At 44.9% G+C, this 108878-nt stretch overlaps 12 protein-coding genes across 20 annotated transcripts; 6 read left to right on the top strand and 6 right to left on the bottom strand.

The window, feature by feature from the left end:
• Nucleotides 1-3999: 3999 nt before the first annotated feature.
• On the bottom strand, nucleotides 4000-8145 carry LOC115403214 (phospholipase A and acyltransferase 3-like). The gene is made up of 6 exons (XM_030112063.1): nucleotides 8054-8145; nucleotides 5941-6005; nucleotides 5702-5775; nucleotides 5338-5446; nucleotides 4857-5125; nucleotides 4000-4694 (listed from the first exon to the last, which is right to left on the bottom strand). Exons 3-6 carry the CDS (start codon nucleotides 5714-5716, stop codon nucleotides 4572-4574), a joined length of 516 nt encoding a protein of 171 aa, XP_029967923.1. The 5' UTR covers nucleotides 5717-5775; nucleotides 5941-6005; nucleotides 8054-8145; the 3' UTR covers nucleotides 4000-4571.
• Nucleotides 8146-8811: 666 nt separating this feature from the next.
• Nucleotides 8812-13957, top strand: ints5 (integrator complex subunit 5). Its single transcript, XM_030111941.1, has 4 exons — nucleotides 8812-9033; nucleotides 10311-10563; nucleotides 10689-12662; nucleotides 12813-13957. Exons 1-4 carry the CDS (start codon nucleotides 8939-8941, stop codon nucleotides 13530-13532), a joined length of 3042 nt encoding a protein of 1013 aa, XP_029967801.1. The 5' UTR covers nucleotides 8812-8938; the 3' UTR covers nucleotides 13533-13957.
• Nucleotides 13958-15273: 1316 nt separating this feature from the next.
• ganabb (glucosidase II alpha subunit b) lies at nucleotides 15274-26302 on the top strand. 3 transcript variants are annotated; one of them, XM_030111952.1, is made up of 25 exons: nucleotides 15274-15303; nucleotides 16277-16378; nucleotides 16464-16572; nucleotides 16878-17005; nucleotides 17479-17658; nucleotides 17823-17888; nucleotides 19485-19542; nucleotides 19659-19740; nucleotides 19836-19932; nucleotides 20044-20224; nucleotides 20323-20476; nucleotides 20643-20878; nucleotides 21044-21170; nucleotides 21286-21365; nucleotides 21530-21670; nucleotides 21924-22020; nucleotides 22207-22308; nucleotides 23061-23304; nucleotides 23517-23581; nucleotides 23895-23971; nucleotides 24059-24133; nucleotides 24257-24370; nucleotides 24451-24560; nucleotides 24735-24835; nucleotides 25018-26302. In XM_030111952.1, the coding sequence occupies exons 1-25, from the start codon at nucleotides 15284-15286 to the stop codon at nucleotides 25125-25127; spliced, it is 2856 nt and encodes a 951-aa protein (XP_029967812.1). In that variant the 5' UTR covers nucleotides 15274-15283; the 3' UTR covers nucleotides 25128-26302. The 3 variants fall into 3 exon arrangements, with proteins under 3 accessions (XP_029967812.1, XP_029967827.1, XP_029967820.1); XM_030111960.1 differs by lacking the exon at nucleotides 15274-15303 and adding an exon at nucleotides 15339-15395; XM_030111967.1 differs by lacking the exon at nucleotides 17823-17888.
• A 792-nt stretch (nucleotides 26303-27094) lies between these two features.
• On the top strand, nucleotides 27095-33673 carry LOC115398354 (pre-mRNA-processing factor 39). Its single transcript, XM_030105076.1, has 15 exons — nucleotides 27095-27180; nucleotides 28076-28323; nucleotides 28415-28540; nucleotides 28627-28745; nucleotides 29537-29704; nucleotides 29805-29985; nucleotides 30105-30209; nucleotides 30481-30667; nucleotides 30748-30890; nucleotides 30976-31102; nucleotides 31660-31931; nucleotides 32028-32212; nucleotides 32308-32382; nucleotides 32551-32728; nucleotides 32833-33673. Exons 1-15 carry the CDS (start codon nucleotides 27117-27119, stop codon nucleotides 32902-32904), a joined length of 2250 nt encoding a protein of 749 aa, XP_029960936.1. The 5' UTR covers nucleotides 27095-27116; the 3' UTR covers nucleotides 32905-33673.
• Nucleotides 33674-33683: 10 nt separating this feature from the next.
• ubxn1 (UBX domain protein 1) lies at nucleotides 33684-36911 on the bottom strand. The gene is made up of 10 exons (XM_030105098.1): nucleotides 36878-36911; nucleotides 36315-36379; nucleotides 36176-36229; nucleotides 35900-36027; nucleotides 35426-35507; nucleotides 35114-35305; nucleotides 34901-34952; nucleotides 34676-34798; nucleotides 34382-34565; nucleotides 33684-34257 (listed from the first exon to the last, which is right to left on the bottom strand). The coding sequence occupies exons 2-10, from the start codon at nucleotides 36371-36373 to the stop codon at nucleotides 34217-34219; spliced, it is 915 nt and encodes a 304-aa protein (XP_029960958.1). The 5' UTR covers nucleotides 36374-36379; nucleotides 36878-36911; the 3' UTR covers nucleotides 33684-34216.
• Nucleotides 36912-42018: 5107 nt separating this feature from the next.
• Nucleotides 42019-56294, top strand: ehd1a (EH-domain containing 1a). The gene is made up of 6 exons (XM_030105087.1): nucleotides 42019-42750; nucleotides 47676-47773; nucleotides 53091-53332; nucleotides 53956-54126; nucleotides 54711-54875; nucleotides 55193-56294. Exons 1-6 carry the CDS (start codon nucleotides 42362-42364, stop codon nucleotides 55724-55726), a joined length of 1599 nt encoding a protein of 532 aa, XP_029960947.1. The 5' UTR covers nucleotides 42019-42361; the 3' UTR covers nucleotides 55727-56294.
• Nucleotides 56295-58955: 2661 nt separating this feature from the next.
• map1lc3cl (microtubule-associated protein 1 light chain 3 gamma, like) lies at nucleotides 58956-59647 on the bottom strand. Its single transcript, XM_030114456.1, has 4 exons — nucleotides 59576-59647; nucleotides 59447-59502; nucleotides 59250-59356; nucleotides 58956-59145 (listed from the first exon to the last, which is right to left on the bottom strand). The coding sequence occupies exons 1-4, from the start codon at nucleotides 59631-59633 to the stop codon at nucleotides 58956-58958; spliced, it is 411 nt and encodes a 136-aa protein (XP_029970316.1). The 5' UTR covers nucleotides 59634-59647.
• Nucleotides 59648-63537: 3890 nt separating this feature from the next.
• On the top strand, nucleotides 63538-76508 carry LOC115399942 (flocculation protein FLO11). Its single transcript, XM_030107603.1, has 4 exons — nucleotides 63538-64211; nucleotides 71836-72055; nucleotides 73563-73787; nucleotides 73960-76508. Exons 1-4 carry the CDS (start codon nucleotides 63930-63932, stop codon nucleotides 76449-76451), a joined length of 3219 nt encoding a protein of 1072 aa, XP_029963463.1. The 5' UTR covers nucleotides 63538-63929; the 3' UTR covers nucleotides 76452-76508.
• Nucleotides 76509-77526: 1018 nt separating this feature from the next.
• ttc9c (tetratricopeptide repeat domain 9C) lies at nucleotides 77527-81556 on the bottom strand. Its single transcript, XM_030107616.1, has 4 exons — nucleotides 81463-81556; nucleotides 79235-79577; nucleotides 78862-79044; nucleotides 77527-77957 (listed from the first exon to the last, which is right to left on the bottom strand). The coding sequence occupies exons 2-4, from the start codon at nucleotides 79554-79556 to the stop codon at nucleotides 77800-77802; spliced, it is 663 nt and encodes a 220-aa protein (XP_029963476.1). The 5' UTR covers nucleotides 79557-79577; nucleotides 81463-81556; the 3' UTR covers nucleotides 77527-77799.
• Nucleotides 81557-82048: 492 nt separating this feature from the next.
• LOC115405892 (high-affinity choline transporter 1-like) lies at nucleotides 82049-89366 on the bottom strand. Of its 4 annotated transcripts, none has more exons than XM_030115673.1 (9): nucleotides 89350-89366; nucleotides 88078-88349; nucleotides 86755-86868; nucleotides 86261-86416; nucleotides 85580-85728; nucleotides 85277-85420; nucleotides 85013-85166; nucleotides 84718-84935; nucleotides 82049-84549 (listed from the first exon to the last, which is right to left on the bottom strand). In XM_030115673.1, the coding sequence occupies exons 2-9, from the start codon at nucleotides 88259-88261 to the stop codon at nucleotides 83995-83997; spliced, it is 1674 nt and encodes a 557-aa protein (XP_029971533.1). In that variant the 5' UTR covers nucleotides 88262-88349; nucleotides 89350-89366; the 3' UTR covers nucleotides 82049-83994. The 4 variants fall into 4 exon arrangements, with proteins under 4 accessions (XP_029971533.1, XP_029971524.1, XP_029971515.1 ...); XM_030115664.1 differs by lacking the exon at nucleotides 89350-89366 and adding an exon at nucleotides 88518-88538 and having other exon boundaries at nucleotides 88078-88394; XM_030115655.1 differs by lacking the exon at nucleotides 89350-89366 and having other exon boundaries at nucleotides 88078-88511.
• Nucleotides 89367-92530: 3164 nt separating this feature from the next.
• On the top strand, nucleotides 92531-100187 carry LOC115402111 (zinc finger protein ubi-d4-like). Of its 4 annotated transcripts, none has more exons than XM_030110552.1 (11): nucleotides 92531-92582; nucleotides 93985-94145; nucleotides 94253-94360; nucleotides 94574-94773; nucleotides 95058-95150; nucleotides 95713-95797; nucleotides 96338-96472; nucleotides 97046-97177; nucleotides 97945-98057; nucleotides 98184-98265; nucleotides 98567-98652. In XM_030110552.1, exons 1-11 carry the CDS (start codon nucleotides 92551-92553, stop codon nucleotides 98650-98652), a joined length of 1227 nt encoding a protein of 408 aa, XP_029966412.1. In that variant the 5' UTR covers nucleotides 92531-92550. The 4 variants fall into 4 exon arrangements, with proteins under 4 accessions (XP_029966412.1, XP_029966401.1, XP_029966429.1 ...); XM_030110541.1 differs by having other exon boundaries at nucleotides 92538-92582; nucleotides 93964-94145; nucleotides 98567-100187; XM_030110562.1 differs by lacking the exon at nucleotides 92531-92582 and adding an exon at nucleotides 92631-93208.
• Nucleotides 100188-100918: 731 nt separating this feature from the next.
• Nucleotides 100919-108569, bottom strand: LOC115403122 (sodium/potassium/calcium exchanger 3-like). The gene is made up of 17 exons (XM_030111928.1): nucleotides 108427-108569; nucleotides 108184-108276; nucleotides 106802-106878; nucleotides 106636-106710; nucleotides 106395-106479; nucleotides 106008-106111; nucleotides 105844-105918; nucleotides 105708-105733; nucleotides 105567-105620; nucleotides 105331-105467; nucleotides 104973-105055; nucleotides 104251-104521; nucleotides 103239-103405; nucleotides 103041-103155; nucleotides 102724-102836; nucleotides 102580-102645; nucleotides 100919-102435 (listed from the first exon to the last, which is right to left on the bottom strand). Exons 1-17 carry the CDS (start codon nucleotides 108533-108535, stop codon nucleotides 102325-102327), a joined length of 1761 nt encoding a protein of 586 aa, XP_029967788.1. The 5' UTR covers nucleotides 108536-108569; the 3' UTR covers nucleotides 100919-102324.
• Between the last annotated feature and the right edge of the window lie 309 nt (nucleotides 108570-108878).

Raw genomic sequence — 108878 nt, 5'->3', positions numbered from 1 at the left:
ACTAGCACAGAAGTCCAATAACAGAACACCACTCGGGTTCAGATCAGAGAGGCCATGCGATCCAATCACCCCCTTCCAGGTCTCACTGTCGCTGCCCACGTGGGCGTTGAAGTCCCCCAGTAGAACAATGGAGTCCCCAGTCGGAGCACTGTCTAGCACCCCTCCCAGGGACTCCAAGAAGGCCGGGTACTCTGCACTGCTGTTCGGCCCATAAGCCGAAACAACAGTGAGGCACCTATCCCCGACCCGAAGGCGCAGGGATGCGACCCTCTCGTTCACTGGGGTGAACTCCAACACATGGCGGCTGAGCTGCGGGGCTATAAGCAAACCCACACCAGCCCGCCGCCTCTCACCGTGGGCAACGCCAGAGAAGTGGAGAGTCCAGCCCTTCTCGAGAGGTTGGCTTCCAGAGCCCAGGCTATGTGTGGAGGTGAGCCCGACTATATCTAGCCGGTATCTCTCAACCTCCCTTACAAGCTCGGGCTCCTTCCCCCCCCCAACGAGGTGACATTCTATGTCCCTAGAGCTAGTCTCTGTGTCTGAGGATCGGGTCGCCGGGCACCCTGCCGTCGGCTGCCACCCAATCCACATTGCACCCAGCCCCTACGATTCCCTCGGCGGGTGGTGGGTCCACCGGAGGGTCGGCCCACGTCGCCCCTTCGGGCTGAGCCCGGCCGGGCCCCGTTAAAAAAAAAAAAAAAGATCATCTATGTTGCTCTTCAGCACGTTATTCTTCATATTAAGCTCATCTACCACCTTCTGCGTCTGCTCCCTGTAGATGTTGCTCTGCTCTTCCAGGTCGTCTTTCTCCTTGCGGGTTACTTCCAGCTCGTGCTGGAGGAAGGTGAGCTGCTCCAGCAGCGAGGGGAGCCTGGCTGCTTTGGTTCTTTGGTTTTTGTTTTTTTTTTTAATTCATGTTTACATTCCTAAAAATAGGAATGTAAACATGAATTAAAAAATGTGTCAACAAATAAATGAAAAAAGGTCACATGAAAATAAAGTACAGAAACATAATTTGGAGAAAAGGAAAAGTGAAAGTAAAACAATACAGAAATAAATACAGGCATCAAAATGAATGAGGACAGAAATTTTAAAAATCACCAAATGAAAATATAGACTGAAGTGAAAATGACAAAATAAATACATATTTTCATTCATTTTATTGATTTTCTCATTAAAAAAAATTTATTATATAATGGCGGTTTAACAATCATGGAAAGCACTTTGGGGCAGTATGTTTCTGTTTTTAAATGTGCTATATAAATAAACTTGAACTTGAACTTGAACTTGAAAAAAATTTTTAGGATTTATTGGCAGATACATTTATATATTGACCAATTTGAATATTTCTGTATTTATCTGTAATTATGGCAGTTTCGATCCTAAATATCCAACATGGTTTTCTTTTAAAAAATACAGTCAACTATGCTCCTTTTTCATTTTCACAAATCCAAAGAAGGTTTCACAAATCAGACACAGTGTTTTGATGAATGTTTAACATCTTTAGAATAATCAGATGTTGAAAGCCCAACGTCTGAAACCCACAGCTGTCCTGGAGAACACAGCTTCACCACATTCATCCACAGCAGAGTTTCAAAGTGTCTTACCTTTAGTGGGAGTCAGACCCTGTTGAAGGATCGTGTGTCAGATCGTGTCTGTATGATGCTGCAGCGGATGAGACAGCACTTCAGGACTCCACCCTGAGGACGGCGATTTAGCGCCCCCTGTTGAGCCATAGTTGAATAACCGGAGACCGCAACATCAGGACCACTTGGTGAGGGCCATGCTTTTTATCAATAGTAAGAAAAGTGATCTTACTATTAAGAATTCATCAGTTAACACAGCTAATGATTAGTCTGCTCTGATTCCAGACACTTGTCACTCTGGTGTCACTCTGTCTCTCTTCTGAGACCGGATCAGTCTGAATACCAGCCTGTCAGCCAGTCGGTCTACCTTAGGAGACAGAATTTGTTCCGCAGCTACCGGAGTTGCATCTCACAATCTGAGCTATAAAGTAATATCTGTCAACATCCCAGACTTTGCAGCTCTCTTGTACATGCCGGCACCGCTATCTGCACACAGGCTTTCTTTTTTGACTCAATTCCAATAGAGTCTTCTTCACTTTCTGCATCTTCACAGCTGTAGTTTTTGTTTTTCCCACTCTGCGTGCTGCATGCTGGATGGTTGAACAGCTGTTATGTTCACTTAATGCATTTGCAGAGGTCTGACCTTTGACCTCGGGATCATCAGCACCATGACTCCTCTGCTGTCTACAACACTTCTGCTCACTTCTGCTTTTTGCTCATCCCCTTTCATCTGCGTTCCTCTTGTCAGTCACTCATGTCAGACAGATCAGATATTACATTATTCCAGCCGCACAGAAACAGAGCAGAACCTGGGAGTGCTGAAACATTCTTTAGCTTCAACAAGGCTTTGTTCATATAAGCTAAAGTGATTTAATTTTTGTCTCATTGTCAAGATGCTCCTGCAGGAGGACTTAAGCTGTTTCAAAGCATCTGTCTGCACCATAGACTTCATATAAAAGGCCTGAACTCATGTGAAAACACTGCACAACATCTCTTGGACGCCCTCTTATGGATCTTTCTAGATAGTACATGCAGTCCCGTTTAGTTTCACTTTTATCTACAACAGTGTTTAAATGCTTTCATTAACATCCTGAATTTTAACGGGTCAGCTTCAAACACTGTATCTCTCTTGGTGGAAGTTGATTCTGCCTTTGTTCTTGTAGAAGCAATTCAAATATTTGATTTTGCTTCTGTAAAATCAGAAATATGTTACCCACTATACAGCATTTTCATCCTTTATTTTTCTTCTCTCCACTTTTGACACAGATACGAACATGTGCTGCTTTATTTCCTGACACCTCCTTGGATCGTGCATCAGACATTTGTTTGCTTTAGTTTGTGCTTCTCGACATACGGAGGAGTCCATTCCATCCTGTTCTGCTGAAAATGCTTTCAACTCAAGACACTTTGGCTTCTGGAGCTTCAGTCTCAGTTTGTCTCCAGTTCATGTTACTTTTTCAGTGAGACTGCATCTGTGGCTTCAGCTTGTGCCTCATTGGTTTTAAAGTGGTTCCTGTTGACCTCGCAGATCCGGTTCTGCTGCAGCTTTTAGTTGAGCAGGTTGGTGTTGATATCCTGTCCATTGGCGTTACCTTATCCAGTAGTTTTCTCAGCTCCTTCACGATTACGGGCCAAATATTTTGTGCCACTCTGAGAGACTGCATATACACACACTATATCTTCTGTTTCCTTTCATCAATTTTATTAGCAAAATGACTTCTGGATGAACTTATGAGACATCTAAATGTACAGGCCACCAGTCCAACACAGGGCAAACAGACACTAATATCCACTGATATTAACAATTTCAAATATCTCAAAGACTGCATGAGAGCAACCAGAGAAAACCCATGACTTCCTCAAACAGAGAGGCTCCCAGACAGACTCAGACTGGGGATGTCGTCACTGTGAGGTGGAGGTGCCACCCACTACACCACCGTGTGACTGGAAAATGTCTGCAGTGTTAATTTGTGACATGAGAAATGTTGAAAGACAAGCAGCTACAAAGATGATTAAAGTCATTAGAAGTCTGGTCTGACCACATTTCTAACATGTTTGTGAGGAAAGCAGATCAGCTGGTGTCTCTGTGACAATAGTGAAAAAACAAAACCAAATCGGTTCCTGTGATGTACACGGGTTATTACTGTGGATTGTTATTACTCCGATCTGTGATGTCAGTCTTAATTATATAATTAATTTATGAAATGACTGATTCCATATTGAAAGTGAAAGATTGCAGCAGTAAACCGTGTCTCATGAAATGCTGTTTAACCGTCTCCATGAGCGTATGAATACACAGATACACACACACATATACAGGCTGACTCCTTATATGATTTTCACAAACCATTTTAGAAACAAGACTTTCACATTTCATATTGATACTTCCAATACACAAAGACAGAAATGCTTGAAATTTAAATAAATTTCTCTTTATTTAAAACTATTTCAAACATAAAGCATCTTATTAACGTCAGTAGAAGATGAGATGCTTTGACTTCACATTCCAGTGAGCTGTACAAACAACACCCAACAAATAATGGATCATTAGTTTGTTCGGAACAGTTAGTTGATATCTCATATACTGATCCTTTGAGTTATTTGATTAAAGAAAAAAATTTCATTAATCAAGGAAAAAATTCTACTTATATATACTTCATACACATGTTTATCACATGAAGGTTTTGCATATAGAAAACTTCTTTCACAATCTAAAATACATTATCAGCCACCATCTGAATTTCAGACTCAAACATTTGAACTTGGCACTTTTATAGAAAAAAGTATTTGACAATCTGACTTTTGTTCTCTGAAAATAGAATGACTTTGTCCTAAATCACCCAGCTAAAGACAGATGAAGGTAAACATGGCCACATTTGTGCTGGGTTGTAGGTATTTGTCAGTTATTTAGGCAGTGGTATCAGTGACACTTTGCTGATGATCTGGTAGATAAGTTTCTCTGAGGAGGTGACGCTGGGCTTCGGATCAGTGTGTGGCTTTGTCTTCTTTTTTTTTGCCTCCGAACAGAGCGCTAGCCAGAGCAAAGACGCCCACACCGACGAGTGTCGCCACGCCTGCGACCATAGCCACTTCTCCTGCCTTTTGCACCTGCATGAAGGAACGGGCCGTATGTCAATCACTGAGCAGGACGTCATGAAGAACTCACTTTCTGACACCTCAAAGCACACCATTTATGCATTACACAGATTGAAAAACACACATCATCATCATCCAGATTTTGGCGTCATAGTCTCCCCTGGCTGAACCTACCTGCCGGGACTCCGCCTTGCCGTAGCGCAGCTCATTGGCAAAATGTTCACAGTTTCCCCTGAAGACGCAGTACGGCAGCTCCTCGCCCACCACGGCGCAGGCCTCTCTCACGATGACATGCGCCGGCCGGGGTCTGTACTTATTGTCCAGGCTGTTGTTGATTTTCCACTGGTGTGTTCCAACTACGTCCCACAGCTCCTCTTTCTTCACCAGGGCCTTCTCAGTCAGAACAGACATCATACTGTTGGCACCGGCACCCGGGACCTCAGCTGGGGACAAATATGATGGAAATACTGAATAAAAAAATGCTATTTCTCAAGTTTCTATTGAGGAAAAATTGAGGGATATTTTGCAATTGGGGCAGTTTAAGAAGACAAATGAGGCAATTTTTTGTGGTGTGTGTGTGTGTGTGTGTGTTGTCAGTAAATAAGGACTGTGAGATAGAGGGCCTTTTGTTCCACACTTTGGATTTGGGACTCACAGGGTGGTGCCAAGTGAACAACAAAGCCATCGCCAATATACACGGCCCAGTGCTGATAGCTGCCGCGAAAGATCTCAATCAGGTCCCCAACCTCTGGTTTCTCATCGTACTGAGATGAAAAGACAAAACACACTGTTTAAATTTGCAACAGACTTTGTTTGGAGCCAAGTTCAACATATTTAAGCTACTCAGACCATCTGATGTAGTCTAGAGACAAAGACAAGAAAATCAAATATCACCACCTTGAGGATTCAATGTGATGATGACAGGAGTTTTTCACTGATTATAGAACCAATTACAGCTCCAAAGTACAACAAAAAAAAAAAAACAAGTTATACGATGTAAATAAGAGTGATCTCCTCACCAGTGTTGGGGCCATCTTTGTCTTTATTTTGTTCTGGAAACTTTATATTCGACTGACTCGATGACTTTCAGCCCCTGCAAAAACAAATATTAGCACACAACAAGATTTCATCTTTGAAATGAATATTTTCAATAATTTTTAACTAATCAATAGAACAAAGCTCAGTATTTAAAGAGTGATGTATATTCTGTCGTCAGTGTGCGCTGTTTGCATGGAGGTAACAGAAACAAGTCCAGCACCTCGTGTCGGGTCCCTGCTGTGGATCGTTGAGCCCAAACTGCTCCAGCTACGTCAGGAAGGACACCTGAGGTAAAAAATGAGAATTATCAAACCTTTTGGTCACACGATCCATTGTGGCGACCGTGGTGACCCGTGTTATGTATTCGTGGTTTTCCACATTCTGTAATCTCTTAATTGTGGAATTTATTGAGACCTTCTGGTTCTGTTCCTTGTCCTGTTGTTCTTGATAAGCTTGATCCGGTGACTTTATCACTTTTACCTGATGTGGTTGCCTGCATAAAACCCTCAGATTCGCCCGAGGTGTCGTCCCTCATTTTTTCAATGACACTTTGCCCCAGTATAGGTCAACTTGCCCCTGCTATTATTAACAGCGGTCTGTCCTCTGGTGTTGTCCCTGTAAATATTAAACATGTGGTAGTTAACCCCTTATGAAGAAACCTGGCCTGGATCAGGCTGTCCATGGCTAATTTTGGGTCCATCTCCAAATTTTTACTTCTAAAATGTTGGAGACGTTTGTTACCTGCTAGCACCTCTATTACAATGTCTATATGACATTAATGACATTCCACCTCAGAAAGTTGGCAAAGATGAGGACCAATCTTGCACATTAGCACTTTGAAGAAGTAATTCATGGTTTTATTACATCTTGGCAGGATTACTGTGATGCACTTTATGTTGGAGTCAGCCAGTCTTCCCTCGCACGTCTCCAGTTGGTTCTGAAGGCTGCTGCACTAGACGGAGCATGTTAGAGGGAACACATAACTCCTGTTCTGGCTTCCCTCCACTACCTGTCATGCATTTTAAGATTCTTTTATTTGTTTTTAAATCTTTAAATGGCGTCGCCCTGCCTTAACACCTTATTGAGCTGCCTCACCTCTACGCTCGTGCTCGGTGCCTCAGGTCAGCTGGTCAGCTGCTCCTGGAGGTACCGAGCTCCAAAGACGGGGTCAGAGAAGACAGAGATTTTTCCTGTTGTTGACCCAAAGCTATGGAATGAGCAACCACTACACCCCCTCGCTGCCCATTTTTAAAAGTAACCTCAAAACCCTTTTTTGTTAACCCAGTCTGAAACTCTGCTTCTGTTTTTATGGTTGTCTTTTTAATGTTTTTATTGTATTTCATCTTGCACTTTATGTTTTTAGGTTTTTATGTGTATTTATGTACAGGACTTTGGTTCAGCTGTAATTGTTTTTCACAAAGTGCTGATCCAGCCCTCAGCTACCTCACTAAATTTTAATCATAGAGCATCTTCAGAATCATTTCCAGCCTTCTGGTCCCGACAGATCTGGAGTTACAACTTCATCCCTGACATTTAATAAAACGTATTGTTCAATTTTACATTCGTACTCTATTTTCTGCTGCTTTATAAAACACAATTTCTTTTATTCTTTGCACAAACTTAGTACATGCAAAATGCAAATTTCTGATTTCTGCTCATGGTCGATGTGGTACTGGTTTGTTTTCATGGTGCATTTTAACTTTATACTGTAAACATATCATAACAATTACTCAGTTACTTTCAAAGATTAAACTTCTGACTCCATGTAAGAAAGAAGCTTGAAATGTTCTAAGGCATGACTAGAAGTCGGTGGAGGCAAACGGCGATCACTTGGCACATTTCGCCATGTAAATACGAGGTTAAAGTGAAAAGCGAAATGTATATATGCAACTAATAACCATCCAATCGATACGAAGACGTGTTAAAAGTGCTCAAACGCAACGATCAAATTCGCGCAAATATGTTTTCGGTTTCGATCACGGAACGGACTGACGCACTTCAGAAAAACGGTCCAGTTTCATCATCAGAGCGGCTAATAAAGTGTTTACGAACAATAATATGAATAACCCAAACTTGGGTTTTATATTGCGAGGGTTTATACTTCGATTCAGTTTCAAGTAAATGTTCCACGCTAACATTTTAGCTCACGTTACAGGATACAAGCTGAGGAATCTGAGAGCGGAGCTAGCTGCAGCTAGCTGGGCTGCGGACAGTTTACATCATTCAGTTAAATCATGGGTCATAAAACACCGCATCGCAGCCGCACGCGGCTCCTCTGTCTTTTCCGCTTGGGTTCATGAACGCATGCAGGACTGTCGACTTTATTTTCTTACCTTTAACAATGATATCTCCACTGATCGTCCTCAGCGATGGGATCGGACGAAAACAAAAAACAAAAAGTCGGCAGCGAAAGATCAGCAGGGAGATCAGTGACGTAACAGGCCATGACAACAACAATACTCCTCCTCCTCCTCCTCCTCCTCTTCACGGTTAGTATGATAGTGAGAAGAATAAGACTAATAAAAGTAATCTACTTAAAACAAAATTAAAAGTAAAGTGAAACGTGTCATACGTGTTTTTTCTCTGTGCATGTTTATAAGTATGTATGTCGACATAGTTTGCACGGTGATTGATTTATTTTTGCCGCTCGTCTGTCAAAAATGTTCTCTTGGGTGCAGACGCAATATATATATTGTTCATTTATTCTGTGAAATAATTCAATGATATCTGGGATATTGACACTACCGACATTATCATGCAACAATATAAACTATTGCTAGTATTTCGTTTATGTATCATTTTTTACTGTTGTTACTGTTTTTACTTCTTCTTGTCTGTGTTCTTGTGCTACTTTTTTCTTTACACTTGTTGCAACAATGCAAACTTCCCCATTGTGGAACAAATAATGTTCAGAATGTGTTTTTAAAAAATCATATGAGAGAAATTCATATGAATTCATATGAAAGGCTCGATATAATCATGACCATAGATATGTATATTTCTTTTTTAGACGCATCTACGATCATGGCCGCTTGGTGTCGCCAGTGAGGCGATCTGTGTCTGTGTCCGTCAGAGAAGAAGTCTCGTTTCCGGTGTCGGGGCGCGTTTCGTTGTGTTCCGGCTGAAATTTGACAGAGGGAGATCACAAACAAAAAAGCTCTCCTGCCCGTTCAGCTCGAAGCCCCGGGGCCGACAGGGGGATCGGATGCGACGCCTTGATGCTCAGCGACCAAACGATGTCTGTGGTTTTTGACGGGACGCCGCTGAAAGCGATGCAGAGCTCGCACAGTGTGACCCAGCAGCCTGCCCTGAGGTGAGAGCAGCAGCAGCAGGAGGAGGAGGAGGAGGCAGCGGCGCCTCACTGTGTTACTCTATCAACACCTCAACTTTATCATTTCACCTAATGAGGAATAACAGTATTCACGTTTATCTATCACTACGCTGTTTTTTTTTTTTTTGAAGTTTGCGCCTTAGACTGTGTGATCACACTGTAAAAGGATTCCTGAAGTGATCCATTTAATGTTTAACTATTTTTGTATTTTTTTTCCCTAATACCTAAATGCAAAAGAGATAATATTTGTTGCTTTATACACTATTTTTAGCTAACGTTTACCCTTTCGGAATACTTTCTACGTGATGTTAAAAGTATTAATATGTTATGCCATTGGAGCAAAATTATTCAGCAGCTTTAAAGGAAATGTTTGAAAAGACAATGATCAGAAATCAATCACATTGCCAGTTTGAATCCCTTCTAAATATATTTTAATGCTAATACTAATAATAATAATAATATTGATGATAATAATGCATTTTATTTATCAGTGCCATTCAAGGCACCAAAGGTCAATGTACGCAAAAAACATGTTAAAATACAGTTAAAGTATAGAAAATTAATAACATTTAACAAAACATTCCGGGATTTGCAGTAGACTAATTGTTTAACCTAAATGCAGTTCATTCATTCATTTTCTGCCGCTTCTCCCTTTCGGGGTCGCGGGTGGCTGGAGCCAATCCCAGCTGCTGTGGGCGAAGGCAGGGTATGTCCTGGACAGGTCGCCAGTCTGTCGCAGTACAGTTATGGATGTTAAATTTGAGCTTAGACTAATGAACTTCACTTTGGTCTCTCTGGTGTCTGGAAAGTACACAAATATCTTTTTAGATGTATTAAAATTTCTTTGTCCGCACTACATATTCAGTCATGGTGGAACGCATTGATAATTACATGTTTTTGTGATACAGAACTGCATGTCTTCTCAGATTTTACGTTTTGACTAACTGCTTGAGCTCTTTAATAGCTTTCATACCTACATTGCCAATGATTATTGAACAACTCGGTTTATAAACATGGAGTGGTTTCTACTGCAATATCAGAGTGTTGGATTTCCAGTCAAGGCCTGACTTCAAGAATAATTTCATGCTGCATGATAATCTTATATTTTCTTTTGACTTACACTAACTGCAGCTTTCCAGGAAAATCCTACTCATCTTGGGAAAAATGTTCTGAGACCTGATGAAGAATGCAAACCGTTTTGAAACATAGTAGTATTCTGACGTCTGTCCTTCTTCTCTCTCCTCGTCTTCCTCCTTCAGCACCCAGGAATTGTCCCAGGAGATCAAGTCCTTCATCAGTGGCGTCGATGCCGTTCAGGGCCGGAAGCTCAGCGTCCGGGAGCATGCCCGCTGTGCTGTGCGGCTGCTGCGCTCCGTCCCAGCATGCCGAGGGGCGGTGCTGGAGCACCTGAGGGGCGTCTACGATGAGCACGTCTCCGCCTTTCTGCATAACCTGGAAACAGAGGGCAGTGCCAGCTCGGGAGTGAACTCCAACCTGGAGGACATCATTCAGGTACAAAACCAATACCGTGTCTTTAATCAACACATTTAGACGTGCCACATAAAATGAAAAACCAGTTTCGTTAACTTTTCTTTGGAAATTGTTTCAGTCTTTTCAATCTCTCCTCTTGTGTGCAGGAGGTTCATGGCGTGCTGTCAGAGTTCATCCGCCTCAACCCTCGAGCCTGGGCCCCGCTTGTGTCCGCTTGGGCTGTGGACCTCCTGGGCCAGCTGAGCACCAAACACGCCGGGCGCAGGGTGGCGCCCCACTCCTCCAGCTTGAACGAACTGCTGCAGCTCTGGATGTCCTGTGCCGCCACCCGCTCGCTCATGGAGGCCTACTCCCAGTGTTTGGCGGCCATGCTGGCCTGGTGCCCCGACGCGTGCGTGGACGCTCTGTTGGACACCTCGGTTCAGCACTCCCCGCATTTTGACTGGGTCGTGGCTCACATCGGGTCGGCCTTCCCGGGCACGATCATAAGCCGGGTGCTGGCCTGTGGACTGAAGGATTTCTGCTCCCACGGGGCGAAGGAGCTGGTCATCGGTGTGGATAAAGGCAGCAGAGTGCCAAAAATTGGCTCGGTGGTGGGAATCCTGGGACATTTGGCGTCGCACCACTCGGACAGCATCAGGAAGGAGCTGCTCAGAATGTTTCAGGAGAGTCTGAGCCCTTCAAGCCCGCTGTCTCCCACTTCTTCCTCGACATCTTGGGAAAGTTCGCCTCAACTTCGCCGTGCCGCGGTGCCTTTCCTGCTGCAGCTGGCGGCAATGTCCCCAAATCTCTTTGGCGCCGTTTCCGCAGAGCTGGTGGAGCTCTTACGTCCTCCCGTCTTGATCCAGCTGCAGGCCCTGCTGCAGGGCCTCCCCAGAGAGGAGCTGGACAACATGCTGGGCCTGGCCGTCCACCTCATCAGCCAGAGCCCGTCGGGAGGGGCCAGGGTCCTCCGATTTCTGGCCGACACTGCAACCCCAGCTTCGGTCATCATCTCCGGCCCGACACCGTCGCCTCACGAAGGAGTCAGAGAAGGCTGCGACCGCCTCCTCCAGATGCTGCTTCTACATCTACACAAACTGGTCTTCAATCGCTCCGACGCGGCTGAAGTCGGTCCCCACCACTCGGCCCTGTCGCAGCCCCAGAGGGTCATCCCCTTCCTAGACGAGCTGCAGTCCCACGTGGGTCAGCTGTGCGCCGAGACGCTGCGACTGGAGAGGAAGCGCCACCTCTGGCTGCACCAGCTGCTGTGTCTGCTGTCGGTGTACGGCGGTCCCAGCGTGGCGACGGAGGCCCTCTGTCAGCTCCTCACCCAGGCCCGCAACCCGGAAGAGTTGGCCCTGGCCTGGCAGCTGCACACCACGCTCTCCTCCTGCATGGCGGGACTCGTGCCTTCCGCCGTGACGCGCTGCGTGGCCCAGATTCACACGCACACCCTGGGGCCCCGGCAGCTGAGGCAGCTGCTGCTCAACCTGGCCGCAGCCATCCAGAGCCAGGACGAGGAGCGGAGGGGCGCGGCGGCGGCGGGCGCTCAGTCCTCCATGGCCGTCCAGATGGGCTCGGCCGTTTCGGGACACCTCCACGACTTCGGCCCACTCCTCCTCCACGGCGACCCGGCGGTCTCCCAAGCAGCGGTGTACCTCCTGTCCTGCAGCCCGCTCCCCCGCACCTCCTCCCCGGCGCACCTGCTGCTGCTCTCCCGGGCCGCCGTCACCCATTTCTTCCTGGCGCTGCGGAGAAGGGGGGAGGCGGGGAAGGTGGGCAGAGATGTGGGGCAAGCCGGGGAGGCGGTGAACTGTTCGGTGCAGCTTCTGTCCCGCTTCGCAGCGTATTCTCCTTTGACTCTGAAGGCGGTGCTTCAGCAGCTGGTAGAGGGCGCGCTGCATAAAGGCAACGCCGACCTGTTTGGGGGACAGATCGCGGACATGTCGGGCGCCCCTCTGGCCTCCCCGTCCGTGTCTCCTGACCTGGGAGCCTCCCTGCTGGACATCAACTGTCGGTTCGGTACCACTGTTAACTTCTCCGGCAGCGTCTGGTCCGTGTTCCATGCTGGGGTGATTGGAAAGGGACTGAAGGTCCGCACTGCGCCACATCTGCTGGACCCATCTGGAGTCATCCAGGTCAGTTACAGAGTCTTGAATCTTGTTGCTGCACCTTGTTAGTTAAAGGAACCATCATTTAAATTGAAGTGGAATTTCGTTAAAATGGTGTGTGAAGTTGTATTTGACAGTTTACTGCAGAAAAGATAATAATTCCTCTCCTATCCACAGAACATCCAGACTCTCATGTCCGTGGTCGTCCAGTGTTGCAGCTCCTCCGGTCTGAACGGGTCCATCAACGGCTCGCTGGCGACCTCCGATCCGGACGAGCCGCCCCCCATCAACGCCGAGGCAGCGAAGGTCATCGCCGTCACCCTGGTGGAGAACGTCTGCCCGGACGTGGCTAACGGCGAGCTGTCCTGGCCCCCCGAGGAGCACGCCCGCACCACCGTGGAGCGAGACATCCACATCCGACGGTGCTTCGAGGCCCACCCCGTGCTCTTCTCCCTGCTGCAGGTGGTGGCGGCGGGACGCCCGGCGCTCTGCTACTGCTCAGCCGTGCTCAGAGGCCTCCTCGCCACGCTGCTGTCTCACTGGGAGTCGTCCCGCGGCGTGTCATCCACGGACTCCCTCTGGCACCTGCAGGCGTCCTGCCTCCTCGTGTCCTGCATGGGAGAAGGCCAGCTCCTGCCTCCTGTTCTCGCCAATGTCCATGAGGCGTTCCCTCACCTGACCCCCTTCGAGGTGAGGCTGCTGCTCCTGGCGGTGTGGGAGTACGTGAGGGGGAACGGACCCATGCCTCAGAAGTTTGTGTTCAGCTCGGAGAAGGGCCAGTTCTGCAGGGATTTTTCCCGTGACGGTGACGTGGCGAGATACGTGGCGCCGATTCACAGCGTCCTCCACAAAAACATCGACAGACTGGGACACCTCTGCTGGCGGTTCCAACTCTGAAACGGCTGTGGGTTGGCAACTGAGAGGGACGGCAGGAAATAAGAGTTTGCAAAAAATAGAGGGACGTTGTTGCATTTCTCCAGGTGGACTGAAAAGTTGTTGCCACTGTCCTTCGGTTTCATACGAGAAGGGCTGTGCGCATGTGTAGCTGTGTCCTTTTGTACTGCATTTTTAGATTTGACATGTTCCAAACTGTGTCTCAGTGACGATGAAAGCCACGTCTATACCGTGCTAATATATCATTTCGACACAAAAAATTGATGTTCATGTTTCCATTTGGTTCAAAACTACAACCTGGCCTTGCTAAAGTGTTCATACGTTTTCATGTTTTATAATTGTGGCTTTAAACATGCTGTACATTCTCTTTATGTTAACAAACTGCTGTTTAAACCACTTCATAAAATAAATTTGGTTCTAAATCTTGACTTTTATTTTTTTCAGTTGTGTGGTTTTTTTTTTTTTTTTTACTGTATCAAATGTAAATTAAAATAGAACACAATATAAAAAGAGTGCATCTCTTCCCGAGAAGACAACCAAAAATATCCAAATTGACATTGTGCCATTTCATGGAAACTATTGGCTTCTTTCAAGCGTGACAGCAGGTCTGGCAGCAGCACTTCTTAAAAGAGTTTGACTCGGTCTTGCAGTTGTCAGTGTTTTGAGAAATGAATGTCCAATTATTGTCGGATCATGTTTTTTTTAACTGTTCAACAGTACTGGACTTTCGTTGCTGGAATTTCAGTTTTGATACAATAAAGAGGTTGTTGGTGAAATGTGCACTGCAGGCAGAAGCAGTTCAGCGCCCAGACTCTTCTAAAGCCATGCTGCTGTGATAGCTGCATTCTGTAGCTCAGCATTGTCTTCCTGATGAATATAAAAGGCCTCCTTTGCAAGATGCCTTGGAGCAGAGGCTGATGTTGCTCGGGAAGCTCGGTGTACTGTTCAGTATTGATGATGCCTCTTGAGACACGTAAGCTGCTCACACCACAGGCCCAACCCCAGCAGAGCGCCGCCCCTCTTCAGTTTACAAAACACGGTGCTCATGGTTTCCATAAATCACAAAGAAGTTTTGCATGTTGCCTCAGGCATTTGCCTGGATGAGAGAAAAGCTATATTTGGACTCAAACATGCTTGAATGGTACAGTTTCACTTGCATTTATAGATTATGAAGTGAACTGTGCTCACAAGAAGAGTTCCAGGAGAGAATCGGGCCTGTTTTTATTGTAGTGACAACTGAAGGCTGGACAATCATGCACATCCAGTTTTGACCTTTGGCCTTATATTAAGTAACTAGAGATAACTCCTGATTTCCCAGATGTCTTAGAGATAGTAGATTCTTTGGAATTATTTGGTTGTTATTTCAATGGCTCGCTTGCAGAAATAACAATTTATAATCAGTTTTGGTCAGTATTGAATTTGTGCACTTCTCGAGTGGCATTAATTTAATGAACCAAGTGGGACAAATCTGGGTGAACGTGGAAAAGAGGTTACTTGAGCTCGTGCGCGTCACTGATTGGATCGTGGTGATGACGTGTGTGCGCCCGAGTGGATATTTTTTAATAAGAAAATGACAAACATTATTATTTATTAAAACATCAGTTCATATGAAACCGTGGGTTATGCCATGGTACATGTTATTGCAAAATAATGAAATTGAGCGTTTATATTCGGGTGTGTTGTTGGGATCTGACTTTGTAACGATCTTTGTTGCGGAGAGAAAAGGGGCGGAGCCTGTCGGCCGCATAATCAAGATGGCCACCTTCACTGAGAGGTAAGACAAAGCAGTTCCGCTGCTTCATCGTCGATTTTTCCCCGCTTTGGTGCAACAGACAGGCTCGACAGGGCCTCGGGTGACTGCTGCGGGTACGCACTTCGCAAAAATGAGAGCGGGCTGCGTGTTGCGGGGTTTCGGCGGCGTCCAGGGAATTGATATTGGATTGAATTAAACGGCTTTGACAGGCTGCTGCACCGCTGCTAGCAAAGGCTGCGCAGTAATCTTCATCCGAACGGGCCGTTAACAGTCACATCGTAGCAAACAGGTCGGACCCGACTCTGTCTGTGCAAAACAGACGAGTTGTGATCGAGTCTGGGATTCAAACCCGTTTCCTGTCGCATTTTTCTCCTCATCTGGACGCTGTTAGCGCCTCGTTAGCGGATGTGTTAGCTAATTCTACGTTTTTGGATTCAGTCCAAACTCATCATCTCCTCAGATCTGACAGGAGGACACGTAAAATACCTGGCTTCCGTTTCCTTGTGTAATTATGAAATGCTCACATTGTGCGCGAGGAGTGGGGAAACGGGAAATGATATAAAATACACGTGACGCTTTCGACTGCTGTTCCTCATACGAGGACATAAATTACCTCGAAACCCGGATCAAAGTCCGGTGTGTCCGGTTAACTGCGCTCCGGTTTGAGGCCTCCTGGGCAATTATTGCTCAATCGAGCCGAGCGGTGAGTTCACGAGCTTCGGCGGTGGCAGGTGGGCGAGTGGATCCTCTTGGATTTGGATAATCAGATCAATGTCCAGTTCCTGGTCCTCATGATCAGATTATGAGGAAAGTCTTGGGCAGCAAACGTCAAACAGATACACCGTCCTTCAAAATGGATGGATTCGTTCATTCTCAATGTCCATCTTTTCAGGATTTTAATGTATCCTGACCATGCTTCTCCTATTTTGTCTTTAAACCTCTTTATGAAACACACCAACCATGAAAAAGGTGTTATAACTGCTATTCTTCACAGGATGGCGCCCGTCTTGGTCCTCTGGCTGGCTGTGTGCCTCACTGGGACTTGGGCTGTGGACCGGGGAAATTTCAAGACCTGTGATCAGAGTGCCTTCTGCAAGTGAGTTAAAAGGGAGGAAAACTCTCATGTGTGCACGTGAGGTTGTTGCATTGGTTTCTTACGTGTGTCTCCTCCTGTGAAACAGGCGTCAGCGAGCGCTGAAGCCCGGTGAGTCTCCCTATCGAGCCCTGTTGGAGACCATGGAGCTGACGAACACCAGACTCACCCTGCAGCTCATCAATGACAACAACAAGGTACCACAACAAATGCATAAGCTCTTCATATCCCACATTAGACTAAAAGTACTGTGATGCCTGTGATAGTTACCCCCACAGTTGACTCTGTGGTCACTGAAACCTCACATGTTGTCATCCAAGCATTGTTTCACAAAGCCACATGCCGAACATGGCAGGCCGGTTATAATCCTGAACAATGTGGCCCTTGGTTGAACCTTTTAACTGACTCTAACACGAGAGGCTAACATGGACTCTTTGCTTTTCTTGTGTCCCTCCCTTTTCTTTCTCCTCCTTCAACCATTCTCGCTCCGCTTGGCTCTCAGGTGCGCCTGCTGCTCGAGCTCTACCGTCTCCAGGGAAACATAACCAGGGTGAAGATTAATGAGCTGAAGCCACTCAAACCTCGCTATGAAGTCCCAGACGTGCTCATCAGGGAGCCACCCACCGAGCCGTGAGTGTCCCGTGAGGGTCTGACTGGGTGGTGTGGCTGTGGGGTTTAATACAGAGTCAAGGGGGAAAAAAACATGCAAGGATCTTCAGAACAAAGGCTGTTTAAAACAAACCAGAAGTGTTGGATCCTATAATTGATGCGCAACATTTCCATTGCCTAGCCTTGACTCATATTGGGTTGTGAAATGATTCCCTTAACACCTCCTGTACCCTTTGCAGTTGTTTCTGATGACTCAGCTGATGCTCTCAGGCAGCTCATATTTTCTGAAACAAACAAGATTCTTGGTTCTTCTGTTAATGTAGCGAAAAGCTAATAAGTTAAACTCTATCGGTTCACAATAAGCCACCATAGAGAATCTGATTTCAGGTTTTCAGCCACAAATCTTAGCTCTCTAATGAATCTGAGGTTGTTGTCAGTGTGTTTCTATAAACCCGGTTTACTTTGATTTTTTTGTCTCTTCCTGTCCGTCCCAGCCTGTCCATCTTGTCTCAGGATGAGAACGGGGTGGTGCTCTCCCTGGGGGCGGAGTCTCAGAGGGTCATCATCAGCGCACGGCCCTTCCGTCTGGACATCATGGAGGGAAGCGACGTGCTGATGTCGCTGAACTCGCGCGGCCTCCTGGCCTTCGAGCACCTGAGGATGCGCAAGGACACGTGAGAAGCTACGCATGCACACACGTTGCCAGATGCCAGCCGGCTCTTTTGATCCACGCCCTCACTCCGTGGATAATTTTTCAGTTTTTGTTCCCATGTTATGGTTTGTTTTTTGAGTATTGTCTCTGACTCGTTGTTCTGTCCTCTTCTCCCTATCATCCCAGTTTCTCCTATAAAGTAACTAGCACAGTGGCTAGCGTGTGGGATAATATCAAGAGGGTATTCTCTAGGTAAAGATCCTTAAGATTTGTAAGTGTGTATTCTGTCCCTTGTGCCGATGCCGCCAATAGTGACAAAATGTAGGGTCCTCCCCATCATGCCAAAGGCTCGATTTGCCGTTGAGTCGATGTGAGTGAGAGCGTGTGGGTGGACGTGTGCATGGCAGTGTTTGATTCGATCTCCTTTTAAAGTATCATAGTGGTTGGTATCTAAACGGTGATTTAAAAAAAAAAATTTAATTCAATCAGTAAAGACAGACTGATAGATTACACTCTGGAATCCACTTCTGATTTTCACTTTACTGTTTCACTGATTAACAAGAAGCAAAGAACTCTCAAAACCCGAAGGATCCATTTATGAAATTAATTCTTTGAATTAAAATTTCATTCCAATTAGAAATTCAGTTGGTTAGTTTTTTTTTTTTTTGGTTTTTTAATAACCAGAATAGAAAGTTTTGGCATTTGTTGTCATCAGGGTGGGGGTGAACAGCCATGACTGTTTCCCCCAACTCTGCTTTCACATTAGCTTTAGTTATGTCTGTACTTAAACCTTAATCCAGATTAACTATAGAATAATTTCACAGAAACATTAAGACTATTCATGTACATATCTATCTGCTTGCTGACATGTAGGAACACTTTATAGATGATGTGGTCAAACATAATCCGTTGAACCACTGCCGCGCTGTTCCCAGAGTCTGATTAACCAAATCATGCACCTCTAATGTCATTCCAGCAGCTCTGCATGTAAACTGATCTAACACTGCATGGCTGACTGGGTTCTTTAATCAGCTGTCACAAAATTTCACTTCTGTGCTGAAGTATTCCCATTTCTTAGTTGAGGGGTAGATAGTGATGCCGTAGTTGTCTTAAGACATATGTAGTTTAGTTTTAGGGCACTGCTTGCTACTTGGCTCCCAAACCTAACAGCAACACCTCTCGAGACAATGAGTTTACCCAGAGAAGCTGTCGGTGAGATGTTTAAGCCCCTGAGCAGTAGTCAGAATGGGGCACAGCGTTTATCTTTACATGCTTAGAAAATGCTAATTTATTCGTCTCAATGCAAGAATTCCCTTCATCAGTAGATGTCGTATCCCACAGTGCAAAGTGTGTTTCAGTCGAGCTTTTGAAAAGACTTAGTCACTGCTGCTTCCTGCATGTGCACCTCTTCAGGTCGTGCACCCCTGGAGTTGGTCGCGACCTCTAAAGGGCCTTATTTCAGAGCTTATATGAAAGGTGTGCGGTTCAACAGCAAAGCAGTTATTACACTTTGGTCTGTGTTGGGTAAAAGTTAACTTTGTGGGTGTCGCAGCACCTTCGGGCTTCAGTCCTGAGTTTGAAACAGCCACAAGGCAGGAGTTGCTCAGTGCTGTTTGCTGTTACATAAAGTGAGATCATGTCAGATCTTGGGGAGTGCAGGTTAGTTGTCAGAGTTTGGAGTCAGGAGGCAATCGCCCACCTCCCCTGTCTGTCCTTTTTATGTTAAGCATAGTTTAATTATCCTCCCACATATTATAACCAAAGATGGAAGAACATGCAAGTGACATCTTTATTTCTCCTGTTTCCCCTGCCCCCCTACTCCCTCTCTGCTATTGTTCCACTGAGCAGTCAGGCTGACCCAGAGGGCGAAAAGAAAGAGGAGACTGATCCTGCAAGCCAGGCCGAGGTATCCCACAGTAAAATACACCTTTTCCTGCTCCTCCTCCTCTATTTAAATAAACTGCGTCTGGAGAGCAGATATTGTTTCACATGACCTGACTGTTCCTCCCGTTTCCCTGCTAGACAACAAAAGAGGAGGAGGAGAAGGTAGAAGATGGGATGTGGGAGGAAACGTTTAAATCGCACTCGGATGGCAAACCCAATGGTAAGGACCTCTTATATTTCAGGTTATATCCAGTGTTTTTTCTGCCTGTGAGTGTTAATCAGTCGAGTAAAACTTTGGTTCTCTTCCCTCCTCAGGTCCGTCTGCCATTAGTTTGGACTTTTCGTTGCCAGGAGTGGAGCACGTGTATGGTATCCCGGAACATGCAGATCCGCTCCGACTCAAAACTACAGAGTGAGTTCACGTCATTCAGCGCTTCATGTGCATTTGAGTTCTCCAGGAGGCCAGATTCTTTATAGAACAGTGTTTGTTGGTAATGTCCATGTGTGCTCTTGTGTCTTTCAGCAACGGAGATCCGTATCGTCTTTATAACTTGGATGTGTTCCAGTATGAGCTGTTTAACCCGATGGCCTTGTACGGCGCTGTCCCAGTGATGCTCGCTCATAATGCTCAGCGCACCACCGGCATCTTCTGGTTCAATGCTGCAGAAACCTGGGTGGACATAAGCTCCAACACAGCAGGAAAGGTACACAGCCCCCCGCCCCGTACCAGTAGGGAATGTTTTGACATTGGTTTTGCTCATATTCAGAACTGGATTGTATATCTCTCTTTCTCTCCTCTCAGACTGTGTTCGGGAAAATGCTGGATTACGTTCAGGGCTCCAGTGAAACGCCGCAGACCGACGTGCGTTGGATCTCTGAAAGCGGCATCATCGACGTCTTTCTTATGCTGGGGCCGACGGCCAAAGACGTCTTCTCTCAGTACGCCTCTCTCACAGGTAGGAGCATCAAGTTGTCCTGTTGGTAAAGCTGTGGTTTCTAGGACTGAACAATGGTTTTGACATGAATCAATACATGTGTTGTTCATAAGTTAAAAAGATCAGATTGTAGTGAATCGCCTTCATTCTCCTCTCCAGTCTTGTAACCTTGTCGTCTGTCTGCCAGGCACCCAGTCCTTCCCTCCTTTGGCTTCCATTGCCTACCACCAGTGTCGCTGGAACTACAACGACCAGGAAGACGTGAAGTCGGTGGACGCCGGCTTTGACGAGCACGACATCCCCTACGACTTCATCTGGCTGGACATCGAGCACACCGACGGGAAGCGCTACTTCACCTGGGATCCGCACAAGTTTGCAAATCCCAAGGAAATGCTGCAGGGACTGCAGGACAAGAAACGCAAGGTACGCTTGGAAAACCTCTTCTGCACGGCTGCACCAGTATAGTGTTGGTTCAGTTACTTATTCTGCTGCTGCGTGTCATTTCGCCATAAGCCTCAGGATACACATCACTGATTTCTGATCATATATTTTCAAGATTTGATGCTGAATTTTTTTTTGTTTATTTAGTTGGTGGCCATTGTAGACCCACATATCAAAATAGATAGCAACTACAAGATCCACAATGAAATCCGCTCTCGTGGGTTCTACGTCAAGAATAAAGATGGAGGAGACTATGAGGGCTGGTGCTGGCCTGGTAAGAGACCGACGGCTCCACATGAATCACAAAATGTAGAATTGCAGTGACAAATCTCATGGTGTGTGTTTATTTCTCTAATGTTCCTTCTATTTTTGTCCTGGCTGATGTTCAGGCAGTGCCGGTTATCCAGATTTCACCCGTGCAGACATGAGGGCCTGGTGGGCCAGCATGTTCGCCTACGATCAGTATGAGGTGAGCGTCACACCGCAGGTGCATGTTGGGGTTAATGCAGTGCAGCTTTATGAGTGAAGAATAATACCCACAGAGAAAAGATCAGTTGAAGCCTTCCAGTGATGTATCAGGTGATATTGTTCTCTAGTTATCTGAGCTTACCACGCAGTCCGCTCTCTCCTCAGGGCGCCATGGAGAACATGTACACATGGAACGACATGAACGAGCCGTCGGTCTTCAACGGGCCAGAGGTCACCATGCACAAGGACGCAATGCACGGAGCCTGGGAGCACCGCGACCTTCACAACATCTATGGCTTTTATGTGGTGAGTGCTCCATGTCTGGAAACGAGGTTCAATGTAGCTGTTGATGTGAAGCCGTAGGTAATGGTCTACTGAATAAAAGGGGACATGAGACATGGCGGACAGACGTAGGTTTCCAGTAGCGGTTTGTCACTTGCCTTGTTTGATGGCATGGCAGTACAACTAAATGTCAGAGTTCTTCTCAAAAAGTCATAAGATGTATTTGTTTAAAATATGTGTACTTTATTTCTTATCTAATATCTGATCTGTTCTACAGCAAATGGCAACAGCAGAGGGTTTGACTCAGAGATCAGGAGGAGTTGAGCGTCCGTTCGTCCTGACCAGAGCCTTCTTCGCTGGATCACAGCGATATGGTGCGCTCCTCAGTGCCTTCACTTTTTACTTTAACATGGACTTACTGTCGCATACTTAAAGGCAGACCTGTTCTGCCTGCATTCATCAATAAATCAGTCTTATGTTGTGCAGAATAAAGACATTTCTTGATGTGACTGTGGCCAGAAGCAGGTGTGGATGATAGTTGTGTGTTTGCACGTCATCAGGTGCGGTGTGGACGGGCGATAACGCCGCTGAGTGGGACCATCTCAAGATCTCCATCCCCATGTGTCTGAGTCTGGGCCTGGTTGGCATTTCTTTCTGTGGTGGTAAGTTTGACCAAAATTGGTTGGTATTTGGCTTTGTCAGAGATTTTCAGTGTTTGTATTTTAGTTGACACATTAACTTAAATCAGTCCTTGTAATCTTCTGAACCATCAAATCCATACATTCTTTTCCCTCCTGTATTGGACCATTTCCCTCGAAATTGTCTCATTATTTTGATTTCACCAAATTGTGACAAATAGAAAATGAACTGGGATTTATAAGGCCATGTACAGTGTAAAAATCACAATGAAGCAAATTAAATGGGTCTTAAATGTCCGCTATCTCAGTGTTTTACATCCACCATCTTTCTATGACCACAAATCAATGGTCAGAGTCCCACAAAGCTTTATGAGTGAAGCAGATCTGTGGGATTCATTAAAATCGGTTTCCTGGAAGTCGTCTGACAAAGATGTAGATCTCTGGGGAGTGTTTGGTCTTGTTGCCATGGAGATGAGCATGAGCCGTTGTCATGGTAGAGCGAGGTTACGTCACTGTAGCTGTGAGTGTTGAATGTGACACTGATTTATTATCAGCTCTGATGTTTCCTATTTTGTAAAATCAAAGTAATACAAAGTTTCCTTATTTGGAAATGGTCCCACTATGAAGGTCTCAATGAGGTTTGTCACTTCTGCTTGTGTTTTTAACAATGTTTCAGTCTCTTTGAAGCTTTGCAGCAGTAGATGGTCGGTGTGGTAAACTAACCTGTAAAGGCACCGAGACTTGACTTCACTGGACTGTCTGGCGCCCTCTTCCAGCTGACGTCGGCGGCTTCTTCAAGACTCCGAGCACCGAGCTGCTGGTGCGGTGGTACCAGACGGGGGCCTACCAGCCGTTCTTCAGGGCCCACGCCCACCTGGACACCCCTCGCCGCGAGCCCTGGCTGTTCGGTCCCGAAAACACGGCACTGATCCGTGAAGCGATCCGCCAGCGTTACACTCTCCTGCCCTACTGGTACCAGCAGTTCTACAACGCGCATCAGACTGGAGAGCCCATCATGAGGTGAGGAGGAAAGAACGTCGGTACTGACAAAAGATGACGAAGCAATTAGAATCTACTGCATCTCTAGTTAACTTAGTGAGATGTGAGGTTGGAAATTGTTTTTCCTTCTGCTGTCTCTCTGTGCGTTATAAAAAGGTCTAAAAACACTCTGGTTGGTTCAGGATTATGTTTGCATGTTGCTTAACAGTGTAAAATCTTCACCTGTGTTGCAGGCCTTTGTGGGTGGAGTATCCTCAGGACCCGGCTACTTTTGCTCTGGATGATGAATATTTGATCGGTGAGACGCAAAACACCACAACTTATATTCCATGTGTGAATAAATGAAACCTCTGCAGTGAACAACAGGCTTTAAGAGCACAGCAGTTAATTTTCTCTGTTATTCCTTAATATAAGTGACCTGAGCTGTGTATTTAATGGCTTTTTTTTTTTACTGAAATCACTACTTTCCTTTTTGTTATTGATGGTTGACAAACTACACTGGGAGCATTACTGCCACCTTCTCGGGGGGTAAAGACATACATGTATGAGGAAATGGGTTTCCATTGATGTGTGTGTGCCAGTCCCACTGACGTTACTCAACTCTGCTGCAGGAAGAGACCTGCTGGTTCATCCAGTGACGGAGGAAGGATCCCGGGGAGTCACCGCCTACCTGCCTGGTAAAGACGAGGTAGGAGGAGGAGGAAGCAGACTTCAGCGTGTCATGCTCACCTCTCATGTCTCCAGACGGCCTCATGTTATCCGTTTGTTTTCTCAGGTCTGGTTTGACGTCCACACTTTCCAAAAGCACAGCGGAGCCCAGAATCTCTACATCCCGGTCACCATGAGCTCTGTAAGGCTCGTCGAAAAAGCTTCACTCCCTCTTTTCTCACATCCATCATTTTCCTGGCCTGTAATGATTTCCTGTCACGGTTTCCTGTTTATTTTTTAATGCATCTCTGTGTTTTGTCATCAGATCCCCGTTTTCCAGCGTGGCGGCTCCATCATTCCCAGGAAGCTTAGAGTTCGCAGGTCCTCCACCTGCATGGAGCACGACCCCTACACACTGTTTGTGGCTCTCAGTCCCCAGGTAACTAGATGATAATCCCCCTCGAACAACTGATCTATAGAGGACTGTCGTCTCTAAAGGTTTGACTGTTTGTCTGTCAGAGGTCTGCAGTGGGTGAACTCTACATAGATGATGGCCACACCTTCAACTATCAGAAGAAAGAGTTCATCCACAGGAGGCTGTCATTCTCCAACAACGCCCTCTCTTCTGTGTGAGTGACAAATGACCATCAGTGTAATCTTAGACATGAATATACTAGAGGATAGACTTATATAATGAGGACACTAATGTCTGCAGGAACTCCAGCTCGCTTTACTGTCATTAATCGGTCACTTCAGTCTGAATTGTTCCTAAATATTAAATCCTTGTTACTTCTGTTCCACAGTGACCTTGCCCCGGACGCCCAGTTTACCACCAACTCCTGGATTGAACGTATTGTCTTTCTGGGAGCCAGTAAGCCGAGCAAAGTCACCCTGAAGACTGCTGGTGAGTGAATGATTTTTATTTTTAATTTTTTTTTTTTCTTCAAGAGGTGAAATGAATGAATTAACATGCTAACAGTCCTGATGGTGTGGATACTTAATTTACAAAATGTGCAACTCAGTGTCACAGCTGTCAGAGCTCTTTTTGTCTGATCATCTCCTCTATTTGTCTGTTTTAATTTCCAGATGGGCAGGAGAGTCAGCTGGAGTTCGACTTTGACGCCGCCGTGTCCGTCTTGACGCTGCGCAAGCCCGGCATGAACGCCGGGGCAGACTGGACGGTGACGCTCCAGTGAGCAGAGAACAGAAACGTAACGCGGCAGTAGCAAAATGACTGAACGGAAGCAGGGGAACGGGATACGTGACAGAATGAACGACATACTAATTGCACACCCTCACACTTGAACACTCAACCTAACCATGTACAACTGTTAGTCGACCTGAGCCGCTCAACTTCTCTGCCATTTCCTGCCAGTAGCACAACATTACCTAACGAAACTGTTTTCAGGATTGCTGTGAGGATCGGAGGCCAGAACTAAAACAGATCGAATCATGTTATTGTTTGCAGTCAGTTACTCTCACGTCGGTTTCCGGGGTTGTTTGTCGAAGTGAATGAAGGTCAACACTCAGAGCACATGTTCCAACTGATGCTGATCCCCTCTGTATATTACTGACTTGATGTGTTTCCAAAACCATTCCAGCCTCCTTTTAAATTTTGGCTTCTTCTTGATTTGTGCAACGTTTGTTGTCTTTGTCGCAGGAGGGCTTGCCATCAAACTAGTTTTTTTTTTTTTTTTTGTCCTCTATTCTGGCTAATTAATTTTTCTGAACCTCCCAGAATCCACAGTGCTAATTATGCAACAGTAAAGAATGTGTCGCACTGAGAAGTGATCGGATCGGTTAGTGGGTGCACACGGAGGGGATTTCCAGCTGATGTTGTGAACAAACTCAAAGGGAATCACTCCAGGGGGGCTGAACCACTCGCTGCTCGTGGGTCATCCTGTTGACGTGCTGTCTTTGTTTTATCGAGCTGTTTTTTCCCAACTTTGTTTACTAGAATATTTTTAATGCACTTCAGAAGATTGAGTACCTAAAAAGTTGTTTAGATTTCCATGTGTTACTAGTTATCGGGACAGACCAGTTTTCCACTGCATTGTTTAGATCAGAGTACCGATGTGGCTCAATATAGTAGTTTAACAATCATTTTAAGGATTTAAGATGAATGCAACCGTGAAACTTCAAATGATTCTCTGGAGACTGGTTTATGTTCCATCTAGTTAAATCAATTTTGTTGTGAGTTTGTCCGCTGAATGGTTTTTATCATGAATTGAAATGTTGCTGCATTTTTGTTGGTGATGGCTTGAACTGCTGGAAATGGAATTGAAGGATCAGACTTCAGCTGTCAATCAGATTTGTCCTACATATTCTAAAAGATGCGACCAAGTAAAAATAAAGTTGACCAAATGTTGAACAGTGTTTTTGACGTTATTAAGATGTGGCCTTTAACTCCAGGTTGAAAGTGGTTACAATACACTCGCTCTAAAACCAGAGGTCTAAGAGAGGTGGGATTCATTTCTCCTGCAAAAGACTCAGCACTGAAGAATGAGGGCAGCTTTAAAATGATTAATACTATAAAACATTTTTTTTTATTTAAAATAAGGGTGTCCACACTCACTGTTTACAGCATAGTCATGCAATTAATTTACTTCTCAACAGCTAGGGAGAAAAGTTTGCTCAACGTTCTCATGTCCAGTTCATTGAGTTTTATTATTTTTTAAGGTTTGGGGAGGATTGCCGGGTTTAATTCATATTTTAGGAGTTAGGTCACATTTTAAATCATTCAAGAGCTTTCAGTTATAATGTAGCATACAATGTGTTATCTTAAGCCTTTCCTGTTGTTTATGGGCAAAGTCGGTCATAAAAACCTCATCAGAGAATATGGGTACAAATTTAAAATATTTTATTTTCAGTTTTTTGGTTTTGGTTAGTCTACTAAAGTCATGACATTGTGATGAATGAAAGACCGAATCACAGTAAACCACAGAAATGCAGAACTAAGATCAAATTCCACAATTTAATTGATAGATTTGATCCAACCAGAGAATCAATATGCTGTATTCCCTTTTTTATAAGGTTGTACTGTAACTGGCTGTCTCCTGCTACAATCAAAGCAATCGATTTCTTATCGATAAGATTTTGAAGGAAAACAAATAAGGGGGCGGGGAGTTTACATCGACGTCATTTGACGTTTTTGACGTATCGACGTCAGCGCGACGCTTCCCATCATGGCGGCGGCGGAGGGCCGTGAGGAGGAGATGAGCGGCAATGGGGAGCAGGAGGAGTCTCCAGGTACTTTTAATTCTTGCCTTGTGCTCCTCGTCGAGGCACCGGCACGTAGACACTCTCCTGGTTTCGCGTCTCTCTGCTGGTGACTCGACAGAATCTCCACACGCAGCCCTCTCGGGGCTCAGCGTGCTAAGCTAAGCTAACTTCAGTAGAACTACAAACAGGACACGATTCAAAGTAACCTGCTCCACAGTCATTTATCTAACTTCAGTTTTCGGCTCGTCATAAAGCCACAGGTTGCTGCTAATCGAGTGGGTTCACAGTTTGAACAGAGTGATGTTCGCAGCAGCTACTCAGCGGTGCAGAAACTCAATACTGTATGAATGAAAGTGGCATCTGTTAGGCATGTCCAGTGTTCAGGCTGCAGGCAACTGCTGGTTTATTTTAATCTTAGCTTATGTTACAGTCCTGATGATGATCACTTTTATTCTTGTTTGAAACCACTGCACTATTTATGTATTTAAGAGGGGCGAAGTAAGCACTATTGTATACGCTGATCTGCTAAAGGTTCAGGGCAGCGAAAGTGTCAAACTACTGAGTGAAAGAACAGAAGAAAAATCAGTTATTCTTCTGAGAACCCTTTGCATCAAAGATATCATCCAGCAGTTTTTAAAGGATTGTGCAAGAAGGTTGTCCAAAAACACCTTTGTCAAATTGTTCTAATTCCTATTTTTTTGATAGGATAGCATATTTTTTGATGTTGATATATTACTAGATATGACCCAGAGACTTGCATTCATAGTATGGGAAATGTGACAAAGTCAGCAGAAATTAATACTATTAACATAAACAACACATTTAGATAAGATCAGACAATTCTTCATTTTACAAGTTGAAGATGTGAACTGCTTTATGGTAATGACTTTCCTATTTTGTGTGGCGATGTTCTCTGGTTCAGCCATGGAGACGTCTGAGGATCCGGCGCCGCCTCCAGTTGAGACGACAGAAGAAAACGGCAGCGCTGCAGTGGCGCTCGATGCTCCCGAAGACCCCGACCCTGCCGCTTTCACCATGCCTGCTGCTCCAGAGGACGGGGACGGCGACGGCGAAGTTCCTGCAGACTTTGAGCGGCTGTGGAAAGCTGCTCACGACAATGCTCAGAACTTCTCCAGCTGGACTGATCTGCTGCAGTACTGCGAGCACGAGGTGTGTGTCTGGACGCATGAACCATCCAGTTCTCTTCTCGCTACCTACTCATTTGTTACTCTATGTCTCACATTTTCTGTCATCTGTCCAGACTCACTTGGCATCGTCACGCAGGGCGCTCAGAGCCTTTCTCCTTCGCTATCCGCTGTGTTACGGTTACTGGAAGAAATTTGTAGATCTGGAACGCCGCTCTGGGAGCAACGACAAAGCAGAGGAGGTAACCCTGGACACGTTTCACTCCTGACTTCACTCTTCAGCGCATCCTTTCAGATCTTAGATGAAGGTTGTGCTTTGTTGTGTTAGGTGTGTGTTCAGGGTCTCCAGGCCATCCCTCTGAGTGTAGATCTGTGGATCCACTACATCAACCTGCTGCTGGGGACGCTGGACATGAACCTGCCTCAGTCGCCCTCACAGATTCGAGGGTAAATAAACACACACGCACACACGCGCGCAACTCTATGTTCATGGTGTTTTACCATTGACATAATACATTTGGTATTTGCTGATCTTAAGCTGCAGCACCTCAGCTGACTGTTGATCCATGATCAAAATGCAAATTCTTAACATAACCCAGTTTTCATCTGAGCCCTAAAACCACTTCTTATTCCTCAGAGGCACATTCCACATAAAATGCAGGAGTCCCACCCTGATTGATGGTCAGACAAGTTTTTGGCCCGTCAAGAAGCTCACACACTTTAGTCATCATGAACTGAAGTGTACAGAGTTTGAGTTCTCTTGTCCAAAATGTTTTTTTCACTGAAGAACATTTTCGGTAAATGAGTTGAGATGACGACTCTTTTAATGGTTATTGTATTCCAAAGAGGGAGTGCAATAAATCTGCATATTAAACACTCTGTCAATTTAGAAAATTCCTTTTTTTTTTGACAGATTTGTCTTAAAATATGATCTGAAGTTTTCAAAGTGTGTGAAGCGACGCCCCTCAACTTCTCCATTTGTATGTATCAGAGTTGCAGGGCTCTGTTGGAACAAACATGGGGGCCAACATTGTATTAATCCAATTTGTTTGTCAGCATTGAATTTTGTACATTTTCCAAAAAATCTTAAAAAAAAAAAAAAAAACCCTTGGATAAAAAGAGAAACAATGCTGGGAAATGACCCTTGACTCACAGATTTCATCACCTTAAAGCTCCCAGTGAGCCATTAGAGTAATGAACTGGGTGTTCTGGCATTGAATCCTGAATTCCCTCCTCAGTGTGTTCGAGGACGCTGTTGGAGCGGCGGGCCTGGACTTCCACTCAGACCGGCTTTGGGATCTGTATGTGGAGTGGGAGAAGGAGCAGGGCAACATGAAGAACGCGACGGCCGTCCTGGACCGAGTCCTCAAGGTCCCGACCCAGCTCTACAACACTCACTACGACAAGTAAGACCGCCGTGAAGCCCAAACAGCATCAAGTGATTTTATACCTCAGTTGTCTCCTTTTCCTTATTACTCATGTGTCTCTATTTCCGCTGTCGATCAGATTCAAGGAGCACCTGAACAGCCACGAGCCTAAAGAGGTGCTCTGCCCGGAGGAGTACGAGGAGCTGAGGGCTTTTTGTCGGCAGAGCCAGAAAGCAGAGCGAGCGGAGCAGGCCCAGGAGGAGGAGGAGGAGCGGCCGCCGGGGGAGGAGGAGCCCGCCACCCCCGAGGGGACAGACACGGTGAGAGACAGCAGCCTGACACACACACACACACACACACACACACACACACACACACACACACACACACACACACATAGCTGTAAATACAGACTCAATCCATGACTGCTTGTGTTCAGGAGGAGCTGATGCAGAAGATTCGGGAGCAGGTCCTGGTTCGCAGGGACAAGGTTTACCAGGACAATGAAGCAGAAGTCCGGAAGCGGTGGCACTTTGAAGACGCCGTGAGTTTCTCTCTCTACCGCTGTCTGCTCCTTTCTCCAGGAGAACATTTCTGATTTTGGGGTTTATCAGTTGTTGAAGGTTTTTAATACAGAATTCACAAGAGTCAAGGGCATTGTAGAAAAAAAAAAAACTGTACTTTAAAAAAAAAAAAGATGAAGTCCAATTATGATTCTTTAAAAAAGGTTTACTGTACTCAGTCGCCCTCACCACAGCGTTATGCAGTTGGATTTGGCTGAAATGCAGTCACACCATTTCTCCCGCTCGCTTCAGATCAAGCGGCCGTACTTCCACGTCAAGCCGCTGGACCGCCTCCAGCTCCGAGCCTGGCACTCCTACCTGGACTGGGAGATGGCGCAGCTCAACCCAGAAGCCAGAGAGGCCACCGCCGCCGCCGCTGCAGCTGCAGCTGCAGCTGAAGCTGCAGCTGAAGCTGCAGCTGAAGCTGACTCCCCAAAAGGTCAGGCTGTCTCTCAGCGCTTTGACGGATTTGTAAAAACAAGAGAAAACATCAGTTCTGACTCCTGCGTCTCTCATCAGACTCGAGCCAGGCGGCCACAGAGGAGCCAGAAGCTGCGGCCCGGCCCGGAGAGGCTGCGGTTTCCCGCGATGACCACCGAGTTCGCATCCTGTTTGAGCGCTGCCTGATCGCCTGTGCGCTGTACGAAGAGTTCTGGACCAGAGTAAGAAGACAAAACGTAGTGACAGATTCACAGTGAACCGATGTGTGTCTGTGTGTTTGATGTGCGCTCGCTCCCTCCCGTTCAGTACATTCACTACCTGGAGGCGCGAAGTGTGGATGAAGCCCGGGCGGCTTACAGGCGAGCCTGTCAGATCCACCTGCCTTCCAAACCCAACCTCCACATGCAGTGGGCCACGTTTGAGGAGAGGAACGGTACGAGCAGGAAGCACACACACACGGCAACACATCTCTCCTCTTCATGTGAAAAGGATAAATACCTTAACCCTGAGGGTACTTACTGAAATACCGGGGGAGTGTTGGAAGATAATTTCATGGGTTGATTCATATCTGACTCTTTTTAAAGTGTACTTTTTTTTAAGTTCCCTTTTGTGCTGTTTATTTAAGATAAAATATGTGATAATCTGACCGAAATCACACAGTCATAGCATAGAAATGTCTAAATTAACCATGTATTTGCTGCTGGATTTGACTTTCATCAGATTTTGAGAGTTAAAGCAGAATTGTTCAGGCTTTTTGCAGGAACTTGGAGTAAGACGTACCAGATTAGTCATTTAAATCTTCTAGTGATGCAAGATGATGCTTGAATCGATCAAACCGAGTCTTCTAACAGAAGTCATCATATATTCACTTTGTTTTGAAGGGAAAAAGAATTTAATTTGAAGATGTTTGGGATAATTATTCAGAACAAGACAATAGATAAATAAAATGTCCACAGACAGCAGCTGATCGGTTGCGGTTTTCTCCATCAGGTGACTTAACCGAATCCCGGCGAGTGCTGGAAGTCCTGGAGAAGAACCTCCCCGGTCTGGTGATCGTGCGTCTCCGCAGGGCGGCGCTGGAGCGGCGGGCGGGGCAGCTGGACCAGTCGGAGGCGCTGCTGACCGATGCGGTCGCCCAATCCAAGGAGAAGCCCACGTTACACGCCTTCTACTCCATCAAGCTGGCGCGCCTGCTGCTGAAGCTGGGCAGGGACCCCAGCAGAGCTCGCAGAGTTTTACAGGACGCTCTGGAAATCAGTCCGGTGAGATGACGACGTCATATTTCCTCCTCTGTGCCTGAATGGTCTGAAAATACTGAAGTAGCTTCAACTTGCTCTTCCTCTCGTTCTCTCTGTCAGGAGAACGATAAACTCTACATGAACCTGCTGGAGCTGGAGGTCTCCGGAGACCCCCGGGCCGCCGCTGAGGGAGTGCAGGAGTGTGTGACGAGGGCCCTCGCCGCTCCGCTCGCCTCACACTTCAAGATCCTCTTCTCAGAGAGAGGCCTGCAGTTTGCAGAGGAGTACAACAGCTCCATCCAGAGGTCAGAGTTCACCATCAGTGTAGAATTTGATTCATCGGCCGCTGGTTTAGACCCCGATGTGGAAAAAACGACACATGTTCTTCATGTCCCTGCAGCGTGCTGTCGGTCTACGAGGGCCACCAGAAGCTCCTGAAGGAGCTGGGAGGGACAAAGAGAGAAGCTGAGAACGGGTACATTTTTGTTACTCTGACATTTATGTATCTTTGTATAATTGTATCTCCTCTGTTAAATAAACAAGACATTGCTCCACACACAGCTGTAAGTCATGAGTTCTGCTCAGACGTCAGACCTGCGTTCATTTCTGTGTAGTTAAATTGTTCTCGGTTTGGGTTTCGAAGGGACGAGGAGCCAGAGAAGCAGAGCAAACCTGAAGAGAGCAAAACCGAAGAGCCCGTGTCCGCAGCACAAGCCACGCCCACCACGCCGCACGTCCCCATCACCACGCCGCCGCCGCCCGTGGTTGGCGCCGACGCGAGCGCGCAGACCGGATACACAGGATACAGCAGCTGGTACCAGGTGGGGAGTCGCCTCGAGTCGACACAGCGATCAAACTATTTAAAACTGAGGATGATGATTAAACTTTTTTTTTTTTTTTTTTTCCCTCCTGTTCTCGTTTCCAGCAACCGCATTACGGCAGCTACGGCTATCAGAGCTCCTGGAACTACAACCAGGGCTACTATCCTCCCAGCTGAGGGACAGCAGCAGCAGCTGAACAACAAACTGAAGTGCCCGGAGCCTGGAACGTACCCCGGCGTCTCCCCTCGCTCCCTGCTCGGAGTCGGCGTCAGCGAGGAGCCGATGAACTGATTGAAAACACCAGTCGACTCAAAAAGGAACAGGAAGGACGACGCAGAAGACAGCGAATCAGCTCTTTTGATCAGAACTATTTTTCTATCCGTCGACAAGCAAAACCCACTTCATTCACATTTTGAAGTCATCCAGTTTTACAGATGTGCATTTTTGTACCATTCCACAGCATAGGTTTGTTTTTTTTAATGTATATAAAGGTGTTTTATAGTGTGTCGCAGCGCTGTTCTGATTATACTCCCATGAGGTGGCGTCACATTCAGCTGTAACGAGGAGGGTGATCGCATCTGGTTTTTGTTCTTCACACCCAGGAGGAAAAAGACAAGCATCTCATTTGTACAAAATAAATTACTTTATGTTGACATGTCAATATAAACTCATGTTTGTGGGTTTGTTTGTTCTTTTTAATTCAAGTTTGCAGGTTGTCCTAAATGGCCACAGCTTCTAGTCCAGTCTGCTGCTGCTGGAAGTTTCCTCCTTTTTCATGACTGATGTTCCTCTCCAGTCACTGTGTTTGTTCATGTTGGACTATAAAAAGTATATTTTCATGTTAAAAGTGACATGAGCTTGTGGATTTTACCTGTAAGACACTTGAACCAAAGCAATCATTTCTGCTGGAACTGTTGACTGAATACCATCAGAAATACAACAAGAAAACACGATCTCAGTTCTCCAAGTCAGCTTTATTCTCAGTCCATTTTTGACCGTGCAGGAATAGCTGTTGACATTTTAACTTATAAAAAAATTGGCAGAGTACAGTGTCACAAAATCAGGAAGATTTAAGGGATTTAATTTAAGGCCCTTTATGATCCATTGTGAAGATTTCTCTGCTATCTAAGGATCGGGTTAAAACTCAACGATTTTTGCTCTTGGAAGTTTTTTTTTTTTTTTTCTTTTCTTTCACTTAAATGTGCTGTTGAAACCGTGAGCGGTGCTCCTTCAAGCAGTATCAATTAGAAGCCAGCTATCTTCACTCTGATGAAACTCAAACTCACTGCTTCCTGTAAAATCTGAGCAGAGGCTGATCAGGTCGACGGTTTAGTTCTCTATCTCGACCGGAAGAGAAACGGGACTGGGCCTCATGGCCGGGCGGAGTTAACTGGCTTCTCGAGCGATGCTCGAAGGTGGCGGCTCTGTTCCAGGTGTCGATGTGGTGGAGATGGGTGAGGTAGGCTCACAGAGCAGATCCTCTTCTTCTTACTTTTTGGTGACGACCAGCACAGCTGAAGGCACCAAACCTGGGAGGGAAGGACGGGGGGAGAGAAGGTCAAACGTCGACAACAGTGTGTCCTGAGACTTGAGATTAACTCATGAAGCAGCAACTCTCTCATTAGGCCTAGTAGGAATCCGCCCGCTGCTCACCCAGCTCCTTGAGGGGCTTCTCCATGTCCAGTTCAGTGTAGACGTGACGGGGGTAGGGCGAGAGCAGCGTGAAGTCCTGGCCCTCGGGTGTGTTTCCGTTCATCTGCACGTAGACGCGCACCGCCGCCAGAGGCTCCTGAGCCTTGAAGACTGTGTTGATGGTCGAGCCGTCGAGCAGACGTACCTGTGAAAAGAGAGAGAGCGTTAATTGTTAAATGTAGTTCTCTGCTTGTGTAGACACAGATCTAACATTTGTTATTCTGCCATGTGTTTGAGAGTGCAAGAGGCCGGCACCTGTATCCTAGACTCATCATACTCCTTCTTGGTGGGGGGAGGGCCCTGACTGGTGGGTGACGATGGGCTGGGAGGGGTGGGCTGAGACGACGCAGTCGAGCTCGGGGGTCCAGCACCTCCAAACTACACAGCAGAGAAACATTCATCCAAGTTAATAATGTTCCCAATAAAAACACTGATGCTTACATGGGGAAAAAAAAGTAATATTATCCGAGAGAAGTTCACCTTTTGTGCTCGCTCCTCTCTGTCTCGTGCAATCCTCTCTTTAACTCTTTGCCTGACAGGAAGACAATCAGCAGACTTTACAACAAGCTCTGTATCGTCCTCACTTTAGTTCTCAGAAGGAAGATTTTAGATGATGTATACAGTTTATTAGATCCTAGACATCATAAGTTGGTTGATGTTGATGAAACTCCCAGCACATCATGCAGACTGTACCTTGCTAGTTTGTCCTCCATCTTCTCTCTCCTGCGCTGGTCGGCAATTTTTTTCATTTCGTCGTCTTGCATCTTTTGGCGGATCTGCTGCAGCTCCTGGCCCTGCCTCCTCCGCTGCTTCTCCCTCTCCACCTCCTCCGCCCGCTCCCGCTCTCGTCTCTCCGCCTGCTTCACCCTCATCAGCTCCTCTAGCCTGGAATACAAACACAGGCGTCACCTTCGCGTTTTGCTTCGTCAGTTTTTGCCGGCCTCTTTTCAGACTAGTGTTCAGGTGTGGAACGATGGTGACTGATTATTGCGAACAGAGTCTGACCTTTTGACTTGTTCACGTTTCTCTTCCTCTGTCATCGGTCGCCTCCCACCATCCTCCGTCTCAATGTAGCCGCTCTCTTCACCTGAAGCCGAAATAAATGCAATTGAGAAAATGGAAGAAACAAAATAAACTTGATACCTGTACACTGTCACTGTTCATGAACTGTATAATTAGGGTACGCCAATTTCCCCCAAGACGATTTTCTAGTTACATTGTTACAGGTTTAGACTGCTGGGAGGCCATCTTTATGGCACTGTGCTTCCATACGCTTCATATTTTATGTCACTATCACTAATATTCAGTTTTCACTCTGTGACAGCAGAATTTCTAACTGTGGAACTGAAGTTTGTGATATTTGACTTTTTCATCCATCAGATCGATAAACAGGCTCTTGTTTTCAGTCAATGTGTTTCTTATTGTCGTTTCCTTCGCTCCATCACAATCAGGACGTACTATAACTCAACACGTCCTGACCTTCAGCTGCGTCGGCCAGTGCCTGCAGCTCTGTGCTGGATGGACTCTCTGCTTCTCCTCCCAGGACGTTCCCCACAGGAGGTACGTAGGGCTCATCGATGTCCGGGTCGTTCTCGTGTTCCATTAACCTGAAGAAAGCACATCATCAAGCAAAGATAATGACTGAAACACTAGATTAGGAGACATGAGACAGTGGACCTGGACGATCAGCAGAAGATTAAACAGACACTACACAGGTAGATGAATTCACATCTCAAAAACTATGGTCTTCCTCACCAGTCCATGGCTTGCTCTATCCCCTGATTGCCTGTGTTTGCCACCGCCTTCTCCCTGTATGAAGAACACACAGTTTACTTTCATTTTGAGAAACCAGTCTGGAACATCAGGTTGAACATCTGGGCTCAGTGCCACTCACGCTCTGTTTCTTTCAAAGCCCATCTCCAGCAGGCTCTCTAATGTCGTCATCTCTGCCATTTTCACCTGAAACCACAGGAAAACAAAACGAGGCTTTCAATCAGATACGTCGATACGCTGCAGCTTTTCACTATCAATAACAGAAAGGTTCCAAGCAAAGCAGCAGGCTCGTTTCGAACCAACACAACCCCGTTTAAATGAGCCACATCGTGGTCGTTGACTGGAAATAACATCGTGTTTACAAATGTTGATATCGCCCCGATAATCAGCTGAAGAAAAACACGAAGTTTTCCAGCACAGTGAACGATTCAACGTATTAAATAACATTACAGCAGAAGCTAAAATTAGCATTCATGTGGCTAGCATTCAGACTGATAGTTAGCTTTAGGCGTCGCTAGTTAGCGCGTTTACAAACCAATAAGATGTCTGTTAAACTCCCGCCACCTCGGCTGACAATGTTCGTTTATAGTATACATGTGAAGCCACCTAAAAGTGTCGTTGTCCTTGTTTATGCGGGGTAAATTGACCTAATATAACCATGATCATAGCGAGTTAGCTACTCACACATCAGTCAACGCCGTTTCACTGATACGGCAACCCAGAAGGGACACAAGGGGCAAAGCGAAGAAAGGCGATTTGTGTTTTTACTCCTCACTTCTGGAGCTGTTTCAAAAACTAAATTCTAGAATGTTGAAACAAAATATGAAAATCTGCAAGCACGCACATCCATTCTTCTTTTCTTGCCGAGTGTTTGCTGATGGATTAGACTCAGAAACATTATATTCAAATCATCTTTTTACTGTAAAACAATCAAAACTTCATCTCCCCTGTAGTCACCACTGACACAACAAAGCCACGGCATCTGTCAGCAATATAGCATACGTTCCTAAACTTCAGCTATACCAAAAAAATACTGGTCAGTGTCATATAAGCTATTAATAATTTATTTATAGAGTAAATGATAAATAAAGTCTTACAGCAACATTGAAAATTCATGTGCTTTTTGATATTTTTCAGAATTATTCCTACATTGAATTAATTTTGCTTCTTGGAATGTAAAAAAAGAAAGGGTCTACCATCTTGTGAAAGTCCTGTTTTAAATTATTACTGATACTGAAACGAGGCCCAATGGTGTAGTGGTTATCAGTTTTTAAATCACAAAAACAATACTCATGAATATCCTTGACCTGAAGTTTGTTTTGTTTTGGCTGTCTGTGCTGAGTTTGCATGGTGGGCATGAGTTTTGTCTGGGCACTCCCACAATACAAAAACATGTGCTGAAGGTTAATCTGTGAATCTACATTTTGCAGAGTACCAGTGTTTCTCTGCCTCTCGGTTTCTTTGTGTGGCTGCTGACCTGTCCAGGCTGTGCTCCGCATTCAGCCACTGTCAGCAGGGATCCTCTAGAAGCAACTGGATTCATATGATGAAGAATGAGCTGTCTCAATATGAGAATGAAGGCAAAACAAATGTAACACTCTAAGCAAATGTACCCTGATGATTTCTACCATTCTTGAGTGTTTTGATTCGGCATTAAAGATGTGCCCAATCCATCTTATTAAAAATTATCTTTTTTGAATCCACATTTGTGGAAGATCTATTCATTTGATTATGAGTTATGACCCATACGTTTATTTCTAAATATCAATATGCTGTATTTATCTGCGGATATGTTTTATAAGACTGTGACAGCAGAGGAGCGATATGAGGGATCAAGTGGGCCTCTGATCTGACCTGCTGCTGTCTCTTATTGGCTGTCCTGGAGCTGGTATGATTGTATCCAATCCTCATATGTCTGTGGGCGTTCAAACAGAATGCAATTTGCTGACTTTTATGTGCAGGATGGGTCTGTTACATATTTACAGTAAGTGTAATGATTAATTTTTGCTCTCTCCCACACAGTCTTAAGCAGCTCTCGCTCAAGACTCCGTCATTATCCAGAAACTGACCTCAAGTCCCGGTCACCTCTTTTCAGACCTCTCTACGTGTGTTGAGCTCTGTTTCCTTCACACTTTCATCTGTTCCTGTTTTGTCTGTTTTTAGTTTTTCTTGCTCTCTGTCAGGTAAGCTGACTGAAGTGTGCCATATTTATCTGGTGAGTACTAACCTTCTGTAAATATTTCAGTCAGGCCAAAAAGCTGATTTAAAGGATTTTATTGCTTCATGTATCAAGTATTTGGTTTACCTTCTCAGACAGAATGTAGGGAAGATGAAAAACTGTTTTATTTTGCACAGATGCTGATGCGTTTTTCTATTTTGTACTCATCTGTGCAGCACAATCTGCAGACAACTTTTCAGTGAATGTTCAGTTTTCTGATTGGTGCAAAGACAAATTCAAATGATGAACATAACGACAATGAAAGGAAAAATTAAAAGATTATTGATAAAATGTAAAACACAAATGAAAACTACATTGCTGCTGTTGCAAAACAACAAGCTGGTTAAATTTGTATCAGTGTAAATTAAGCTATTTTATCCATTGAAATGGGAACTGAAGGATTTTTGGTAACTTGTATCAATGTATTTGTTATATGTGCCACAAAACTGGCACAGTTTCAGCCCTTTCTTACTTTAAGCTTGATAAACTAGTTTTGATGCTCAGTGATGATCACTGTATCGCGTTCATTTCAAAATGAAAAGTATAATAATGGTAATCTCTCCAAGATAATGTCAGACAGCTTGTATAATGTTCTGTGAGGCTTTACTGAAACGATGAGAAATCTATTATTCCAGTTGTCCTATTAATGTGTTTTTCTTTCATCTAACTTCAGATTGGGGATTTGTGCTGCTGCAGATTGTCTAAAACCGTTACGTCAACTCTTCACTACATTCTAATCACAGAGTGGGCAAAGTTGAAGGAAACTACAGGGGTGAAGGTCTCCTAAGTCCACACTTAGATTGCTTTATGGCTGTGTTTTCTTCTGGAAAAGACGGGTTAGGGGTCAAAGCTCACACAGGATAAGTGGACGCCAATGCTGAGAAGCACAAGGAAATGATGCACGCCCGTGTTTGCCACTTGAGTTCAATGTCATTTCACAGCCTCGGTGTAAAAGATTAATTTTAATGGACCACAGTTTGAGATTGATTTGCAGGGATGGCACTTCTTGACTTCTTCTCCACATTCGTAGAGTTTGACCTTGATTTTTATTAGTGCCATATACTGTAATCTCAGAAACAATAAAAGAAAGGGTTGGGAAACTTCATGGCAACTGATACTTTACTTACAAACTTTTTATGATCCTCGGTTGTTAAATGATATAAGTCTGAAATGTACAATAAAGGTAATAGAGTTCAGCTGAGCTTGTGTAGTGAAGACCTGCTGACCAAAGAGGGCAGCATGGCCGTATCTTTCTCCACGTTTCTGTGGATGTTCAAGACTAAATGCAGCACAGCAGATTGTAATATTGATTATACACACTTCTATGGCAAAGAGGATATAACAACCATATCCAAGGTGAGTCTGAGGTGCAAGCTGAAGTCACAATTAAGGAACATGTTTTTTGTCTTTAGGACAGTTGATGTCAGTGCAAAAGGACAAATCTTGTGGTTGTGCTGCCAGCTGTGTTGTTTCTGTGGGTCTCACCAGCTGTAACAGCATCTCCATATGGAAAAACTCTGGCTTCCAGTGGAGCTGCTGTTATCTGTGGAGGGACACCTCTTGTCACCCAAACACTGCTGAGACTCTGCTGCTTGTTTACAGTGACACTTTGTGTTTATTGGTTTTTTTGATTTAGATTTCTGTTGCATGATTCTCTGTGTCCAGATTGTTCAGCACAATAAAATGAAACATATCTCATGAATCGGTGCATCTGTCTCTGTGTTTCTGTTTAATTCTGTTTGTGTACTTAAATCTCAAAGATTAGGTTGGAAGACAACATACTTATCACTCTATTTTTGGGAGATAAATCAGTATAGAATGATTTAAAATTTAATTATGCTTTAAAGTTACAACAAAGGAACTTCACACTAGCTGACTGTCTTTATTCAGTTGTCATGATGTTAACTCAAATGCTACTAAGAACATTTTTTGGAAGAACAAATATCAAAACTGAAACACAAGTCGATATGCTTACAAAAAATAAAAATAAAAGATTCCACCACATCCAAGAAGTACACAAATGAAATCATGTGAAGTTAAGCCTGAAATAAATGTTTATAAAAGATTCAAATCAAAAGCAAAAACATTTACACATAAGATGATCTTTCAATTTCACTGTTTTATTTCATATCTGATTAAGACACATGCAAGCACTCATGCACACACAAAGTGAAACAATGCCAAATCAAATATTTTATTGAAGGAAAGTTATTACAAATGAAAAATTAATGCATAAATGTTGTAGTTTTAGTTTTGTGTAATGCAAACAAAACTGAAGAACAGACGCCAACAGCTACAGTCACACTGGAGGTAAAGATAAACAAAACATATTTCTTGAATGAAATACACATAACAATGGGAAAAAAAAGAGTCAGCCAGACAGAAGAAGAGGAAGATCTCAAAAAGTACTCATGGATGTAGTGAAGGAGTGTGTGAAGGCTTGTGTGACATGGAGAAGACAAGAAAAACATTGTGACAACCCCTGCAGGAAAGATAAGAAAGACATATCATAAAATCAATCAATAAAAAATAAGAAATAATAAATCAAGAAATTATTCTATTTTAACTGTTCGAAAAAGACATTTTTATTAAGAGCATCAGGAAAATAATACATATTGTTTGACATGAATGATACAATCCACACTCACTCTTCTTTGGTTCTTTCTCTTGTGATCAAACTTTTGTCAACTTTTTTTTTTCTGCTTTCACCTTCTGTTAGTTTTGTACCTTCACTCATACTTTAGATCAAGATTGTCAAACACGAGGCCCATGGGACAAACCCAGCTTGGAAGAGGCTCCAACCAACCACTCCAAACCGACAAGCAAATTGTAAATATTTCATTAAACGCTGATTTTCTTTCTTTCTTTCCTTTTTAAAGACAAATTACTTATGAGCAGTGGACACAATGCAACAGTGAGATGCAATCTTAGATATCAGTGATAATGGCATAAGAATTAGCTACCTCAAAGCATTAACCTCTTATGCCAACTTTGTAAAAAGCATTCACAACCAGAAGGTATCAATAAAATCGACTTTATGTTAAAATAATTTTTGCAATTTTAGTAATTGTAATTTTTTTGGTTTTTGAAAATATAGCCTATAGACATTTTCATCACATATATTCTGCCTCACAGCAAAGAAAAAATAATGTATAATGGAACCATTTTGTGTTTCGTTTTTCCTTTCTGTTTTTCCTCAACTTTTCATTCTTGTGTCTTCATCCTATTCCAACTTTCTTCTTGAGTTATATCTGTTAGTATTCTTATTTAATTCGTCATGAAGTTTACATTTGAACGCAGAGCGTCTTGCAGGGCTTTTATTTTAAAGTGGGTGTGTCGCTTCTGGTGACGCTCTTTCAACTCGTTTTTATAAGCTATAAGTAAGATTTTTTTAGTGTTTCTTATTTTGTGGTTTCGATATTTTTCTTTTTAGCATTTATTCTTTGCATTTGCCTCCGTTTTTTTTCCTATTTTATATTTTTTAATCCATCGTGAGATATAAATTTGAACGGTTGGGGGCGTTGCTCGCGCTCACGGGGCTTTTAATTTGACGAGCACGTGTCGCTTCCGGTGTCGGTGCCTTTTTTAGGGGCTACGTGACAGCAGGTGCTAGCAGAGCGGGGGTGCGGTGTCCTCTGGGGTGCTTTCGCTTGTATTTTCGTCCCATTTATAAAGCGTTAGCGGGGAATAAAGCGGCCCACGGCTCGGAGCTGACCCTGGAACGGCTCACCGGAGAGGGAGGCTCATCTGAATGACTGACCGTCCCTGCGCGGCTACTGGCTCGACCTAGAAGAGGAGGGTGGGGATTAAAACTTCCAGACCTCGCCCAGTCGTCGCTCCATTTCAGAAGGCAGCTACACTCCTCTGGCGGCGTGAGACCTCCACCCCACCGAACCGAATAATTACTCAAGGGGACGAACGGCAGCAGCTGAGGGCAGAAGCCAGCCACCATGTTCAGGAAAAACTTGAAGAAGGACCCGGAGCTGTTCCAGAACGTGTCGGAGGGGCTGCGGCGGCTCTACCGGACCAAACTGTTCCCCCTCGAGGACACGTATCGGTTCCACGACTTCCACTCCCCCGCTCTCGAAGATGCCGACTTCGACAACAAGCCCATGGTGCTCCTGGTGGGTCAGTACTCCACCGGTAAGACCACCTTCATCCGGCACCTCATGGAGCAGGACTTCCCCGGCATGCGGATTGGCCCCGAGCCCACCACGGACTGCTTCATCTCGGTGATGCACGGCGAGCAGGAGGGGGTGATCCCGGGTAACGCTCTGGTGGTCGACCCCAAGAAGCCCTTCCGAAAACTCAACGCCTTTGGCAACGCATTCCTCAACAGGTAAAGCCGGGGCCAAGTCCCCAGTAAAGAGCTTAAATGTGAACACTGTGGGACTGCAGGACACGAGCACGTAGTTACTCATTGATTTGTGAATGAGTGAGCGCCATGTCAGTGCCACGCTTCAGCTGAACTGTCAGTAGTTGATACAGCTGTGGGTGAGGAAGTCATGACATCACCCCGCCCGCGACTTCAGCGCTCTTCCTGCAAAGCTTCACCTGCACCACACTTTTAGCACGCTTTTACATAACATTTGCTAGTAAAGCTAGGTGTGTGAGTGTGAGACTTCGCTTTTCTTTCATAGTCGTGCAGGAATGTGGTGTTTAGTGTCAACAGACAGGTGGCAGATCTAGCCCGGGTATAACATGGGAAATTAACGGAAGGTGCTTTCCATCTGCTCTTTTCTTGAATATGAACTCCTTTCCCTTTCACTTTGAAGAAATCTTTCCAGTTCTAGGTGTGCCCCCTCTCCTCCGCACGCACTTCTTCCCAAAGGCACCTGGCAAGGTCACTCTTCAGACATTTTGTCCCAGGGTCACAGCCTTCCCCACTTCAGTGTTAAAAAATCTTTGTAAACAATGTTGCTTGGCAACATACTGACCTTGTTATGTCCTCTGAGCCATAACGTTCATATCTTCTGGACATGTAAGTACACCAAAGAGCTGCCGTCCTTTATTCAGTATCTGAGTATCTATGACGTCTTATCTGAGAAAAGATTAAAGCTTTAGGTATTTATCATCTTGTATGGTTGTAACATATTTGTGGCAATTAAGCCAGCTGCCATACCACTCACAGTTCTATCTTCAGATGTAAGTCCAGAGTAAAACAGTATCACACAAAAAAAATAATGTTTTAGAGACAACTGCCAATATGGTCACTGTCGAGATGGGCTGAAAATCATGAAGGGCGTTTGGGCTCATGTGACATTAATTATTCTGACAATACACTCATGCTGAGGAAACTTCCAGGAAAGTTCTCAGTTGTCAGCCAAGTGTTCAGTGAAACACACTTAAAAACCTTTGTTAAAGCAGGATGTCCACTTCTGATGTCAAAACTGACCTGATGACACAACTCATGATGACTCATGAGTCTTCCTCAGGTGGAACTTTTGTTGTTCACGCAACATAGCATTGAGACACGATGTAAAAATTACACTCTTTGTCAATACAGGTAAGATCGAAACTGAAAAGTAAAAACAAGTTTATGCAAATTGAAGAAGTGAAAAGAGTCTTGTCATGTTTTAATGTGTGTCAAACGCTCCACCCATTCCCGTTGCGTAAGGTGTGACTGCAAGGCCAAGGTGCTGTGCGTCAGGGCCAGTATGGCCGTGAAAACTACAACATCTGAATCCAGTTTGTTGTGTGTGGAATTGTAGTGACCCCAGATGTTTAACACGCTTGTTGATGGTGTCAATTCCCATCGAGGTTGTGTCTCCGGTGGACCATTGTGGTGTCACCCGACTCAGGAACAGCAAGCCAGACAGATGGCTAAATAATGAACAAACAAATGTCTAACTCTTGGGTGTTTCTGATCTTAATCCGTTATTAACCCCAGATTATCGAGTTCGGGGTGTGATGCCATATGCTGTGTAGTGATACAAACACTCAAGTTGACACTTCCCCAGTTAGGCTATTTCCCATTATCCACTGACATCCCTTCCTTCAATTATGTGGAGTGTTTGACTTATCTTTCAGGAGTGCAGACATCTGCCAACAAACATCACTGAAGTCACATTTTTTTCCAGATAACACTTCAAAGAGCATACAGGGGGTGTTAGAATTCACATGAGCAGCATTCACTTCTGTGAGTTTATTAGAGACTTGAGGGGAAACCAGATAAGATGGTGCGTAAACAAAGGCCATTGTCCACTGTAGCATCATTTGTCAAACTGTTGGACGTAGTTTTGTCGTATCCTGGGATTTGTTGTTCTGTTTTACATGCATCTTTGTCTCAAAAGCACATGCAGGCTAGAATGATCCTGCACTGGTTTCGAGGTCATGTGATCGTGCATTCCAGGTTATGACTTCAGTGTGAGCAGGTGCACAGCCTGCTTTAAACAGTTCACACAGTACAGAACAGACTCGACTGATAACACCCTCTCTCAAGATTCTCCTCTCAGAAGTCTGAAAACATTTTGACTGAATTTGCTTTAGTGCTTGTGTCAGGGGTCACGGTGTTAATTGGCTGATTTCAGAAGTCTTTGATTGGTGGCTTCTGTGGCGAGACTTTAACTACAGTCATTCCGCCCTCAGATTAGCCTTTAACTACCACGCTGTGATGAGAATTGCTCTTAGCAAAAACAGTTATTTATGAACAGTAAATACAAATCAGTCAAGCAAGCCTTGCAGCTCCAGGTTCAACCTGCTTAACAGAAGGTGTTAACTCCTATTTTGTCAATATTTGTACTGTTTTTACCATTTTGTCATGAAGCATCATGTTTTTTTTCTTTTAGTATTAGTTTTTTGCAGAAATGACATCCTAGCTATTTTTCCGCCTCCAGATGAGCATGCATATTCTTCAGCTCTTGTTCCTTTTTTATATTCAGTGTGACTGCAGGCGGAGGCCCCAGTGTGTGTTTCTGAGCTCTCTGTGAGCCATTACTCGGTAAAACCAGAGTCAGCAAAGTTGAAGTTCCGCACTGGCCCACCCTGGCTCGCACTGTCCTGCTTCGTCCTGTCCGGCTCAAGGCCTGTTATTCCTGGATGCTGACTCCGCAGCTTTCCAGAGATACAAATGTGCGGACTTCAAGAGCACATAATGAATACACACGAAGACACATGCAGATATGAGGACAGAATGCTGGCAACCCACGCAAGGCAAGAGTTTACAGGAAGCAAGCGTGGAAAAGTGACACAGTCATAGCCTCCCGGTGCAGAGAGCCACAACCGCCCCGTTTCCTCTGTCCTGCGGGAAGTTGAGGTTACGATGTGAGGCAAGGCCGTAGGTCGGAGAGTGGAGTGGAAGAGGAAAACCTACTGTCATCAGTTGGAGCCAGACTTCAATTAAAAGGCAGGACTGCTGCGGGGCACTAACACATGCCTCCATTCAATTCCTCTGTTTTTAAATGCTGTAATCAAACAGTAAGGGATCACAAATATGGGCCGTTGGGCTCCGTGCCTGGTGGGGATCCTCTGTTTCTAAGAAACTTCAGCTGAACCCGTAGCACCATTTGTTTTTGCCTTTAGGCGCTGTGTGGAAAATTGTTGGGATAGATACTTAAATGGAAAGTCTGAGCCAAAATTCCAGCTGGATATCATACGCCGTCCGTCACGAGCAGGAGGGGAAAAACCTGCATGTTTGTTATCTTTGGCTGATGCTGGTATTGTAATGTAATGCTGTGTTGGATGGACAGGACAAGAAGGCCCTCTCTCATATTTCTGTGACTTGGTCTTTGTGGATTTTTCCTCCCCCCCCCTGGGCGTGGGGTCGGCCCTCTGTTGGGGTTCATGCTTTGTGTGTGTGTGTGTGAGTATCTACGCTCGGTGCGGTTGCAGCAGGAATGTAAAAGCAGAGTTTTTCCTCAGTCTTGTGACCCAGGCGCCTCTGAGCTCATGTTGAGAGTATCGGTTCAATTTGGCTGAAGGGGCAGTGGAGTGAGGAGTAGCACCCCGAGCTGTGGGGGTGTCTTAACAATCCCTTTCTTTGTCCTGAGTGGGACACTGTGGGTTTATGCAAAACCAGCCATCTTCTCTCACGCTACATTGTGCGTATGTATGTCTGTCTGTGTTTGTGTGCGTCTTGGCTGGATTTCTTTTGGAGAGCAGCATTATTTAAAGTTTAAATCCCAGTGTTTCAGCTAAAAACAGATTATTGTGCAGTGAATTATGTTTCACTGGGAAAGACTCAGACCTACAATTTGTAGCTTATTGTGTATTGTCCCAGTGTTTTCCTTCTTAACTGGCATTACATCAGTGGTGACCTCCTACCAGCAAAACCTCTTCACTTTGATTTAATGACGTAAACTGAAAATTCAACTTTGTATAGGCTGACTTATTCGTTGTAATGTATATCCATCCATCTTCAGTACTGCTTTTCTAATGACTATGGGTGAGGGCATCGTACTCTCTGGACCAGTCTATCACAGAGCAAACGTGAAGACAGATTCACACTTTCATTTTCTCATCTGTGGGCAATTTACAGTCAACAGTGACTCTTCAGCATGAGTGTTTGAACAGTTGGAAGAAACCGCAGTACCAATGAGACGAGCTTTAACTGCAGAACCACCGCCTCTTGTAGATGGTGATGATTATAAATTGTGTGTATCAACACTGTTGTCTGTTTGCGCACATTGTCAACTCTTTGTCTTTGAATGCTTTTTATTTGTTTGTTTTTGGTTTGTATTGTAGTATGAATGAATGACTGCAATAACCGCTAGTGACAAGAAGAAACATGGTTTTCAGTCTCAATGTTGGCTGAAGAATTACAATTCAGATAAAATATTAAACTAGGTCAAAAGGTTTGGATTTAGTTGTTGCTGTTACAAGCTGCTCAGTTTTCTTCAGTCTATTTGAATTCATTCTCAAAACTTTTACTACACACTGTTGTTTTTCTTTTGTTGTTGTTGGTTTTTTTTGTTTTTTTTTTGTTTTTTGCATTTGGACAACAATCCTCTTATTTTCCTCTCTCGTGCCTTGTAAATGCCATCTTTTTTTGAGGCCGGGGTTTCTTCCAGGGTGAATTCCACTGGTGTCTGGGCCTGAGAGTGCAGAGGCCATTACTGAAAAACTGCAGAGGCGTACTTGTTTAATGCCAAGCTTTATATATAAACATCTCCTCCTGACTGGATCTCTGTGCTCTCTTTACCCTCATTCGGTGTGCCCTCATGTGTCACGGTCTTGGTGCCCTCTATCTTTTTCCTCGTACAAACTTTTGCTTTCGTTTTCTCTGCCGTTCGCTTCTTTGTCTCATCTCTGTTCTTTCCCCTTCAGGTTTATGTGTGCCCAGCTGCCGAACCCGGTCCTGGAGAGCATCAGTATCATCGACACCCCAGGAATTCTGTCGGGGGAGAAACAGAGGATAAGCAGAGGTCTGCTTCACACACACGTGCGCACACACACACACACACACACAGTAACCACCGTTCTTTCTTTATCCGCTCACAAGTATTAACTGAGTTTAACCTTTAGCTATACCACATATGCTGCCCTCTTTTTACAGACCCTGACACAAACCCAGACAGATTTTCACAAATGCAAAAAATAAACCTGCATGAAGCAACATGCTCACATGCTCGCTTTCACTTTGCTGAGACTCAGTTTGGTATTTTTACTGTTTGCAATTGCAGTGCTGTTGAACCAGCACTTAAAACACCCTCAGGCCACAGCTGAAGCATACGGGTTGTGTAAATCTTCCGGGGTGATGTAGGGAGGGCACACAGAATGGTGAGATTTACTTCCTGTTGCTGTACCTGTGGTTTTCTGTGTTCATCCTTTCATTCCCTCTCTCCCTTTATCTTTGAAAGTTTGTTTAAATTAGAAAAAAAACCCTATAAAGAAGTTCCCTACATTGCAATCTTTGGCCATTTTTATTTGCTACATCAGTATTTCAAATTCCGCTCATTCTCTCTGTGTCTTATTCTGCATTTTTTTTTTTTTTTTTTTATCGCTTCATTAGTCACTTCCCGATTCTGTGTGGAAATAAATCAATTCATATTTTTATACACCCGTTTCCACAAGACTGTGACCTGTGGGGTCAATTCAGAGTTGCCACATACACAGTTTTCTCCTGACTTTTGATGATCCCACAGAACAGAGGCAGAGAAGATAACCGCAGCTGAAGGCAGCTTCTGCTTTTTCTACCTGCTTTTTGGCTCGTTCAACAGGAAGCACACATTCAGGCAGTCCAGTTTTTGTGTAGTTCAGGGAAAGGAAGTGGAGTAAAATGGCAACCATAGCAGAGAGTTTCCCAAGACTGCCCCTCCTCTGCAGCACCTCGGCAAGCTGACACACACTCAGTCAGTCCACTGTTTATTATTCAGACCCATGAGACACAGGAAGACAGAAAACTCTGCTCACTCTTGGCAGAAGTGACAAATTATTTGACTGTTCAGTGGTTTTTATTTGTGGATTTTCGCTCGTCAATTGACGTTTGACTATTTCTTGACACACAATACAGTTGTTTTAAGACGCTATTCTGGCCTTGTCAAATTTGAAATCATAAATTTATCCCTGACCCTGGAAAGAAGAGTGAGCGTAATCTTTGACACAGTTGGACGGCGGACTGAAAATTCCAAACGGGCGACTGTAAACATACCAGCGTATTTTAGAAGTGTCCGCATGAATGAAGAGACCGTCGCTCGTTGAGGTGACCCCCGCTGGAGCGAGGAGGGCCTGACTAAATCTGACGCCTCGTAGCACAGACGCCTTTGTTTCTGTGCATACAGATTTACACATCCTAAGTCCCGAAGACATTTTCTCCCTTTCCTAAAGATCGTGTCCTGTTTCTGGATAAACACAGATACAGTACTATACTCCACAGACATACTGTACTGAGTGTGTCACATACAAACACAACTGATTGGATTGTGCGGCTCATGTGTGACGGGGGTGTGTGTGTCTGTGTGTTTGCGCGCACGCTCTCGCACAGCAGTTCATATTAGTCTTATTAGCAGGCTTCAGGAAGTCTTGGTATTATTTCCGACTTCCCCCTCAGAGCTAATCGTCAAACGCCAGCCCTGTGTGACTCATCGCATGCAGACTAAACCTCTTTATTGTTTTTACTGATGAGCGGTTTGGTAAAATTCATAAGGTACAAGTCTGCGACGTAACTTCCAAGTAACCAAAAAATTCAGAAATGTTGAAAGTGGGAAAAGTGTTTGTGGAGGCTTTGGTTGCATAACACTTGGACTGTGAATTGATTTTGATGAAGTCAGCATGTGCAGCTCGGTGCTTATGAGCGCTGAAGTGATGAAATCCGTCAATAATACTGAAATTTTGCAGAACTGGAAGGCTTGTTTCCCACAGTCACTACCGGTGACTTGACAGTGAATCGCGGCACGTTAATGCCACTCAGCAAGTTTTCTGAATAGAGTTAATCATGTGAGCAGAGCGTCCATCGTGTTGGGAAATACGATGGCTTAGTGGGGAAGAATGAGGGAATACTGAAAAAGACGGATCCCACCTGGGAGGTCAACACGCTGCAGTAACGGTGTCAAGATGATAGAGAATTTATCAACCAGTGGCAAACTCAGCTCCTTCTGCTGGATGTTCTCACTGGGTTTATTGTTCCAGTCTGAGCTGAATGCTGAGGCGTAGTGTGGAGTTTATGGCTGTGGTTCGCAACCTAGGGTCCAGGACCCCCTCAGGGGGGACACCTGAGATCACAGTGAGGCTTTGCCAGCTCAGAGGTTGTCAAAATTAGATTATCACACGTCAAATAAATCCTCGATTTAAAAAAAAAAACAAAAAAAAGCTTCTATAATCTAGAACAGACATGAGAAACTTTGCTTTCGTTTTCAAGGGTCTTTCTGTTGTATGTTAGTCAGAGTGGGTCAGTGTCGGTGTTTGGCTTCACTGTAGTGTTTTAGCAACTCAGATTAATGAAGATGATCTGTAGCCTTCTGCTCCAAGTAAGCAAACAAACTACTAGTCTGTGAGATACACCCGAATTCACTGTATGCACAGTAAAACAGCTCCAGCTTAAAGCCTGTGTGGGGTTTTATTGGGACAGAAGTGCTGTGATTTTAGCCTGTTAATATTTGTGTCTCTCTCTGAACTTGAGACAAAAACTATCGGGTATCTTAGACTCTCATGCTAAATAATCTTACACAAATATGTGTGAACACTAAAACCCTGCTTACCAAACAACTCAGAATATTGAGAAACTGACCGGTTACCCGGTTTTTAATCAATAATTATGACAGAGTATAAACATCATGCAATATTATAGCATAAACATCACAAAGAACCACAGCGCTCCTCAAAGTTTGTGTGAAAATACAGAAATTATAGATGTTCTTTGTTGGTTAAATACCTGCAAAATCAAACGGCAGCAAGATCTGAAATTGCACCCTCCCCGTATGCTCAGTTGTGTACAGAGGTCATGTAGTTCATTACTGCTGGTTTCTACAAGGTGAGAAAGTGCTGTAACTATTCATCCCTCTGTCATACTGCTGGAGCTGATAGGAGCTGACTGTGGCTGGCAGCAGGTTAGACCCTGGCCCGGTCACCTGTCATTCACAGCATAAACACAGTCACTCACCTACGGGCAACTTAGAGTCCCGATTAACCTGAAATGCTTGTTTGGAATGTAGAAGTAAACAGAAGTATGTGGCGGGGGGAGCTAAGCTCAGAAAGGCCCCCAAGCACAAACCAGACATGCACCAGACAGTTTTTCACTTTGAGGTGGGAATGCTAACCACAGGAAGACGCATTTAAAAGAAAATCTATTTTAAAGGAACATTTTGAATATCCAATGTAATGATTTCATTTGAGGTTCAGATGTACACAAGAGTGTTCATCACTGGAGTTCACTGAGAAAATAAACTTATTAGAAAAACTGGGACTGCCCTCTTTTATTCAGGAGATGTTGAATAAATGCAGTTCTATTCCTTTGCTCTGTGTGTCCTGTGATTGGCACATAGCTGTAGGGCCTGTTATTAGTCATGAGTGCAGAGATCAATCCCTGCATTCTGTCCCTGTGGTTCAGACGCAGCAGTTGTTGATGCTCGGCGCTATAAGTGAACTGGAGCAGCTGTCTGAGTGCCCCACACGTGTGTCAAAAACAGACTTGATAAAGAATGAACATATGTCCTCTGCTGGCTCCCTCTGGGATCTTCATCTCAGATGTTTCCCCCTTCCAGCCCTCATCCTCTTTCACACCATGTGCAGTCTCTTTTTCGGTTGACGGTGTTTTCCTGCGTTGGTGTCATACGGGAGTTTCTCATTACACTGGTGCTGTTCCTCTCACTTTCACTTTGTCTTCCGAGAAGGAGGGATCCTTCCCGATATTCCCCTTGACCCCCCCCCCCCCCCCACCTCCATCTTTGATTCTTGCTGCCAGAGCTGCCTTTCAAACTTTCCTTTTGTGAACATGCGTTCGAACGCAGACAAAGGCCGGCCATGTTGGAATGCGTGTGCAGCAGTTCTGCTGTCGATTGTGCCGCAGCAGCTGAGCGGAGCTTTTGGAGCAGCTACATTCTTTTCTGATCAGATGACACGACGACACTAATCAAAACCACATCTAGCTCTTCCCCGCTTTCTGACCGAGACCCTGAGGCAAAAGAAAAGTCTAGAAAAAAATGCCTGTTCTGTCATTCCGGCATTTCCCTCCTCCAGCCCAATCACCGACTGAAGTGAGTCTCATAGTTTGTGGAGCTCAGGCAGCGGCAGGCCTGTTTAATTTGGTTCAGTTTTTGACACCGACTTCACTACTGATCATGCGTTTTAACACCTCATCTAAAGTATTGACTGTCTCGCTCCTTTTTTAAATCATCCTCGATCACCAGAGGCTTTGGTTTTTGTTGGAGCCTTTTTTACAGCACGCTTGCTGCTTGTGATCGTTTCATTCCTCAGGATAGTGAGAGGTCGGATTGTAAAGAGGGACTTGGCCCGGAACAGCCTCTCCTGGCTGTCAGTGAAGATAGTTAATAGTTAACCGTGGAAAAGGCACAAGCTTTTGAAAAGCCCCTATCTAAACATTACTGGATCAACGCTATTTGGAGAATGAACATAGCAGCCACGATTAAACCTTCTCCACCGTCAGTTATTGACTAATCTGAGCCGTTGAGCTCTTTGTCTGGTTAAGCTTCAGACTTCATGCAGTGTTGGTCAGTGCCAACAGAAAGTGGTGACATCTGATTTTCTACCCACCGGCGTGGGCGGATAGCTGCTCACGAGCAAGCTGCTTTCTCCTGTAGCCGTTTGTCTGTTAGTTTTCATTAGATTGTAATAAGTTTATTACCTTCACATGCTAAAAGCAATGTTTTATTATTGGTGATCGAGCAGTGACCAGATCACGTAACATGAATGGAATTACAAATGCTGCTCAAATATTTTAGTGTGTCAGTGCTGGGAGCTGTGGCTCATGTGGAGGAGGATTACGTTTTGATTCGTTGTCTCACCCTGACCAGGTCCAGACCAGAACTGCTCTTAGATGAGTCACTGAACCTCAAGTTTCTCCCAGTGGTGTGCATAACTGTGTTATGCTTGAAACATTGATGGCCTTAGAAGGAAAGCAGCTGTTTACATTGAAACACCTAAAACTTAACTTCATTCTGATTTCATGCCAGTCCGTCAACAGAGAACGGGAAAGCAAAATGACACAAAGCAATTAGTGTCTCCTGCAAGTGGTTAATGAAGTTCTTCAAGCTCTTCAACCTTCTTTTTTCCCCCTCCTCTCTCCAGGATACGATTTTGCCGCTGTGCTGGAGTGGTTCGCCGAGCGCGTGGACCGCATTATCCTCCTGTTCGACGCCCACAAGCTGGACATCTCCGACGAGTTCTCCGAGGTGATCCGTGCGCTCAAGAACCACGAGGACAAAATGCGCGTGGTGCTCAACAAGGCGGACCAGATCAGCACTCAGCAGCTGATGAGGGTCTACGGAGCGCTGATGTGGTCTCTGGGCAAAATCATCAACACACCCGAGGTGAGTCTTTTACTTTTTGTGAGTGTGATATTCATGTGAAATACAGATGGAAAGACTGAACGATCTGGCAGGGATGGTGTTTCTCTGGAGGCACATGTCAGACCTGTAGAGCTGTGTGTTGATTTTATATTTAAATCAGTAAAGGATACGATTGTAGGGACTCAAAAGGAGTATTGTTCTCAACTTGTAAAAAATTAGTCATCTGAAAGACTGTACAATAGCATCGATTCCCATGTCCAGACCGAGCGCACGTGGTGCAGCTCGTCTTATGATTCATCCCTGACTGGTTAATGTTTGATCACTCATAAAGTGATCCTGCTTAAACCTTTGGAGTGTCGAGATAATTATTCATTGACTTTGACTCTTGGTTGCATTGTGAAGTCTTAGAAAAAGGCAAAAAGAAAGGTTTATATCCTACAAACTGACACTTCTTTGTTTACATTTTCACACACAATGACTTGCCTCTGTATCTTTTGTGTGTGTGTGTGTGTGTGTCTGTACGACTCCTCGATGTGTGTGAGAGGCTTGTGAAAGTATGTCCTCTGATGTGGGTGCGGTCAGTAGAGTGTAACTCGATGGAAACGGAGATTAACGGAGGTTAACTTGTTCAAACACGACTCCAGGTGGTGCGCGTGTACATCGGGTCGTTCTGGGCTCAGCCCCTACTGGTGGCGGACAACAGGAAGCTGTTTGAAGCGGAAGAGAATGACCTGTTCTTGGACATCCAGTCGTTGCCGCGCAATGCGTCTCTACGCAAACTCAACGATCTCATCAAACGAGCGCGCCTCGCCAAGGTCAGTATGAAGGAGAGGGAAAAACCCTGACAGCAGCGTCGGACTGGAGGTGTGTGTAGTTTAGGAACAAAGCTACTTTTATTGGACGTTTGAGGAGGGTAATTTGAATGAAACTGTGCAAACAGTGAACCTTCTCACTGGACGTTGGTCTGAGGAGAAGGTGAAAGAAATGCCACACCCATCCACACGGCGGACTTTGACACATCTCCGTGGGAGTGGCAGAGTGCACCTTGCTCATGTTCAGCATCACTGCATTCAGTTTGCAGTTGAGACACTTTGATTATACATGCAAAGTACATCAAACATCCAAAACCACAAAGTTCCCATCACCAGAGCCATGCTGTTAAATTGTTGTTTTGTTTTTATTTTATTGACTTTTAAAACCTCTTCTAGGATTAAAAAAAATAAATAAATAAAAGTACAAATAATGTTTTTCCATGAGCATTTGGCCCCTCCCCCTAATCCATAAAACCTGAACATATTGTGTTTTTTTTGGGGGGGGGGTTGAAACAAGAAGAAATTTACGTTTACTCCAACGCAAGTTCACCTTTAATTTATTGAAAAGTTCCCTTTCCGGCTTCCAGGTGCACGCCTACATTATCAGCTCCCTGAAGAAGGAGATGCCGAGTGTGTTCGGAAAGGACTCAAAGAAGAAGGAGCTGATCGCCAACCTGGGAGAGATCTACACCAAGATAGAGAAGGAGCACCAGATCTCGCCTGGAGACTTCCCCAATCTCGCCAAGATGCAGGTGAGTGAAATAAGGAACTGACTCCAGAGAGAACGCCACCTGCAGTCACGGCGTCACAGGTTGGATGAAGCTCCTCTGTTTTTGTCGAGCTGTTCTCGGCATTGAAAAACAAACTGTCCAGAGTGGAATGACCCCTCAACCTTGACTCCTCACATCTTTGCCCTTCTTTCCTGGTCCTGCCCTCCAGGATGGGGCAGGGCGGGGATGAGATTTATTTTTCCTGGTTTGTCAGGAAATCCTGCCTCTCCTACGTGACTCCCATCAGCCGCCATTGAGGACTGATCTATTTCTATCGCCAATTCCTGTTTTCTCTCCAGGAGCTGCTCAACGGTCAGGACTTCACCAAGTTTGCGGTGGTGAAGCCCAAACTGCTGGAGGCGGTGGAGGACATGCTGGCCAACGACATCGCCCGCCTCATGGCCATGGTGCGACAGGAAGAGGCCAGCGTGCCCAGCCAGTCCGTCAAGGGCGGCGCCTTCGAGGGCACCATGAGCGGCCCCTTCGGCCACGGCTACGGCGAGGGGGCCAGCGAGGGCATCGACGAGGTGGAGTGGGTGGTGGGCCGCGACAAGCCCGCCTACGACGAGGTCTTCTACACCCTGTCGCCCATCAACGGCAAGGTGTCGGGCGCCACCGTCAAGCAGCACATGCAGAAGTCCAAGCTGCCCAACACGGTGCTGGGGAAGATCTGGAAGCTGGCGGACGTGGATAAAGACGGGCTGCTGGACGACGAGGAGTTCGCTCTTGCCAACCACCTGATCAAGGTGAAGCTCGAGGGCCACGAGCTGCCGCCAACGCTGCCCGATCACCTGATACCCCCCTCCCAGCGCGGGACAGTCAGCTGCGAGTAGGAGTCCAGAGAGGAGCCTGGGGCTCGGCACTCGTCAGGACTCTCCACACCGAAAACACAAGCATGAACAGCAACATCCTCCGTCGAGCTGCGAGGGCTTCCGACCCGACGCCCCGGAGAAGTTATCGCCGCGATCGGTTTCACCAGAGAGAGACTGGAGGGGTTCTGAGGGGAGGTAAAGGGGGAGGAGGGAGGGAGGGAGGGAGGGGGGACATGTCTGGTTATCTTTGTGAAATAAACGGGAAGGAGGGAAAGTTGATTAGCAGGCCGATGAAAGGACTTTATTGGTTCAGGAACGGATGGGTTGCTGCATGGTGGGGCTGAGAACGGATTTGTGCATCCTGTGTAAAAGATGTCTTATAAGTATACAGTCCATATTATAATATGTTGATCCAAAGATATATAGTTTTTTTTCCCATTTGGAGAGAGAACGAGGAAATGAATCGAACAGCTGTTAGAATTACTTTATCTATATTTTTGTATTTTCTGACTGTTAACTTTGCCTCTTTCCAAATGCTTCCCTTTTTATTATTTTGCCAAATAAATAAAAAGGAATACTCTATCATTCATAATGTGCTCCTGTGGATTTATATTTAATCTCGACGATGCACAACAGTAATTTTAACTCGCTGGACGTCAACATGAGGCTTTACTGACAACAGAGCTCAACAACACAGAATTCAGGGGAACTTAGGTGACTGAGCATTTTCTCAGCTGGATCTTTTTTTTTTTTTGACTTTCACTTTGTAGTTACTTGTCTTGCAGGGTCATGTAAAGGCCTGTGTCAGCCAGAGGCCATCTCCCAGCTCCTGCAGTGCCAGTGGCATCTGCTGCCCTCTGTGGGCCGCATGAGCCACAGTAGGAGCCTCTGTTTGACTTATAAGGCAATTTACCCATCGAACAAGTGACTTCTGACTGCATACTTTGGAGGGCAGATTGAAAATGTTGGCAGAGACGAGACACTTGTGGTGCTTGTTCTCAGGGAACACTTGGAGAGAATTTGATAACGGCATCAGGGAAAACGGCTCTTGCTCCAGGCAGGAAGCTCATTTCTATTTGATTCTGACTATATGATTTATATATCTTTACAAACCTGCACGGTTGTGCAAGCAAAGCAGATCTGAATGTGCGCTGTAAAATACGAACACAGATGAAATGAAAATCAGATTCCAGCTGCTGATGGGAAGCCATCAGCTGTTTGTAAGAGGGGAAGCCCGCTGACTGATTCAAGGCCCAGAAATTACATAAGTCTTTAAATACATGTCTGATCATGCAGGTGCACATATTTCTGTGCAGTCTTCTGCTTTCACTTGGACATATCATCTGACTGTGTGGCTTTTTTGACCTTTAAATGACGGTGAGAACCGCAGCTCGGTTCCCAGAAAGCTCGATTATCTTTCATTTTCAATTCCAGGCCTGCGCCTGCAGGAACACTCATTCATCAGTCACCATCAGATGCACATATTTAACCTGTGATCAAATCCTGAACTGCCCTCTTGTGTCCTGTTGTGTTACTACAGGCACCTGAAAGACGCTGAGCATGCTGGGATCGATCGTTGCTGACATCCATCCATTTTCTATACAATTTTATTCAGCTTCGTGTTCGTCTGTTTTTAGAAGAACAAACTGTGCAAACTCCACACAGAGACATGATTGTAGCAGTAGAGGCATCCTGCTTATGATACATTGATGTATTTTCAGTTTCAAGACAACTTGATTGTGAAAGTGCTCTACACTACCCCACAGTGCAGCTCTACTTATGCTGAGTGAATGTATTGTCCCACAATGCCTCCTCCTGCTCAGGTATGATAATGCACTGACACGAAACTGCAGGAATGGCCACACTGGTGAGAAGTGAGGGGGTCCACGGGCCTGACAGCCGCCGCCACTGTGTATCTCTCCTTTACAACATTTCCTCTTTCCTGCCTTCCTGTGTTTGGACGGCGTCATCTTCTCCTCATCTCTTCCCCCTCTCCTCTTCCTTCCTTCTCTCCTTCTGGTTTGTTGTGTTTTTTTTGCCACAGACTTAAATGTTTCTTGGTTCTTAATGTAATTGGTGTTGTTTGTCCTTTCTGGAGCTAAGAATAGCGCCAGTGGTCCTCTGACACACTGACCCCCGCGGGGAGCAGACTGGGTCAGTTTTATATAACACGGTCATGTGGAAGGAGGGAGTGCCACTTCTCAGAGGCAGGTGAGGAATGAAGCACCTGAGTGCGCATAAAAGCTGAGAAATCATTAGATTTGACACGTAAGTCACTCGTGACTGCTCCCAGAGTCGGTATGATAAACCTCTGAGTACAGGAAGACCCTAAAAGTTACAACATGGAGGTTTGAAAAGCTTAAATATGTGCGAAGAGAAGCTTCTGCAGCCTGTTCGGTGTCTGTTTAGCCCATGTTCCTCTACCTGTGTCTGGGATCAACCCCCGACCCCACGACCTGAAGTTGTATAATAAGTGGGCCTGTCTGTGTTCTGAAGCAGCGAGTAATGTGACCCACAGCAGATGGTGCTGCTGCCTGTGCAATCTGACATTTCCAGGTAAAGCGGAAATATGAGACAAGGTCAATAAATTACAAGGAGTATTTATTTTTTTTTTGATATACTGGATACAGATCAAACCAGAACAACAACAAAAAAAAAATACATCCAAGAGCGCACCGGTGATTCCTGTATCGATGAATCTGTAGGAGTGTTTTACTGTCATGAGGGAAAATGTGGACGAAGTGGCGTTTCCCCCAAAAAAGACAGCAAAGAGAAATGGGGAATAAGTGCTAAAATAAAGAATTCAGTGATTAACCCATTTTTGTCGGGCAGACACAGCAGGATTGGTCTAAATGACAAACTTACTCTGTAGAACTGTGAAGTCCATTACTATTACATTTTTGAGTCTAAAAATATTCAAATAAAAAAAAAAAACACTCAAGCAATTTACCATACTGAAAACTACTTTATCTGTCAATAAAATCCAATCAAGAAGCCAACGATCGATCCATGCTGAAGTCTTGCTGAGGAGGATTCCGTCCACCCCCGTCAGGTTTTGGCCCTGCAGAGGCGGCGGGGGGCGGATTATTATTCTGAAGACGTATCACGAGGTAGGCAGGCGGGACATCAAAACTGGGGGGAAAAAAATAGTCTTTCTTTGGCTCAGTTTGTCCTGTTTTTTTTTCCCCCTCCAGTTGGCTTGTTTGGTGTCTCCGGGTGTTGAGTTCAGTTCATTGGTTGTGTCCCTGGCTCAGGAGGACGGCCTGTCCGTCGGCCGACACGCTCCGAACATCTCCTGCGAGGCGTAGGTGATGTAGAGGAAGCCGTCGGCGTCGCTGTAGCGCGTGTAGACCTCCCCCATGCTGGAGGACATGCAGGACATGCTCTTCTCTGCTACCAGGAGGAACAGAGCCTGGCTGGACTCCAGATCGATCTTATTTCTAGAGAGACGGAGAAAGAGGCCTATAAAACCGACGGCCTTGGAAGAGGAAGCGATCTGAACTCATGAGATGTGAGAAACAAGTCACGAGTTTGGATGATTTACCTGAGCAAGCAGAGGAACTGACCCAACGTGAGCTCGAAAGGAACCAGGAACTTTGTTTTGTCCAGAAGGGGAAGAGTTTTCTCACGAATGTACCGTTCGACAATCACCTAAACAGCATCACATCATGACATCTGATCAGCTGGAGGAGCATGAACACACAGCAGTGGGGGGGAGATGCAGAGCTCAAACCCACTCACAGGCAACTTGTTGGGGAATTTAGACCGAATACTGCACACTTCATCTTTTCTCGTTGCTAAAAAGAGACAGAGCGAGTTTAACACGTGGGTCTAGAGCCACTGTGAGGCCGGAGCACAGGCAGGTCTTACCCAGGCACTTCCTCTGCTTGAAGGGCATCATCTCCATGGATTTCTCAAAGGGAGCCATGTTGCTTGAGTTGCTCTGGGCGGTTTGTTGCTTGAGTTGCTCTGGGCGGTTTGCAGAGACCAGCGGCGATGGAGGCGGCGTGGCGGTCTTGCCCGGGCTGACGGTAAAGTCCCCTCGGGTGGAAGTGAAGCAAACCCCACCGGGACGATGCGACCGCCGGCGTTTTATAGGAGGCACAGATAGGAGGAGTCGCAATGTGACACCGGCAAACCAGGGCACACTCTTTGTCCCGGCGGGCATGTGTGTTTTCAGGGACGCGAGTGTGTGTGTGTGTGTGTGTGTGTGTCTTCACTGTGCTGGCCCGCAACAGGTTCACACTTACCAGTTATCGTACCGAGCATTCTCACGTCCACTTGCGATATCAGCACCGCTGTCACGTCCACCGAGGGGGGCGAGCATGCACAGGGCGATGGACGCCAAGAGCGTATTATGAAATGGGAGTCATGAGGAGCCTCGACTCCAAGAGTGGCTCACACGTTCTGAACAGATGACCCAAATTCTCACACTTATTATGAAATTTTATTATGAAACTGCTGACCTCTTGACCTCCCTGCCTAATAAAAAGAAAGCGAGTCACAGTGTCACCATGTCATGCTTGTCTTCTAGCAGCTTTTCACATTTCGCTCAGTTCAAGTGAAAACGTGGCTCCATGATCACAGCAGAGAATCGTCTCTTATCTTTTAACGTCCACATTAAAGAGTATACCTTCAGCTCGGCCTGTTCTGTTAACGCCACATGTGCAATATGAAGCTCGATTCAGTCATGAAATATTAGAGATTAATACTTTATTACATGAAGGGTTGAATTACAATGAAACAAAGCAGTAAGTAAACATCAACACCACTCTCGGGTGGGGCGTTACCTTTATTGCTTGTGTGTGTGTGTGTGTGTGTGTGTGTGTGTGTGTACTCTGCTTTGCACAAACAAATACTCACAAGCAGCGAATATGTCACACACTCTTATTGGAGCGAGTTCAAACATTGTTTTTCCTTTTCCCATATTTCCAAGTTGAATGTATCATTACACAATGATTAACTTCATTCTTCAATCATTAGTTTGGAAGGAACAGGAAGAAATGCGGAAGTTTCCATATATGGTCACTCTTCTGATAAGCAGCGTTTCTCATGCTGTTGGTGTTTTATTGTTCACCTTGGAAACAGCGACCAGACTAAACAGTCTCCTCTCACAAGCAGTTCATACAGTCACATTTGTGTCTTCATCAACACTTTTCCTGACCATAAAACTTGATAGAAATTGGTCAAAGTTCAAGTCTCTATTAACTTTATTAAGATACAGAAAATAAGTTTGGATTTTAGGATTATATCTCAAAGAGATCAAACTCTGCAAGTTTTCAGAGTGTGTACTATAAACGACATAGTAGATTTACTTTTTTCCATTATTTTGAAAATCCTCACTCACAATAAACCTGAGTGTGTTTCCAGATGTTTCTCTCTTGCAGACTCCAGCTGTGGACGCCTTGACAGGACCAGCTGCTCTGCGGCGGGTAAAGGTCGCCCCCTGCTGGTTAAAAGGTAAATCTACGGCTGCGGATTGCTCCATCTGCTCTGATCTATAGAGTCTGTGTCTGTCTGGCTTGGCTGCTCGAGATTCTGCAGGCAGAAAGTGGTGCTACGTGCTGCGTCCCCTTCTGTCAAGTGCCAGATCTTTATGTTAACAGAAATACTGTTGTAATGTATGTAACTTCTAGAGTCACAACAGGAAAAAAAAGAAAAAAAGAAAAGTGGCCAAGACAAAGGACTGGACACTGTCACTGGGAGTTCACCAGAAATAACCGTGACCCTTCACTTCATTCTCGGTTTTTGTTCCTTTTTTCCATTCACAAGTTATTGTTCTGATGTGTCACGCAATGTGAACAAAACACCGTTCCCTGCACAGACAGTGTGTGAGTTGTTATTATCCCTTTTTTTTTTTTCCTTCCTGGCATGGAAACTATTTGAAAAGTTTCCAAGTTTTAAATTTTCCAACCATTTTAAGCTGACAATCCAGGTATTAGCTCTGTTATGGTTGAATTCACAGCATTCATTCAAAATACTAAAAACAGGGAAACAGTTTATGATATGGGACACAAGAATCACATGTAAACCTGCAAGTCACCTAAAGATTCAATAGAAATGGCACTTCTTAAGTCTTACAAAGATGTCAGGAGCCATCTGTCAGAGGACTTGAGGCAGTTTTCAACAGCTGGTGGTGGATGGGCGGTCCACCCTCCTTCCTGTCATCCTCTCTGCCTTGTGTTTGTGTCACCTAGCAGCCTTTTATTTTTAGTCGGTACAGTGGGCTGAGCAGGCAGCCACGCCGCTGTTCGGAAATAATACATGCCCCAGGTTTACTGTGAGCTCAAAATAAATCAAGGTTGTAAACAAGTGGGTTTGGACACAGACACAATAGAGACATAGGATGTTGGACAGAATTATTATTTCCACTGTTGCACACTTGGTATTTTTCCATGTCAGAGCTGGTAAGGTGGAGGATATGAGTGATTATGTTACTGCATGAATGGAGAATCTGTGAACAGACAGAGAGGCACGGCTTCTAACTGAAGCTGGAAGGAATGAGGACAGAAAAAAAGAACAAAACTAATTAAAAAAAGAAAAAAGTGAGTTGTGTGTTATTAATTTTGGCTCATGTTTGTATTTGAAAACAAGATCTCATTCAGCTTTACACCAATGACTTAAATAAAGTGTCTCATCTAATGAAAGTTGTAATATTTGCTGGTCACATCGCACTTTCAGCAACTTTTGAACCTAATCATTTCAATGTTAAATTAAATTAGATTATGGTTAACTTGTCATCCAGTCTGTGTAAAACCAAAATTGAGATTTTTGGAAAATTTTAAATAGTATAGACAGTTAAAAAGGCAATAATTACTATCTGTGGTGTTAAACAGTGGAACAACCTGTGAGGAAATTAAAGAAATGTCAAATATAATTAATTTTAAAAAGAAAAAGGAGTTACATGATTCATAAGTATTTATTAAAGGTTATTCAGTGGTTAAACCGCAGACCTGTTGATGTCAAACTGTATGAATGTGACACAGTGTGCTTAATTACCAGTTATGAGAGTAAAAAGGATACAGGGGTACATACAGTAATGGCTGTGCTGGGAAAGTAATAGATTATTTGCAAGTAATATATTATTATATTAGGTTGCCCACTTGCCAGTGCAAGTAATCTGTTACTTTCCCTTAAGGAATAGGAGTAAACAAGGTTTTTCTACTTCTTCCCTCTCCTTTTTCGTTCCTGTATATTTTAGATTAATGTCTGTTTTGGTGCTTTTTATTTCACGTGAATGTTATAATTACAGTATACATTTTGAAGCTTCTTCTAATTTCTGTCCTCACCTTTAGTGTAATTATTATTTTAATTATTTATTTATATGTAGTTTATTATTCAAATGTAGTTTAACTGACACCTAATCAAACTCCACAGCCATTAGAACAATGATTATTCATTTTCATATAACCAGGAGTTAATTGACACTGAAATGTAGACTATGTAAATATTAGTGGAGGCATAATATTTGTATAAACACAAGTGGATTGATTTTCCTCTCAGTTTTACTGCATGGTGAAGGATTTACAAGATCCTCATGTTGCTTGTTAAACCAGATCAAATGATCTGTCTGGAACTTCACTGCAGCAGCGGTGCTGACTGACGTGCGGTGGAGCTCTGACTGTGGGAACTGTTTGCTGCTTCTTCTCGTTTTGTCCACTGAAGTTGGACAGTCGGGGAATTTTTTATTTTTTTTCCCTGCGTCCTTTCGAAAAACTTGTCCGTCCAATCTGCGCTGAGCTCGGGGCGCAGAGGCTCCTCCTCTCCGCCTCCCGCGACCAGCCTCCGCCGCGCGCGCTCATTGTCTCATCGGGGACGCAGCGTCCCGACGCCCCGCTCCTCTCCGCCGGACGGCGTGGCTTCAGCTGAGGCAGGGAAGAGAGGCGCTGTCAGCGGACCGCCGCTCCGGGACTGATGTGAGACGCGTCTCCCCGGTGTTTCCTCGGTCTGCCGGTAGATATATTCATTAATTCATTAATTCTTGTGCCGGTGGAGCTGCGTGGAGCTGCGTGAGGCTGCGTGAAGCTGCATGGCACGTTCCAGATGGACACGACCACAGTGTGATTAACGCTGCCTCAAAGTGCCGCAATGCTCGTCTCCCCCGTCCGGACCCGCGCTGCTCGCCCCGGTGCCGGACCGTAGCCCGTTCGCCCCTCCTGGTCGGTCCGAGCGGCGGTCAGCAGCGGTGCGCCCCGGTTCCCCCGCAGCCGGCGCCGGGAGCAGGATGGCCGCCCGCCGCGGCTGCGTCAACTCGCTGTGGTCGGGCACCGAGCGCGTCCGCATCGGGGAGCGCCTCAAGGCGACGCTGGCCGGCGTGCTGGAGCTGGAGGTGCTCAGGTGCAAGCACCTGGAGATGGTGGACGGCGCGCTGGATGAGCGAGACCCCGCCGCCACCAGCACCGAGGAGGAGGAGGAGGAGGAGGAGGAGGAGGAGGAAGGCAGCGGGACCCCGGAAAGCGCCGCCTCGGATGCCGAGCATGGCTCTGCGACATCCCGCAGGCAACAGGTCAGTCAGTGCGTCTGCCGGCTCGACATGACGGGATTGTTAAATATGGATGCGGAGGCTGGTGGTGATCCGCCAGCAAGCCCGGTCCCTCTGCGGCGCGCGCACAGATCTTTATCGCTCTCCTTGCGGCGCGCGGCGGCGCAGCCGAGGGGATGAATACCGGATTCGAGGGGAGTCGGTGCCCGGGAGCATCCGAGCGTGAAGCCCGGTCGTTCTGTGTGACCGCGCCGCGTGGAGCAGATGTCATTGGGGTCAGGGAAGCGGCTCCCGTTCCCGTCTGGCTCTGCGCCCTGCCTCAAGGTTACACGAGAGGATGTGGTGGGATCGAGCCTCCAAAAAACCAGGTGCACGTTTTATTAGCACGCGCGCCTGCAACCAGACACTGCTGCCTTTGTGGGCCAGTGGCTGGGGAGAGATCATCAGCTCCAAATGGCTCTGTGGCACCGAGTGGGCATCCTGATTTCCCCCAACACAAAGTGAAGATCTATTTCACAACACTCAGTCCAAAACAAGTACAATTTTTATTATTATTTATTTTTATTTCGAAATGATAAATTCTTCAGTGCTGGGTGACCCATGAGGTCAGGGATGGTCTTCAAACACGTCCTCAGATACAGAGCAACCCATTTCTCAGACTCATCCTGAAATGGATACGCTGGTCTTTTTGTGCTGGGAATGTGGGGAATGTGGGCTGACATGTAATCCATGAGGGTATTGTGTGAACAGGTCCCATCCTGAAGCCTGGACACTGAGCCCAAAGCTGGTGCCCTCCTTTATTTGTTAGTATGAATCGATTTATAATTATAATAATGAAGTAATGAAAACCTCCCAGAAGTGAGAGAGACAACTGGATGCATCTTTAAAGATTAGAACAGTTCTGAACCTTATATCCAGCATTAAAACATCTTAATCCATCTGAATCCAGTTAATACAACAGAAAACAATTGGTTGGAGGGATAATGAAATAGAATCAGTTTGAAGACACATCCCAGCCGTCTTGTGCGGAACTAATTGCTTGGTTTTTATGGAATGGCCGTCTTCACTGCAGTTGAATTGCACCTTTCAGGCCAACACATCAAACAGTAATCAGAAGGGGACTTGTTCGGTGTTTTAACTGCATTGCACAGAAATATATAGTGCATTTGCATTATTTATGTATGAAGTAGTGATAAATGTCCTGATTTGGTCACACGATTGAAAGTCACAGCCCGATTTGAATAACTTAAAAACTGGCAAGTGTATTAAATAAAATGTTGCACTCTTGAGATTATTTGCTAATTCTTCGCTCTCAGGCTGTGGGGGTGTTTCCACGAACTGCAGCGTCCCGAACGTCCCCAAGCCGAGGGCCGAGAATGAAGGTCTTCGCTGAGATAGCGACTGTGTTCCAGAGACACACACAACACACACTAACAGTAATTGTTATGCATTATTACTGGTGATGGTGCCAGAGGCTGCTTGAAGATAAAGTAAGCCAACTAAATCTTTTCTGTTCTGATCAAAGTTTGTAAAAGCACCTTGTGTGAAGTGATTACTGCAGTGACAGATGCACCGGCTAATCCTCAGCCCCTCCGGTCCTTTGGCTCCGACTTTATCTCCTCATTTCAAACTTCAAGAAGGAATCTGACTGTCTTTAAACGGCCTCGCGAGGATCAGCAGCCCGGCATTGTACACCTGCTCAAAGATAAAAAAAAAAAAAAAAACGCTTCACAGCTTTAACTTTTGGCTGGATTTTGTGCAGAAGTTAATTTACACGTCAGCCAGTTCTGTCGTGTTTTTGAGCAGGAAATGTCAAACTTCTTCTGCTCAACTGCTTCAGCTGGGACTGCAGAATGCATGTCAATTTTTTTGATTGCAGTCCTGGACAGTATCGTTGCATGTTTAACTGAAACTGTGCGGCCATACAGTCTGGAGTGCCCCCCCCCCCCCCCCCAACAGGATCGCCACAGCAGATCACAAGCACAGTTTTGGCACTCACTCTACACCGGATGCCCTTGCTGACGGATCATGAGATGTTGGGGGTTTAAGGGCCTTGATCAGGGAGCCATTCGAGCAAACAAACGTCTGGGTATAAACTTTCCTCTCTAATCTGTAGACCTGTATTACAAAATAACTAAAATATATAACAAAATGACACATTGAGCATGGCACATTGTGTATTTTGTCTTGACTGCAGTGCAGATGTCGTAGGAGTAAAAACTTAATTGAGAGCATAACAGCAGTTATTCTGTGGTCACACTGTGCTCATTTTAACTAATAATAACTTTCCACTACAGAGACCAGCAGAATAAGCAAAGCCCCCGTTTTTCAGAAGACTGAACCAGCTTCAAAAGTCTATCACAAAGGAACTGCGCTGCTGGACATGCTATTTTGCACCCATTTCATTTAGTGCGGATTAGCTTTGGATCATATCCAGACTGTAATATTACAAATTGGTGATGTTTTCAAGGTCTGCTGCTGTTTGGAGTTTTCCATGCAAACATGAAACGGATCATGTGGCTGCAGCGCCGACAGTTCACTGTTATTCTGCAGAAAGTAGCAAATGCTTCATCACGGTCACTCCGCTCAGACTGTTATCCTGTGAATATGTGTTTCTGATGCCAGTGAGCGGCGTTAGTCACCAGCCTGCAGCACATTAATTCATCTTGTGTCTGAAACGGGCTCCAGCCGAGGTCACCTTTGCCGAGTGGTGTGTTTGCTTGACAAAATAATATCAAAATCTCAACATGTTGCAGCCGAGAGCGGAAAACACTTGAAATAATGAGACCGTGTCCGTGAGCGCGCGGACGGAAAATTGCAGTCCCGTTCTGAGAGAGGGCATCAATCTGCATGGAAGTGTGTCTCATAATGTGCCGCCTTCCTCGCCGCCCACCTACTGACATCGCCGCTGTTGTTTCCCCCCCGCGGTGCTGAGAGATCCTGCGGAGAGCATTGCTCATTCTCACCTCTGAAGGGAGCTGCCGGTGAGGCCTTGTGGGCTGGCACATGGCCGTTTGCCCCCGCCGGGCCGCACCAGCACACGCTCACACAAAGATCATTAGCATAAATGGAAACTTAATTGTTGTACCACATCTTTTCTCAACACTGTGGCCAGTAAGGATGAAGCAAGTGCATGTAGTTTTTGTGCTTTACGGTCACTTTACATTTGTCTTTGGACTTCCGATTGCATTAAAATACCCACATATGCAGAGGGAGAACATGCCAACTCCACAGTAAAACTATAAATGTCCAGTAAAGGGCTTTTCTTCATGATGAGACACAATTGGCAACCACTACGGAGGTCTTACCTGCAAATCTGCTATTTTCAGCACATCAGCAGTCAGGAGGTGCTTCACACTCGTTACTCACATTCATGGACGCCTGACAACCGGGTGGGACGGGAGAAATGAGAGACTAAACCACCGATCGGAAGACCTCCTGCTCTATCGACTGAGCCTCAGCCTTCCCAGTCAAAAAACAGACATCAGCCAGTCTGTTTTTAAAAATCAAACAAGTTTGTAACCAGAGGATTTGGTGGCTGCTCTGCAGGATCAGCTTCTTTTTTTTATTTTAGGACTAGACTCTTGAAATTTGATTCACCTTTTTTTTTTTTCAGTCTAATAACAGAGAGAGTTATCTCAGGGTAAATCCAGTGTGTCAGATCGGGATTACGGCCACACTGTGTCATCTGTGCCGTTTTAAAATAACTCAGCAGTCATGTGATGAACACCGGTGTTTGTGAAGCACGAAGGATTTTCCACAAAATTTTAACAACATAAGACAATGCTTCTTTTGTGATGTTTCTGGGAAGAAACAGTTTCTCGTGAGTATTATAATCAAGTCAGCTCTGTGCGATCAGCCCTCATAAATGGAAGTTTTGATGGAGTGAGTCATTTCTGAGTCTGTGAAACTGGAAAAATTTTGGCAAAACTACTTCTTCCTTCTGGTTGGTCCTCGTCTGTGTCATCCCTCGCTCGTCTTACCATTCGGTGTTCAAAAATAAAAATTCTCCTCTCTGGAAGAAAACACAGAAAACGAGAGTGGGAGAGTCAGAGAGAGTTGGAAAGCTTCCCTTAATTCACATATGCAGTTTGTTGTTTCATGAACAGACTGGATATTTTGATGATAACAATCGACATTTTTCAAGCAGAAGTGGAGGAAACACAGTTGTCATTTATACTATTAATAATAAAACCAATATCTGACAAAAGCAGGGAGTGTAGCTTTCATTCAGGCATCAAAGGACTTTTCAATCACCAAGAAACTGAATCCATGGTGAAGTTAATTGCTGGGTCCAGCTTTAATAAGCAGTGTCAACAGTCCTGTGTGTGTGTGTGTGAGTGTGTGTGCACCTTTTGAGGTCAGCCTGTCTTCAAAATAGGTTCAGTATTGGAAAGCATCGTCTTACATGGAGAGCTATTACCGTGACTTGTGGAGTGAAACAGCTTTTGTCTGATTTTTTTTTTTTTTTTTTGCCTGGGGATGTTTCTGACCTCACTGAAAAACTCTGGGAGCGTTGATACTTTCCTGTGCTCCGACAGGGCGAGTGAGATCCACCTGAACGTTGTGGGGAAAGCACATCAGTCTGCTGAGTGGCGGAGATGAATATGCACAGCGTGGGCCGTCTTTTAAATTCCAACACCGCATTAATAATGCATGGCACAATAAATGCTGCGCTGCCCAGGAGCGAAGAACAACTTCCTCTCAGCGAGCTCGCTCTCTCGGCCCTGGTTGACCAAACTGCCCTGCCCCGGCGTGGCAGCCCCTGCCATTTGTCTAGCAGATGACATAATGCGCCTATTAGGAGGGGGCGTGCTGCCTGTGCAGCCGCGATTACTGCAGTATTATCGTCCAATCGACCTGTGCGTTTTCTACATGTTGCTCCAGAGGGGCTCCACTCCTCCCTTATGCGAGCAGATATCAGGTTACAGACTTCCACCCTCCTGTCTGCTCGCCTCCTATGATTTGATCACTGCGTAACATAATATCCTGCAACAAGCAACGCGTCTTCCTGCTTAGGCTGAGAGTTTAGCTGACATTTGCACACTTTTAAAGTATTTAATATCCTTAACTTGACAGAATTAGAGGACTTAAGTCGAGGCCTGTAAAGAGATACACCAAGTTTTGTGCGTGTGTGTGTGTGTGTGCATTTCTGGCAGAAGTAGGATTGTTCAGCGACTCAAACATGAGTGGAAGCCATGCCAGGACTGCACCGTGCATGTGCTGAGGCTGCGGATGAGTTAAACATCTCGCCGAGTGTGTTGTGCTGTTGTGTGTCTGTGTGGGAGGAGAGAGAGCGAGTGAGCGAGCAGCTGTAGCTATGGTGAGTAGGGGGCGGCCGGCTCACAGGATATTATGGAAGCGGGCAGGGTGGGATTATTTGTTGAGGGGAGTGTGGGGGAGGTGGGGGTCCTTCAAGATGCCCTTCTCTCTCGCCCGGCAACCACTGCTGCCCCCCCCCCCTTGGCTTACCTCACCCTCCCCTCACCCGCCTTCACTCACTATGTGACTCACTCTTATTTTTACCTCTTTTTTTTGTCCCTTTTGCCTGGTTTTGGTCACCCACTCAACCACGACTCACTGTCGACTCACAGTCGCACAGGGGGCCGGATCCCCGGGGAGGCGGCGGGTATAGCCTAAAAAGATGGGTGAAAGTCTGAAACTGTTTACCCAAACTTAGCACCATAGTCTTGTTTCTGGTCATTTTAAGTATAATATAATTACCAGGGAAGATGTGAGTGAGATACTGGAACGTATTGAGAGAATTTACACTTTTATTCAGGAAGACTTTGATAATTATTTTAAACAAAAAAAAAACACAACCTTCCTTTCTTACAAAAAACAAGTGTTGGAGAAAGTTAAAAACGGTCTTAGTATTGAAGATGCAGTGTCTTAAAATAAGTTCCAATCACTGACTGACGGCTGTGATCGTCTCTCATAATGAGTGTAACGACACATTTTGAACAGAAACTATACATATCTATACATTTTAAGTTTCCGTCCGTCGCCCCCTCCCCTGTTTCTTTCCTTCCTGCCGCTCTGGCTTCTCTTTTGTTACGTCATCTGTCGTCTCCCATTATCCTCTGAATCCCCCTCCTCTGCTGTCACCCAGCAGTGAGTCACTACCTGTATTGTTTCCTCAGTAACCAGAGGATTGATCAGCCCCGCTCACAGTGTTTCTGTTGTCCGGGCGCGATCAGACTAATGCAGGAGGCTCTTGGCTGCTCTCCTGGAGAGATGGGCCGGGAGCGGTGGGTGGGCGGGGGAGATTTGGAGGATAATTGGAGGAGGGGGTTTCTCTTTTGAGCCTCTACTAATCTGGGAAATGGAGGCACTCTGCTAACTTGATGGAGCGATTGTTATTCTTGTGTGTGTGTATGTGTGTGTGTGTATGGATGAGGCCTCATGCTTGACTGTTCCAGTAAGTGTGACGTGATGTGGTCGTTGCATGTTCCTGGTAAATGATATCACGACCATTCAGATCCACGCGTCTCTTCACATGAGTCTAATTGTGCCTCGGCGATGCCAAAGACATGCAGGGGTCAAGAGTTGTGTTTGCCGAACGGCGGCTTTATTGTCGGCGCTATGAAGCAACCGAGGACATTTATTCAAGTGCAGCGCTTCCAGGCATCTTATCTCTATTCGTGACTCTTTTTCTGCTTTACTAGATTATATTAAAAAAGAAAGAAAGAAAGAATGGTGATAAGTCTCATAGCAAATAAATTTCGCTCATCTGAAGTTTCTGTGTGGAATTTACATGTTCTCCCTGTGCAGTACTAGCTTTTCCACCGGTTTCCTAGGTAACATCCCATTTTGTCTACTCTGTTTCTGACATATATTCCCATTTCGTCTACTGTGTATTTTCCCCACGTTTCACTGGTTTTCCACAGGTACTATATTTTGACCGATTTTTACCCTTTTAAATACTAAACTTCAACACGAAACACCATTTTTCTCAACATGTTTCACTACTTTCCTCTTGCAGTCCAAAGACATACAGTATACTACATTAGAGAATTAGACCCATAGGATAAAGTGGGCGTTGAAGAAAAATAAAATGAAGGGATTTGTATTGAAAGAAAGGTTTTATGATCGCTGGTGAATTGGTGATTTCTGCAATTGTGTTGTTTTTGTCAATATTGAAGATTCCAGCATATTCACCCGGTATGAAGTCAAAGTGGTGAAAACATGAAGCCTATTCATTGACAGTGGAGCATTGTACACGGTTGAAGTGGAGCAGGAAACGTTTTGTCCCAGAACCTTGTATTAGTGATATCTGACCTTGATATTTTATCATAACACAATAAATCAATATAAGTAGCCTGAGGTCCAACTATCTCACATATCTCTTGTCCAAATCAATCATTGTTAGTATTATTATGATAAAATATGTTTTTATAAGGAGAGACAGGAAGTGAAATGCTTTCATCACCTGCACTTTAACCACAGCGTTATTTTATGTTGTTATTATTGGAAGATCATTGTTGATTTATGAAACTGTAGAAATCTATTTTCAACACCTTTCTGACTTCCTCAGTGTGTAGCGTTCAGCTGCAGTTTGTGGCTTTCCTCAGTGGAGGTTTTCTTGTACTGTGATCGTGATTTAAGCTTGTTTCATATTCTTAAAGATCACATATTTTCTTTTCAGGCTGCTTCTCCCTCGGATACGCCGGCCCTGCCCTGTCAGAGCAGCCCGGAGGACTGTGGCAGTAGCTCGGGTGATGGGACGGCTCACTTCTCCTCGGGCAGGGGGAGCAACTCGCGCTGGTCCACTCTGTCGTGGGACGCTCCGTCTGACCTGCTCTCCCCCCTGACCCCCGACCCCAGTGGTTTAGTCCACCTCGATAGCGACTCCAGACCGAGTTCAGGTAAATACCTGCTCACCTAAACTGTTGGAGTGGCGTGATAACGACGCTGACCTGTGCAGTGACCAACAGCCTGTCACCTCGTTCTCAACTGCGGCTCACCTTGAGAGTTCCCATTAAACATTAACCACCTTTCTTTTGTTTGCATACGCTCTGTGCGAATTGGCTCTCGCCCCGTTTCTTTCTGGTTGTCACCGCTTCAAGTCTTTCTTTTCAAACTTTCATAGATATCCTGTAAATGCACTCCCTGTGACTCCCAGAACATTTTTTCTCTCTTTGCTATCAACTCCTACATACTTTTTAAAGAACAGCTCCTTACTTTCTTTGGCAAAAACTGTGTAAATAATTAAGCAAGAGCCTGACTCCCCAAAGCTTTTGCTATTGCAAAATAAATTTTAAGTTATTTTGCTAATATTAGTTTTCAATTTTTCCATTTAAACTCTATCTTTGGATTTGCTGCTGAGCCAAAGCGCTGACAGCTGCGCTGACTACATGTTAAACAGAGGAACCTGCACCGTGACGCCCTTCTTCAGGAATTTTAATGAAGTTTGAGTTTCTGTTGGTGATGTCTCCTCATTGTTCAGCGGCTGACCGAATGTTTACCTGATCCTCACCACAGAGCTACATTTAGAAACTGAAGCCATCCATGTAAAACTGGAACGGTAAATAGTCAGAGAAGCAGCTCTTGTCATAAGCTTTCATACTCTTTATTCACGCCTTGTCTTTGTGAACAGTCCTACAAGAAACAGAAATCAGTTTTCGTCCAACATCACCAGCACTCCCGGTCAATTCTATATTTAAAACAAATTCTGAGTTTTCAGTTGATTGTAATTTTAAAGATTTATTGTTATTAAATGTGTCAGTGCAAAACAGATTGTTATGCAATGCCGCACTTCACGCCAAATGTTATTAAAAGATGGAGAATCTTGATGTCAAGCCCAAAAGTGGAGGAAAATAAATGTTTTCCTTCAGAACCACCAGTGAATATTGGCACTGCACAGTTAATACAGTGACAGAATAAGTGTGAAGCTACGTCGGTGTGCTTACAGATAATGTAGATGTGATGCAACTCTTGAGAGCAACAGTTACTATTGTTAAATTATTGAAGCCCTTATTCTGAAGCTGATTCATTAAAACATTTTAATTTCTTTTTATCAGTTTCCTCTTGATTTGACAAGCAATAGCTACATTGAAATAACAAATATAAGACTGTCAACAACACAATGAGTGAGTCTGAACGGTTGCACAAGTTACATTTAAGAAGAGATCTAAAACTTCAGTGTTTTTCTAAGATGCAGCATGTCTTTCACTGTAACATATAATTACATGAAGGCATTTTGAGAGACAGCAGTTTAAAAACATGACAATTATTCTTGGTTTTTCAAAAAATAGTCACATAAAACACAAGGAGAATTGGGGGCTGTGAAATCATGAAAAGGCTGTGATTACAGACAATTTGCTGGACTCTTGTTTTTCATGTGCAGATTATGTGTCTTCTACTTTTGTCAAGGTTTCTATTCAGTGAGTGGAAGCTCGCTGTCCGACTCGTGCTACTCGGTGTCCAGTGAAGCTGCTCACGGAGGGCCGGCGCCACCTGCCAGACCCCAGAAGCTTTGGGAACAGACTCCGCTGCCCACTGACAGCTTGTGGTCGGAAGGTGCCGTTCCCGTACAGCAGCCTGCACCCCAAAGCAGCCAGGAGGACTCCGCAACACCGGAAAAGACCCCCGTTTCAGGTGAGCTGCAGCAGACTCCAGAACTTCAGCATCAGAAAAAAGTCAAAAATATTCAAGTCGTTGTTTCGACTGCGAACATAAGTCAAGGTCTGAAATCTAAATGTAAATATTTGGTGAATGATACTCAGATGAAATGTTTTGTCTGACATTGTTCTTTTCTCGTCTTTTGCAGTCCATAGTGACCTTGAGGCAACTGGTCTGAGGTTTCTGTCTGACCTTTGCTCAGGACTTGGTGACTCTCTGATTTCTTCCCTCGTGCCGCTTCTCAATCCTGCGTCCCCTTCCTCCTCGCTGCATTCAAAACCTCAGCTGGACCCTCGCTACTGCACAGACCTGGTGTCCCGCCGGACCAAAGAGGTGTACTCCTACCCCAGCCCACTGCACGCTGTTGCCCTCCAGAGCCCCCTCTTTACCTCCCAAAGCCAGGAACAATCAGCCTCTGCAAGTCCTGAGGGACTGCAGCAAAATGAGGAAGAGTCCGGCGCTGACCCGACTCTTCCCGTCCAACCTCAGCAGCGTCCCGCGCCGCCCTCCTTTAGCAAGTTGGAGCAGTACATTTTTCGGCTCGCTCGCCAGTACCACGGCCGGGCGACCTCCTCCAACTGTGACATCCCTTCAACTGCCACCCCCGGTCCAGCGACCCACAGAGGTATTGGTACTCCAGGGAAAAGCCATGGCTCCACTCAGTCCCTTTCTGCCTTTGAGAGCCGCAGTACGCCCTCCACCCTTCCAGGGGGCAGCATTACACCCTGCAAGTCACTGCTGGGTAACTCAGCCAGGGTCAGCCTTAGCACCACTGGGAAAAAAGCCACCAGGAATTCAATCAACCTGGGTAACCTTCCTTCAGCCACCGGAGAAGACTTGAGCATAAATCTGCATCTGAACCTCAACCTGAACCTGACTCCTGGTCTAAATTCCAGCTGTGGACTGGTGGATAATCCCAAAAATGGAAGCTGTGGAGCTTCTGCCTCATCACTTGCTTCAGCAACACCCACTCCGGCGCTGCGTTCACGACCTCGCATTTCAACTTGTCCGAGCAGCCTGAACCACCGCAGCTCCCTGGAGGTGCCTTCAGGATCTGGAGCCAGTTCGGCGTTCGGTTCTTCGGCCTTCTGCCGGTCTTTAGACTGGGGCCCCGCCGCACCGCCCGAGACTGGACTGTCAGTGTTTGGTCCGAGCGCCGGGTCGGCTCCCGGCTCCCAGCGCAGCAGCTTGATACAGGAGCCCAGCACCAGTCCTAAGCTGAGCGAGGACTCCCCCATGGTGGGGGAGATATCCCGCCTCTCCGGCTTGTCCCGGGCTGTTGTGGTTGGACTCATGGAGCAAGGCGTGGAGTTGGACATAGACTGCTTCCAAACTGATCCTGCAGGTGAGGTTAGGGGCCACAGTAGAACTCACCTGACAGCCCAGCCGGAGCACGAGTACAGCGGAATAACCGAGCTCAGCCCCCAGAGACCCATACAGCTCTCTCTCAGTGTCACCCATTCCCCGCAGTCCCAGTCCAGCCTCACCCCTCCCCTCTCACATGCCAGCAGCCCGATCCACCCCTACCAGTCCATCCACATCCCTTCTCCTCACTACTCCTCGCACTGTCACTACCAGCAAGTTCCTTACTCGTCCGACCTCCCCTCCTCCACAGCATCCTCTCCCGCCTCCCGCCCGACCCCACGGGGTCGCTCTCCCCCACGCCCTCTCCAGCCATCCCCGCTGGGTGCCACCCCTCTCTCAGTTTTCCGAAGGGATGCACCCTTCCAGTGTTCCCTTCCCCGGACCATGACCAGGACGTCTCCCATGGAGCACGGCGGTTTCCAGAACAGAGGAGGGTCACTCCGTCAGGGTGGCGGAGACGGCAAGTGGAAGGGGGCGGAGGGGGAGGGACTGTACCGAGGGAAACACGCCTCCCACAAGTTGATCAGAGCGGCGACGGTCAGCAGCTACGCCAGGGCAGATGACTACAGCTCAGTTTGGGGCGACGAAGCGGAGAGGTCACAAAAATCAGCCCAGACACCCAGGAAATCTTCCAACAAACTCTGGAAGGGCTTTGAGGGACGCCTCTGGGGCAAAGAGTCCGAGAATGAAAAGGAGGAGATGGACAGAGCCGAGTACGGCTACGGCTGGAGGAGGAACAGCATCGGGAGCTGGAGGAGGGAGCAGAGGAAGATGAAGACGTCATCCGGCGGAGGTGACAAGAAGCTGAAAGCAGACAACTCCCCTATCTTCTCCAAGAAGAGGGGGAAGGAAGAGGGAGAGCGACGCAGCTCCAGCCTCAGGCTTTCCAGGAGGGCTTTGTTCAGGAGCGAGTCGCAGGGCTTGCTGGTGCCTCAGCACTACAATGAGGAGCCCTCCAGGCGGGCGCACTGGGTCTCCTCCCTGGATGTCGGCCACGGCGGAATGGGGATCGGTAAAAACGAAGGGGTCCGACGACTCAGAGCAAAAGAGGAAGACAAACGTCTGTCCTCTACCGCCAGCCTCTTTAACCTCTCTCGCTCTCAGAGCCTCGAAGGGAGCTGCCATTCCCTCTCTCCCCTCTCCTCCCCGTCGTTTTCTCCTTCCCCTCCTCCACGGATGACTCTCCAGCGCTCCAAATCACTGAGGGATTTAGGGAGGAGGATGTTTGGCTCCATGAGGTCCCTGAGTCTCAGGCGGAAGCCGTCCAAGAAGTGACGTGTACTATAAACGAACATCACAGTAGACGCATCTTCCATGTGTTAGACTAAAAAACACCAGTGATTCTTAGTATTATATTTGATGTAAAAGAAAGTGCCATTGTTTCTGATCGTGACATTTTGATGACTGATCCAACAAGACACACTGGTTCTGTAACTCCATGGACATTTTATTATTCATCACCATGATGGAAGTTTCTCTCAGGCACATAAAGTCTGTAAACCCTGCTATTGATTTGTTTTATTGCTCACATCATCCATTCTCGAAATGTTTGAGGGCATTTTTCTTATAATGTCCCAAAACTGCAAAAAAAAAAAATGTGTGAAACTATAGCAAGTCTGTAGTTTAATTGGAATAATATGAAACACAGCCATTTCTATAGTCAACAGTGCACCCTGCAGGTGGAGCCCAGAAGCTTTATTTAGGAGCCACAGAAAACTGGATTTTTGAGGAATGGTCCCATTTGACATATTTTTGAAGGTCCCTGCAAAGGGAATATTATTTAGAAATCCATCTGTGGCTGTAAAATAAAAAATATTAAAGATTCTAAAAACATTGTTACTAACTATATGGAGCTTATTTGCATAATGGTCCAACTCTTGTGTAAAGATGTGTATGAATGTGTATCTCTGCATGCTGCTCTGTGACTTGTTCAGTGATAATAGCTATTGTGAGAATGTGATGTTCCTCTTGATTATGGGCAATAGCATCTCAGAAGTACAATCATATTGGCCAGACAATGACCAAAACCAAGCAAATACTCTTTAACTTGATATTTTGCTCAGGATTTTGAAATAAATATTGAATGAATAAATTATTGATGAGTTATTTGAAATACATTTGTGGCTTCTGACAAATGAATAAACCACTAACTGAACTTGTACTTCGCCTCTAATACCTAAATTGAATGTTTTTGTGCAATCAATTAAAAAAAGGAGACTGGGAGTGACAAGTTATTTAACAAAATATTTTACTTGAACACAATAACATTTTCTGTCACCAATCATGTGATGTAAATTAAGGAGAAATTTGATTAGTGCATCAACAGGCGCTCTTAAGCTCTCAAAGCCTTTTCTTTTTTAGCTATACGGGACTTTCTTTTATTTCCAGGGTTGCTAGGAAACTAACTTTCCCATCCTCGCCTCTTTATTTTCAGCAACATCTCCGCATCCTTACTGACAGCTTCATAGCATGTTCTATGATACAATCCTTGCTGTCTTTGCCTCAAACACAAAACAGGAGACAAAGTAATGAGTGACACAAGTGTGAGCGTTCCTCAGTTCGTGGTGACGTGAGGTTGGACAGTCTCAGTTTGAGGCTTGGTTTGGCAGGCTGAGCTGGCAGGCTACACTTCCTCACCAGCTCTCTTGGTTTGGTTAATCCCGTCTCCGGAGCTGTCCCTCAGGCTGGAGGAAAACATGCCTCGATACATGGCTTTCTCCTTCTGTCGCTCCCGATTTAGTTTTTCCTCAGCCCTCTGCAGCTGCTTCTTCACATTTGCATCTGCGTGAGAAATTTAAAATTAGCTTCAGAAAGGCATACTTTATTGCACGAGTGTTTAAAAAAAAAGAGGCTTGAAGGAGACCAGCTATTGAATTAATAACCACATACTGTATGAAGCTCTGTGGAAATCAAATGTTCCTCGCTGAAAGTTGGCCACTCGGTGTCGCAAAAAGTAACTGAACATTAACCAACTGACTAATGAATTAGTGCATTAAACAGGAACAGGCCTCAAAATGTGCTGTTTATCATCTGAAATATTCGAAGATTTATATATTTTATTACAGTCTATGATGTGTTTATTATCCCAGAAAACATTTACAATTTGAAACTATGCTGTATGTTAGAAGAAAATGCTGAAAGATAAATATATAGAAGTAAGACAAACATCTTTTGAGATACTTCGTAGCAATGCTAGCGTTTTTTGTTGTATTTGCAAAGTTGTAGAGATCAATGCATATTTAAACTGTGCATTAAACTTTTCAATGGGTATTGACAGTATATTGATATAATCAAGGATAAAGAGTAAATGTAAAAATGCAGTTGAGTGATGAAAGCAACATGAGAATATTATTTTTCTTGGAATCACAATGACTAAATATTTTTCAACCTAACATCTTTTGGTCTCAAAGTGTATTTTCACACTTCTCTTCACTCGTTTTGCTTGCAGCGACAAAAGCAATCACAGCAAACTGGTATTTCACTTTGACTGCTGCCAAAATGTTTCTTGTACGGAACGTTGGTGCAGCTGAACGTGTCCTGCATTAACACGGACAGAGGGAACACTGCAGAAGAGTGGCTTTCACTCTCTACCTAGTTTAGATGAGGTGTGAGGCACTATTTACAAATTCAGGTCTATCAATGAATAAATTTAAATCAAAAGATGAAGTTCGGGCTCTGGTCTTACCATTGGGCTGGTCTTTGCAGGCCTGGGTGAGGTACTGTTTGGCTGTCTGTGCATCTCCCATCTCCAGAGTGGCCACTCCGGCTCTGTACAAGGCTTTAACGTTGCCGGGTCGCCACTGCAGGACGCGCAGACTGTACTCTAACACGCGAGCGTAGTCAACTCTCTGTTTCTGCAGCAAACAGGCTAAAAGAGAAAAAGGAGTTGGTGCATCAGTGAATCACGGAGACTGCTGATGAATATGCCAAGAAATCCATCAAAGCAAGAAGTGAGAGTAGTTGGTCCTGGAAAACAGAACATTAGATGCATTTAGGAGAACACAACTTTCTTTTGCATTTCCACACCCGGACCTTTCACGGTTATAATTATTATCTACCAGCTAAGTTGTTGTAGCAGTCCACTTGTGTGTTTCTCAGTAAATCCTCCTGTTCTGGTGTGAGCATGGGTGTCTCGGGTCCAAATCCCTTCACTAACTTCATCACGTCGGCGTCGAGGCCTCGCAGGATAAGCAGAGCGCGGTGATATCGACCGATGGCTGAGCGAATGTTCTTCTCCCTGTAGAAAGCATTGCCTTCAGTTTTCACCTGGGACGCTTCCTCCAGTAAAACCCAAACCGGCCGGGGTTCAGGGGGCCTCGGACCAGATGCAGTCGCCGCCCCCTTCACAGACTGACTACCCTCTGCTCCTGCATGCTCCATTTCTGCAGCGGTGCTAGTTATCTGGTAAAACAGAAAAGAACAAGTCATTTAGTTAGGTAACATGCCAACAAATTTGCTAGAATTTTTTATTAAAAAAAGATATGCATTGTGTCACCACTAAAAAAAAATTATATATAATGGTTGAGAAGTCCCCTAAAAACAATGAAGAACATTTAATGAAAAAAGTACAGTTTGCTGCAGTGCAAGCAATTTTTACCAATACTGTTTCTTCATTTAAAGCCAATTCAATGTTTTGTATTTTATTCAAGAAGCACCCGAGAAGGAACGCTTTAACATTGTCAAGACACACAAGCTAAAGGCAATGGAGCTCAAAGCATGTTGGTCACACTGGGAATCGCGGGGGTGGTGGGTTGAAAGATAGAAATGAAATGGCAAAACGAGGGACCGGACCACAATGGGCTCTACCAACTAATCTAACTAGATGGGATAACATCACATCATGCAACGCTTTATCATCAGAGTCAAAAACCTAATGTGACAAACGATCAAGTGAATAAATTAAGTTCCTATGACATTGTTCATGAATGTGTGATACCAAAAGGTCAGAGTTTCTAAAAATAAATAAACCACTGTCACTGCTAGAGCTTTTAGGGTGGTATGTGGGTGGCAGCGGAAGACTGGCTGCTTACAAGAACATTAAGGCAAATTCAGAATGATCAAAACCAAGTTTTAGAAGATCTGCTTTCATGTGACATATTTTATTGTAGTACTCCACGGTAAGTAACAGTGGTGCTGGTGTTAGCATAGGAACTCATACCTTAATGACAGTAACTGTAGTGTCAATGGCACGAGTAATACCAGCAGTAATATTTCTGAAAGCTGTGAACTGCAGTCCAAGCCAGTTCAGCCCACAAACTCTGTGAATGCTCGCTGTTGTGATGGATGTTTTATCTAGTTTATCTAATCTTGCTGATATATGCAAAAACCTCTCTGAAAACGACATCTGGGTATGAACATATGCTGCTCTATAGCTACTACATATATGTATGTATGTATAATGTATAATATATATATATATATATATATATATATATATATATATATATATATATATATATATATATATATATATATAAAATTCACGGCACTTCTTTGAATGTGTAAGTCCTGTTGCAACGGGTCATATACCCTAATGCAACTCCATCCCTTTAGACACTCGGTTTTTTTTTAATCATTAGATGAGAATTCGTGGTCACTCTCCACTTGAGCCTGCAGCACATGGTTTCCATAAATATTTTTACGTTTTTATTCATCTGAGCACAGAACAGCTTCTTTTACACTTTTAAATAAACTTTGGCTGAATGAAGACACCTTTCTCTCTTTTTTAGTTGGTCCACAATTTTACTGCATCTGTTAGAACTTTTTTTTATATTTTAATAGAGATGTTTACCAAAAACGAAATGAGCAAATGAGAAGTTTTAATGTGTCCTCTAAGTTTCGGTATCCAATATGTTGTTTACTTTTGATTGGGAATAAACTATAGATTAATGTTATTTTCAAACGATACCGAGAAGAAAGCAGGGACGTTTCCTTGTTGCTAGGTAACAACCAACATACACCCGAAACCCGTTTATAAGCGGTAATTATCTTTTAATGTATTCCCGAACGAAGAAACTAAACACAAAGTAACTTAAAGGACGGTTAATTGTTGCTTGTGTGCACGTGCACCCTGACACGAAAGCCGACCGTTTGCCTCGAACCCACGCCTTTAACGGCCACTCCTGAGCACATTCCACAGCTAACCTGCTAGCAGCGGCTAACATCGCCTCCCCACAAACCGGCTCAGCTACTCCAGCAGTTCTCACTTCAGTCCGTCTCTACGCTTTTATTAGTGCGGCTCGGTGTGTTGTAAAGTGGCTCTCGGCTCGTCACGTTGTCGTCTCACCTGGCCCCGGAGAAGAGTTATCCAGCAGGTAAGCTATTCCGTGTTGGCAGCAGCAGTCATGCTGCGACAGCTTTCCTTGTTTTCTAATCAGGAGGTAAACACTCCAACAGCTACAGATGACACTGCCCCCTCAAGGCTGCTGCGAGAATTACAACTGCTGAAGTACGCAAAAAAATAGACAAATATCTGCACATTTTGTCACATTAATCCAGTTAAAGCAGTTATCACCCGTCAACCTCAACACACAAAATATCCCCCTGATATCTCTTAACCATAAAGAGTATGTGCGTCCAATATTTAATATTGCACGTTTCTTTTTTTCTTTTTTTTTTTGCTCTTCGAAAATCTTGTTGCTCTGTTTACACCAGGATTGCCAAAAAAGCTCACTTTGACTTCAATAGAAGTATAAAACCTTTCCAAAATCTCATGTTTGTTATATATTGTAGCAGCAAATGATCTAAATTTCTGTCTAAATTTTCTCACTATGGTGTTGCCCCATTTTGTACATATTGGTGCAAACATTAACAACAAATCTATCATAAATATGACTTTTACAGGAAACTTCTTGTATTACATTGACATACAGTCTCAATTGGATTCCAGGTTTATTTGTTATATGCACATCAGAAAAACATGTTTCCCCCTAACAATCAACTTCTTTCTCTGCTGAGGAAGAAGGCCAGCGGTAACATAGCATCTAAAAGAAAACAGTCTAACATTGGTCAAAACTGTCTGCAATATATAAACAAAAGTAGTGCCAAAATCTGGAAAAAACAACAACATATGTGCAAATTGTTGAATAAGAGTAATAAGAAACAGCATAGATAGGATGGTTGTGTGTATCACAGCTGTATTGCACTACTGTTATTTATCCCTAACATTTTGCAAATGATCAAATGTTAGGATATCTTTGTCACTTTTTCCACCCACAAGTTAAATGCATCAAATACATACCCTGTTTTTTTTTGTTTGAATATTTGAGGGTTGCTTTTTTAAATCATCAATGAAATGTACATTTCCTCATGATTTTGTCTCCTTTTGCATCTTACTGTGGTCATATAAAATGGTTCTTTTTTTTCGGGGAGGTGGGAGGGTTTTGAAAATCTCTGTGCGCTGTTTGTCACCATATTATGTATTTATGTTTTTTTCCTGTTGCCTCTGATCTGTTTTAGCAAAACTGTGTTTGTGATTAGTGTCTGTTACATATTTTTTGTCTTTTCAGTAAATGTGTCTTTTCTTGTTGTTTCACATCTGATTTTTCGTTATGATTGTTATGATTATGATTCTTTTACATCACTGTCTGTGACACTTTTATGACTCATTTAAAATGATTTAGTAATGATTTTTTGTCTCTTTGTGTTGCTTGGTGTTTATTTGCAATAATTTTGTGTCTGTAATGTTGGTATCTATATCGGTTCTTTTTTTATATACTGCATCTCATTGTGGTGGACACGCATCCATTTCCTGACTCAGGCCCTGTAAATCCATTCAGTACACCTTCAACATGTTCAGATAATTACTTACTTTTTGTCATTTTAAAGTTTCAAAACAGTTTTTATGTTCAATAGGATCAGCATGACCAAAGAAAGACAAATTGTCCAAATGAAACATGATGCATAAATTTACATTGATGGCATATTTCCTCTGAAGATCAACTGATATGTTCAAGCATGTTTAACACACACCTTTATAAAATGAATGCAGATGTCAAACAAAATGAATCCATCCATCTGCTGTCCCATTTTTATTCACATTTAGGTTTTGGGGCCTTGGCACTGATCACACCTATGTGCAAAAACAGAGTATTGTAATGGACATTTTATGATGTACTGCTGACATCCTTGGATAAAAATAATCTTCAACGAATGGTCGTTGTGTAGGTTAATTGGACGACCAGTCATACAGATTGACAGTCAGCCTGCATGAGCAGTCTGAGAAACACACACACACACAGAAAAAGATGTATTAACCTCACCAAAGCAGGGGTGCTGAGCGGTTTAGAGAAAATGACCTTGGAAGACAATGCAGTCATTATTGAGGCCTGCAACTCTGCACAAACTGAAGACACGTTATCAGACAACTTCCCAGGCATGAATCTCAAAACAGTATGGAACAGAACACTGTGACGTTTAATTTTGCCATAACAGTGCATCCTCTTCATCACAGGACAGAGACAGACAGACAGCCACATTTCCTTCTATTCGGGTTCACCAATGGACCTCTCTTGCATGTTTTTCGGACTGTGGGAGGAAGCCGGAGTTTCCACAGGGAAAACATGCAATTTTCCTACATCAGAAGCTAAATTACCATTTACCAGTAACACTGAACAGTTAATAAGACTTCAGTGTAACGGAATTAAAGAAGAGACCATTACAACACAGTCAGAGGCATTCATTGTAAGTGATTCGTTTCTACACCATCACCTGCCAGCTATCTTTATCTTACAGTTTATTTAGTATAAAAACAGCTGCATAACAAAATCATAGTTATCTGGAGCACCACCAATAACAGTTTTATTTCCCCAATAAACATTCAGGTCAGAACATCGTTGGTCAACATTAGTTCCGTTTCATTTGGAACTTTGGGATTGTCCTCCTTCGTTTCTGTTATGGTGTTGTTCATCACCGCCAGTGCTTGAGAGCCCTTCTTGGTTTTCACGTTTAATACATCCCACCTATCAGGAAGAACCCCTCTGTTAAAGAGCAGAGCGGCCAGGGAGGAGAAAAGCAAAGTGGCAACGAACGTGGAAAGCATGCAGATCGTCCGAACTGGGGCTTGCTGGACGTACAGGCCGTCCTCCAGTCTGCAGCGGAGGAAGCAGAGGACAGCAGGCAGCCCCACAGAAGGCTCCCCGCTCAGCAGCCTCAGCAGCAATCCAAGCAGCAAGCCAACCACGGAGCCGTAGCCATTGGAGGTGTTAAAGAAGAGAACGCAAACCAGCTGAGGGAACATGAAGGTGTAAGTTATGTCTGAGCCCAAAATCCAGAAAACCATGATGCTGTTGTGGAGGAAGGTGAGAGATGTGCCGGCCAGGCCCACCAACACCACGGTCGCACGGATCACCCACTGCAGCTCCACATCTGATGCCTGCAAGAGGAAAAACAAAAGAGAAACAGAAACAAACTTGTAAACCCGAAAAATCCTTGAATTATAGCTGCTCTCCTGCCTGTCCTTTACCAGGAAACAATGAACGTTGGATTTTCTACTTATCCATTATGGAAAATATTTCCACTGAAGTGAAACTTCTCCTCTTACCTTCTTTCGCAGGATGGGCTTGTAAATGTTTGATGTGAAGATGGAAGCGGCGGAGAGGAGAGCAGAGTCGGTGGAGGACATCACAGCGGCAGCAATAGCTCCAATTCCGATGATGGAGATGTAGCTTGGCGTGAGATACTGGAGAGCTATTGGAAGGACCTGGCCAGCTTCTCCGCGCTCGAACGGAGATGGGGAGCCGTACAGGGTGGCGTTCCAGTCTGATGCCAAATGAAAACATCAGACAAACAAGGAGATATTTTCACACTCCTACTCGGTTCTGCTCCGTTGGCTGCACCTGTTGATGCCGCAACTGCTCCAATCAGTATGGAGGGGATTCCAAGTATGAACATGAGGGGGGCTGCGATGAAGCACGTGATCCTGGCGGTCTGTGACGACGAGGCCGACAGGGTCCGCTGGTGGAAGTCCTGATACCCGAGGTTACCAAAGGCCTTCAACACAGAACAGGTACTTACTGGCTCTAGCAAATGACTTCAAAAATGAAAAGAAATGGTGTTAGCATATCACTGCAGGGATTAACTCTTTGTAAAGTATAGCTTACCAATATCAGGAAATTATCAATCCACGTCCACATCCTCTCCTCACCCAGAGTACCGAGCCAAGGGGCCTGGTAGGTGAAGTTGAAGGCCGTTTTGGTAATGTCAGCTGAATGAGGGTTCATCAAGACGAAGGGGACACAGAGCCACTGCAGAATATACAAGGAACCACTGACATGAAGATTTTAAAAACATTAGTGAGACGGGCTGATTTCACTCTATGAACAACACAAAAAATTTCAAATAAAAAAAACAGCTGTAAAATGTATTCTCACAGAGACTTTTCTCTTAAATTGTGAGGGACTCACCAAGCTGAAGAACATGAGCGTGAGCTGTATAATGTCTGTGTAGGCCACAGAGTAGAGGCCTCCCATTAGTGTGTATACGATGGCCACTGCAGCAGAAATCCAAACGCAGAGAGTGTAGGACAGATCCAGAATCACGCTGATAGTAGCGCCTACAGAAGCAACACAATCAGACACATTGAGACTCACGTTCAGCACATCCCAGCTTACTACATGTACTCAGGCATTTCTGGGTAGTTATTGATTATACTTTTAAGATTTGTTAATCAGAATACTGATAACCCAGAGTTCATCAGGTACACATACATAATCTAATGTGATCTACAACAACATGTCGACTAAGAGCTAAAAACACCTGCAGTTATTAAATATGTAATTTTACATACATATTCATTTCTGAGGTTGAGCAGGACTATTCCATGAACATGCAGGGAAGTGAGAGACAGAATAACAGAAACACTTTCCAGTTCAGTGCAACGCCACTATCAAATGAATGACTGTGGCCGTTTAATCAGTTTTTTTTTCAGGCTTCTCTTCTGTCTTCATAAAGGGTAGTCAAACATCTTCTAACATTTCTCCAAGTGATGTTCTTGCATTAGAAGGGTTTTGTTTTGTTCTACTAGAAACAGCTTTAGTTGAAGGAAATGAAAAGCTACAGCTGGAGAAACTGTGTGTGTGACTCACCTAAGCCAATGAGAGTTCCCGTCACCCAAATGATGTCAGATACGAGCAGCGCCACAGACAGAACTGCACTAATCAGGTTTCCATACTTGATCTGGAACGGGTCCATCATTGTCACATATTTTTTGTCTCGCATCGGTTTGGCAAAGAAAAGTCCACCTTGGAATATATTTGACACAAAGAGAGACGGACAGGTGAATGGGTGTGTTACTAAATGCACACTTAAGTTATGATTTAAACAAAAAAAAAGTCTCAAAACAAAGACACTGGGTTATGATCGATTCTCTTAGTTATCCAACCAAAGGCTATAAACTATGGCTGCTATTAATCCTTCTCCTAAATAAAAATTAACAAATGAAGCCTTACATCTTTTAATTTAAGTTTTTTTCCTTGTCAGATCTCTAGTAGAACTGCTCCCATGTGCATGACCCGCATATACAAAACCTGCTCTGTCCAGGTATTTCTCAAATGCCGGTAGACTTGTCAGTCTGGCCTACCAACAATGAAGGACACGGCCGCTGTCACTGGCATGACCGCCCACGTCAGTCCCATGGTCGGAGTGTATACTGCTTCGGTCAGGCCGACAATGAAGCCCCCGCCAACAAATGTAGCTGCAGCAGAAAGCAACACACTTTCACACACACACACATAGACACACCTCAACGTGTTACACAAAGTTTGTTTGTGGAAGTTATGAGTTATAGAAAACACACACAAAAAAAAAGATAACCTCTCCTCTGGTGGGCGGGAACTTTACATTGGAAATCTGGTTGGGCTACAACTGGTGTTACATGGTTGTGCAATTATGGTTATTTTACCTTGCCGGTATGTCTGCAGTTCAAACTCAAAAAGCTTTTAATTTGAGAGCTTTCTTTTTCACCTCAAAAAATACACATCCTCATATTGAAAGCAAGTCGCATAAATACTCATCATCACACATGAGCACAGAAGGGTGGGACAGATTACGACGTTTGACTAATTGTAATTTCCTATTTTTCGTATAGTTTTTATTTGAAAAGGCAAAATTTTTCATATACAGTATTTACAGCCATTGTCTTTTAAGGACAAAAAGAAGCATAGTTGTGAAAAGTCCAGCTGATTTTGTCCATTTTACCTTTACAGGATCTTCTTTTAAGGACAAATTCTATTGGTTATTAACACAAACAAACAAACAATAAATACATTAGCATCCCTTCTCACATTCTCAAACCATCTCTTAGACTAGAAGGCTCATACAGATTACAAGTATTGTAAAATAAAGTCAGATCTAATCGCTTCAACATAACGGTGCTCAATCCATTCATTTGAAAAGTTTTCTTTGTCTACCTTATATTTCAGTTTTAAAATACCTTTTGTCATTGACTGTCATGTCACGTGCGTGTCATGGAATTTGACAAGCGAAACATTTTGTACCTTGGCATTGACACCTAAGTCGTAACCTATTGAAACAAATCAGGTCATACATGCCGAACCTGTCAGAGAAGTCAATGCATGGGAACACAAGAAGACAACGGTGCCAAGAGGGTTAATCTCATGATTTAATTGTTGACCTGACTTTCAAAATCAGCATGCAGAGGGATGCATTCCTGTCAGGAGGGTATGTTTTTTTTTTTTTTTCACCACTACCATAATCAAAGACAAAATGCAAATCAGAGGAAAAATGCAAATAAAGGCTCCTTGCAGGTTTATTACATTACAGAAGTTTGAAAGAAATGATACATTTGTGATAGTTGTGGAAGATGAAGGAAGAGTGAAAGCAGATAAAGAGAGCATGAGTTCTAGCAGCTGTTCTCAGTTTAGAGCAGAGCTTCTGTACTCACCTGTCATTGTGAAGACCCCCACCGCCAGGCTGATCCCCCGGTTCCCCAGCAGGGTGACCTCTGTCCGGTCCTTCTGCCCACCTTTCTGCACCCGCTTAGACTTCATAGACGCCCACAGGCCGGTGCCCAGCACCATCAGGTAGAAGACCACCATCATCACCAGTCCCGGGACGTTGAGGGTCATCGTGGCGGCTCCCGGGTCACAGGCTGAAGAGCTGTGTCTGTGGCTGACTCTCAAGTCAGATCAGGCCTATAAAATCAAACTTAGAGCGCTGTCCAGAGGCAGAATGCACCAGGGTTCATCACCAGAGGAACCCCTAGGTGACAAAAAAAGAAAGAAAGAAAAAAAAGAAGCAAAAATCAGTCTCAGTAAGGATATTGGTTGTTATTACGCTGTCTGCATATTTGTTGATTCTAATTTAAAGTATCACAAGGCTAACCTGCAGCCAACCTCCCCAGATTAAAAAAAAAACAGCAATACAAAAATGCAGAAGCATATAAATGATATGCCTCTGAACGATTGGTGCAGACATGGGGGAGTGGCTGTGTTATAGACTTTGCCCTCCCTTTGTGGCCCTACAGACTAGTCCCAGCCTCTTACCGCTATTCTTTCAGTCAGTCAGGCCAAGTCTCTGTCTCTGCAGAACCGAGTCAGCTGGCTCATTTGGCAATTGATAACTGAGTCTTGTGTCAAACTTGGACGTATTTCTTTGAACACATGCAACACAGAACGGCCTTATCAGCCACAACACCCCTCTCACTCATAGTGCCACACAATTACAGCACAACATGCACTGAGCCGGGCAATTACAACGGATGATAAAGCAATAATAGATTATGATGAAACAACAGAAATACAGAGCCAACAGACATGACTACACATAATCTAAAAGACAAAGTACCGTGGAATAAAGACCCCATAATCCTTTATGCTGCCTCCCCGCCCTCCGACAGAGTCGCCAACATCACACCGTCACCGCTACAACTCTGTGACCTCCGTGAGCTTAGGCTGCTTCTTCCACACGTATTAACCCTGCGAAGGCTGCACCTAAACGGGGCTAATCCTTCTGACCTTTCTGACCCCACCTATGATTACTCTACAGCATTATTAGCACATAAAGCTTCAATGGCCCGAGCTAGTTATGAAGCAATTCCTTTACAATTTCTTTAAAAAATGTTTAGTCTTTATTTTGATTACATGCAATATTTCTTCTTAAACGTATGCTCGCTCAGTATTATTGGTGCAGTATAAAATTATTCACACATACAGACCTCCTCCAAATGGCCACTTCTGTTTCAAATGAATTAATATCTGAAATGTGCCCCCAGCTTTGACTGTAGCTGAAGGACGGTTTAGATAAGCAATGACACGCCCCATAAATTACGGATAATAAAAACAGAATTTTTTTATCTATGGGAGGCTACGTGTCCAGTAGCTGAATGTAAATGACTTTTACAATCGTGCACTGATGATTGGTGTCTCGCTGAAAGACGAACCGATGCTCCGGTCTAAAGTCAAAAGCACTCTGACCTTCCATTCAGGATGTTGCTGTACTGTACATTTCTGTGCTCATCTTTATCCGGATCTAACATCCCCACAGCATGATGCTGCCACCACCATACCAACATGACAGCAGGCATTCAGGCCAAAGAGTTCAATCTCTGTCTCATCAGACCAGAGAATTTTGTTTCTTCGTGTCTGCAAGTGCTTCAGGGGCATTTTGGGAATCTCCACTGGCTTCCATTGGGCGTTTCACCCATTCAGGCCTTATTGTTGGATTACTGTGAGACGGCCGTCATTCTGGAAGGTTTGTTTTGCTGTTGTTGTCTGAAATGCTGCAGTTGTGTTAACTTGTGTTATTTGGGAATCAAGCATACGCCCAGATCAGTCAATACATAACTAATTGCTGAGTCATTAATCCTATGATTATCATTATAATTCATGTATTTATTATGATTACATTTTCTGACAAAGTAATGAACAGTTTTTTTTTTTTCTTCGATGTAAAACTTTTATGGAGCTCACAAATCAATTCGGTAACAATCAAACTTGAGCAAACAGCGCAAACTTTAACAACCTCTTTGCACAACCGTTACTTTCATCGTGCCAGGCCTTCATGTACTATTTGCCTGGAATACACAACCGAGAATACAATGTTGTTTACTCACTCTGTGATGGTTAACCTTTTATCAGGCAAGTGTGTGCAAGATGTTCTCCCAATCATTGCACCTGATTGATGCATTTAACCGGAAATCATGATAGTAAACTCTCCCAGACTGACTCTCAGGAGGTTAATACATTTCTAAGACATTCAGATGTTTATGAGCAACTTCAGTTTGGCTGAAAGTCAAGTGGCATAACTCAGAATCCAAGAACGCTCCATAGCTAGTAAGGATAAACTCTTCTAATCTCTTCGCCAGTGGATTTAGTGACTTGATCACAAACAGCATCCTTCTACTGATTAATGGCCCCAGAAGCATTATTTCAGCTGTTTTAAAATACCGAAATAATTTTACCTCCCCTTCATGCAGTTGTCCAGAGAAACTGGACGTGTCAGGACCAGTAGGGAAGCTGAACCAGTTTTCTGTTGCTTTGTTTCACAGTTTTCACGCTCTGTTGCTTTATCCTGAGAAGTCAAGAGAAACAATGAAGGTTTTGTACACAAATTGTCAGTGTGATTGATTGAGTGGAACATGACAAGTATGTTAAAAGACCAAAATCCCACACTCCTTGGTGGATAAGACAGTATATTAATGCAATTCACACAGGTCTTTGAATATGAATCCAAATGTTTTGTTACAGGCTGTGTAGAGCCCATTTCCCAATAGGGCTGCTACACTTTGAGATCCTTTGAAGGTGTTAGAGGGAGAATCGTCCAGGACGCGTGCCCGCATGTCACATCAATCAGAAGGTTCCGCGCTCTTTCTATGTTTGGGTGCTGCGACCCATTGATTTCCTTTGGTGCATATATCCACAGTTCACATCAAGCTGGAACCAGAAAACTCACACGTTCCACTTCCAAAAGAGCACAAGCACCATCCACACGCCGAACGAACACGGCGAAAGACTGTTCGCTGTCCCTCTTTGCACACCTGTCCCTAATCATCTGTGTGCTCCTAATGTGCTTTTCCCATACTCTCCCCACGGTGGTTAAATAAAGAAATGCTAAATGGCTCCTACAGGCTGTTTACTTCAGTTAGCAGTCATTTTAGATTGTAGATTAGACTGAGCTGGTTTCTCTGGTGAGGACAAACAGATGCAATTCACAAAATGCTTTTGTTCCAACTATTTTCCAGAAACAAAAAGCAACTTTCGTGAAGAGTCAGTTCAATTCTCTGTGCTACATTGAAGGTTTCAGTTGTCTTCTGTGGTTTCCTCTTTTTCCAATCTGGTCAACAATTCATGCTGTTCCCTTGACTGGGTTGGCCTGTCTGACACTGTAAATACTGTTGCGTATTGAATAAAAAACATTTTTTGGTCATGGTCTTAGGGATCAGCAGGCCTGGTTCCAGTATCATCTGCAAAACAGAATTTAGATTTGATTTTCAGTTGATAAAGCAATATTCTCATTTATTCCAGCAGTTCCTCACAGGTTTTGTGAAGTTGCATAGGGTGTGACTCATTCAACACACTTGTCCTTGTTTGTTTGTTTGTTCCAAACGGTCGAATGTCCAACTGACAAACGTCTGTCAAGGTAACTTAAATTCCAAGTAAAACAGGGGTCTGAACTCATGCAGTAAGAGTCAACCTTACTGCCATTTCCTCATTCCACTTGCACTCTTGATACCTTGTCTCATAATTCTTTTTCACACTCTCACACACCAATGTTGACAGCTTGTCAAGTTGGAACAACTTGGATTTTAGCGTCTTGACTGAAGGACAATGAAAAACTGACACCAACCTTGTGATTGGAAAAATGATCAGTTCTAAAAAAAAAAAAAAAAAAAAAGAAATATGCTGCTTTTATAAATTAATCAGAGGATTTAATTACTTTCCTCCCATGGCCCAAAAACATACACAGTGACCATATTACCTATTGCAATCTGTAGAGCACAACAAGGGCTGGAGGCCTTCTCTATGTGAGACAAAATGATACTTTTATTTAATTTTTTTACTATTTCTGGAACAATGAAAACTGTTCTGAACTTATGATATAAGTGATAAACTTCATTGTAATTTCTTCTTAATAGCACACATTCAGCTGTAACATATGGGTCAATGGAATACATGTAGAATTTCCATATTTATCCAGTTGGGAACCAATCTTGACTTTTCATATACTAATATTTTATGAAGTAAATTGAAAAAGTTGTTGAAGTTTTGCAGTTTAAACCAAAATAATGTAATTTTGCCTCTCGTTGCCCGCCACACTGTATGTGCACTTTAACCCCTCTGACCGCGCGGGGGCGCCCACGGAAACTGACGTGTTTGCGCATGCGCAGTGGCTCTGCTCACAACCGCAATAAGCAAACATGGCGGCGGCCGTCGACAGTGTTGTGAAAGTGTAAGTTTACCTTTATTTATCGACAGAGTTAAAGGACCAACTATACAGGGTCGTGTGCTTCATCGACGTTTTTTCTCGTTGACACAAAGTGCGAGCAACTGTATCCGTTGCGTCCCGGGCTCCGAACTGCCTACAATAATTGTCCCAAGAGAATAACGTTATCCAATGAGCTACGGCTAGCTCGTTAGCTGTGAGCAAATATTAGGAGAACCAAAGCCGTCATGGAGATGAATTTAGCCACAGTTTCCACCCGAGTCCACCACCCGGGGTCTGTGCGTGAAGTGGCTTCACATCCAGCATCATTATTCCGTGTGTAGTTGAAGGAAAGAGTTAATAGTCCAGTAAGCTGACAGGTTGGCGGGCGCTTTGTTGTGACGGAAGACTTGCTAACAATCAACCTTTTGTTCTGACTGTCCTCCATCGTTTCTGTTAATGCTGACGGCTGTGCGGAAGCCAGGCTGCCTTGTCCCGCAAACACATCAAATGCAGTGAAGTTAATGTGGACTGAGTACCAGTCACATCTCACAATGCGGCAAATGGGTTTGAGTGAAGCTCAGGATAAATACTGTAACCGTGAGGAAGCACATCCATTACTCGTGTTTGATACGTCGAAGATGGCCGTCTTAGTATTTGTGTGATAACATCCGTGTCTCACAACATTGATGACTAAAATATTACGAAAATTGTGCCGCACATAAGCTGAGCAATAGGTAATTCATAAGAGCTATTTACTCCTATTTCCCAGCGCATTTGTGGATAACTTATCATAAAAGGAGCCTTTGGGCTCACAGTGTTGAGAGTCCACCGACAACTATTATTCAGGGCTAAAACACCTCATAATACGTTTTATGTGTATTTTGTTATCCCAATTCATCAAATGTCTTACAGCATCTCTAAGTATTTGTCATCATTTGGTTGTTTTGTTTCTTTCCGTTTTGTTAGTTTTATTTTGATTTCAATGATCTTTTGTGCACCACTGACCCTAGATGAGTTAAAGTCACAACTGAATCAAATGCATCATTCCACTGTAATAATGCCTCCTGATTTCATTCATCTGTTTATTTGTGCTCAGTTTGTGACTCATTTCCTGTGCGAATGCCAGTCATTTCGAACAGTGCTTGTAGAAAGTCACAGATACAGAGACTAGTAATTATTTAACAAAATAAAAGAAGCTATTCTTCCACTTAAATTTGACCTGACATTTCATATTTACTGTTCATATAGAAATGTATTTAATTTTTTACAAAAATTACAGAGGGCAACTTGGACTTTTTTTTTATATAAATCTGTTAAACAGAATGATGGACTGTTTTACTTACTGTAATTATTCCACAAAAATTATTAACCTTTCTGTCTTGATCTGTGCTGTTTGACCTGTTAGTGTCCAACTTCCACATTTCAGGCTGGGAGAGCAGTATTACAGAGATGCCATTGAGCAGTGTCACAGTTACAACGCCCGTCTGTGTGCGGAGCGCAGCATCCTCATGCCTTTCCTGGACTCCCAGACTGGTGTGGCCCAGTCCAACTGTTACATCTGGATGGAGAAGAGACACCGCAGTGCAGGCATGTATTTTACCGTGGAATCTACAGTTGAAACTTAACCACACAATAAAGATGGTGTTTTAAAGTCCTATTAACACTTTTTTCTTTTTTTTTTTTTTTGGCATTAGGTGTAGCTCCTGGACAGCTGTACACCTATCCAGCTCGTCGCTGGAGAAAGAAACGGCGTTCTCATCCCCCTGAGGACCCGCGCCTGGCCTTCCCTACTCTGAAAGCAGGTAACACTTTTGGTGAACCAACAATTCATCACAAAGACCTTCCTGAAGTCTTATTTTTTCTTTTAATTCTGGTCAAACCTTATTTTTGCTTGTGAGCAAATATGTGTCCTATTTGTTAAAGTGAGGTGTGAGGAGATGATTTTGTGCTAATGAATTCTTTGTGATATTTGTGTTTTCTTGACATGCTCATGCTTTTGCTTTTCATGGTTCAAGCAGCTGATTTGGAGCTGGGTTTGAAGCGAGATGCTCTGGGAGCAGTGGATGGCAGCAGTTTGGAGGCCCTGCTGAAAGGAGAGCCCCTCGACAGGAGGAGCGGCGTGTCGGACCTCCGCGGCTCGGAGGACGATGCAGCCACCGTGGAGCCTCCCGCTACGTCGGCAGCCACTCACACGTCCTCTGGGCGCATCCGTAAGGTCAGACTTAAAAGCTGGAGGAACACTAGTCTCTGTCAGTGGCAGCACCAGTGAAGCGTAATAATGTTAAAAGGGCAAATCCCACTCGGCTGTGGTGCCAGTGTTGACAGTAGAGATAAGAATATTCTGACATCTTTTAAAACCTTTTTAAAATCTTGAGTCACTACTGAAATGAATTCAAGCAAATTACTTGCATTTAATAATTTCTCCTTGTTCGGTCATGTGAGATGTATCAAAGTTGATACATCTCACACAATTCACTGTTCCTGGGATTTTCTCTCCAGCGAGTCCTAGACCACGACGACTACTTGGATGACCTGGATGACGAAGACTTTGAGGATGAGACCCCCAAGAGGCGAGGAAAAAGCAAGTCCAAGGTGAGAGTCTTTTTGCTTTACATTTTCTACAGCATGCTGCTCGATGAAATTGGGCATGAAAACAAAGCCGCAGTGGCTGTAGTTTATCTTTCATTAATTGGCGCTGAATTAAAGAGGTTTAGCTGCAATGTCTAGTTGTTTCAATCAAGTTATTTCGTCGTCACCCTGATTCATTTTTTATGTCTCCAGTACGCCTTCCCTGCTGTACTGTGTGTGGAGGAGTTCATGTCCCTCTCACAAAGCAAAGGAGAGGCTTAAATAACACAGAATGAAAAGTTTTCATTCAAGCCTAACACTGCTTAAGTTAGAGCTTATCAATACAAAGGATTTCAGTTCACATTCGTTATACTGGCAGAACCAGCAGGCTGGTTAACGCTGGGATGTTTTTGCAGCGCAGAGTCCCCTGCTGGAGTCTTTTGAAAAACTAACAAACAAATGTGTGTACTGCAGAAATGCTCCCCTGAAGGCACTGAGCTGTAAAATATTCCCAGTAGGATATTTTCATGACTAATAGACATTAAACAGTATTTCAGTCGTTTAACGACTGTTCGTTGTTTTGAAGGGTCGAAGTGACAAGAACGGGAAAAAGAAAACGGAGGCTGCCGCCGCAGCGCTGGAGGAGCGCGATAAGCCGTACGCCTGCGACAGTGAGTAGAAGCTTCCCGTCCCGTGTCGCGTCTGTGTTTGTGTGCGTGTGTGTGTGTGTGTGAGACCGCATGTGAGCAAGACAAGCTTTGGCTTTTTCCCCCTGAAAGACGAAAGACGAGCCTCCTGCCGTGCATGGCGTGATCTGAAAGACCCCACCTGGAACTAACATTTGATAAGAGTTAAATTGGAACTTTTTTTTCCTTCTGGATGCGGGGTTGTTTTTTTTTTGTTTTTTGTTTTTTTTCCTTCCCCTCCCGTTCGTTGTTTTTGTTTTTTGTTTTTTTTTTCCCCCTGCTGAGATGCTGCTCCGTGTGCGCTTTGTAACTTCTTGTTGGCCCCACTGTGCAAATGCTGGCCTGTGCTGAATGATCGTCCGCCAATCAATTATTAATCATGCGGAAAACAAAATGATTAAAAAAGTCGTTTTCGGGGGCGACACACGGCGCGCCTCCACCTGCGCTGCCACTCTGGGCCTTTTTGGACGACAGTTCCAGTCATCACTGTAACACTTTTTGTGTGACCGTGTGTGTGTGTATCAGTCTGTGGGAAGCGCTACAAGAACCGTCCCGGCCTGAGCTACCACTATACACACTCTCACCTGGCCGAGGAGGAGGGCGAGGACCGCGAGGAGATCGAGGCACCACCCACTCCTCGCCAGCCTGAGGAGCAGAAGAGTGAGTCACTCTCTAGTGCTGGGAACGAGACGGGGAGAGAGAGGGGAGGAAAGAGTGTGTGCATGCTGGGTAGCATGTGTGTGACTGTTGGAGGAAAGTCTCTCTCTCTCTCTCTCATTCTTTTTTTCCCCCCACTCTTTTCATTTTTTGATTTCCATGATGGTTTTCAATCTCGTCTTTGGGCTGAGTGTCCGTGTTCATGACTGAAACATGCCTGCACTGTCGGGACACGTGACTTTTTCTTTTTTTTTTTTAATTATTTTGAAGCATACCATTCATCTTTTTGTTTTTTGTTTTTGTTTTTTGTTCCTGCAACATACCATCGCATCGATCGTTGATTTTCTGTTTGCACTCGTCACCGTGTCAGAAAGTACATGAAAGTGTGTCAGTTGTCACTCATCCATCAGCACATCAACCAGTTTAACCACAGTAAGAACATTTTGTACAGATGTGACACAGACAGGTGTGGCCACAATAAAGGAGTCTGGCGGAGAAAGCACGGTATTCACACGTTCTCCTTTCTCAGTCTTGTAACAGACACTGAATACTTTCTTCACTTCTGTATCCACTCAGCAACTAAGAAGGGTCCCAATGGTCTGGCTCTGCCCAACGACTACTGTGACTTCTGCCTGGGAGACTCCACCTTAAACCAGAAGACCGGCCAGTCCGAGGAGCTGGTGTCCTGCTCAGACTGCGGACGCTCAGGTACAAACTGCTTCTTCTGAGCTGTCGGTGCAAAGCACATGTTAGTGACCGTTGTCAATTCTTCCCTGTCAAGTTCCATGATTCCGTTACGAAACCATCTCAGACTGCATTTATGTACTTCTATATTCAAGAGCTGAATTTAATATGAGCACATTTAAATGATGCAATTCTTTCAACGGCAGTGAAATGCAATGCGTTTTGGGATCAAAATGCAAAATATCCACTTCAAGAAATTACAAGAAAACAAGCTGTAAAGTACAACTTAGCTGTTAGAAGCTCCAAATGAAAATATTCCACGCACTTCACATGAAAAGCTGATTTTAGCGTACTTAGTCAATTTTACAACAAGGGAAAATAAACATGAGGTGATTGACCCATGATCAGACTCGATATAGACAAAATTAAATCATAAAGTACTAAACCTTGAACTTAGCACTACTAGTAGCCCTAAAAGACTCATAAACTGCACTGTTTTTTCAGTGCACAGCTCAATGGTCAGTCAGTCTCATTCAGCTACCTTGCATTCAGAAAAAATCTGGGATGTTTTAACAGTGATATGGCTTTTGGCATGAAGGTGAACCTTTTTTCTTATCACGTAACACGATGTTCCTGCTGTAAATTTAACAACATCCTTTCTTGTAGCGATGACCTCTGAGGTAGCAGTGAGCTGCTAATGGTTTTATTATTTTAAGAAACCTTCTGTTTGTCAGTCTTGGCTGCGGCTTGGTTGCGTCACACAGACGTCCGTCCCCCTCTCTGTCCCGCAGGCCACCCGACGTGCCTGCAGTTCACCCCGGTGATGATGGCGGCAGTGAAGACCTACCGCTGGCAGTGCATCGAGTGCAAGTGCTGCAACGTCTGCGGCACCTCGGAGAACGACGTGAGCCTCTTTGTGAAAGTCCAGTGACACGTCGTATGGCGTTGGCTCAACAAGCCGCCACTGATAACATGTCAAGTCAAAACCTTGACGTGATTCCAGTTTCATTTTCGTTTGCGTTTTCCACAGGACCAGCTGCTGTTCTGCGATGACTGTGACCGAGGCTACCACATGTACTGCCTAACTCCCCCCATGACCGAACCCCCGGAGGGTAAGCGAGCGCCACACTAGAGAAGTCAACAGACCAGGAGGATCATCACATGCTGGTGCACTCCTCTGATACCACGGGTTCAAAGCGGCTTTTATCCAGCGGATACGATCTGCTGCACAGGGCTCTTATCAGTGTTCCACAGCAGTGTTTTGGGTCGAGCCACTGCTGCGGCTGTTTCAATGTTTAAACACTGTAGAAATAAAAAAAAAGGGGGGAGTGGGGGGGTTCAGTTGATTGTAACAGCATCAAGTGAGGTGTGATGCTGACTGACAGTGGTTTTAATGCATGTTCTGCCTCGCAGGGAGCTGGAGCTGCCACCTGTGCCTGGCTCTGCTCAAGGACAAAGCCTCCATATACCAGCAGAACCAGAGCTCCGCCCCCGAGTGACACCGCACCGGACCCCCCAACACCCCCACCCCCACCCCACAACACTATGACACCCAGCATCCTCCCCCCCCCCCCCACCCCCCCCTGCCTCCGATCGAAACGTCAGACCTCCTGTCAGTGCGGAGATGTAGCTGAGTCCAGGCGACAGACGAGCTTCAGAAGAGCTTCATATCTACAGCACCACCGGGGGGGGGTTCAGAACCCCGCACCACACGGCGCGGGGGGGGGGGTCGAACCGACACAACCAACCTGCCTGCAAAGACCCAAATCACACAACACACTGTGTGTAAATATGGTATATATACACACACACACACACACACACGCACACATGTACATACACACTACATCCAGTGGCAGCGCTCATGCGGTTACCATAGTAACTGCTATCTCCATGAGCGCTACCTGGGGGAAAGAAAAAAAAAATAACAGATTAGCATTGAAGCTAATGATCTGCACCCTCTCACACTCACAGCGCGGACTGTCGAGACAACCGTTTTTCTTCTGCCAAATTCTCTATTTTTACTCCCTGAGAGTGACGACAGGAAGACGTCACCACATATACGGTCAAGAAATATTATTATTACAGTTATTAATATTATTATTGTTATTGTTCTGGTTACTAGTGGGCTTTCGTAGTGGCATTTGTCTGTGTATGTATGTCTGATCCATCGGAGTGTTTCATCCTTTGAAGAGGACGGGTCAGTGCCAAGATCCACCGTCATATGAAATACACACCACTCCGACAGGACCGTGAATCGCCGTCAGTCACACACTGAGGTGGTCGCATAACATGACACTTCCGTATTGGATTATGTTACTCCGTAGTCAGTTCATCCAAACACTACAAAACTGAGCAGATCATACGTTTTGTTTCAGCCTCACAACCAAGCTTGCCTTTTTTTTTGGTCATTGCTCTTTTTTTTTCTTTTCGAGAAACTCATCATTATTCCGTATTTTAGGTCACTCTAAGTCAGAGACGTGAAACGTGGCCACCGGGACACGGCGTTTTTGAATTAGTTTAGCAGTGGCATCATCTTTTCACTCACCATGTGAAACAACTGCAATTGAACCGACGACACAGAGTCATTAACGGACTGTAGCTGCTTTAACCGTTTGTCACACTGAGGTGGATTTGCATGCGGATTGCACCTGTATGAATGCACACACTCATCACAAGTGTTATTTCTGTTGTTGTATTTGTATTTTTATTTTATTATTTTCATTTTTTACACATTTTGTATTACCTGATATTCCATTGGTATTGGGAGTATTTTCTAGTAGAATTTTGTAAAGTCTATGGTATAGCAGACACTTCAATATATAGCTCCTGATGCATTCTATGTACTGTATTGACCTTTTCTATTTTTGTTATGACTGTGACATGTTCGAATTTATTTGGTTTTTTTCTGATATGTCAAACCTCCATTATGAGTATTTGTAAGATGATGTACTTTGTTGTACTATTTTTATTTTTACATTCTTTTGGTATTGATGCTGATTTAGCCCGACAATAAAAAAAAAATCACTTTGAACTGACTGTCCATTGTTGTTTTTGCAAGTCTTCAATTCCAGAATAAAGGGGAAGAGGGGGAACTTTGTAGCAGTTTTGGTGAAAGTTAAGAAATATATATTTCACAAAACCAAAATACTTTGTCTTATATTTGTTTTACTCTTTTAGTCATCAATTACACCTCTGCCTCTCGTCATTGTAGTGAACTAGACCTGCCATTCATAACCAAACGGCTGTGCAGCAGGGGTGTCGAAACACTCCTGCTGCAGTTGGTTTGTTCTGCAGCGTTTGTCATGACGGGAACTCACACTGAACCGAAGCCGCAGTCCGGAAGGATTCAGCCTAAAGTCAACACGACAACCGCAGAGCTGATTAGTGTCTGTGGGTTTCAGCACCTGGAGAGCTCCTGTGACAGCACTGCAGGTGCAGAGAGACGACGATACGATAAATGTGACTGGCCAGAATTAGACAGAGCCCACGTTACGGCACAAACTAGACTGACACTGTGTCAGATGATCAGCAGTGTTCACGTTTTAACTATTTGCTGCTGGAGAGTCGCTCCCAGACACCCAGCAGTCCATGTTCTATACATGCATCAGCTCTTTGGATCGCCTCCTGTATCCTGTATCATTTGGATTTCTTTATCAACACACGGAATTTCACAGAGTGTTTTACAGAGTGCTATCAAATAAAAGCCATGGATTTTTTTTTTCAAGTTATCATAACGCTAATCAAGCACAGGACGAAAAATGCTCACAGAACAAAGCATTTTATTGCACTCGGGGACTCTCTCTCTCCACGACACACATTCAACAACAACTTGTAGCGTATAAGTCACCTGTGTTTCAGCACGAAAACGCGAGACCCCTGCACCGAGAGGCCTTCAGGAACGAGGAGGGAGGGGGCCCGTCTTACATACGAGAGGCCAAGACAACAGTGGCTTAGTGCAATTATCTGGAGCGTGATGGTGAGCCATGCTTGATTTACAGCAGAAAGACACAAAGGTGGGATGAAAACCTGGACATGGGAGGAGTGCACAAACCGAGAAGCCGCTATATAAACGAACACGCATCGTCGTCCGGTCTTTGAGGTTACTTGTGGCAGTCGTAAAGTGATAATAAGTAAACGGACACACTGTAGGCGGGTTTCACATACAATATTCATCTCTTCGGAATACAAATTCAATACTGTATAAATCTGCGGCGAGACGGTGCTTCGTCAGTCGGGTCTGCTCTGGAGGTGCTTCGGTACAAAACTATGTAAAATACTCATTTATCAAAGGTAAACAATGTCGCTTTTCAGGCAGCTGGTGTCATGGTAACGCTGCTCCAGCATGTACAGCCACTGCCAGATGGAAATAGACCGTACCGCTCCGTACATTTGATTCATAGCAACAGTGAGGGTGGAATACAGGTTGGCCGTATGTGTGTGTGTGTGTGTGTGTGTGTGTGTGTGTGTGTGTGTGTGTGTGTGTGTGTGTGTGTGTGTGTCCTCTAGTGGTGCTGGTCAATTCGTACCCTATTAATTTCACACCTTTGTACATAAATAGTAACTTCATACCTGAATTCATAGCCATTTCATCCCCGTGCAGGTAAATGTGTTGAAAGGGAAAGAAGCGTGTGGAGGAAGTGAAAATGGAAGCTTCAGGGAGCTCATCAGGGGCTGAAACATGCACTGGATGGAAGAGGGTGGAGATGAGCGACAGGTCTGAAGGACGGCAGCGAGAAGGGAGGGAACGGTTTAAAAATGAAGAGATCGACTTGAGCAGTTTAGAGATAAGGCTAGAAATGGAGCTGCCAGACAAGAAAAGAGGAAGACTTTGAAGAAGATCCATGGATGTGGTGAAGGAGGAGGTCGGGGAGAGGGAGAGATGGATGCAGATGATCTGCTGACAGAACAGGGTTTGGGTTTAATATGAAAAAGACTCTACGCCACCTTTATCAAGATACGTTGTTAAAATACTCAGGTAATACCGTATATTAAGCAATAAATAACAATAAACAATACTGGTTACAAAAAGAGCCAAAGACATCAAGAAGAGTGAATAAATTTCAAAGAGGTAAAAGGGGCTTTATGTTATGGTTCAGGTAGGAGAGTTCCCACAACAAAAGTTTGAAATGACTCTTCTCAGCAGGTACGAATTGACCTTGATTCACCCTCTAGAGCCTCTCGAAGCTGACGGCGCAGAGCAGAAAGATGGCGTAGAGCAGCAGGAGACAAAGTCCAAGCCTGCGGTCCAGCCTCCAGCGGTTCAGGTGGACACACAGGACCTGAGGGGGAAACACACTCCGTCACCGCTGAAGCCAGAGTGGAACGAAAGAGGAAGCTTAACTTCCCGCTGCAGAGGCTCACGCAGAGACAAAGACTGGATGGAAATTCTAGGCGATTAAAAGCAGAGTTTTAGGTTTACTCACAGTGAGAGTGACTGAGGCCAGCAGCAGAATGACGGAGTACACCAGGCCTTTACTGTTGATGGTAACCTGAAAAACATACGTCTTTTCGGTCTATTCCACAGACAGCAAGCGTACAGCGTGAGGCTACAGAGGGGCGGGCGTTACCACTGATCCATAGCTGACGATGAGAGTCCTCAGCGCCCAGGGGAAGCCCAGGCCCAGCAGCACGTCGAAGATGTTGCTGCCGATGGAGTTGGACACGGCCATGTCGCCCATCCCTGCAGTGATTCCCACATGTAAAACCACAGATTGTCAAGAAAAGAAAATATATAAACAGCAGTTTATAAAGAAATGTCAGGGTAAAAAGTGAACATGCAAACTGAAAACAGCAAGGTCTACAAGACTTTGGCCACAACATCATTCTCCAAAGTAACTGAAACTGATGAAACTGCTGGATCACAACAATATCTATACGTTCACACCTTGCCGTGCGACGATGAGGCTGGCCATGCAGTCGGGAACGCTCGTGCCGGCCGCCAGGAAGGTGATTCCCATGATCACCTCCGGGATTCCCAGCGTGTAGCTGATGATGGTCACCTGCAGGCAGACAGAGAGCTCATTAATGTGTGCGCCAGGCTTTTTGTTTTTTTAAATGTTGCAGCGTCCGTCCCGCCACGCACCATCCAGACCATGAGGTAGGAGAAGAGGGCGATCCACAGCGTGGAGGACAGGAAGGTCAGCAGGTACCAGTGCTCCCAGCGGGGCAGGCTGCAGTCGGGGATGGTGCAGTACAGCAGGACGCTCACAGGCCAGGACAGCAGCCACTTGAGGCGCGCGCACCAGCCGTCTGACGGAAACACACACACACACACACACAGCATTCCCACAGGCGTCGTCACAGATTCATCCAAGCCTCTGCATTATTCACGTGCCACCTCCTTTTAATTAACTCCGGCAGCTATAAAAACATCCATTAGGCTGCAGGAAGCAGCAGAGGACGCAGCTTCGCAGTTTGGTCTCTTGAAGTTTAGTAATCATCGCAATGATGGATGATGTTGTTGGAACAATGCTTCTGAGCTACAAGTCTTATATCATTGGTCTGATCGTTTCCTCCTTTTAGACTGAACCTGTTTATGAGATTCTGGTTGGTCCTTCAAGTAGTTTCACTGTAAATTGTCATGAGGGATCCATGAAAAATATGAGTGAATATGATTTTGTGATTAAAATACACTTTCGTTATTAAAAAACAGGTGAAGAACACTGGGAAGGAGCTACTTTTTAGTGTTTTTCTTGGATCATTGTTTATTAGGATCAAATTAATTAAATAAAGATTAATGGTGAGAGGCTTTTCCATTTAGGAATGTATTCAAACAACAAATTGTAGATGTTGGAAACAAAGAACATATTGAGAACAAAGTTTTATGCTTTCAATAGCAATGCAACTTTTTGGACTAGTCCTTGATATCTTTTACTTTTTACTTAAAAATATTCCAACTTTATTGTAAATATTAAACTTTTTTTTTTAAAGGAATTACATTCAATCCTTGTGATGAAAAACAAAAAATTATATAAACAAGATATTTTGACACCATTCTAAATGACAACAGTATTTAAATATATTTAATGAAAATCTCGAAACACAAGTAGTGTGATGAAGGAGAGAATCTGCATCAAACGTCCTTTTTCTCTCACCTGGTATGACAAACGGTTTGAAAGGAGAGCTCTCCTCCTCCTCTTCCTCCTGCTCCTCCTCCTCCTCTTCCTCTTTAGGCTGACCTCCTCCTCCTCCCCCCGCGTCTCCCCCCGCCTCTTTGCCCCTCTCCCTCTCCCCCGCCGGCGGCGGCCTGTCTCCCTCGGCCGCCGCGCCTTTCTCCCTCCCCCAGGAGCCGGCGGCCCCCGACCCTTCCTCCCCAGCGGCGCCCCCCTCCTCCGGGCCGACCCGAGACCGAATCAGCCTCTGCCTCTGTGGGCGAAGTCAGAGAGGAGACGTGAAAAACACGAGGAAAACAGGACGATGTGGGAAACACGGCAGCGGGCGAGGGGGGAGAACATTATGAGGACGGGGAGAAGAGGCGACGGGGCGGCAAGGCAGGGTCCTCACATTCAGGGAGTTTGAGAAGCGCTGATCAGGGGGATGGCAGAGAGCAGAGGCGGAGTAAATGACAAGCAGGCATGCTGCGGAGCCGGGAGGGCCGGGAAGCAGGTCTTCAAACAGTGAACTACAGTTCACTGCTTGAAGATCTTCAGTTTTCATATTTAAAAAAAACCTTGGAAATCTCTTGATTGTTTCCTGTTGTTGAGTCAGGAATCTTTGAAACTCGTGCAGTGTACCTCGCTGATGATCATGCGTCCTGCCATGCGCAGGAGGGAGCAGGGCGGGGGAAATGCGGGGAGATGAGAAGGCGGAGGCTTGCCTCTGAGAAGGTGAGCTGGTGTGGGTGCGCGTTCAGCAGCTCGTCCACCATCGCCACCCCGGAGTCCTGGCCGGCCGCCGAGTCTGTGATCGGAGGGAAGAAGCAGAGGGCAACTGAAGAGAGCTTCAGCAGACTGAGAGGGAAAGATGGAGAAACTGAAAACTAGCAGGACTGAAATGACAGAGGAAAGAAATGAGGGAAGGAGAACTGGCCCATCGATGTGGTCTAGTTCTATTTCAGACTCCGCTGGGGACAGAAGAGGCTCCGACTGGCAGCCGAAACTGTGTCAGGAGGTCAGGAGGAGGCGTTGGATGTTTTGGATGTACACGTGCACACCTACAAAAACGATATGTTGCACCTGGCTTCAGCGGCACCATGTCATTGTCACAGTCTGCAGCGTTTCCCACAGCGGTCGTCCGCCGCAGAGTGCTGAGACACGGCTGACCTGCCCGGCTGCAGTGCCTCTCCACCAGGCAGCACAGAGACCTGTTGAACCTGCACACACACACACACAAACACACACACATGGATATGATGTCTGTAATGATAAAATACTGTGTAGTGGTTTAATACATATATATATATGAGACTCACTTCATGATGATTATATAGATTCCGTACATGGAGATCAGGATGATCGTTTCCCACCTGCAACCAAACACACATCATTTATCACAATGGCAGCTGAGAGCTTGATGGATTTTTTTTTTTAAATACGTTTTTCATCTGTCTTACCACATGACTTTTTCATCATAGATCACCTGCAAAAAAAAAAGAAAAAAGATGGAGTGATGAATAGATGTAGGTTTTACTGATATGAGGGAAACAGTGAAAAAGAGAGTCCAGATTAGAAATCAAAGAGATTCCTTACCAGAATAAGCACCACTATTGACAGTATGTAGAAGACGGCGTCACGAAACAGAGGCCACCAGCTCAGAGAGATGGGCTGCAGGGAGGAGAGGCTGTTCACTGCCAGGCCAAATTACAGTTTCAGGATGTGGAAGAGGCTACAGTCTGCTCAAAGGGTTCACGTACCTGTCCGGCAAAGATGCCACAGATACCGATGATGACCAGGATGTTGAAGACAGCCGAGCCCACGATCGTCCCCACGCCAACATCTCCCTTTGTGATAAACACACCTAAAAGCAAGACAAGGAAGCAAAAATCAATAAACATGAGAGAAGTTATGGATATTTCCGTCTATCTATTAATAACACAAATTTAGATGAAGTGTTTCTTTCCTCTGAACAGAAATGTTGGTTAATACTTATGGCGAGATGGTGACCCATCAAGCAAAACAAAACACGCTCTTCTCGGCATGTTTTTAACGGCTACTCGACGGTTCCTGGTCAGCCTCATGTTGGTGTGATTGCAGGTGATTGCAGTGCAGTGAGAGTCTGATTAGAGGAGCCGCATGCTGACCGATCAAAGAGGTGAAGAGCTCGGGGGCGGAGCTGCCGGCGGCCATGAAGGTTGCACCAGCAACATCCTGGCTGAGCTGCAGATTCTGGAGGAGAGGACAGGAAACTGGTTAAAGGACGGCATCAGTGCTTCCTCTATTGACATCCTGCTGAGAAACAGTCTGCAGAGGTTAAACATTAACTAAACAGTTGGAGAAGAAGCATTTTTTTTTTTTTTTTTTTTTTAATCAATCAGCTCAAACCTCTGATACTTTCTCCAGCGACGGCACAAAGTAAACATCGCACACGATGGCCAGTGCGTGGAACATGTAGATCGCCTGCAAGGCGGGGGGAGACGCACACTGTGATTATAATGCAGGAAAAATGTTTTTCATGTCATTTTGGCTTTGAGGCGGAGCTGGTACTCACACAGAGAACGTGCAGGAGCACCGCGCCATGCCTCCTCTGATCAAGAGTGAAGATGTCTTCTGGGAACTCGTTGACAGCTGTGGAATAGATGCACAAAACATGGATTTTAACCAGGAATTTTTTTTTTTTTTTTTAAATGCTGTCCTTATAATATAGAGTGTCGGAGAAACACATCATGTAAGCCAGATTTAGGTATTTTTGATTTTTCTCTGAGAGTGAACACAGTATCGTTGTATTTAGGTCAGGCTGACACTGTCTACAGCAATTTGCTGCTGCTGCTGATGTTTCTCTTGAACATGCAGTCAACTGGCATGCGTGAAATCTGCAAGAGTGTGTATCTGACTTAGGGTTCGCCATCAAAGCAGCACCACACTCATGTGACTGAGGCTCCAGCTGCATTACAGCCCAGTTTTCTATTCGTTTAATGAGATACTTATCACAGCCTAATATTCATAATGAATCCATTTTTCAGTTCTCCCAAAATCTAAAACGAACAATGTTAAGAGGCCCTCAGGTTGGTTTCACTTAGATTATTCATCACAATCAGTCACTCTCCATCTGTGAAGGATTATTGTGTTTCAAAGTTCTGCTACACACTGGCCTCATAAAAGCCACAATTCACTGCACAATAAGAAAAAAAAAAAGCCTTTTAGGAGGTAAAATGCAGAAAATTGTCATCTGTAATGCTGGCTACTAAACTGCTTTTTTTCTGATTTGTTAAACTTATATAGAAGGCTGCAAAGATCCGTGACCAAAGTGGTCAGGACCCTGCACAGAGGCCACTCTGTGCAGCTCCAGACAAACACAAAAATCACGTGTCGATGTTCAGTTTGGACACTAACATCAAAAATCTATGTATCATTTTAATTGGAAAAATACATTTTCACAGGCTTCAAATATGATCTGAATTCTGTTTCCTCGTCATCTCTTTAACTGGCCATAAAAATCTATTCACCTCAGCATCAAACCATAAGTCGCCGTCACTGTTTGGCTGTTTGAAACACTGGCAGGCAAACTGATCCAAGCAGAGCTGCTGATGAGAGGCGACTGATCAGCAGGTCATTACAGCGGGGCAGCTCTCTGAACAGAGCCAGAGCCACGCCAGCATCCAACAACAAGTCCAGCATTCAGTTTCCTAGCAACCGCCTCCCTCAAAGGCCTGACTGTGTTCAAACATCAAGATGTGCAGGCTGGAGGAAGAGACATGAGGTGGATCACAGGGAAGATGGAGACGGATGATGGCACACTTTCATACCCAGCACAAGAACAAGCTACAACACACACACACACACACACACCTTCAGATAACTGTCAACAGTGGTTATTGCATGCACAAGTCTCAAAACTGGACATTGCAGCGTGATTTGTGCAAAAAATCTCACCAGATCTGGAAATGCTGTCACTCTCATTGTCTTCTTTCAGACGGATGTGTTCTCTTTTTGATAAGGAGATGTCCACAGATGTAGCACGGGGGTCTGAAAAGGAGCAGACATTATTGTAGAAGCGTGCAGACGATGTCCATGTGGAGCTGCAGGATGGCCGCTAACTTTACTGCTTTATGAGGAGCACAGACAAACACAGTGGTGCGTTAGGGAGTGATCGGGCTGCAGTTTCCGTGGAGGCACCTGCAGCATCTCTGAAGTGAAAGATCCAGGCGGCTGCGAGCAGACCGACTCCACAGACGCAGAACCGGGGGAGGAGCCGCGTCCGCCCCGGTCTCCTCGGAGCCTTCATCCCGCCGGCCGCCGCCTCTCCTCGGCTGCGCGCTCAGAACATGCCGCCTCCTCCTCCTCCTCCTCCTCCCTAACAACAACCCCCGGGTTTCGGACTGGATCGAGCCGCCCAGCTGCCGGCTGTCCCCCTCCTCCTCCTCCTCCTCCTCCTCCTCCTCCGATGCTACCGTCTCTCAGCTGCTCCCGGAGGAGGAGGCTCCATCCGCGGGGGGAGAGAGGAGCGAGGCTCGGCCTGCCGCCGGCATCTCCCAGCCTCCAGCCGGAAAACAAAACAAAACAAAACAAAACAAAACAAAACAAAAACTAGGCCCTTTAAATAATAACAAAAACAGAAATATCCCAGC

Source organism: Salarias fasciatus, chromosome 2 (genome assembly GCF_902148845.1).
Source record: "Salarias fasciatus chromosome 2, fSalaFa1.1, whole genome shotgun sequence".
Classification (NCBI taxonomy): domain Eukaryota; kingdom Metazoa; phylum Chordata; class Actinopteri; order Blenniiformes; family Blenniidae; genus Salarias; species Salarias fasciatus.
This window is presented reverse-complemented; position numbering and strand designations above follow the sequence as displayed.

Coding starts and splice junctions, on each gene's coding strand:
- LOC115403214 (XM_030112063.1), bottom strand. Junction 5,126..5,337: donor TGTTCACTTGGCACCACCCT/GTGAGTCCCAAA, acceptor ATTTGTCCCCAG/CTGAGGTCCCGGGTGCCGGT. Junction 4,695..4,856: donor GCAAGGCGGAGTCCCGGCAG/GTAGGTTCAGCC, acceptor TCCTTCATGCAG/GTGCAAAAGGCAGGAGAAGT.
- ints5 (XM_030111941.1), top strand. CDS start 8,939: ATGCTCAGCGACCAAACGATGTCTGTGGTTTTTGACGGGACGCCGCTG. Junction 9,034..10,310: donor ACCCAGCAGCCTGCCCTGAG/GTGAGAGCAGCA, acceptor TTCCTCCTTCAG/CACCCAGGAATTGTCCCAGG. Junction 10,564..10,688: donor ACCTGGAGGACATCATTCAG/GTACAAAACCAA, acceptor TCTTGTGTGCAG/GAGGTTCATGGCGTGCTGTC.
- ganabb (XM_030111952.1), top strand. CDS start 15,284: ATGGCCACCTTCACTGAGAG. Junction 17,889..19,484: donor ATCAAGAGGGTATTCTCTAG/GTAAAGATCCTT, acceptor TCCACTGAGCAG/TCAGGCTGACCCAGAGGGCG. Junction 20,225..20,322: donor GCTCCAACACAGCAGGAAAG/GTACACAGCCCC, acceptor CTCTCCTCTCAG/ACTGTGTTCGGGAAAATGCT.
- LOC115398354 (XM_030105076.1), top strand. CDS start 27,117: ATGGCGGCGGCGGAGGGCCGTGAGGAGGAGATGAGCGGCAATGGGGAG. Junction 30,210..30,480: donor GGTGGCACTTTGAAGACGCC/GTGAGTTTCTCT, acceptor CGCTCGCTTCAG/ATCAAGCGGCCGTACTTCCA. Junction 32,729..32,832: donor GATACAGCAGCTGGTACCAG/GTGGGGAGTCGC, acceptor TCTCGTTTCCAG/CAACCGCATTACGGCAGCTA.
- ubxn1 (XM_030105098.1), bottom strand. CDS start 36,373: ATGGCAGAGATGACGACATTAGAGAGCCTGCTGGAGATGGGCTTTGAA. Junction 36,028..36,175: donor ATAGAGCAAGCCATGGACTG/GTGAGGAAGACC, acceptor TGCTTTCTTCAG/GTTAATGGAACACGAGAACG. Junction 35,306..35,425: donor AAACGTGAACAAGTCAAAAG/GTCAGACTCTGT, acceptor TTTGTATTCCAG/GCTAGAGGAGCTGATGAGGG.
- ehd1a (XM_030105087.1), top strand. CDS start 42,362: ATGTTCAGGAAAAACTTGAAGAAGGACCCGGAGCTGTTCCAGAACGTG. Junction 42,751..47,675: donor GGCAACGCATTCCTCAACAG/GTAAAGCCGGGG, acceptor TTTCCCCTTCAG/GTTTATGTGTGCCCAGCTGC. Junction 54,127..54,710: donor AACGAGCGCGCCTCGCCAAG/GTCAGTATGAAG, acceptor TCCGGCTTCCAG/GTGCACGCCTACATTATCAG.
- map1lc3cl (XM_030114456.1), bottom strand. CDS start 59,633: ATGGCTCCCTTTGAGAAATCCATGGAGATGATGCCCTTCAAGCAGAGG. Junction 59,503..59,575: donor CAAGCAGAGGAAGTGCCTGG/GTAAGACCTGCC, acceptor GTCTCTTTTTAG/CAACGAGAAAAGATGAAGTG. Junction 59,146..59,249: donor CAGTTCCTCTGCTTGCTCAG/GTAAATCATCCA, acceptor CCGTCTCTCTAG/AAATAAGATCGATCTGGAGT.
- LOC115399942 (XM_030107603.1), top strand. CDS start 63,930: ATGGCCGCCCGCCGCGGCTGCGTCAACTCGCTGTGGTCGGGCACCGAG. Junction 64,212..71,835: donor CGACATCCCGCAGGCAACAG/GTCAGTCAGTGC, acceptor TTTTCTTTTCAG/GCTGCTTCTCCCTCGGATAC. Junction 73,788..73,959: donor GGAAAAGACCCCCGTTTCAG/GTGAGCTGCAGC, acceptor CGTCTTTTGCAG/TCCATAGTGACCTTGAGGCA.
- ttc9c (XM_030107616.1), bottom strand. CDS start 79,556: ATGGAGCATGCAGGAGCAGAGGGTAGTCAGTCTGTGAAGGGGGCGGCG. Junction 79,045..79,234: donor CTGCTACAACAACTTAGCTG/GTAGATAATAAT, acceptor TTTCTCTTTTAG/CCTGTTTGCTGCAGAAACAG. Junction 77,958..78,861: donor CTGCAAAGACCAGCCCAATG/GTAAGACCAGAG, acceptor TTTCTCACGCAG/ATGCAAATGTGAAGAAGCAG.
- LOC115405892 (XM_030115673.1), bottom strand. CDS start 88,261: ATGACCCTCAACGTCCCGGGACTGGTGATGATGGTGGTCTTCTACCTG. Junction 85,167..85,276: donor TTGATAATTTCCTGATATTG/GTAAGCTATACT, acceptor TCTGTGTTGAAG/GCCTTTGGTAACCTCGGGTA. Junction 84,550..84,717: donor AGCCCATCCTGCGAAAGAAG/GTAAGAGGAGAA, acceptor TTCCTCTTGCAG/GCATCAGATGTGGAGCTGCA.
- LOC115402111 (XM_030110541.1), top strand. CDS start 92,551: ATGGCGGCGGCCGTCGACAGTGTTGTGAAAGT. Junction 94,774..95,057: donor CCTCTGGGCGCATCCGTAAG/GTCAGACTTAAA, acceptor TTTTCTCTCCAG/CGAGTCCTAGACCACGACGA. Junction 95,151..95,712: donor GAGGAAAAAGCAAGTCCAAG/GTGAGAGTCTTT, acceptor GTTGTTTTGAAG/GGTCGAAGTGACAAGAACGG.
- LOC115403122 (XM_030111928.1), bottom strand. CDS start 108,535: ATGAAGGCTCCGAGGAGACCGGGGCGGACGCGGCTCCTCCCCCGGTTC. Junction 106,480..106,635: donor CGCTGGAGAAAGTATCAGAG/GTTTGAGCTGAT, acceptor CCTCTCCTCCAG/AATCTGCAGCTCAGCCAGGA. Junction 103,406..104,250: donor CAAACCGTTTGTCATACCAG/GTGAGAGAAAAA, acceptor TGTTTCCGTCAG/ACGGCTGGTGCGCGCGCCTC.